At 47.2% G+C, this 144,179-nt stretch overlaps 3 protein-coding genes across 3 annotated transcripts; 1 reads left to right on the forward strand and 2 right to left on the reverse strand.

The window, feature by feature from the left end:
* Nucleotides 1–19,583: 19,583 nt before the first annotated feature.
* On the forward strand, nt 19,584–91,574 carry LOC144153281 (uncharacterized). The gene is made up of 29 exons (XM_077684933.1): nt 19,584–19,590; nt 24,500–24,637; nt 28,963–29,103; nt 31,541–31,782; nt 32,935–33,056; nt 34,643–34,757; nt 37,929–38,099; nt 39,632–39,748; nt 40,883–41,012; nt 45,026–45,067; nt 45,177–45,224; nt 53,552–53,689; nt 54,729–54,970; nt 56,410–56,528; nt 57,900–58,017; nt 60,776–60,934; nt 64,653–64,772; nt 66,909–67,038; nt 69,413–69,466; nt 72,526–72,549; nt 72,658–72,684; nt 73,550–73,597; nt 76,685–76,819; nt 79,969–80,204; nt 81,241–81,362; nt 82,410–82,524; nt 86,483–86,644; nt 88,668–88,784; nt 91,372–91,574. Exons 1-29 carry the CDS (start codon nt 19,584–19,586, stop codon nt 91,519–91,521), a joined length of 3,489 nt encoding a protein of 1,162 aa, XP_077541059.1. The 3' UTR covers nt 91,522–91,574.
* An 11,902-nt stretch (nt 91,575–103,476) lies between these two features.
* On the reverse strand, nt 103,477–114,266 carry LOC144153595 (uncharacterized). The gene is made up of 5 exons (XM_077685236.1): nt 114,196–114,266; nt 112,678–112,761; nt 111,758–111,920; nt 106,405–106,539; nt 103,477–103,729 (listed from the first exon to the last, which is right to left on the reverse strand). The coding sequence occupies exons 1-5, from the start codon at nt 114,237–114,239 to the stop codon at nt 103,622–103,624; spliced, it is 534 nt and encodes a 177-aa protein (XP_077541362.1). The 5' UTR covers nt 114,240–114,266; the 3' UTR covers nt 103,477–103,621.
* Nucleotides 114,267–116,751: 2,485 nt separating this feature from the next.
* Nucleotides 116,752–128,837, reverse strand: LOC144153282 (uncharacterized). The gene is made up of 6 exons (XM_077684934.1): nt 128,693–128,837; nt 125,759–125,894; nt 122,470–122,666; nt 120,155–120,194; nt 118,986–119,108; nt 116,752–116,875 (listed from the first exon to the last, which is right to left on the reverse strand). Exons 1-6 carry the CDS (start codon nt 128,835–128,837, stop codon nt 116,752–116,754), a joined length of 765 nt encoding a protein of 254 aa, XP_077541060.1.
* Nucleotides 128,838–144,179: the final 15,342 nt, after the last annotated feature.

Here is a 144,179-nt window from a genome sequence, read left to right on the forward strand (position 1 = left end):
CACGCTACTGCTCGAGAACTCACTATCCGAGCGGGCTCCAGCCTTGTCCCCTCCCACGGTGCCAGATCGGCTCGAGATAGCCTCCTCAGCTATCACGACTTGGTCTTACACTACCGTCTCTCCCGCCGCGCGTTTCCGCCCGCTCATGTCAGTCTTAATAACTCCCAGGAACGCACGTGGCGGCTCTTGCAGACCGACACTCTTCCATGTCGTGCAGTGCTGCACCATATTCACCCCTCACTATTTCCCTCCCCCAACTGCCCTTCGTGCGGTGCTCTGGCCACCGTGTCGCACTCCATGTGGGCATGTCCTAATGATCCCTTCCCCTCCATAGCGTGTGACGAGCAGTGGGAGGGGGCGCTGGGTAGCTCGGATCCGGGGATCCAAATCTCCCTGGTGAACCGAGCCACCGCTGTCGCCGCCAGGCTCATGCCACCGGCCACCCCGCCCTCTTAACTGCCTTGTACAATAAAGTTTTTCTCTCTCTCTCTCCCCCATACCCAGAAACATGCACCCGGTACACCACCAAGACCGCCGTCATGCCCGAGCGTCTGCCCTGCACCAACGTTTCAGAGATGACCCGGTTGTATGCTATGTTGATGCCGCTGATAACCACCCTACGCACGCCATGGCCATCGTGGCAATAGATGCTAAAGGCAACTATCTTGAATCCGCCCCTGTTTACACCAATTACGCTGAGGAAGGAGAAGAGGTCACTATTGCGCTTGCCGTCGCCTCCACAACGGCTAAAACCATAGTGAGCGACTCTAAAACAACAGCTCTCCGGAAATTGGCAGGATCTCTAATACCGCCCTACGCATCTTACGCTCCATCCAAGCCACTCGTATGCGCAACGTGCAAATAATCTGGACACCACCCCATGCGTCTCTCCCAGGCAATGAGCTAGCACACGAGGCGGCCCGAGGTTTCAGCTCCCGGGATTGCCCTGATGAGGCTGCTGGCTCGGATCAGGGGGCTAGGGACAGGCCAGTGAGCTACCGGGACAGCGCTCAGCACATGCATGGAGCGCCAGAAATATCCCGAAGAGCATCCCACGCTCAACAGACGTCAATCTGTAGCCTTGCGTCAGCTGCAGGCTAATGCCTTCCCCAATCCTGCAGTATTGAGCCACATTTATCCCGACCTTTATGACCAATGCAAGTGGTGCACCCGGCGAGCCACACTCACTCACATGATTTGGGCTTGTGATGCTCAGCCCCGAACTATACGAGCATGCTTACGAATCACCAGTGAGGAGCAGTGGGAGACCTGTTTGCTTAGCTCCGACACCGAAATATAGGTCAAGGTCGTCCAACTGGCCGAAGATGACGCTCGCGCCCAAGGGGTGCAAGCCGCCATCTGAGGGGGAGGAATTCCGGAAGGCTCCCACTTCCCCTTCCTTCTTTCACCCAGTTTTGGGAGAAATAAAGTTATCATCAATATGACCAACCGAGCACCCGATGATTCCGACCTGGAAGAACACACGCCAGTCCCCTCGGAATACTCGGCCACATTGGCATACTACAGGGGTATCAGGAAAAAATACCCTCCACCACACGAATCCCTGACGAGGACAGAAGCCACCGATTGAAGACAGCTGCAGACAGACGCGTTCCCAAACCTAAACGCGCTGAGTAAAATTTATCCAATTCGATATGCAGACGCATGCTCATTGTGCCATGAAGAAACACCCACCCTCTACCACACCACATGGAAATGCCAATTCACAACGGCTGTCCACAATATGAGAAACCCTAATGCGGAGCAATTGGAGACACTGCTGGCCAGCGCCTGCTGTGAAGACCAAGTCAGTCTGATTCAGCGAGAACGCCAAGCAGCAGAGGCCGTTGGAGCCCTGGACCAAGAGTACCACCCCTGCTGAAACCGTCGGGAACTGTCGCACGTGGCATCAGCCACCGCTGGAGTGCCGCCCAACCACTAAAAAACATAAATGAACGTTTTTCCTCCCCCTCCTTTTCATCCGCCTCCTCCTCCTCTTCTGGTTAACGGAAATTGGACAGCAGCAGAGGTTAGTAAAAAAAGGTAAGAATGTTGGTAGGAGAAGAGCAGAGAACAATCTTGGAAGACATGCGAATATAGAAGTCAGACTAGCACGAAAAGTCTTAAAGGGTTTTTTTTTGTTTTTTTTTTGGAGAGGTGACTGCACAGTGGTGTTACGACTGAGGTTGCTGTGCAACGCCACCCCGTTACAAAGGGGGAGCCGCTAAGCATCAACATCATCAAGTGGCGTGCCCACAAGGCGATATATGTCTCGCCACGTTGGGGCGCTGAACGGCAAAGCATTTAGAAACGCGTGTCCGGAAACAATCGAACATTTTGTCTCCGTTGACCCCGCTTCTCGACAGCTAGACAGATGCCTTTAAAGGAGTCCGTTGCCGGTTTGTTTCGTTCAAAAAATTTGGGCTGCGCAAAAATGGGTATGCGTAATTGTATTCAAGCTTGTCTTTCTCCTACAGGCCGCTTGAATCGCAAGGGAATGAAGAATTATTATGTTATTCGGTTTATGTCCCATTTGGCCCATTTTCTTTGTGGGCACGAGCCAAAAGCGTCGAGCGCTTCATCATCATCACCGTCGTCGTTGCCTTCGTCGTTGGACGACAACAAGATGTTGCATTAAAGGAGCTTGCCGAAGTAACTGGCACCAAAACACGAAGAAACAAAGCGAAGAAAAACACGCGTATACAATTGTACCAGTAAACGAGCCATTGGTGAATGTCGCCAGGCTTTCCATTTCAAAACGCGTAAGCAAACGTAAATGCCCATGAGACGTTTTCTGTCTCTATTTAACCAACTGACGGAGGATGTCTTGGCCAATCCGCCTGTGCTACTACACGCCCATCTTCTGAGCGCCACTTATCGGGGGAGGCGTCCTGCTAGCCAGCTAAGCGTTCACATTTATTTAATTTTCTTGCCGACTCTACTTTTACATTATATGTATGTATAAAACAAAGAATTCTTTTCTGTATTTTGTTTTCTAAATTTTGAGATCTAAAATAATATAGGTCACATCCCGATTAGGTACAAAGCTTCTTGGCCAATCCCCCGCTTGGGTGTGTGTCTTGGTCAACCAACCAACCCGCCGATGGCGGCAACAGCTTCCTCATCTTCCTCCTTTGTCTGTGTCATCGCCAGGGGACCGTCGTTCTGAACCGTAGCCATGGCGAAACAGGCGACGTACCAGGGTAAGGCCAAGTGTCGGCCTCGCTTCTCCCACCACGCTGTTCGCGTAGCGCCGAATACGCGATCCGCGCTAGACGCCCTTAGCGCCGTCGAGTGGCGCTCGTGTCACGAGCCCTGAGGGAACAGGCGCAGCGCTCGGAACGCGAGCGGGCTGTCCACAGGCCTCGGAAATGTACAGCTCGTTCGGTGGACCTCAGCAGGGAAGCTCAGCGTTCATTTGGGACGAACAGCAGACGATCTTTGAATCGAGTCAGTAGTAACCGAGTGGGAGTGCGCTCGGTTGTAGCTGCGCCCGCCGCGGTGCTGTTGCCGCTACCTTATGCGTGTTTTTGTTCCGCTTGTTCGCGTGTGCACCCTTGATAACTGTTCTCACTGGGACCATCATTTAAACTGTAACCTTATTTTGCAGCTGATCGCCAGAGAGCGTAAGTAGATGCGCAATGTCTCATGACTTTCAATCAATACGGGAACGTCTAGAGCAACCGCTTCCAAGCGTTCGGTCATACCTCGTTAAAGCCATTATTTGATTTTAGCTGAGTGTTGGCTGTCTAAAGTGTGACTGTGCTAGTCGGTTGCACGGACTAGTCCACGAAGTTTTGGGTTAGAGATAGGAATCGCTACTCCAATTCTTTCGCTCCCTCAATCGTTATATGGTTACCCAATGGCGAATTACGCTTTGTATTTGGGATGCGTGTCTAATCTCACGGCAGCCGCAAGAATTACCTCTGGGAAATTCTCATAATAGTTTCCATAAAAGCTGGCTGACCTAAAATTTGCTGAATAATATTACGTCCCAACGTAACCTAACATAACATAACCTCGCCGAACCTAGCGTAACCTAACCGAAGGCATCATAACGTACCCAAATCCAGCCCAACTGCAAAAAACCTAATTTAACCCAGCCCTACGACACAGAACACAACCTATATTAAACGGAATTCGGCCCATTCTAGAAGTCCTGTGCGTCGACCTCTCGATACAGTGAAAACCAGAGTAAAAAAACTGTTCACAAAGTCACGATGACCGAAAAAAATCTGGCAGCAAAAGAAAAAAAAAACATCGCAATGTCGGACTGGAACCTGAGCCTTCTCGTTTAAAACCAAGTACTATACAACAGCGCTGCAGGGGCAGCTGCGAACATGGTTTTTTTAGGGAATATTTATCCCATATAATCTCTGCGTGGCATGCTTTCTCAATAAGAGGCTACTGCCGTGAGAAATTTCTGACGGCAATCCTCATGGTTGCCGAAATGCGTATTTCCAAACGCTTCGCTGCACACACAGCACCCGCGTGACATGTCTGTTCGCCCGATGCAGAACGGTAACTAAAATGCCGTTCATGGCGGTGCCCCAAACCTAAAGCGACCTAAAACATACCAAATCCCTATTATTAACAAAACCAGCACGTAGATTTGTATTTAGAAAAAAATAAGTTTAGAAATGGACCTCCTGGGGCTCGAACCCAAGCCGTCAGAGCCGGTATTCAGTATTCTGCATCAAGGCCACAGAGCCCGAACGGTGGGCTCCTTTTAGCAGGCGCTCAAAAGAATAGCGCGCGCAGTGACGTCATACATGTCGCGTGGGAGCTCTGTGCAGCGAAGCGTTTGGAAACATGCTGCCGGGATAACAGACACTACCTTGCCTGGTGCAGCCTGCGGCGGAAGTTCGTCAGCTGGGAGAGCTTGGTGGTGGTGCTGAGCGCCGCCTGCCTTTCGGTCCTATGTGGCTTCTTCATTCACCAGGGCTTCCACTTAAAATCGCACGGTAAGCTCGCCAACGCTACTGCCCCCACATTCGTACAGTTACAACGTGAAGCAGGGGTAGTCCCGTTTTAACACGAGAGTGTTTTATTCCCGGATACACGTAGATTTCGCTGACGTAATATCCGTCACGGAAGTGACGCCAGTAAAACGAAGCAAGCGGCCTGTAAAGGGTGCACCCCTACACACAGGATCTTCTTGCAGGGAAGCAACCTTTAGTACTAAAGACTACGTTGTACTTGGATCTGTTCGTTTTCGGGTTTTATATTGTAACACGAAAGTGTTTTATGGCGACATACCAGAAGATTTCACTGACGTCATATCCGCCACAGAAATGACGGCAGTACACCTTTCCCAAGCGACCCGCCAGCAGGGCGTCACTCGCCAAGCACACCCACAAGACAGCCGCCGACCCGCAAATCATGCTCAGCCACAGATTTCGCTGCACATATCACTTTCGTGTTTTACTGATTCCTATCACAGAGGAATCAATCAGTTTCTTTTTCATGTGGATTAACCGATGTACGCGGCGCGGTGCATTCTTGGAGGTTACTGTGGAACAAAAAATATCATCGGCTTTTTATCTAGCTTACCATGCCTGGATAAGGTCAAATTTATTGATTTTGAGTGTCTTGGTTGGGCAGAGTGTTGTACCTAAATAACAAGTGTCCTTGCGGTGGTTCGTGCCCCCGGTTTCGGCGACCTGTGCAGTTCTCAAAGCAATTTTTTGTGGAGAAACAAAAAAAAAATCAGTAACTGACGGTAACAATAATCATCTTTGTTATACTAAAACATAATGCAGTTCGTTGCCACAAACCCGTGTATTTCAACAAAGAAAAAAAGCAAGGAATGTCGCTACACAAACAGTACAAATATTTCCACGTGAAGACATTATCTACTCTCGGCTTACACACATGACAGCTTCCGCGCAAGTGTAAATGTTTGTAGCCGAAGGATATATAGTTAAAACGGCTCAGTAAGTAATAATACAAAAATCGCGTCATGGTTCACATAAACAAATAATAAGCATGAAATGAAAAATCAATTCTTCTATGCAATGCGGTAACGGTTCGTCTTCTCAACGCTGCCAAGTGGTTACAAAAAGCAAAAGCGACAGTACAGCATCAAAAGAAGCAGTATCTTACCGCCTTATCGGTTTCGGAACTCCGTCGTCTATGACCGATGTGTGAATTTGCTAGAATGCAAACTTGGGCTGGTTGGTACCTTTCGGCATGGAAAAGTGTAAGGAAAACTTGCTAATCTGGGTGCTACGTTTCCGCACAAATTTCCCTCGTTGAACTGCCGCCATTAATTAGCAAACGCCGCCACTTTACTGCCCACCAGTCTTGCATTTTAACGAAAGTATCGTGCATTCGCGCGTATAACCCCCACCAAAATTGCGAAAATTTTTAGTTGAAAGTAGGGGTGCCGATCATACTCGGGGATGTTGCTGTTTTGCAGCTTCACGGCAATTATCGTTGTGCCGTGAAGCTGCAGTGCGCGTTGTGCCGTGAAGGTGACCTTGTGTACAACAGTGAGGGCTGCGGCTCAAGTGATAGCTCTAGCGAGAACAGCGACACTGAGTGAAATGTGACTTCACCTAGCAGTCAAAGTATTCTACTTGCTGAATATACGCTTTTCTGTCTACATAGTAGGTGATTTGTTGCTTGAGCAGTAGCTTTGGTGCAGCCTTTCCTGAATCTAATGTGCGGGGAATACGCGAGGATTTTTTTCCCCTGTTCCTGCGGGCTGAAAAGGGGAGCGCGGATTTAATGCGAGGACGAAATATACTTGCGAAAATACGGTACTCACAAAGTTGTCTCGGGTATAGGGCCTAGTCTCGCTAAACCCGCTTTTTGGCGTGGGCCCACAGCCATTGCGTACCAAGCCTGGCATTAATGAGCCCATCACGTGTAGTCCCGTTCTAAGATAAATTAAGTTAACTTCCATTTTATTTTATTTTAAATTACCCGATAGCGAGGTTATCGATAGTGGGCACTTTAGTATAAACCACAGTCTTCCATGAATAATAGCCTTTTAACTTGAGGCTGAAAAATTCATTCGCTCACACGCTCACATGTACGCTCACATGGCCCTTAGGAAGCTCACGTATAAGACACACCTTTGCCGGAATCTCGAATACTCCGCATTGGTCATCCCGCACAAGTTATGTCAGGCACTCACACTCGCGCGTTAGAGCAACTGTCCTAAGAGCACTAGCTCCGTTGCATTCCCTTAGTTTATTAATTACGAGAAGAAACCAACAGATAAGTATTAAACAGTGGCTCTGTAAAGGCGACATTACCAGACGTTGCGTAACTAGTGCGCTTTTTAATAGCTCAAATTTTCTACGAATTGTGGATTGTGGGTGCGCGGGCTTCCTGATTCCTCTTAATTGCCTTAAACTCGAATTCCAGGACAGAGGTAAAGAATAAACAATTTAGGGACTACCCAGTACAGTGAAGATGGAAGACCTGCGAAGCTGTTTCGATATTTAACTACATCGAGTTATGTATGCTGACTTACTATATTAATTGAATAAAGACACGTAAACCTACTTCCCTCATATCTAATTCTGAAGTGATTCCCGTACAGTTTGCTTCAGCGTAATTTTGGTAAACCAGAGTTACAGCCGTTTTTTTTTGTTTGTTTTTGTAACCTACTCCCTCCGTAGACAGCCATGTCTTGATAACAGCAGGTGATTTTGCAACGTTTACAACGCCACGGTGAACTATTTATGACAAGTGCATACAATTCTGCGTAGTTAGAGTCGTCTTAGCGGTTAATTTCAGTGCAATATTTTTGAAGGAACTCATAGTAAATTGAGAGTTACAGAGCACTTTACCTTAGGAGTGAGTGCGCGGGATTTTTTGTCGACGCGATTTATTATACACACGCAGCTTCAGTCAGAACCTATCGCACGACAGCTTTGCTGGAAAAACGGCCACAATACTTTTCAGGCTTAAAAACCTCGACGCCAGAAGTTTTCAAAGCGAAGCTGTAACCGCTGCGCCGGTCGGAATCATTTGCGCACGTCGTTGGCGTAAACGACCAGGGTTGGCGAAGAGCAAGATTTCATAATGTGGAGCTGACATTACTCACCAACGGGCATGTCAAAAATCTCGAACGCCGCACAAGGAAAATTGCCTCACAAGCTTCGTTTGTCAATCGCGCCTCATGTCGTGAAAGCGTGCCGTTTTTTTAAAAGGACCCTGCAACACTTCCGGTAAAGGCTTTCGCTCTTTCTTTCGCGTCTGGAAGCACTGCAAAAGCTACAGTTATCGCCAGCACAGAGCGGCACTGCGCGATTTGTTCATCGAAGCAGACACGCCTTCCGTTTCTGCTGTGCTTTTGTGGCTTTCTGTTCATGGTGGCTATCGAGTGCGTTCACTGCAAGAACCGAAGGAAAGCCAGCCAATAGCCGCAGTACCCCTGTAATGACGTAATTCCAGTGGTCGGGGAACGCCAGGACAAGAAAGAAATAAATGCCTTTTGAGCACGTATTTAGGTTATTTGATGGGCGTGTAACAGTAATTGTTGGCTGACGTAATTCGCGACCCCCTAATCTAAATATCGGATGTGTTGGTTGACTACGTTCTGCAAGCACTTGGGATTTCGAAAAAAGTAGAAAATAGTGTTGCAGGGTCCCTTTAAAGGGAAGGCCAAGGAAAAACTCCAGGAGTCATGAGTGCAAAGAAAACTGCTCCGGCGTACCCAGAAACGCATTCCTGAAAAAAAAAAAAAAAAAAGTGGTTGCAGAGGATTACGAAGTCAGGGGAGAGAGATTGGCAGGGTTTATCTCCAGCAGCAGAGCGCGAGCGCTTAGCGAGCTACTGTGGGAATCACAGTTCAAGCGGCGGGCAGGGGGGAGAAGGAGGGGGAGCAGTGTCAACGCGAGAATGGCAAACACTGGCCACACGTTAGTTTGAAAATGGTAGGACGCTCGTCATACATAAAACAACGACCGCAACTCACTGTTTCGCTGGTTAAGTTCGAAGTGCATAGGTGCATTTTTAAAGAATCCTTGCACGCAAAATACAAGATTGTTTTATTCGAAAGATTTCGTGTTTTATAGTGCCCCCACGCGCATCCGGCAGCAAACGATGCCGTATTCACTGAGGAATTAACCTAGGATAAAATTTTGATTCTCCACCCAAATCCTGTTTCCGTGACGTCTGTCATGAAGCCAAAGGGGCGGGTATTCAAACGAACTTCCACTGCGTCAATCGGCTCTCCAGCCTTGCGTGCCATCAGTCCTGCCAGATGGCACTACCCCATAGTCAGCCGCAGACCGTTTTCCGCCGTTGCTTTGTTTGTGACCGTATTTGTTCCTGGCTTCTTTTTGTTACGGTAGAAAGTAAGTTTCGTAAAACGTGGGGTATTCTCGACAAACAGGGTGACGTAAGACAACGTCGCTAGCGCCAATCTGCCAGTGTCGTGTAAGACAACTCCAAAGCGGCTGACTGCTGCGCACCTAAAACAAGCAACGTGCGGCCAGTCCCAACGGCAGTGCGCGCATCGGTACTTCTAGGTTTACGTGTATTTTCGTAACTTTCATTGCTTACCCCACCATTCTTACGGCTGTAAAATGAATACGCATTACATCTAAGCGCAAATAGGGCGTTCGGCAAGATTATAAGCCCTGCTTAATTTGCGGTTTCTTTTGCTGGCCTTAGACAATCGCACAGCACAGCTTATGACATCATAGGTTCTGTGGCGGGAAATGAGCTAGTGGGTCGCATGGCCATTTCCATTTTTCCTATTGTATAGCTTATTTGAGCGAAGTGTGCGTTAAAATTGGTGTCAGTAGGATTATAACGAGGCAATCTTTCGAATGAACTAAACTTGTGTTTTGTCTTCATGGCCCCTTTAAGGGGCCATGAACACAAATGACGTACTGCGTCTTTCCTCAAGCGAAGCTTTCTATTCCTCACCGATGGCGTGGATCGTCTGCGTATAAGCGCAATGCAGGAAAGCCAACTTTACAGAGTGTGTTTCGCAAAACGATGGTGACGATAAGTGATGACATACCAATCGCCTCAAGAAAAAAAAAATGCTTCCCCTGATCGGAATCGAGCCTGGATCGCTGGCGTTAGGTAGCCGGCGTCTACCCATGCGCCATTCGAAGTAGTTTGGATTGTGGTCTGACTTTCAAACAGGGTGCACGGAAGCAAGCTTCGCGTCTTAACCGTCTTCCTCTTAAGAAAAAGCTGTGATTTATTCAGTTTCAAAAAAAAAAGAAACAAGCCTTCAGTTAGTCACTCAGCTCCGTTCCAGCCGGGAAGGAAGTTTCAGGGGCGAAGCCCCCAGGGGCAGAGGCTGTTGAGGTCCCCTGTCGTCGTCGTAATCGTCGTCTCATGTAGTTACAGTACTAAAACACCCAGAAACTCGTTTACGCCTCGCGCTAGTACGTAACGCGCACTAAAAACACCGGGACACTCGTTTACGCCTCGCGCTGGAGCGCAATTCGTAACTCGTACTAAAAAAAAAAATAGCAATGGCTTAGCTCGGCTATGCCAGGATATACGTAGCGTGAGCTAAGGTTCAGCTGGTTATACTCTGGTTTCTTGGTTGTCTAGGATTGGCTGATTATCATCAGCTAATTATCATCAGACTGCTGCTAAAACGATTCCCTATCCAATACAATTCAATCCAATACAATCCAATACAATCTAGTCGCGGCGGTGGCGGCTCCGGCGTGCCAGCTGTGCGCCGTGAGACGTCACTGCTCCTCGCGCATGCGCAGCACGTCTCTCCAGGAGCCTCGCGAAACTGCTCAACCTTGGCCAGTGTAGCTCACGCTACAAAAGACCGGGACACTTCTTTACGCCTCGCGGTAGCGAGCTCGTGCTTCAAAGACCAGAGACTTTTACAGCAAAGTTGTATACCTCACACACCAACGGTTTCATCTCCGTTGGAAACATTGCCAAGGCGCTAAGAATACACTGATACACTCAGGTTTCGCGTTAGTGGAGATGACCATGGATTCTTTTTAACTGCCTGTTATCCTTGGAGGGATACAATCAAACGGAACCGGAATCGCCCAGTTATGTTTCTGTGAGGTGACTTGGATCGGGGTTCGCCAATTGCACAAACAAGATTTGGTGACGTCCGGGAAAAATCTCGCGGAAGTAGCTGCAGGGTCGCCGCAGCTACGTGTGCTTGCTTCATTGTCTCGATCATTTCTTCGACGTTTGAGATAAAATTTGTGGCACAGTTACCGGAAAAAGTCAGTCTCTCTAGTGTATTGCGTAGTGTATTGTGTATAGTGTATTGTGCACATTGTATTGTGCCCAGTTTTTCCTTTTTCATTTTTACTTATTTCTTTCCTTTTTTCTTCTGTATTTCTTTTGTTCTCATTCTTTTCCTTTTAATTTTCTTCAAATCCTAGTAATTTTATGAGTTCCTTGGTGTGCATTGCTCTGTTGTTACTTTATCTCTCAAAGTGTAACTGAGATTTGTGACTATGTGATTTGTGTTTGAAAGCTGGTACCCTCGTCTTGATTTATCGACTGATGTAACCTTCCTCTTTTGCGAGAGTCAATAAACGTTTTCTTCTTATTATTCTAAACCAAACTTATATTTCGTCTTCATGGCCCGTTTAAACGCTGCCAGGAATTAGCCGACGAGCTAAGTGCGCATCTTGTCTTTGCTCCTCGCAGGTGGCCTCTTAAGCGCTCGCCACAAAGTAGCATCTCACGACGATTCACACAACAACGTTCAGGCCGGCAACTGTGAGTAACATTGCATGCCTTCAGAACGCGTGACTTCGCTGACCTTAAGTTAATCACTGCTACACTAAACACAATTAGTACCTGGCTTAGCTTCCCCGCAATGCACCATTGTAACCAGTCTCATCCGCCGAAAAATCTAATATCTCTGTCACACGGGCGCTTTCAATGCGTATTGAAGCGAAGCGCGATTGACTTTTCGAGCGCGCTCGACGCACCGCCGCTGCTACACAGCACGATTCAATCCCGATCGAGATGCTGCACCGGTTGCACTCACCTACGCCAGATGGCGCTCAAAATGTACTTCGCCGCCTGTGTCTGGCAACTTTGCGTGGGCGTAGGTATAGTAACTATATAAATTTTACCGTACGCTTATCCAGGTCAAGTTATTTATTACAATTTCCAGCGTTATGATTGAAGTTGTCAACTTCTGTGCCATTAGTCAGCGGGGACGATAGTATCACCGCTATCGTCTGATCGCACTTGGAAACCTCGATCGCGCTTGAGAAACGAACCAGGATTGAGTCAAGCGGGATCGAGCTCGATCGCGATTGAAACTGCCGTGTATCAGCGCCCGATCCGGGTCGACTCAATCGCGATTGAAAGTGCCTGTGTGACAGGTGTATTAGTCGCCAAATGACTCAAAAATGCTGATCGGGCTGCATAATCTAGGACACCATGCTTTCATTGCGTGACGCCACAGTGCAGACAGGACTTTAGAGCCAAACTGTATGCTCTTTGTCGTCGTTCGCCGAAACGTAATGAATTCGTCAATGACGTGCATTGTGGTGAAGATGAACCACGGGATTGTCTTAGGGGGCAGCTACTGGCGATTTGATTCTAAAGCACAGGATGCATTAATGGCGGAAGCGTTGTTCCTACGCTCGACGAACATTTTTTTCTTTCTTCTGAGCCTTTTTGGTGACTAGCCGGTCGTTTTGATTTGTGGGGTTTCACTCACCGAAACTACGCAGGTTACGAGGTGCACCCTATCGGGTGCGCCTCGTAACTTCCACATAAATTTTCACCACCTGGGGATCTTTAACGTGCGTCGAAATGTCAACCACACGGGTGTTTTCGCTTCCTTCCTCCATCATAAAAGCAGCCACCTGGGCCGGGATTGAGCCCGCGTCCATAGGCTCAGCAGCACAACGCCTTATCTATGGTGGCACCGCGGTGGGTTAGCCGGTCGCTTTACCGGTCGCCTAGCTACGTGGCATGTTCCGGTATCCGCACCTCTATACCAGGGAAAGAGAGTCCCACAACAAAAACCGTTCATTGCGGCCAGGGGAACAACTTTGATGAATTAGAGTGGCCGATAGCGAACTAAAATCTTTTCTGACAGAAGGCAAAGCATTACGCCGCCATTGTGCAACGTCACTGCGGAGGTGACTACTTTGCGTCGAGTCGTATGTAATTCAACACGATTGCGATTCGTGCCGGTTGGCGCGTAATTGTGCTTTGAAATGAACTGAGCAAAACGATAAAACAAATGGAAAAAGGGCGTTTCGTTGTTGGCGTCGTAGCTGGCCTATTGTCTTTATATTACAGTAACTTCACTGTTCTGCGTTGCGTTTAATCCGACCCGCGAAAGTTTTCAGAGTGCACGAAACTGAGAACACTCGCTACACAAACTCATTCCCCCACCGCAGCCATGCATGGGCACGTCGACACGGCCCGAAACGCTATGCCTTCGAACTGATTAGTGAGAAATTCTGAGACGGGTTTCCATCTTAAAAATTCTTCAATTTAGGGCTGATTTCTAATTCTAGCCGTTGTTGCTACCAAAGACAAATAAACATACAGCTAACAATTAGGAATTACGGTGACATGTACACAGGGTAATGAAAATTAAATATTACCGTGGGGGGCTTAGAAATAGAATGTGACGATGAACGCCTACTTGGACCTTCTGTTGATCTGCTGTTGAGAGAGAGAGAGAGAGAGAGAGAGAGAGAGAGGCCTTATTCAAATCGGGCGCTGCTAGGCGGGGCTGGTGGCCAGCAGCCGCAGCTGCTCAGCGACTTTAGATTCTCTATCCGTCAGGGCTTGCTGCGCCGTCAGGTCGGAGCAGCCTAGCGCCGCCTCCCATGGCTCCGGGGTGGTTATTGGGGGTAAGGGATCGTCGAGGCAGGCCTACATGTGGTGCCGTACAGTGGCCTTCGTGCCGCATGATGTGCGGTTGGGAGGGGGGAATAGGGAGTTGAGAATGCGGCGAAAGAGGGCTCTGATAGGTAGGGATTCTGTTTGTAGGTGTCTCCAGAGGCGTTCCTCGGTGTAGCTGAGGGAAGGGGAAGCGGGGGGGGGGGGGGGGGGGGGTATCGAAGGCGACAGAGGCGGTAGTACGTAGTGATCTCGTGGTTGCCATGGAGGAAAGAAAAGTTTAGGAGGGAGCGTCACGCCACAATCGTGACGCCCTAGTCATAAAAATAAAAAGGAAAAACTCATGGGAGCTTCCCCCCTCACATGACAGGCAAGCGGTGGTTCTTTGCGGCTCATGTGGCTGCCCGCCCGCGCTGCGTGCATCTGTTCGTTTGGTTTCCGGGCCGTCCGGGTATTCGGGTTTCGGCGACTAGTCGTCGACCGGGCGTGGCGCACAGCGCTGCCTGCAACCCGAAACGCGCGGCGGGCTGATCGTGCGAGCGAAGTGGTCGGACGGGAGAGATAGGAAACATCTTTATTTATTGAACTTTGGGATCCGTCGTAGTTCACGCTGCAGTCGAAGTGTTGTGTGCCGCCGCTTTGCAAAAGTGGAGATGACCTAGTACGACATCCGTGCCTTACATTTTATTTCACAAAGCACTCCGAACTTTCGTGCTTCTGGTCATTGTACCTTTTCAACTTTGCTGCCCAGCCCCATTCTGGGTAATCAGCCATTTATTTTCAAGGCTGCGGTCAGTCCATAACTCACCACGGTCCCTCCCAGGCATAATCTAGCATTCGTTTTTCCCATATACCTATCGCATGAATTGAGCAGTCCTCGGACAATCCGCCCGCTTGCTGCCTGCGACGTGAGGTGGAAAATGATGCGAATACTCCGCGTCCGCCGCGTCCGCCCCCAACAGCGGTTCTGCACCTTTTGTTTTCCAGTGCACTGAAGGAGACACCAACGCACCGCAACAGTAATCACGACAATTGTGGCACATACAACGAGCCACCATGCCAGAGCACCGATAAGGCGAGCGTATGCAAATGCGCACACGAGCGAAACCAAAGCTTTCCGCACCCCCTCTCAGCTGATAGGGCACTCGTTATAGCGCTAGGATGTAAAGGGTAGGGGATGCGATAACTCCCAGCAGAATAGCAAACGTAATCGTCACAGCACACCTGGAAAACGGCACGCAGCCGAAGGCCGCTCCCTGCTTGTGAATGTTTACAGCGGCGCGTTCGAGTAAAACCGGTCGGGGTTCGAGCGGTAAACGTCGGAAGTCAAATTCGGCTTGCAGCTTGTGAGGGTGCGTCCTAAACATGCAATCTTCGTCTCTCGTCGCTTTAAACAGCCACAGCGGCAGTACTTCCACAATTAGAGGCTGGGAGAGCAACGCTGGGGGAAAAAATTCACGCATCTCCACGAAGTGAATCATAACGCGTGGGCAAAGCACTGGGGATGGCTCTTACCGTAAATCACCCGGGGCATTGCCCACTCGCGCATATAAATGAGTGACAACGCGTGTGTACAGTATATACAATTCTACTCCAATCCAATCCGATACAGTTCAATTTAATCTAATCCAATCCAATCCATTTCAATCCAATCCAAAGCTCCTAGCGCATGCGCAACACTGTGTACACGGACGCCAAAGGACAAGCCACGGACAAAGCGAGGTCCTAAGGTGCTTCGCCCATAAAATCTCATACGGTGCCTTCGGTGACGCCTCTCGGCTCCACCTCCACCGGCAGCCAGCCGGAACCACTAAATACTACCGCGGGGGTGAAAGTGGTGGACCTTCCGTGACGCAGTGTGCGGGAGGAGTCTGTGGAGAGGAGAATGCGGCATCGGAGGAGGTTGGCTTGCCAAAGCTGGGCCGCCTGACCCCATGACCCCTCCCCAAATTTTTCTACCTTCGTGGTGGTAGCTAAAGAGGCTATGGCAAGCAATGGGGCCGACCAGCAGGCAGACAGACGGATGTACGAACTACTTGAGGGAGAGCGCGAGATAGATAGCTTTTAAGTGCTCTAATCTTTAATACACGATATCAAACTCTAGAAAAGCAGATAATTCAATCAAACAGGAAGATTCCTTCAATACGACAACCCCAGTATAGTCGGAGAAGGCGAAACGTTCTGCGCAGAAACGAGACAGAAAGGTATTTTACTGCGTGTGCTGCGAATATATTGGTTACTCTCGGTGTCGTCGCCATGCCGCCAATTCAGTGCACATTTCCCATTTTGGTTTAGTGCGCACTCTTGGTACGAAGCATTCGCAACGTTCCCGACCTCCGCTATGGGTTGGGTATACTTCGCGTGTATTGTTTTATTCACGACAAAAAAAGAACAAAAAAAAAAGCCAACGGGGGCCTAAAAGACGTTGTTTGAAACATTTTCATCATTTCCTCCAGGGCCAAAAGATGACTTGCCGCCCCTCCGACTGCAACCCGCCCCTCGGGTTTCTGACATGGGTAAGTTATAATGGCCACCGCCTCTTTGGAGAAACAAAATTCCCGTGTGCAATGCTGACAAAGAGTGATTACAAAGTAGCCCTCTAACGATATTGTTCTCTTTTTGCGGTAAATGCGCTACAGCTTCTGAGAAAGAATTCTATTAAACACGACATCCGTGGACGAACATAACAATTAGTACACACAGTGTACGGCGCTAAAAATGAGGCACAACGTATTCAAAGAGGTTATGAAGACAGCATGGAACTTTGTTCTGTTTGAAACAACTAACCTTTGGTAACTCACTCAGCATGATTCCAGCAACGAAAGATGCTTTTAATCGAAAGAAATGCAAGAAATATTGAAAACGTTTCAAATTTTGCCCTACAGTAACGAATTATGGGCCATCCCCCAAAACACAGTTTTATCTCGGTCCGCCCCCTATGAAAGAATGCGGAGCCCTTTACCATATATGGCCGAGTTACACCAGTAGCTACAGTGTACCAACGAAGGCATACGAAATTGCCTTGGGAAACCCTGCCCTTGAAGTGATTGATAAAATACAAATTAGTGCGGCGAAACGTCTCTAACCAGCCAAACCCAAGCCAACTGGCCGAGAACAAAATAAAATAGATCGCTCAATATAAACGTGTTCATTCGTTTTCGGCCGTTGTGTTGACTGGACAGCAACTTTTCACGAGAGAAAGCTCATCGCATATTTTTTTCAAGAACATTTTCTTACGTGACTCAACTCCCGAGTCGGAACTAGAACGTCTAAAATTTCTTTGTAATGTACAGTAGAATCTCGTTAAGGCGAACTCGGTTAAGGCGAATTTCGTGATTAAGACGAACAACACTCTTGCTTTCTTGGAACGTACTATCGTGATAAATTGAAACACGAACAACGGAGCGCGTGGCTTTCAGTACATGCCACGCATCGTGGCGACGGACCGCCTATGCGCACTGCGAACACGTTACGAGAGTTCGTGTCCAACGTTGATACGGAAACACCGTCGCTCGGCGTGTGAGCGTTTTGGTTTGTCTTCCCACCGCGGTCGGCGCCCGCTCACGCAAGTGTTATCGTTATCTATCTTTCTGGCTCCGATGGGTGAAAACGGCGCACACAGCTACATTCCTTTATTTTTGATTTCGTGCTGTGCGCCGAACGTGCGAAGGAAATACGAAGGTCTTTCCATACCAAGGTTGGTCACCAACTCTCGTAACTTGTTCGCAATGCGCATGCGCGCCCCTTCGCCGGGATGCGCGGCACGTACTGAAAGCCACGCGCTCCGTTGTTCGTATTTCAATTTATCACGACAGTACACAATACAAAAGAAGGTCCGCTTAAGACGAATTTCAGGTGATACAAACAAGCGTTCAGTGTCCCTTAGAGTTCGTCTGAACGGGAGTTAACTGTATTCCGTTTAGATGTTTTCTTGCTACACTGTCCGGGATTTTCAAAGAGCGTTGCAAACCACACCGAACACAGCGCGCAAATACGTCGCTGAGCGTTATCTTCGTATACCAGCGTAAGCGAGAAGGTTTCGGCGGCCTCTTGCTGCTAGCAAGAAGATTCATAATGCCCTCACTATTACGCTCGTTTTCTTACAACCTATAGTCGCTTTGTGTGGCCGGTTTCTCGTCCTTTCGTTAACTCGTTTTATGCCCAATTCTTTTCGCAGAAAAAAAAAGGAAGCCACCTCATCGTAAGTGATACATAACTTGTGTACTCAAATCAGTCCTGAAACAGTGTTTCAATACACTCTCAACTGCTAACGATGTCATACGACTGACTGATCCCCCCCCCCCCCCCTTGCGCCCTGTAATCCTCTGTCAACAGTTCTGTGGAGTTCGCGAAAGAAGGGAATGTTTTGGGAGACATTTATTGTTATGAAGCACTTTCTCAAATTTCTCGAAGCTGTACACCAAAGCTACAATTGAGATATCAGAAAATTGTAACTGTTAAAGGCACACATTCCAAATGAAAAACTTATTGCCGTTGATTTTTCAGCCCCAGTGAAGCGCGGCAATAGTAAGCCCTCTTTGGTATTTTTTGCTGAGTTTCGTCGCGCACAACTATAGACTCGGAGTCGCTTACGCAGTTTTAAGAAACAACAACACTTTTGTTCGCGGGATGCTGATTTACATGAAATACTTATTGACGTTTTCAATAAGATAACTTGTTGAACTCGGGGACACCAATAATTCGAACGAATATTTCATCTATCTGACAAGATTCCTAATGCGTGCAGCAAGCTTCATGCTCGTTTTCACGTGTTCTTTCTGCAAAAAAAAGAAAGAAAACATGCTACTCATCCCACCCTCTTTATTTTTTTTTAAAGCACTCACCTTAGCACTTACTCATCTATAATATCATGCACCCCTCCGTCTAACGATGACGATGGTGTAACGCGAAGCTCTCTCTTGATGAATTCTTGGTTCCCATACTGAGATTATGTGCTACTCTGGAGGTTCGCACCACTTTTCTAGAATGCCCCCAGGAACTCTCTGGTGTGCAGTCCGTAGGCCTAACATTTGACTTAGGGGTGTACGGCACGGCGTTCGCTTCGCCCATGTCGAAATAGAGCATTCGGATAGACGCTTTCCTTATAACGCGAGGGGCCCAGTTTCGATTCCGGCAACGGAAAGCGTTATTTTTTAAGAACGATAGTCTCTCTTGGGCTACTTAACCCAGAAATTTTGGTCTGTCTGTAGATCTGTTTGTCTTTGTGACTAAATTCAGCCACCAGGCCAAAGTGAAACGAAGTCTGCGCAATAGTCTTATATACTCACAGCGAAACTAAACATATAAGTCCGGTTTATATGTCCATAATTGTCAACATCGTTGAAGGAAAACAAGACTTTAAGCAAATATAGGGCAGAAAATTAATACACAAGTGATATATAGAGTGTTCCTTTATAAAGAAATCTATAGAATATTGATTTTTTGCAAAATAGAATACTACATCTGCTGCAGAAAAAAATTCACACCATCGCCTGCTGTTGTACGCGCCACTATAGCTTCTGGCGGCATTTTAAAAATTCAAGCGGCAACAGTTACGAAAGGTTCCACTAGATAGGTTCCACGTTCTGCTTGGAATGCATGTGGACTAGGGAAACGCGGCTCTATAAACGTTGAAGTAGGGCGCCTCGATTCACGTGCGTCTCCGCCGTACGGCAGCACTGGCATCGAGGCACCCGGCATGGAGCAGTGGAACGCGGTAAATTTAAATTGACTTGAGCAAACCTTCAGCGTGTTTAACCTTGGAAGGAGCGTGACGGAAGAGGGGCAACATGAGAGGTGAGCGGGAAAGCGAAGGGAGGCATTTACTTGGCAAATGCCGACAAAGACTACGGTCATTTGTCGACATTTGCAACGAAAGGAGCAGATACGCGGCCAATTTTTTTCTTTCACTTTACCCACGATCACTCATCATCATCGTCAGAGATAGTCGCGTTTCCTGCAGGGCGTGCTGGCGTAGAACGGCATCGGTTGTAAGGAGTGCGCACAGGCTTGACCATTAACTCGCCCGTCCATTTTCACTTGTTCAATCACAAATTCATCAAAGTGGTTTTGAAAATGGTGGTCTGTTTAAGAACGTGCTGTTACTTGCTCTGTGGCACAAGGCACTCTTGTCTTCAACTGGACACTGGTGGACGATAATGACACGGATGGCGTTCAATATTCTTCACTCCTATTTATTCTACGGACACATTGTCACGTGCAAAGTGTGAAGTGCGCCTATGTGCAATGTTTTTGATCTGGTTATTATTACCCTGGAGAGTTCTCAATGCGTAGCTTTATTAAATTCTTGTTTTCACATTTTTATGCCTACGAAGAGTGAGATATGTGCCACAGCACAAAATAACAGTGCCGCAAAAATATTCCTCTTTGTAACCACTTGTTCCTTCACTTCACCTTTTAATATTTATTCGTTGAGCGAAGAATTTGCAAAACACAATACTCTTTTACACCATTATTCAGTTCCTCACATCGTCACTCACTTTCAAAGACGCGTTTTCTGACTTGTTTTCAGTCATCACCTACTCACTGACTCTTTCGTTCACTCACCCACTCATTTGTTCACTCACTCACTCACTCACCCACTCATTTGTTCACTCACTCACTCACTCACTCACTCACTCACTCACTCACTCACTCACTCACTCACTCACTTACTCACTCACTCATTCGTTCACTCACTCTATCACACCCTAGCCCACTCACTCACTCCCACTCTAATTCACTCCCTCACACATTCACTCACTCGCTTGCTGACTCACTCATTCCCTCTCGCTCACTCACTCACTCACTCACTCATTCCCCCTCGCTCACTCACTCACTCACTCACTCAACATAAGCTTAAGCATTTCACGGCGCTTTCTCTAATTTGGGTTAATTATTGCCTCAGGCCGCGTTATGTTGAATTAAGAAAGCTACATATGAGGCATAACGTTTACTGTGCGTGCAAACAATGGTCAGGTTCTTGGTGATGAACTGTTCCGTATATTTTCCGCAGCCGGTCAGAAGCGCAAGCGGGGTAAGAACTGCTGAGCCTTGTTTACTTCGTATTGCGTTTAGAGCATACGCCATGTTTTATTTAGAGGAACGCATGCTGTTGTCACCTCTTTCTACAGAAAAGCGCTAAGGGATAACTGAAATATTTTATAGTAATCTTTCCCATTTTTTCTGCGGATATATCATTACATCTATTGTTACTATTCAAATGGTAACGTTCAGGGCTTTATGGTATGTTGAAAGGAGATGTAGCCTAATTCGAACTTCTTGTGAAGTATGGGAGTGGTGCGTGTTAAGTTGCGAGCTTAATTCATTTTGCATGAAAAATTGGTTGTCAATTTATCACATGAAGAGATGTTTGGTACGTAAAAAGAAAAAGAAAGGGATCAAGTTAATTCTCTCGCAAAGTTGACCTTGTGGGCTCTGTGTCAATAATTATGCTAGAACCCGGACTCATGCGTAAAGTCTTTGTACAAGGGCACGTGGATAACGTTACTAAATATTGCAGTGCAAAATAAAACGTAGCACCCAGAAAAGTGAAACGATCAATACAGGAAGGCTGCTTGGCCACGCGTACTCTTTGTCGCAAAAACAAAACTCGTTCATACTTCACAAATAAATTGACATAACTTATACGCTATAAGTACCAGAGCTAGCCCGTGAAAACATGACGTGAAGCTCGCCATAATTGCGGTGTAAAACGAGGAGATTGATGTTCAGGTTAATTTGGCTGCATACCCGCCGCGGTGGCTCAGTGGCTAAGGCGTTGCACTGCTGAGCACGAGGTCGCGGGTTCAAATCCCGGCCGCGGCGGCCGCTTTTCTGATGGAGGCGAAAAGCAAGAACGTCCGTGTGTACGAGATTTCGGCGCACGATAAAGATCCCCAGGTGGTCAAAATTAATCCGGAGCCCTCCACTACGGCGCGCCTCATCGCCTGCGTTGCGTCGGCGCGTTAAACCCTACAATCATCAATTTGGCTGCATGCTTCTCGGCGTGACCATTGATAAACAAAACTGGAGAACGAAATATTATAATCCCGGATTAAGTAAACTACCTTGCAATCTCGAAAACATAGAACTGTTATAATGTATGCTTAAGCAGGAAAAAAAAAAGCAAAGGAACTGCAATTAATAACACTAGGGTCTTCTATAAGAAAGAACATTGTATCGGAGAGTATGTGAAACCCTACGTCTGAAAATAGTGAGGTGCATGACAATACATTTAAAGTAGTATATTAGTCTCAGCGCATGTAATTGAAATAATACATAACCGTGACTAAGCAAAAAAAAATTGGGGTTAATTTCTTGCATCAGAATCTAGGGTCACGCCTACATGTTTGTAAGCGTTAGTTCGTTGTAGATAAACATAATGGCAATAAATTGTATTAGGCTGCAGCATATCAACTGACATGTTTCGACTCTAGTCTTGCTCAGTTTTTGCTCTATTTTTAAGTTAACCGGATAATCTAGTAGGATCGGCATTCACTTTCCTGTCCGGTTTTGGCAACACAGCAAAAAAGAAAAAAAAAAGTCAGGCGTTTACGGAACCCTTAAGGTGAATCAGCGCGACTGGAAAAGGGTGTCATCTGAGTCGCTACGGTGCATTTCGAAGCAAAGGGGTTGAATGTGCGTAAAGGTACAAGCACGTGACGTGAAATCCGCACAAGCGTTTCATATTAAACCGAGTGACACACCTTACGCAAATTATATGGCATTTGTTAACACTTAGCATATGTTAAGTATACAGAATTTTGAGAACCTGCTAAACAATTTTATTCGTGCGTCCCTTCCGCCCAAGTAAACACACGTGGTACGCAAAACGGTGGCAAATAAATCGAGAACAAGGGATAGACATGAGGAATTGCCCTTTAAAAAGAAGACTTCTTGCAGCCCTGAGATTGGTACGGACGCGAGCATATACAGTAAGGATGGTTAATCACTTCATGCCGTAACCAATTTTTATTTGACGAGATTGTGTGATGTGAGAATAATTACTTTCAACGTCAGCGAAGAAGGTCGATATCTTTTGGCTGCGATTTTGGTACACCGCAAAGCCACTTTAGACTCTCTATAATTCTTTATTGTTCATTTTCCCGTTTCGCTTGCTATACCCGAGCACCCTCTATATCCTAAAATTTTCCTTCCGGGAGAAGTGCCGTGTTTCGCCCCCCCGCCTCCCTCCCCTTATTGTTTCATTTTACAGGAGGCACCGCGAGTAGGCGCAGCGGACGCTTACCAGAAAACTAATTAAATACAAGTCTTTAGGCCCATGCAAGAAAGATAAAATTTAAGTTCAGACTGACCAAACTTATTACTTTTTTGCAGGTCCACTGCGGAATTCGACACATCCCAAACAACGCAGAGGTTCGTCACTTTATACTCCTCTCATTTGGCCTTCTCGGAAGTCCGTTACAGAAAAAGCTTAATATATTCGGGGAGTACTATTCCAGCATAACCGTACGCCGCCGCCACAAAACGACGCATAAAATAGGTTTGTCGCCGCACAAACAAAAAAGAAAAACGGCGATTACATTTAGAAGTAACCAGGAGGTCAAGCCTGCAGTGGGAACTGGGTCAAAACCTCCCAAAATAACGAGACAGCTCTAAAAGATACAACTGCGCCTGAAGCCTACAACGGGGTTCAGCTAGCGCTGTAGGGCGGCCGTAGCAGGCTGCTTCTACACTACGTTCAACACTAAACTCTAAAACTGGCCAGGATTTTGCGTTTGAGCCGAGTATGTACTATGCACTCTACACTCACATGGTTCCCTTATTTTCTCTTTCGGAAAGGTGGCCAGGATGTCCATTCCAAGGTCAACCAACCTCACAGACAAAAAGAACGTGCGTATTGTCTGAATTTACCGCTGCAACAATCCACGTTAATCCACCTTGTTTCATTTTATTTCATCTTAATACACCTTATTCTAATCCATCCTAATCGTCTTATTCCAACTTAGACCAACCAAATCTACCTTACTAATCATTACTGCCAATGCCTAATTACTTATTTACCTCTGGTAATCTAGTGAGTAAGTGAGTAATCTAGTGACCGAGCGCTTCACTTGTTTGTGCAATTTGAACGCACTACGATCCTCGTTATATCCACTGACACGCTCATCCGCGAGATTGTGGAAGCGTTTGCAATTCAGAAAGAAAATTCGACTGTGCCAATTCGCCATTTAACAACGGAAATGTCATTACTCGACAGTGAGTAGGTCACGCATGCGCAATGACGAACGTTGTATTTATTTTAATCGAGAATGATTACCCTCCCTAAAAGCGTCAGGGTTCCGGCTAGTTGGTAATCCATGAGCTACACAGCGCGGAAAAAGACCAAATTCTAGAATAAGACTACGAACAAGCCCTACAAACAGCGCTTGCTTGTAGTCTTCGTCTAGTCCTTGGTCTTTTTCGCGCTGTGTAGCTCATTACGCCTGTGTCACGTCATCTGAATGTTTGCTTATATTCTGTGTTGGTTAATCTACAAACATCTCTTATGCACTGTTGACATGCTTTGATTCGATCCTCATCTTCATTGGGTTTTTATATCGCTCGTGTCGACACTCGCGTCATTCAAGGTTACCTGTCAATGAAACACATAGGGCTTTCAACTTATAACAGCCCAATAACCAGGTCGAGCAACCCGCAAACACTCAACAGGTCCACAGCTGGTTTACCCTCCTCATTCCAGCGAAACCCTTGCCGTTCAAGAAAAAGAAGATAGTCTCTTCAGAGGGCACGAACAAACCTCGATCGAAGAAGCGCTCAACAACACCACCAAGCACGACCGAGGCGTCAGGGAACGTGCCAAAGGCCCTGAAACCTGGAGGTGAGTGGTTCACATTTTTCTGAGTACTCTGACCGGGCTGAACCAGCTTCCAAATCGACACGTACATTTCCAGGGTCTTGTAACGAACGCCGAATGAGATCTTGTCGCGTGTTTAGGGCAGTCTTCAACAGATCAGAACTGGGCAGAAACTGTGTGCGCGTGTGTGTGTGCGTGCGTGCGCGTGCGTGTGCGTGTGTGCGTGCGTGTGTGCGACTGTGCGTGTGTGCATGCACATGTGCATATGTGTATGTGTGTGTGCTTGTAAAAAACGCCATGAGTAACGAAAACGTCTCTTTGAACAGAAGCATCGTATGTATGCTATCCTTCAATGGCTAATTATCCTACATGAAATATGCGGGTGCGTCGGCATCCTGGATATTAAATCGTGCTTAAAAAACTTAATAACCTTCACAAGCCCTCCTAAAAATACAACAGGCCCGCAACGTCGGGCGACTCATTGAGCGAAGTCACGTAAAACAAGGGTTTTACATAAAAGGGTAAACGAATCTAACCTGACCAAATATGTTCGTCGCAGCCGCTGCATGTCCTGTTATATACGGATATACCCTGTCTGTCACGCTTCCGTTTAGCGATTAATTTAGACCAACGGTCGGCAGCCTTTCGAGGTGGAGGGCTGAGTTGCGTGAAGCCGACACTGCGGAAGGCCGGGCGGCAAATGGGGGGGAGGGGGGGATGGAGGAGGGAGGCAAGGAGAAAAAAATTCAGGGAATTGACAATATTATTTGACAATATTTGTCACTAATCCAGTTTAGCGTCATGATTTGGGACAATGTAAACTGAAGACGATCAATTCTCTGTTCTTGTCTACAGTCGAACACCTTTAAAGGGACCCCGCAACCTTTTCGACAAACTCTTTCATTCTTTCCTTCGCGTCCCGAAGCACTGCGACAGCTACAGTTATCGCCAGCACGGAGCGTCACTGCGTGATTTGCTCGTCGCACCAGATACGCCTTCCGTTTCTGCTTTGTTATTGTGGCTTTATTTTTAAAGTTGCTATCGAAAAGCGTTCATTGCTGCAACTGAAGGAAATCCGGCCAACAGCCGCTACATGGCCCCAGTGACGTGATTCAGGCCGTCCAAAAACGTCGAGATCGGGAAAGAGAGAAACATCTTTATTTCCGAGTTATCTGATGAGCACAAAGCAGTCATTTTTGACTTAGGTACTATTATGAGCAATATGAAAGGGAACACAGGAACGCGTGGAAAACACCCTCAGACCCAGATATGAGTGATACGCAGCGGCCGCCGTCGGAAACAAAGTGGAAAGGGGGACGCTGTTCTAACAATTGTTCCCATTCCCGCCGTGCGTCTTATCGGCTGTCCGACGATACCATATTATCGGTGAAATGACGTAAGCTGCGGCTTCGTAGAAAGGCCAGCGTGGTAGGGGTGCCAACAGTTAGTGGAAGAGCGCCCTCCTTTCCCCCTTCGTTTTCTACAGCGCCATCCGCGTATCGCTCCGAGTGGGTTTCGAGGCTGTTTGCCACGCGTTCCTGTGTTCCCTTTCATATTGCTCATAATAGTACATTGCGACCCCCTAATCTAAGTACTGGGTGGGTTGGGTGACTACGTCTTGCAAGCATTTATGGTTTTAAAAAAGTTGAAAGAAGTGTTGCAGGGTCCCTTTAAGGTCACAAGTGAAATTTTCTGCCGCCCACACGAAGGCGAGTGACGACCCGAAATGACGCCAAAATTTGCATTGAGTTACGTATAGTGACTTACCGCATTGATCGAATAAAGAAACATACACAAATTTTCTTACAAATCATCTGGAATTGAAAGTTACATCATTTGTTTCGGGGCAGTTTCAATAAAACAAGAGTTATAGCCGTATTTTTTCTGACTACTTTTTCCGTTGTCGACCACCTATTGAGAGGAGCAGAGAATTCTGTGGCGTTTACAAATTCACTACCAATTTATTATGAAAAATAAATGAAACTCGGCGTAATAATATGGTCTTAGCTGCTGATTTCAGTATATTTTTTTTTCAAGATACTCAAACTAGACTGAGAGCACACTAGTTCTGGTGCGAGCATGTGCGATTTTTTTGTCGACGCGACACGATAGACTCGCCCAATTTTCTTCAGAACCCAGTGGAAGACAGCTTCGCTGCAAAGATAACTGCGTAAACGTAAGAAGCTTTTAATGTGCAGTACTTAAGCGCCTACTTCGGTGGTTTCACGGCGCCGTCGTCCGTCATTGTAGCCTAGAGCAAGGGAAACCGAAGACGAGATAGGAGCAGGAAAGTGGAGGAGGAAAATATGGCAAAAGTGAAAGGGGGAGAGGAGAATTCCCAGGTCACGTCAGGTATTTTCTCCGGCGATGACGTGCAACAAAATAATCCAGAGAACAAAAAGGCCACCGAAGATAGAACGAGGAGGACAGCGGATGATGAAAGAACGGCGAAAGTGTGAAGGGTAGGGCTGTATGCCGTGACGGCGCGAGATATCCTCTGCGGCGGTGACGTGCTACGAGATAACGCAGAGAGCGAAGAGGCAACCGAAGAAAGAACGAGCAGGAAAGCGGATGGTTAAAGTATGGCCTGAGTCCTTCAATGCTTCTCTGGTTATGAAACTCCCGGCCAAGTTTCGTTCGGGGACAAAGGCTACCGCGAAGGGCGCCACGGCAGATCGGAGGGCATCGGGCGGCCGCCGCTGCTCCGTAGCCAGACCGGCAGGCAGGAGCGCAATAGCAGCATGCCCGTTCGCAGCAAATTTTTTCGCCACTCACAAAATGAAAAGTCCACTTGAGTGGCCCACGACACGTAAAGCGAAAGCGCACTGCTGATGAGGCGGCGTGGGTCTGATTTATCTTACGCCGTGGTCCGTTCCCTCCCAAACGCGCTCTGACCACGCCCCCGGCTGCCCTGCGATCAACACCAGCGCCGCGGCGCGGCAGCGAACGAAGCCCTCCCATAGCGTGACGGCGAAGTTTCATGACCAGAAAGGCATTGAAGGTCTCTGGTATGGCGAAAGGTAGGAGACATGGTCCCCCGCGGCGACGCGCTACGAGGCAATAAGGGCGTTTACATGAATGCGACAGTAGCGCATCGCATTGGTTCGTCTAATCGGGCAAATGCGACGCGTTTGCGTGCACATGCATGCGCATGGGAAACTAGTGCCGTCCTCGGTCGTATCTCAGAGCTGTGGGGACGCATTTCCGCGGTAACCAGCTTCCGGTAGCCAATAACTGTCAAGTTGCGTGTGTTCGTTTTGGCGTCTATCGCGGCTGAAGCGAAACCTGCGGCTCGTTCCCCGAACCGCCCGATCAACTACGAAAACCGCTGAAGTAAATTTGTGCATTCCTCGCGTCGTTCGCAAATAATGGCGACAGAAGGAAATCATGAAGCGTTTACTGTCCTCCGAAACGGCCCGCGCACACGCCGGCCGCGCCTGCCCGCACGGCCCACAATACGGCTCGAATCGGCGCAGTCTACGGTAGCGACAGCTTGTCGCCGCACTTCGAAATCACTCTGATCGCGAAAAAGAAGTTCCGCATGCGAGAAAGTAGATGATAGTGTAGTGAAAAATTGTGCTAGGGATTGTTATCAGGGCCGATTTTAAAAGCAAAGCGACGATCAGATATCTTCCGCGATGCTTAGCCTATGTTGACCGGCCGCAAAGGGTTCGACGATCCGACCCGGCACCGCGGTGCGTGGTGCGGCGAGCGGTCGAAGGATGACGCTAGCTGCGGGGAAGAATCAAAACAGGTCACCGCAGATGTCTTGGTCATCAATCGCTCAAACGTCAATTGTCGTGAAAATAAAGTTCCACGTACGAGAAGCGGGGCACAGTGTGGAGAAAAGTTGTGTTAAGGGTTGTCATCTGCAGACGTACAGACAGCGGCGATCAAATATCCGCAACGATGCTAAGCCTTAAGTTAAGCAACACCCGAGCCGACCCGAGAAATGCGATGCGACTGCCGCTACATGCGTTCAAGAAGCAGCATTTGCGTTCTCGATCTCTCCTGGTTTTGCTCATCGGATGCGACACATCCCCCAAGCGAATTGTCCTGCTTACATGCGATGCGTTGCGGTGTGGTAATGCGACAAATCCAATGCGACACGTTACTTTCCAATCCATGCAAACGCGCTTAATGCCGAGTAAAACGCACGCGTTCGTGGGATCGCTGATGCTATGATTACTTTATGAGACGCAGCAGGTCTATGCGGGGTCACCCGTAATACTGCTGTTCGCCCTGCGTACAAACTTCGCGTTAGGGAGCATAGTAATCATCAGCCGAATTTTTTTATGTTAAAATACCGCCGATATAACCCTAGCTGTCCTCCCATGCGTTACGCACAGGCATCTCGAACCACCTGGTGTGCTTCTTGTCCGAGAACGCCACGGACAAAAACCAGATGCCGGCGGAGTACTGTACTCACCTGGTCTACGAGGACATGGTCCTCAGCCGCACCACGAAGAACTTTGTCGCCTCCAAGAGTGGTGAGTGAATACTCGAGGCTAAGCTGTCAGAATCGCCTGCTCAATATGTTTGTGCATAAACAGGGCATGCGCGTTTCCGGGATAAACAGTCTAGTGATGGACATTGGTTAGAGTAAGAAAGGACAGTTCACAAATTCCAACAGATACCGATTGTAGTTCTGTAATCGATGAAGTATCGCTGGTGCAAAATTCGAAGTCAATTTATTTCAATTTGTCGGTTTGTTAAAGCAACATCGCTGACCATTATCCGCGTTCATTATTATCGTGCCATTACAGCGGCACGAGAATTGACAATGTGTATGTGGTGCCTTCCCTGTCCAGTGGCTGTGGTCACACGAAGAAATATGTGAAACGTAGTTGAAGTTCTTTTTTATTTGATGTATACGTGATATAGACATTTTTCTATATTTGGCTGGTCTTATTGCGCTTTGTGAGCTTTTGATGTGGAGTAGCAGGCGTCTTTTGCCTTTCGTCCAGAAAAGGACAAAGAAATGACGAATGAACTACCAGCATCTTGTCTACTTATTATTGCAAGATATAAAAATAAAAAAAGGTGAAAAAGATACCCCCACTATTTCTGGGTATACAAACTATGCAACAGATCACTCGCGCGGACGCTATTCGTTTTTGCGTAATCTTCATGTTGCCTTGTCCTGGTCATAGTCGTTTTGCATTGTTTGACTAGCGGTGCTTAATACACTCTGCCAGTCGAACCGTACAGACGCACAAGGTCTCCTTGCATCCTGGCGATGTTTGGACATGTATCGGACTTCTAGCGTTCCCAACAAAGGAATGCTGTTTCGAAGCTGTTACTAAAAGAATTCCTAGCGAGTAAAGTTTTGTAACACTTGGAGTGTTTATGGAATATTTCTGCCGGACAGCCGTTACGTACTGTGGCTTAGGGCAGCTGCCCTAGAAGAAGAGTTAGGGCTTTTCCGCGAATAAGCACACTCCTGGTTCTATATTCGAGGTTCAAATGCTACCAACAGCTGCCATGCCAATCCTCAAGAATTCCTTGGAGTACTTAGGCTGTTTATTTGATGAGAATGCATAAAACATAATGGCCTCTTCCGGAGATAGGAATTCTAACAAAAAAGTGTTTTATTCCCGGATGCACCAAGATTTCATTCACGTCATATCCGTCAATTGAGTGACGCCAGTACAACGAAGCAAGCGGCCTGTCGAGGGGGCAGCCCTGCACACAGGGTCTTCTTGCGGGGAAGCAACCTTTAGTACTAAAAAGTACGTTGTGCTTACGGTTGTTGGTTTTCGGGTTTTATATTTTAACACGAAAGTGTTTTATGCCGAGATACACCAAGATTTCACTGACGTCACATCCGTCACAGAAATAGCGCCAGTACACCTTTAACGAACCGACCCGCCAGCAGGAAGTCGCTCGCCAAGTACACCCCCCAAGACAGCCGCCGCCTACCCGCAAATCATGCTCAACTGCAGATTTCGCTGCATATTTCACTCGTGTTTTACAGATTCCTACGACAAAGGAATCAACCAAAGTTTTTTTATTTATGTCATGGTGCGTTCGCCGTGGGTATTTATAACCATTTGATCTGAACATGGCTGGGTTTATTGCCTCATGAGGCATGTAAAGCTTTGTCTTAATGTACGGTCACCTGAAACTATATCCCATCTGGTTAGCAATTACACCAAGGCGGAGAGCCCAATAAAATGTGCCTCTGGCTTCGAGTTATAGTATTTTGAATTTAAATCGGAGGGCATATTTTTGCGACAAAACAATAAATCGTGTGTTTTTTTGAGGCCATCTTTGCAGTGTAGAAAGTTAACGTCCATTAATAATCATAACGGCGCTTGTGTGTAGGACACTCTCGCAGGGTTGTTATACTCACATTTTCCGCCCCTGTAGTGGATGTAGTGTTTTAATATTACGGTTCCTTATTAACTGAACGGAATGGGCTGAAAGGCTATTCAGGAATGGTGTTGCACCCGCGTATTTGAAATCAGACCATATGGGGATTGTGTATGGAAAGCCGTGAGCTTAACGTATCAAACTCTGCAGAACGCTCCTTGCGTGCAAATCGGTTTTTTCCTTATGCACTCCTTAAGGGCCGATGATATCACAAATTTTTGTGAACACGTTTGTTGCACAAAATTTTAAGGAAGTACTCGAGACACACCGAAGAGATAAATAATTAAATGCGGCTCCAAGCAGCTCATTCCTGCTAGATTACGGGGAACCTGTTCTCTACTTGTTAGCTGGATACATGCAGTCTTATCTTTACATAAGTAAAGTTATAGGACATAGGTTATACTCATTCGCTATAAAGGGGGCATTATGAGCGGAGCAGACACAACAATTATTCCTCGATGGTTCAAAGTTTCAAAGCATATTTCCAAAAGTACAATGTATTGTCCGATCGATGCAAGTACGCAAGAAGAAGCCTTACGTTCTCCTTCGCAGCGGCGGGTTTCCAGGAATTTCTATCCCTGCGGGAACGCTTCGTGACGACCAAGTTTGCGGTGTCGCTGAACCCGCAGCTTGTGCGCGAACTGGCCGACAGCGCGGAACGCGACCAGCGCGGCCTGAGCTCGGTCGCCAACCAGCTGGCCAAGTGGATCTCGCACAACGAGCTCAACGGTGTCGCGCTGGCGCGCCAAGTCCTCACCACCACGCGCCACAAGGCCATCATGAAAGTCCTAGAGGTATTTAACACCCCCGTGTTGCAACTCCTTCATTCGTTCGCGAGATAAGAAGCTCGGTTCTGTTAGCTTGTCTAATATTTCTCACGCGGAGGCTTTTGTATTTTAAAGCAAAGATGTTGAGCAAAGACATCACTTTTGGATATTTTTCTAAACCTTATGACTACGTGAACCTACAAACAAAACACGAGCTCCGTAGCGCACGCATTTTTAGATTTACGATCATGAGAATATAATTCGGGCCGCCATTTTTCTCGGCCTCAATGTCGTAGTTTCGTCTTCACCGGAGCTTCTTTTTTTTTGTAGCGTCCAGCTCCACTAAAATGAAGCAACTTTGATATCTATCACAACAGGCATGATTGAAGAACAATTACCCAGAAAACTAGCAGTTTTGGTTTCGTTCTCTATGCGCTAGAGGAACTTTTAGGTGATGGCGTCAATTGACACCACCAGGCCCGTAAGGGTTAACATTGGCGTAAGGTTACAACGCACTAACTAGTCTCTTTAAATCAGGGATCTCGAACTCGCATCAGTGATTGGGCCCCAGTCACGAAATTTTATTCCACATGGGCTGGGACACGGAAGAACGGTGAAACGAAGAAAAGGGGGGAGGGGGGGGGAAGGGGGGAGGGCTTAACAAAATGTCAGCTAACGCTGTCTGTCATTTGAACGACACAAGTCCTTTCCTGCATCTTGTAGGTATATTGGGTCATTTCTGAATAGAACTTGGCGACAGGATTCGAGAAACATATCGATATCGATCTCCAGGATGACTAAAATCAGGCCGCCGGTTTTAAAATGTGAAATATTTGTTCGACGGTGATGCTTCAACACATGCTGGCCGTATTGGGTGCCTCACGAACAAATCGCTTCAGGCTGGTCACGTCTGTTTACGCTACCATAACAAAGGGTTATTAATCGCGATAGATGAGAACATAATGCCAGCACTAATTAGGAAAGTCAAAAACTGTATTTCTTGATGAGCACAATATAGCTGCTATTGAACGAAAAAAACATCCTGACCGAAGACACTCATGAGCGGACTAGGTCGCAATCGAAAGTTCCGCGGGCCGCATGCGGCCCTCGGGCCGCGTGTTCGAGACCCCTACTTTAGAAAGGCTAACGCGTATTTGCACTGCTTTATCTTTCGAACAGAGCCTACAGGAGGCCTTGGGACACTTGGGGGAACCGAAGCCGGCGCTGATATTTTCCGGGTACGCGTTGCCTGACAAGTACTCGGAGAAGACTATATTGGGACGAGTGAAGGACTACAACAGGTAGGTTTTGTTTGCACGGTTTTTCTTTTCGAGCAGCAGAGCTGTATAGACGGACACAAATCCGTCCGTCGCACCAAATCACTACGAAGCCCGAGGAAAAAAATGTGGTTAGGAAGGACCCGAAATCGATCCCAAGGCCTTTCCGCCGTCAAACTGGAAACCTAACCCCTTTGTACGATTAGTACAATCTGGCCAATTTTTACAGCTTCCCTTTGGGACAACTAATTGACGCTTAATTCGAAATCCATTGCGGTGGATGCTTACAACTTTCTAAGACTGTGAAAGTGAAAGCCTAGTTCAAGTTTCTGTTGTTGAACTCGTTCCAACTGTCGTAGCGATACATGTATTCACTGTTACAGGTGGCCAGTAAAAAAGAGAGAGAAAGAAAGAAATCCTGCGTACCACCCCCCCCCCCCCCCCCGAAAAAAAATTATTCTGCCATAGTGAACAGAACGCGCTTACAATGGAAACAGAACCTATGCTACCTACCGGTATGTTCGACTCAGAATTTTCCAGTATCAAGCAATTTATTTTTAATGGAAAACATAGTATCTGAGCTCTTTCGGTGCCTTTTTTAGAACGTTTTATGTTTTTGTAAAATTTCCTGTAGGTTCGGCGTCGCTGTGGGCGCTCTGGCATTCTCAATTACTGGGGATTCTCGTCGACTGGTTTTATTTGTGGTGAAATATAATCACAGATTGTCGAGATGTCTTGGAAGAAGAAATCTAGTTAAGCATGTTTCCTTTTGTAAATTTCATCCGGGTGGTGGAGGTGAGACAAGAAGGCTTGGGAACGAATATAATTACTATATATACGAGATGGCAGCTAGTGCTGTGGAAGCGGACATCAAATTCAGTGGTACCAACAACGGTGACGCACAGCCTAGTGTCACTAGATAAGGTCACAGAGTATCGGCACTCTTTTCTTCGGCCGCCGCGATCACTGGTCTGTTCGCATCACGTGACGTTTGTTTACGCCGCGACGGTTCATGGGCACCGCCATTTTGTTGTTTATGCATCTTCTGTTCGTCAACTGTGGTAGCCTCAGCTTCTCCTCCCTGCTCTGCGGCTGCGCGCGACTGGCGTCGTTCCGAACGAGAATCAACAATAACGCGCTTCGCAGCATTTCAGCTGCAGAAGTGTATCCAAAGATGCCGTGTTTCTGCGTCTTCGGCAGTGTTGTTTACAAAGAACCTCGTCAAAGTTAGCGGAGAGGCTGCTGAAGCGGCAATCTGGCAACACGGATAAACACCAAAATGGCCGCCGTTGCTCACTGGCGTGCCTCAGTGACGGTACTCTGTAGCTTATCTAGTGACACCAGCACAGCCAACAACCCCTTCCTTATCCTTCCTGACCATCCGGAAATTAGTCTTTCCGCATTATTAGCGGCCAGCGGCATTACCACGGCAACACTGGATGATTGTTCCTTTGACAACATGAGCAAATGTCTGGGCTTCTCTGACAATAAAGGGCCCTAAAGAGGTTCTCCAAAGTTTTCATTGGGCCCGGCTACTGTGAAAACTTTCCCCTTGCACGCGAGCTGTCCGTAACTTCACCATCTATGTGCTTTTTGGGCCCTGTTCGTAGGATCGTCGACATCTTCGTGATGGAGACGCACTACCACGAAGAAGAGCAGTTCTGCCGGCTCGTCTACCCCTCCGTATTTGTTCGGGTGGAAGACGTGCCCACCAGCATTCCTGTGGTGAGCACACCATGGTCACCTTGTTCAACCTTAAGGTCATGAGAAAACAATTCCGCGCTTCCAGCTTTAGCAGAATTTAGCGCCCAAGTTTCGGCTGCGGACACGTAGCGGGAACAAGACGTTCAACGTTAAAATCGCCATATTATCAAATACCGCGATTTCACTTATACATAGTTGTTTACATCCAGTACAATAAAAAATAATTTCCGGCTTACTGCATCACTCCTGACAAAGAGGGAACGACTTTTTTCACGCTGTTCCTTGATCATAAAAGTAAATGGGACAAACTGCTCGCCGCGGTGGCTCAGTGGCTAAGGCGTTGCGCTGCTGAGCACAAGGGCGTCGGTTCGGTTCCCGCCCGCGCCGGCCGCTTTTCTGACGGAGGTGAAAAGCAAGAACGCCCGTGTGTTCCAGATTTCGGCGCACGGTAAACATCCTCAAGTGGTCAAAATTAACCCGAAGCTCTCCACTAGGGCGTGCCTCATCACCCGTGCAGCATCGGCGCATTAAAGTTCATGAACAATCAACTAACAAGACAGGAGGGGAGATGAAGCTTCCTTTGGCGACCATATAACGTCACAATTAAGCGCTTGGCCAAGGTCAAGGTAGCGGCATCTGTCACGCGATAAGAAACTGCGTTGCGCAGCCGCGATCGGCATTTCCCTGCACAGCCCCGGAATGAGCTGTGGCCGCTATCATTTCCTCGATCAGATACAGCTACTCGCTCCTTCGCCGTCGACCGACGAAGAATTAAAGCGGAGAGTTGGCCGAGTTGGTTACTGACTAATGAACTCATACTTCTAGCGAACTTTAGCACAGGACGAAGAAAGAAAAGACGAAAAGACGACGTTTTTCGTCTTTTCTTTCTTCGTCATGTGCTAAAGTTCGCTAGAAGTATGAGTTCATTAGACCGACGAAGCTTCATAGTCCGCGTGGGTTTTCCTTGTGACGTCATCTGGTCACCCGCCCGCGCCAGCCTCAATGGGCTATTCCCCGCCCTGTATATCCTTGAGCCGTGGTTGCGGGTAATAAATTATAGAAATCATAAAGCGTCATGAAAATATTGCACCCCCCTTCTGATTACGAGGTCTAACGCGCCGTCGCCACACATGCGATGAGACGTGCCGTAGTGGAGGGCTCCGGATTAATTTTGACCACCTCGGGATCTTCAACGTGCGCCGAAATTTCGAAGGCAAAGGAGTTTTCGCTTTTCGCCTCCATCAGAAAAGCGCCGCCGCGGCCAGGCATCGAACCCGCGTTTTTGGGCTCAGCACCTCTCCTTATAACGACAGCGATAGGGGAACGCAGAACTTCCTAATGAGGGTTCCGTGCTTGTCGTCTGAGTTTGGACTTCGACTCGCAGTCGGTTTGGGCTTTGACTCATTGAGCTTTGACTTTTCAGGCAGCTTGGACTTTTGATCGCAGCGTGTTAAACTTTGACCCTTAGCCATTTGATTTCGCACGATGAAGCTTCGCGTTCAACAATCGTCGTCGTTAGACGGAGGTGTGCATGACTTTTCTGTGTAATTCCGCACGTCCATGCATCCCTCTCCAAATTCAAACTGCTTTGGCCGTATCGAAATGGCGCAGCCGGATAGGCGTCGGCTTTATAGCGTGAGGCCCGCTACTTGGATTCCGGCCACGACCATAATCTTCCACAACCATAATCTTCTTCAGATAAACTCGGATGGATTGCTGCAGTGTGCGCTCTTGGAGCTCAGAGACGAATCAGTGAGATAGGCTAAGCTTCGCCTTAAAAACAATAATGAAAAACAAGTGAAGCATAAGTCGCGGTTAGCGTAAAATGGGTCACGCTGGGTAGAAACGGCGGTCGGACCAATCAGATGGCTCTCCTTTCGTGACCTCCTATCATTTTAACGTAGTGTGCCAACTTGCCCAAAACTTGGCGTCCTTCCTGCTCAAATCATGCAACCTCTTCTAAAAAATATCCTACCGCTCAGCTTGACAACAGCACATTCGGCCGACCAATCCATGCAGCCAGGAAAGAAATTTGGGCGAATTTTCACGTCAAGCATACGATACCACTCAAAAGTTCTGTTTGCGTTGTGGCGTCGCGCAACGCAAGCATGACTTGCTGCACTACGCAGTGCCACAGCGAAGATCACGTTTTTGAGTCAAATGTTAGGTACGTTTTATTCGCCAAATCGCATGTTTGGCATGTTTTGGATTATGCATGTTGGATATTGGATTGGATATTGGATTACGCATGCTCTATTCGCGGCATAAACTGGTTATTTAAGTGCATCGTAGTGAAGCTGAACGACGGGATTGCCTTAGAGTGTAGCGTCTAGTGCACGGCGTGACAGCAAGCCATAAAGATGCAGAATGGCCGCGTCTGTGCAGCTCACTGCGCAAGGCTGCTCATCAGAATTTATTCATTGATTTGTTGTAGTGTTTAACGCGCCGACGCTACACAGGCGATGAGGCGCGCAGTAGTGGAGGGCTCAGAATTAATTTTGAACACCTGGCGATCTTTAGCGTGTGCCAAAGACTCCAACACACGGGCGTTTCTGCTTTTCACCTCCATCAGAAAAGCGGCCGCCGCGGCCGGGAATCGAACCCGCGTCCTTGTGCTCAGCAGCAGAGCGCCATAGCCACTGCACCACCGCGGTGGATCAGCTCATCAGGGATAACATGTTAGTTTCGATGTAAAGTGTAGACGACCACCCACTGTTTGATGATTTTCTCTTAGATTTCTTTATTGTAATGCTCGTGAGACAAGAGCTGCAGTCCAGTCCAGTCCAGTCCAGTCCTGTCCAGGCACTGCTCCTCGCACATGCTCAGCACGGCTCTTCGCGAGTCACGCGAAACGGCTATCAAGCGGCTCTGGTGCAGCATCAGACTTGGCTACTGCGCAATTGAGGCGCACACCTGGGCACGCGCCGGCGCCAGTGCGTCTGCCGCGGCTATGACGCAACACAGTTAAACACAATCAACTTTAATCCAATCCAATCCAAATTCAATCTAATCCGAGCCAAGCCAAGCCAAGCCAAGCCAATCCAATCCAATGTCCCTCGCGCTTGCGCAGAACGACCCTTCACGGCACACGCGAAACTGCTCAACCTCGGCCAGTGTAGCTTACGCTCCAAAAAAAAATCTTAAAACTGCGTTCCGCTCATTGACGTATACGAATCGCATTTGTCGTTGCAGAAATCGGCGCTCTTCTGGATGGAGATGGTGAAAGAGGACACGAGCCTGAACAGCACGCACAACATGTGCTTCTCTCTCGACCTGGCCACCTTGAGCTTCGACGTGGGAGCCAACAGCCGGCCAAGCGTGGGTGGGTGGTGCACGGGACGCAAGTGGATCAACTACGGATCCGTGAGTGGAGCCACGGCGTTATCGTCTGTGGTTTTTAACTACGTATTTTATGTTATTAAGAGAGAAAACAACACACAACGTCACGTGCGCACCCGCAATTCCAATAGCTCTTCTATCTAAAACCTCCCATCGTCAATCGGCAAGTTAGGTTTTAATGTAGGTGATACTTGCCTTGGTTTCCCGATGAGCTCAATTGTGAGTCAGCGCCCTCCCTATACGCAACCCTCTCTCCGTTATTTCCTCTCGCAATGCTCGCAATCTACGCGCTGCGTCAACTGCTGCTTCATATGTAATTTATTGCAGTGAACCGAGTAAAACCTTTGAGGGATTGCAGGAGGTCTGCACTGCTAGACGAGAATCAGTGGTTCGTAGTCGTAAGGATGTCACCGGCTATTTTACGTTGCCGCGATGGAAGCTACTAGAAAGGGCTTAACTGGCTACCAGTACTAATGAAGTCGCGAATGTTGTGGAGCCGCGCGAATGTTGTAGAGCGCTACAGGTGACTGTAGATGCCATCGGATGCAGCACACATATAGGGAACGACTCTGTTCAGCACCTCACTACAGGACCAGGTAGACCTGCTAGACAGAGCCCAGGAAGGAGCGATCCCCACTGGCCTTCTGCCCTGGACGTGCGGTTGCACTCGTTACACACCTTTCTTTCATCCGGGACCTACCCCTGCCCCCAATTTTCGGGCGCAGCCCTTTGGCGGCCGTCTCTGGGCTGAGCCGGTTATCGGCGTAACCGAGGGAACGATGGCCTGGACCGCCGAGTGAAAATAAAAGCGAACGATGAAAGAAAGCAGAGGAGGAGAGTGTCGCGAAAATGGGAGGGGCGGGCTGTTCATGGCGGCACGAGCTAGCGGTCTCCGAAGTGTATTGTGAGGTTGGGAAGGGGGCAGTATGCTGTGCCCGCGCGAGGCGCTCGAGGGCGTGACACTTAACGAAAAATGGAGGGAGGCGTGCGCGTGACTATGATGTGCGTTCGCTTAAGACGCACGTCGCCGTCCCTTCCTGAGACGCACTTTGCGCCGCCGACGCAGAGGTTCATCATCGCTGCCGTCGAGAAAACCCACGAGTGAGTGCTGCCTCAGTGCACGGCTGCTGCGCCCAAATATCGCATAGGGAGTATCGTAATTGCCATCCAATTTGTTCATGAAGCGTTTCATTAATTAATTAATTATTCAGTCATTCCTGGTAAAATACTTTCGCTATCTGCGTCGCTGTCTCTTGTTACAGTTGTTTTTTTTTCTTTTTACACAATAACTAAAATTTGTTTGCTGAAACGTATAACGAATGTCGGCGGCTGTGGAAATAATCATTCATATGTTGTGGAATGTGTTCGTCAATCACAAGCAGCTTTACGAACTATAGTCGCATTTGGAATATTTCATATGCGGTAGAATGGCCCGTAGTGCCTATACCTTAAGGTATACTGTATCCTTTCTTGGAAGCTTCGCGCGCTTTCTCTCTCTCTCTCTCTCTCTCTCTCTCTCTCTCTCTCTCTCTCTCTTTCTCCTTCTCTGCGTGCAGATGTGTGGCACCTCCCCCTATGTTATGCCCGAAGAGGACCAAGTGGCTCTATCCACCTCCAGGAGGAGGGCGCAGGCGTGGCTGTCCTACGACAGCGAAGTTGCCATCAAGGAGAAAGTGCGTCCTGCTGTTGCGTTCGTTCGAAATACATGCTTACAAATAACGCCTTCTTTGCGCATAGCTACAAGCGGGGACATTTATTTCTCGAAATTGTCAGCGCAATTCTCTCCGCAACCTATGCCATTTCTGATGTGGAACATCTTCGAGAAGAGGGCTAAACCCCCCAGTCATCCAGTTCCTCCAACTCCCGTTTGTACTCTTCGTGTTTGGCCTTCTGCCTATAACATAATGAGCCTCGCGATTGTTGGCGCGCTTGGCTTCGCATTCACGCGGGTTAATCACGGTTAACGTAGTGCCGGTATGAGCATGACTCTGAAGGCGTGGCCGACGTCGCCGAGCGCAGGCTTTATGAAGCCGAGGGAGGTTGGCCTCCTTTACACTTTCCCAACTGTTTTTTTTTTTTACTCACCCTCACCTTCTCAAGAGCTCTCGACCAATCATGAGCATTGCTGTCACAGTGTCTACAGTGTTGTACTTGTCAGATGACCTTGAACTCCTCAAACGTTTTTGGCCAGGACCACAATTGTCTCCGTCGCCACCACAATACCTAGTACGTTAAGAACGCGTCCCGTAAAAACAAAAAGCCCGCGTTGTTCTAGGGCCAGTTTGTTTTGAACGTTATTACCAACTTGCTCGGATGGAGAGGGCTATGGATTTGTTTTAGTTGTTCCTATCCCCAAGGTGCTAGAGTAACTCATGATTCTGGGGTAGGGGTTAGATTTGTTTATGTCGTAAAGTGACCAATACACCCCTATAGCAATGTCGTGGCGCTAATAACGCGGTGGGCGTAAAGTTTACGGCGTATTTATCGAGAAAGTGCATCACGCACGTTTTGACGGTACGTTCGGCACTAGGGAAACTCTCAGCAAACTATCCACGCAAATCACACACTGACTCTCACCGTCTTATTCGGTATACTGACCTTTTTCCGGCAGCCGTAAATTCGTCTCTTTTTTTTTTTTCTTACAAAGTGTTTTAGAAAACAGGCGTCGCCCAAGTCATCTCGGCGTACTGACCCAGTGCCAAGTTTTAGCACATAAGCATGTTGTTCAGGATGTCGAACTTTACCTGTTTTGGACAACCTCTAACCTGACCTTAACTATCGGTCATGTTCTGTTTCTTGCTTACCAGGTTAGCCGAGCCATGGATGTGTTTCACGGGGTGTGTGTCGCAGTGTTCCACGTGGACCACGATGACAACGACGCCATTTGCGACGGCATCAACCGCTTCCCGAGGCTGCAGGCCATCCGAGAAGTGCAGAGTACGAGCCCACGCCTTTTTTATGCCCATTTTTCTCTCAAATGTCACCATCATGCCGTTCTGAAAAAAAAAAGCATTTGCAACAAATGAAACGCAAACACGAAGCAGAGAAGAGACAGCAAACAGCGTCTTGTCTTGTGTTTCCTTCGTGCTTGCGCCGCATATTTTCTATGGTTTTTTTTTTCCGAGCTCCAGTATGAACCCAGTGGCCCAGAAAGCAGCACTTCCTGCGGTCATTGCCTTGAGTCCTTTGTATACCCGTCCGGTGTATCTCTCCACACATAATTGTGTAAAATACCGACATCTCATTCATGCAGGCCGGCGAGCGGATATTTATGTCGATTGTCTTACTGCTGTAGCTAAGAGGAAAACGTTTCAATTAGAACAGACTTCTCGTTTTGTGCTGGCTTTACATTTATGTCTCGCGAAAAGAAGTCCAGCCAAATCAAATTTAGCGCAAAATATGGTACATCTCGAAGCACTAAGATGCTGCAAAATAAAAAGAAGAGCAAGAGAACCAATCGCAATATCCGCATCAACCTTTCATTTCTGAATTACACGCTTTAGAAGGCGGAGGGACTCTGCTCCCTCGGTGCCCATAGAAGCTACTTCAGGTATGCAGTCAAAATAATATCAGGAGGCGTCCTGCGGGATGTCGCCAGGGCGAAGGTAATAAATTTGTCTGACTCAACACAACACGATACAAACACTTCAGTGAAATTTACAGACGGCACATTCTACTGCACCCATCCTACCTTTTAGGGGGAAATCATATGTTTGCTGTCAAACGTGTCCATAACTTTTATGAGGAGTTAAATCTACACCTCATATCGTATCACTCATGACCACAACCTGGCCTTTCACACCAGCCATCTTCATTGTCTTTGAGTCAACCTTTGTTCTGGCTCACGTATCTTAGCATTGTTCTTTAAATGTTTGTAAGCTAAGCATACTTTTTGGCGCTCTCTGCCCCAGTTTTGCCTCGCGCCATTGAAATCCAACCACCATTATCAATAAAATTGTCCGGAAGAATGAAGGGCTTGGCCGTAAAATCTGTGGCTATATTCTCTCGCATTACGTTTGAATTTTTTCTAATATAGCGTAACAGATTGCTTGACGATAAGAAAAGTCGGAGATGTCTCCCGCAAGGTTGGTTCGTGAGATTACAATGCGATGTGTACGTACATTTATTGCTGTGTGTTCATAATGTGCGCGCTAATAAGAACACCGACACTTTAGATCGTCTCATTCTAGCGACACAGAATCGGTAAATTCTTCTAAAACACGCGCCGGTGAACATATTGGGAATGGCTTTTTACGTGCGACAAAGTTGTGCCAGCCGAGTACGCTACCCTTCGCGGCGAGTAAAAGGTTTCTTGAGCTTGTAAAACATCACATAAAATTAAATGTAAAGTAAAGTAAGTACAGAAAAGTACTTACGTAAAGTAAGTAAAGTAACTAAGTACATAAGTAAAAAGTAAGTAAGTACAGAAAAAGTAAAGTAGGTACAGAAAAAGCCCGTTAATTCGAGCTTCAATCATTCTAATTTATGGACAATTCTAGCTGTACGATTTGGTCAGGCCAAGTCTCTATACAGGACTGCGTATAAGCTAATTCAAATCCAACTAGGTTCCACCACGGATAATTTGAACTACGCGCCACTGCATCGGGGCCTTGGCGGCATTGACAAGGCCAGACAAGCGCACCTGTGCCTACACACAACGTTGTGTAGAAGGGAGAGATCCAAATATGATAATATTGACCTACATCTCACGTGGCGGATGCTTTGGAAGAGTCATTTTTTTTTTGTGAACTACGCCGACGAGGACACCGTGGGGTGCGTGCTGTGGTGTGGACGGATAAGGGCATCAAATCTCTAGTCAGAAGCGCAGAACCTGTCGCTGCCAATGGCGACAAGGAGGACGAGCATGAAGCATAGTGACATAGGCCGCGCCTTGACGCAGCGCCTCATTGGGCCGCGCTTTCGCCACCATTGCTTTGATGTGGTTGACTGCCAGAAAAAATCCCTGGCCATCTCCGCTAACGCGAGACCTGGGGAGGGGCGAAGCATGCAGTGTATACGTGTTTTCTTCACGCCTCGGCGTTTTTTTCCCACGGAGATGAAACCGTTGGGGGTAGAGGTACACAGATTTGCTGTAAAAGTCCCGTGTCTTTGCAGCATGAAGCGTTCTAGCGTGGAGCATAAACGAGTGTCCCGGTGTTTTAGTACCGTAACTACATGAGACGACGTTCACGACGATGACATGAGACGCCGACAGCCCCAGTCCCTAAGGGGTTTGCCCCTAAAACCCGCGTGACTTCCGCCACACTTCTCCCAATAATGCCAGATGTCTTAATGGGCCTCTCCTAAGCTTAATTTCTTATATGCCACATTCATACGAACTATATATAAATAACCCGGAAAGAAGGATTCGGCTAATTCTGTTAGTAGTAGGCTAAGCAATTCGCTTTGACGATTTTGACAGGAGGCGCGCTCTCGCAGCTAAAAATAGAGGCACAGTAGAAACTACTTCTCTTGACCCTCTTTTTCATCCCGAAAGCCGCAGGATTCGTCAGCAGTCAAGTGATTTGTCAACTATTTATGACAAGTAAATGAACCTCGGCGTAATGGTAAAGTCATCTTAATACGTTTGATAACACAAGAGTTAGAGCAGTTTTCTGCAATCATACCCCCTCCGTAGATGGCCGAGTTTCACTGTGCAAAACAATGTGGTAAAGCCAGCTTACAAACACCAAGCTTACATCAAAGACCTTATAGTATGCCTCACCTTTTAACTCGTATGCACTGCGGGGAAGACATTTTGTTATGGGCAATATAAGCCCCCTTTATCGAAATATGAAGGCCCTAGGATCTTCTTAAACCGAAGCTTTCTAGCTCTACCAGCCAACGTTTCTTTCGTGGCGTGCGGGACAACAAACTCCTAACGCGTCGGAGGCGACGGCGGGGGAGGGAGGGGGTGAGGCGGAGGGTTTCACTCGCGGAGCACACTGTAGATGGCGCCGCGAATTTAACCAGCGTTCCCCGCACGGGATTGCCTGCTCGCCGGCGGCGGCGGCGGCGGTACGACTTTGTAGTCTGCTTCAGCGGTGGTTGTTAGGGTCCTGTTTTGGTGCAGCTTCGCGTCCATTGCGGGGTGCCCTCGCACGGCTTAACTTGTTCGACAGCACCTCCAGGGTAACCCACACCTGAAGGAATTAAGTGGTCGTACGGCAAACATACGTTAAGGATTGGTTTGCAGGGCGGGAAAACAAAATGTACAAACCCCATAGACACATCTGGGCGCTAGAGAACGCTATCTTTTGCGCACTGCTTGCCACGAATGGGACTCCGTTTTCTAAATTGGTGAATACCAATTCGGTTATGTTTTAAGAGGTATTACAAAAGGCGAAAATAACAACAGGTTCTGACAAATAGAACTTTTAAAATTCCCTCAACTTTCTCGCAATTCTCAAACTCACTAAACTAACTAGTTTAAATAGGTGTAAATGGGAATCACTAAGCTCACATGCCACATCGTTTCGGTGTTTGCGCTTGTGTCGCGGGGTGGTGTAGCCCCAAGGTAGCACATCATCAGGGTGGCTAGGTTCTGCTTTTTCACCCTTCGAAAGACGCTCTTCTCCGCTTTCTCTCTCCCGACTCACGGCCGGGCTTCCGCGGCGACGTGAGCTGAAGCCTGGCAGAATCTCTGGTTTCATTCTTTGTAGAGCCGCGTGTGTGAATTCAAGTGACGTCGCATGGGCAATTGTGTTGGGTGTCATTTAAAGCTTCGCTTTCCAACCACCTTCACAGCGTGTATTGGGGCCAATTTTTTTTCTACACTTAGAAACGGTTTTTGCGCGGAGGAGAAACCTGCTCCAGAGAAAGCGTGCCGCGAAACCAGCCGAGACTGTCGTCAGGACTAGTCCCTGAGGAGCTCCGCTGTTATAATTGTCAAATTGATCAACACATTCTGTGCTTCCCGGTCATCAAATTCTCTTACTTTTTTTCCCCAGAGAGCCACGTTGAAAAGGAGTTCTACGAAGCAGACAATACACGTAAGCAGTTTTTATCAATGGAATAGAATTATTGGTAATTACATGCTTATCCCAACCTTGTTCGTGACAGTGACATTTCTCGTCTAATATCACCGCTTTTTTTTTGTAGCTCCGCCAAGACCCGAAGACCGAGGACGATCCGGGGGCACTCCTCCACGTAGGCATACTTTGTCTCCGCTTGGGTTACTATATGGGGTATTTGTGTGTTAAGGGTTTTCCGCTGGACTCGATACATTTCGACAGTATCTGTACGGTCACCCGCCGCGGTGGCTCAGTGGCTAAGGCGTTGCGCTGCTGAGCACGAGGTCGCGGGTTCGATTCCCGGCCGCGGCGGCCGGTTTTCTGATGGAGGCGAAAAGCAAAAGCGCCCGTGTGTACGAGATTTCGGCGCACGCTAAAGATCCCCAGGTGGTCAAAATTAATCCACAGTCCTCCACTACAGCGCGCCTCATCGCCTGCGTTGCGTCGGCTCGTTAAAACCCTACAGTCAATCATCAATCAGTATTTGTGCGGTCACCCCAACCACCCCCTGCTCGCCTAGATTTATATGTCGCGCTGCGTTAATAGGCCGTGTTTGAAATCTACCACCATAGATTTATTTTTCTCGGGCTGTGTCATCCCGCCCTGTTCAAAGATCTACCCGCAGTATGAGTCAGTGCAGTCAAAAGAGCAACGCCAGCGCTAAGGGACTGCGCGATCATGGGCAGATCGAACATATAGAAGGGGGTTTCCAGTACACTGTTTACAAATACACTGGAGACACGCTGCCACGCACACACATTCCGCGCATGCGATCGCGTGAGCTTTCCCCCAGAGCCATCGCTGCACCAGATAAAAACTAAAATAATTCTAATTCATGCGTGAGATGTTTTTCATGCAGCAAACCTAAAGGATTTGCGTATAAAATAATACATCGATTGAGGCCAGAGTGTAGAGAATCTGCACGCAATCATTTGGTCAAGTAGAGTGTTTGATATAAGGCCCGTCGAGCTGTCTACAGTAACGCGGGAGTTGTGGTGGCGCGAAAAGAGTGTGACTAGAACTGCGAAACGCGCTGCGACACGAAAAACTGCAACTGCTTCTGTGCGCTCTTTCTTGCACGTTGTTAGGTTGCGAAAATGACGTTGCAGTGGGAGATTACCTTGATTGTCGACATTAACAAATACGCACATACGTACCCCTTCCCACACAGCCATAGTGATCGGTTGACCCTGCACGGATTATTACGTGTCACTCCCGCACTCTAAGATCTCAGGGTCTAGTAATGTCTACAACTGCGTTCTGACCTTCGAGTAATAATTTTCCCCCTTCATTTATAAGCCGGTTAAACTTATTTTCAGCTTGGACAACTAAAACATCGTTATTATCTACATCTTGTCACAGTTTTTTTTTTGTACAAATTTAACAATTTTCGCAGTAGGTTGAAAGAAACGGTGAACATGCACTTTGTATTTAACTGAACGATAAGTGCAGACAAAGAAAGGTATCGATTCTTTTGGGCGTTAGCCATCCATGAAGCAGGGGCCGAATTATCCAAAGAAGAGGCGTCTTTTCGAAGCGACGCGGTAGTGCCATGCAAATGCATGTGTTCTTGGCTTGGTCGTCGCTTTGGAGTTGGTTAAACTATAAAAATCGCAAGGGACGAGAACCTTGTAACAGCGGTGTAAAGGGACCCGCAAGAAGACGGAGAGCAGTACGCGTCGATTTGCACTACTTACCCACCCAAGGACACATGCATTTTCATGGCACTACCGCGTCGTTTCGAAAAGACGCCCCGAGCCCGAGGTCGCGGGTTCGATTCCCGGCCGCGGTGGCCGCTTTTCTGATGGAGGCGAAAAGCAAAAATGCCCGTGTGTCCGAGATTTCGGCGCACGTTAAAGAACCCCAGGTGGTCTAAATTAATCCGGAGCCCTCCACTACGGCGCGCCTCATCGCCTGAGTTGCGTCGGCGCGTTAAACACTACAATCAATCAATCAATCAATCAATCAATCAATCAATCAATCAATCAATCAATCAATCAATCAATCAATCAATCAATCAATCAATCAATCAATCAATCAATCAATCAAAGACGCCCCTTTTCTGGAGACTTCAGCCCGAAGACAAAGTCGTGGTGGAGGACTTTCGTGACTTATAGTCTGCCAAAAGTTTTCAGGCCATTGCTACGAGCAAATAAGCCACACAGAACTTAAGATAAAAGCGTACCTGTCGAGGGATGCCAAATCGTATGATGCCAAAACGCTTTCAGAATGCCCTTTCTGTTTCTGCCAAACTTTAGCGTTACGCTTTTGCATTGAATTTTTTAATGGCGCAAACGCACCTATGACATGAGCTAGCAAATTGGGCACAATTGATGCACGTACGCCCAGACGCGAAGGCACATTTTTCGTTGTAGACAGTCAGATGTTGCACTGCGTGGTTAAATGTCTGCGCCGACAAGCTGTTGGGCTGTGTATAACGGCATGCCTGAAACAAGACATTAAGATGTGTTAGAAGGAGCGAAAACGTGATGTCTGTATTACCTTGAGTTAAGTGCGACGACGTTATCGGGAGAAATGGTAAAACCATTGAAGCCGGTGACTTAAGGCGCTTCACGTTATATTATTCATGGACAAGGCAGTCAGAAAGCATGTTTCACGCTATACGAAAACGGACCGAAACCGACCGCGTAACTTCGTTGGAAAAATTCCGAGGTGTTCAATGCTTACCGACGTTAGCAACAATAAATTGTGCGAGCTCAATAGCGGTCAACGACTTACGTCCCAGTCCGTCGTATACACCAAGAGGTTCTGTGGACACTGCGGTTGCACGCTAAGAACAAGGTTGCCACTCTCGTTCACGTAAGCGGCTGTTGCTGTATTTTAGTACTCCAACGGTTTTTGGCGTTTTCCGCATGTGTGCTTTGGCAGTTTTTGCGCGATGATAAAACCTAAAGCACATTCGGCAGTACATGTGATCTACTGAAGCCATACCGATCCCGAACTCTCGGTTCTACCCGCTTGGTGACAACTCCTTTCTAATAAAAAAAAGTGTAATTTTGGCGGAGACGGTTGCCAGAACATTTTTGTAGTTATTCTAGCGTCACTAACCGGAAACGGTTCCACGTCAGAACGATGCAAAAAAAGAGAAAATCTGGTCGGTACCGAGAAATGACGGGGACTGATGGAACATGATGGAAGGTTCCCCTAGAAATCATTTCTTTCTTATTTTCTTGCTAATTGGCTTCCTTATTCCCTGTTGTCTGTGTTAGGTAGCTCATTTTCAATTAGATCCACTCGACAATATACTGGTGATAATTTAAACTAACATTTCTATTTTTTTGTTTTGTGGCGAAATGCGAAACCACGCGGCATAATTTTTTTTAAACGCAATGTATTTTAGAATTTACCGCATTTTCCCGAAGCATAGGCGCCGATGTAACTACATTTTTCTCGCTTCAGAAATCACCCCGCGTCTGTAAATATTCTACAGCGTAGCCTGATGTCTCGCAGCGAGCATTTCTCCTAGGGGGCCAGCGGGAGCGGACTTCTGTCACGTCGGCTCCGTAAAATGTCCTTTTCTCTAGAGGAACAACCCAAATTTTGGCTTGAAATGAAAGTGACGTGCTGTGTTTGCGGAACTCCTAGGGACTCCGTGGATAACAAATTCAAGCCGTGAGTGGACTTTCTGAGACTTTTTCACACCCTTTTTTTGGTCGACCACGCCGCAGCATCGCTAACCCTAAGCCAAGCCAGGCTAGGCTTAGCAGCCCGGCGACCCCGGGCGTCCGCCGTCAGACTCTTGGCGGCAGCCCGACGCGGCCGACAAAATGGTGATGGAAATGGCGGTAGAAGGTACGGACATTGACCCGACGGAACTTAAGGAGTTAAACTGGATCACAAAGGTGACGAAAAAAGTAAAGGAACTACAAGATCAAGGTCGACGAGAAAAACAGAGCGCGGACGCTTCGTGCAACACGCTTTCAACAGCCGCCGCCGGAACAGCGACAAACCTTAAGAGGTCACCCATCGGAGAATATAAAGCGCGCCTGGCTGGCAAGCAGCTGGCGGAAAAATCGATTGCATCGCATCTGCCGAGACTGCCACACACGGACCACAAGGTGATTCTGCGACCCAAGGGCGGACTTGCACTCACCAAGCTCTCGGTCCCCTACGTAGGGTGAATGCTAAGACTTGCCGCCGACGTACAGTGGGAAAAAGGCAAAGAAGAAGACCAAGTTGTGTTAAACGACAAGCAAGGCACCATAACATACAGCACGCCGAGGCAAGAAGACGCTCTGAAAGTACTGTCTCTGAGAAAACTACCGATTGGAGACAAGGCCTACGAAGTAACGTCCTACATGGCAGCACCGGAGAACTGCGGTAGAGGAGTAGTACATGGCATCGATCTCCGTTTCTCCGAAGAGGAACTCGAGGTCGGTTTCTCCCACCGCACTAACCCCCCTATCATCGGGGTGCGTAGGATGGGAAGATCCGAATCAGTGATCATCACTTTTGCCGATCCCCAAGTCCCACGATGGGTCAGGTGCTTCGGATCGCCCATCAAGTGCTTCCTATACCGAAAGAAGTATGAAGTCTGCTTTAAGTGCGGCGACATCGGCCGTCGGTCGGACGTCTGCAGCAACAATCCCACCGACAAATGTAGGAAATGCGGTGATCCGTCACCCGCGAGTGAACACCGTTGTGTACCGAAATGTCAGCTGTGTGGAAAAGAACACGAGACGGGTGACAAGAGGTGCAAGGTTCTCTACCGCACCCCGTACGTCCTGAAAAAGAGACAATGGGAGCGAAAACTCGCAGAACAGGCAAAGAAAGAAGAAGAAGCGGACGAAAAGCGGAGGCACAGAGAGGCGCAGTCAACCATCAAAGCATCGCAACGGGCAAGCCGGAGGGACCAGAGCCGGGATCGCGCGCGGAGCATGTCTCGAAGCCGAAGCAAGTCGAGGAACCAATCCGTCTCCTTCCCTCGCCTGCCACCTCTGAGGACTGAAACTATATCGACTGCTAATAGCTCGAGTGAAAACAGCGGCAGTGTCCGTGCATCGCTGGAAAACTCGGAAGACAAACGCACCAAAGGTAGGTTGGGTGAGTGGGACCGCCCAGGATGCAAATGCGGAGGTTATAAGGAAGTTGACAGAGCAAAATAAGTTTCTGATGGAGCAAAATAAGCTTATAATGGAACAAAACGCAGAACTCAAAAGGCAGCTTGACGAAATCAAGACGGTAATCACCGCAAAGGCATCGGAACAGGTAGTCGAGTCGATGCAGGTAGTCCACTCTCCCCCTCTCGAACAACTTGAATCCAAACTAAACGATGTTGACGACAAACTCGCCAGTAGGGTGTCGAAATTAGAAAAGGTTTTCGTAGCAATGGCAGAGTTGAAGAGCCTGAAAAAGGTAGAGGATGGACTACTAGAAATGGAGAAACGCATGGACCGGTTAGATAAGTCTAACATGAGACGGCAAAAGAGCTCGAAAAATCAAGAATTCAATAGACCCGATGGATCACAGGCAACGGTATCTTACAGCCTGGCAGTGGAATAGTAGGGGCTACGGCAGAAAGCGTTCGGTTTTGCAGGCTTTTTTCGACAGCGGCGAAGGTCGTCCGGTAATAATTGCGATTCAAGAATGTGGGAAAAATTCCAAATTATCGGGGCATAAAGCCTACCCGGGACTCGGAGACGACACCCGGGTAGTCACGTTCGTCAAGCGAAACGTAACGGCAGTGCAGCACGAGACTGGGAATACCGAGATCGACCACTCGATGGTGGAACTCATCCCGCGTAAGCGCACGGGTAAGAGTATCTACGTCTTGAATGTGTACAGCCCACCCAGACAGAGGAAATGCGATTTTGGAGACTTGTTTTTCAGAGCAAAAAATCTAACCAAAGGTGCTCCCTTGTTGGTCATGGGGGATTTCAACGCCCCACATCCAGCTTAAGGGTATAAACACACTCTAGTCAAAGGTAGGGCCTTGTGCCAGGGAATTCAACACCACGATCTACTGCTAATCACCGACCCCATGAATCCGATGAGGCAAGGTAATAGTGTGTCGTCAGACACAACGCCCGACCTCACCCTCACACACGGCGGAGTCAAGGCCACATGGCGAAATACCGGGGAAGACCTAGGCAGCGATCATAAACTCATAGAAATCGTAGTCAGCAATGTTACCCCAGTTCCGAAAATGCGCAAGCACAAAATCACTAGCTGGGAAACTTTCAGAAGCATAGACGCGACGGCAAGCGAACCGATACGCGACATTGGGGAGTGGAGTAAGAAAATTCAACCAGTAAGAAATCCAACAAGCACGGGGGAATGAAAGAGACTAATCTACTGAGGCTCTTTCAAGCCTTTGGCGTTAGCAGGGTTCTCTTCGTAGCCCCCTTCATGAAGCTAACCAAGGCAGAAAAAAGTAAGCTCGACATCATAATTAGAAAGGGCATCAAATGTGCGCTAGGTCTTCCCCCAAACACCTCCGCGGCCAAAATACTTAGTATGGGTGTATCTAATACTATCGATGAACTGATTGAGGCGGTAAATGCGTCACAACAACAACGGTTGCTGAGCAGCAAGACGGGTCGGAGGATATAGAGCGTCTGGGATACCAGACAGGAGAAAGAGGTAAAGACAGTATAGAGCTACCCAGGCAGCTCAGGGGAAAACTTACTGTGTCACCACTGCCAAGAAACATGAGCCCAACGCATCATGAGGCTAGACGTAAAAGTAGAGCCAGAGCCCTGCAAATTAGATATGGTGGCAGGACTGACGTCCTGTACACAGACGCAGCGCAATATCAGACGAAAAAAGCTTTCGCAGCAGTGGCGGTTACGGAAAACGGTGTACCCGTTTCGTGCTGCACGGTACTGAGCAAAGACATAACAGAGGCAGAAGAGTCAGCCATGACTCAATCAGGAATAAAAACGATCGTGAGCGACTCGAAGTCCGCCATCAGAAACTTCGATCGAGGAAGGATCTCCAATGCCGCATGGAAGATCCTCGCGAAAGCAAAGGCTCCCATCGAACAGGCAACATTAGTGTGGGCACCAGCTCATACGGGTCTCATCGGGAATGAAAAGGCACATGCGACCGCCCCAGGTCTGACAGTCCGGACGATCGCCGCCGCCACCGAGCCAGACGCGGTTCCTCCGTACGCGGAGCCCCTCCCGAGTGCAGACGACGGGCTAGGAAACTTCCACGAAATAGTACAATACTATAGACTAGCGAGGAAAGTACTACCGCCGGCTCACCCGCACCTTACTAGGAAAGAGGAAATATACTGGAGAAGGTTACAGGCGGGGGTCTTCCCAAACCCCGAATTGTACAGTAAATGGCACCCCAAAGTATCTGATTCGAAATGCAAAAAATGTCAGGGAATAGAGGATCTCGTTCACATGGTCTGGACGTGTCCCTCTTACAAAAAACCTCACAGAAATGCTGCATCCTGGGAGGCCCTGCTACTCAGCCAGGCCTCCAGCAGTCAGAGAAAAATCATCGGTCTCGCCCTGGAAGCCGCCGAATCGCAAGGGATTCTGGCTGACTGATGGGGGGGCACACCCTTTTGTGCTTTTGACTGGTGTAAATAAAGTTTCCCCTCCTCCTCCTCCTTGTGGCTTCGCAAATTAATGTTAGCGAAGGCGCAAACACAGCACTGCCACAAGAGCAGGAAAAGCTAGAGTTTTTGTAAGGAAATTATAAAATAGTGGGATAGGCGAAAATAGCGGTCTGCGAGGAAACCAGGGCAGTGCGTACGCTCCAGAACGATGAAGGAAATTATGACAACGACGTCGTTATAAATCTCGATGTTGTATTTCTTCAGTCCCTGATCTCAACTACAGTCGCACTAGCGACACTAAATCAGCTATGCTTAAGAGTACCGCAACTTCGTGCACCCGGAAGCGTCTGAGGGTCATTTTGTTTCTGGCTTGCAGTGTTGCCATCTCTCCCAACGAAACCGCCGCCGGCTATGACGGGCAAAGTGTGACCGGCCGCTCTAGCGTCCGCGCAGCAGAGAGAGAGAGAGAGAGAGAGAGAGAGAGAGAGAGAGAGAGAGAGAGAGAGAGAGAGAGAGAGAGAGAGAGAGAGAGAGAGAGAGAGAGAGAGAGAGAGAGGCGCCAAGAAGCAATATGGGTAAACAAATGTCACGTGGTGCCGACCGACCACTCAAAATCCTGGCGGCACATAACAATGAGAGAAAAGAGTGCCGATGCTCTAAAAGGCTTTATTTAGTTGCGCTAGGTCGCACTACTGCTGAAGTGCCGCTACGCATAGCTTTCTTAATGATTTTTTTTTTGAAAACCTCGGCAACTTCATATTCTGGGTCACGTCACCCAACGAAATCAGCAACGTTTCGCCCAGTACAGCGCAGCCCACTGTAGAAGTAAAGTCCACTTCTCACATAAAATGTTCAACAACAAAGTTCCCTTTTCAACTACCCTTTCATTGTAGTGCTGCTTCTATCACGCGCCGTACCATTTATCACAGACGGACCGGCGCTGTTCTGCGTTCTGGGTGACCTGAACTCGGAGCTGGACCACTACCCGACCGAGTACTGTACGCATCTCATCTACCGCGACATGGTCTTCTTCTACGAGCACAAGTGGTTCATGCCCAGGGAGAGCGGTGAGTGCCCCTAAATATTTGCTAAGGATCTAATGTAAATGTCGTCGATTAGTTTCGATAGGAGACTCAATTAAGAGCATTGGCTTCAATGCGTTTTTCTTTACAGGCTACAAACCTGCTGTGTTTAAATTATGCTATTTTTACGGGTTTTTGCGTAAGAGAAACACAAAAAACCTTGCCATGGTTTCCTTTCTGTTGCCGTTGTCGCTCCTTTAAAGTGTGCGACTGCCTACTGCGAACAAAATAATCCGACAGCGTTTTATGCTAGTTTTTTCTGCTAAAAACACTTCATAGCAACGCCATCTCTACAGCCAAACGTTGAAAGACACATTTGAGGAGAGCTCAAAAAGAGAGGCCCCTTTTCCCGTTCTGTCTACAAACACAAGTATACATCGAACTTGTACTTCCGGCGATGCCCTTTGCGGGTGTCGACGAAAAAAACCGATTGAGGAACGAAATTCGAAAATTCACGGGCACGAAATGAACCCGGAAAACTCGTGATAGAAGTGGTTGCACATATACATAACCTGTGGTACACGGCCGTTTCGAAGGCCTTCCCGAGGCCTTCCAACCAATTTTCTATCGATTGGCGCATTGGCTATCTCTCAGGCGCACTTTTGAGTGAGCGTTTAACTGTCAGTTGAAAGGTGACGTGTAGCATAGGCATAAGAGAGGTCTTCCTTGCTGCGCAGTGAACCCAAATAGCTGATGATGATGGTGGTGATGGTGGTGGTATGTTGTTGTTGTTGATGATGATGATGATGATGGTGGTGGTGGTGGTGGTGGTGGTGGTGGTGGTGGTGGTGGTGGTGGTGGTGGTGATGAAAAGAAGATTCGCATGCAGTGTTCGTGCACAGAGTCTGGAGGGGGTCAACAGGGCCCTGGAGGTTGCACACGGGCCACCATGCGGTCTATTTAGAGCTCAATAACTGCCCCTGCTTCACAAACGCTGACGTGCACATTAAAAGTAACAATTCCGTCAATATCCGCCCTCTTAACCTGCAACGCTGCCTCCTGCGGCGGCGTGCGACGAGCGCAGAGCAAAGCTTCAACGCCTTCAAGCAGCTGCGCGCCACCACGGATTTGCCCCTCCTGGTGGGCATCTCCACGGAGCAGCTGGCCGACTTCTACGTGCCGCTGTGGCGCAACCCGGCCAAGATGGGCGCGTTCGCGAGAAGTGCCATCGAGTGGCTGCACGCGCACGGCTTCGACGGCATCGCGCTGCTCGACCAGCAAGTGAAGACGACCGAAGTCGTCAAGCGCTACTCCCACATCGTGAAGGTCAGTGCACACGACGCATAGAATAGGCGACCAATCAAAAGCGCAAAGGTTCACGGGTACGTCGCCTGCTCCCGCAACTTCCGGTTCGAGATTTCTCCTGCCTTCCCGCACGCCGGCGCTTTCAGGTGCGCGCATGTGTGTTGTTTATTTGTCACAGGGCGCTTACCTGTCAGATAAACCAGTAGTACGGTCAATCGTTGTTAGCTATGAAATTCCCGATGCATTAGCGTTTTTTTTCGCTGAAAAAAAAACGATAAACAACAAGCACACACGCGCGTGAAAGCCGACGGCGTATGGGAGGCCAGGAGAGCTCCCGAACCGGAAGTGAGTGGCGGCACTCCGCGGGTGAAAACAATGTACCCATGAGAATTTGCGCTTTGTAACGGTCACCTATATGTGTCGGCTTGACAGGCCTCTATGGTGTTCTTGCCAGGCCGTGCCACACTGGCCGCTGTAACGCAAACATCTTTTCTTTCTACTCACATCACGGAAGTGAACGGCGTGGTGCAGTTTCAAGAACGCGCCTATTTTGCCATGTCCCGGCCCTTGGCGGTGACGATCAAGAGGTCCGGCGGGGCTGCCAACTCTGGGAGCATTGCGCTGATGGCGATGTATGAGCGTGGTGTCTTGTTAGCAAGGCTTGTGCCGATGCTGGCAACGTGAAGCTGGCTCTTTCGCTAAGTCTTCAGAACTGGATTACAATGGAGAAAACAAAGCCTACTTAGTGTCGTTACTTCCGCCAAAAATTTCTGCCTAATAGCACGTTTAGGGTCATTACATTATTTGCACGACGAAGTGCTCGAAAGTTATTGCGTGCCCCGCGAAGATCTCTCGCACAGTTAGCATTGATGCTTAAATTTCAGTTTGTATTCTGCCTTCTGTTTTCGATATGGTTCTACAAGTTCCCTTAGAGAAAAAAAGCCACCAAGTGTAACTTCATGGGCATCATCTTTTTATTGTTTTTATACGAGAATCTCGCAGATCATTGCAGAGTTATCTAGAAAAGTTAGCATTTAAGCTAATAGCACGCTGAGGGCATACATTGGTCCTTCTTCAACGGACATACTAGTTATCGGAGGGAAAAAAACTGATTAAAAACGATATCTTCACGCATTCAAGATAGTCATAATAGTAAAGATAGTGTAAGCACCACCTATCTCTTCATAATCATTCTCCTGCTGTCCCTCAGATAACCACGCCAAGCTCCAGAAAGCTAAATTTATGCTTACTAGGCCCCAAGAGAGCTGGTAACTATGGGAAGACTGAGCGTACTCATTGTCTCAGATTTGCATTTGCATGACTGGCACAACTTGAAAACAGAAAAAAAAGAAAACGATTGCGGAACTGGCCCAGACGCGAGATGCACAACATATATCGTTTCCATGTATGCTGCGCCTCATCTCTGCATTGCTAATTAACTTCCGCTGCCTTGGATGCAGAGACTGCGGGACGAGTTCCACGCGGCCAAGAGCAAGCTCCTTGTCGTGGTGGGCCTAAGCATCCTGGACTCCGATAAGACGCCGGAGGACGTGGCTGAACACCTCGAGGAAATCGCTAGGTATGTCAGCATGCCTATTAACATCGGAGATGCTGTTACTCGCCGCAAGTTCGGGGTTCGTGGGCGCGGAAAACTCTTCGCGAGGAGCGTTATCGCCTAGGCGTCGCACAGCTGTCACATTACCCACCCTACATCGCAAACACACACGTGATAGCGGCCGCCGCAACACTCGAGAGGAGCATGAGCATGCGCTCAGTATCGTAGGAGAGCCCTTCGCACGATAGCTCGCGTCGTCATGCGCATGCGCTCAGTATCGTACAAGAGACCTCGCGCGCAACGCCTTCGCACTTCTCGGCATGGCCCGGCCGCGTGTAGTTCGCATGGCCGAGGAAGAGGCCGCGAACCGAAAGGCAGGGCGTGCTACTGAAACTAACTCTGTGTCCATCAATGCTCATCTACTACAGCTTCGCGATTCAAGTATTGCGCATGAGTGCAAGCTTCCATAGATTTTTTGAGTGCGTGAGCAATAAATGGGGCATGTCGGCAAAAGTTCCGCGTAGATCCGCGTCACTGTGTCAAGGACAAAGTGACAGAGCTGCACAGGACGATGACGAGGAGAGAGCGCGCAGAGAGGGCTGCCATAGAAAGTGGAGAAAGTTGCCTTTGCAACGCAATCACCTTTGCCAGGGAGATAAGCCGAAGCGCAGCTCGCGGCCTGCCTCTGCCTCGGCAGGTTCCGTTACTCCCTCCTTCCCCAATTGCACGCGCTGTATAGTCGAGTCTGTAGCCAGTGCAGGGCGGACAGGGCTGAGAAATGGAACATCAGAAAGGAAAATTTCTACGATAATTCCCAGGGCAGTGCTTTGCTTTTCGAGGCTACAGCAAGTTTCCTGCGAACTAAGAGCTTCGTGGGGAAGTATTCACAAAATGATGGGGTATGCGTGGTCTGCGGAAAAGAAACAAACTATGCGGCACATAGTGTTAGAATGCGAGGGTATCCATCCAAATCTACATGAAGGAAATATTGGGCTTACAGATGCCTTAGGATTTAAGGATATGACAGAGGAAGTTAACTTCAAGGCTGTCGAGGGGACGAAAAGAATATTAGAATGCTGGTGGACGAAATGCAGAGAGGGGAATATTCCCTAGGACAGTTACCACCTCTAAAAGGAAAAAAAAATATTTTGTGCCTTTTTGTGCCTGCCCTAAGTAGCGCTAGTATTAAACCAAGAGTGTAAAACATGGGTATATTAGTCTTTTTTGGTAAGATGACATGTCATCACCCCGCTACAATGGGGAAACCAATAGCAATCATCATCATTGCCGTTCTTAAGTTGTAACCGGGTATAGTAGGTAATTCCATGAATTTCTGTATTTTTTGTTCTCCGTGTTTTGGCTGTCATGTCAGAGATTATTGTTTTCTACTTCTAGGACCGTCGACTACCTGATTCTCGAGACGCACCGCTCGAAGCACAACCAGGGCCCCTGCAGACTGTCGCTTCCATCGTCTTTCCTCGAGGACACCAGCTTCACAGACTCCGTTCCTGTCGTGAGACTCAGCCCTTGCTCATTTTAACACGAAAGTGTTTTATTTCGGAGTAAACAAACATTTAGGGGACGTCATATCTGTGACGCAAGTGACGCCCGTACAACGAGGCAAGCGGCCTGTAAAGGGTGCACCCCTGCACATAGGGTATTCTTGCGGGGAAGCAACCTTTAAAACCAAAGAGTACGTTTTACTTTGGGTTTGTTCGTTGTCGGTTTTTATATTTTAACACGACAGTGTTTTATCCCAGGATACGCCAAGATTTCACTGACGTCATACCCGTCACGGAAATGATGCCAGTACACCTTTGCCGAAGCGACCCGCCAGCAGGACGCCGCTCACCAAGCACACCCATAAGACAGCCACCGACCCGCAAATCATGCTCAGTTGCAAATTTCGCTGCACATTTCCCTTTCGTGTTTGCCGATTCTTATGACAGAGGAATCGGCGACATTTTTTTGTAGCTTTTCCTCCGTGAGTGAAGAAACGACGAAACCAGGCCTACTAAATTACCCGGCTCGGTGGAGGGACGAAAGAAGAAAATTCGAACGCAGAGAATGCACTCGGAGAGCGCAGGACAGGAGTGGTTGGAGATCAACTCATATATAACATTGAAATTTAGAATTATCATTGCATATTGATATTAAAATTATTATTTTATTTCTTTCAAAAAGTGATTGACTGATTGTAGGGTTTAACGTGCCTACGCAACGCAGGCGATGACGCGCGCCGTAGTGGAGGGCTCCGGATTAATTTTTACCACCTGGGGATGTTGAACGTGACCGAAATCTCGTACACACGGGCGTTTTTCCTTTTCGCCTTCATCAGAAAAGTGGCCGCCGTGGCCGGGAGTCGAACCCGCGTCCTTGTGCTCAGCAGCGCAACTCCTTAGCCACTGAGTCACCACGGCGGGTCACGTTAAAAAGTAACAAAATCAACAATATGCAGGCGAGGATCTCCAAGCCAGACTTTAGTGGGACCCTCGAGGCCTTCGTGGGAGAGGCCTTCGTCCTGCACTGGACTGCAATAAGCTCTTGCGGTAGTCGTTGTTGTTGATGACGGTGATGATGAGGATGGAGATTGTGATGGTGACGGCAACGACCACGATGGTGATGAAGATGCGCGGATAGCTGCAGCAGACGTGATAACTGAGAGCTTGAGTATAACGTACATAAACTTTTTGCGTGCGCAGTTACTGGCTTGCATCGTGTCCTTCGTATGAAATGGAAGTTGTGCGCGAGCGCTGCGATACCTATTTAAAAACTCTCCCTTAACCTGTCAAGGACAAGTTCACTTGCTTCGATTCCGTAGCTTTTCCAAGTCGGTCGGATGCGTTTCGCGCATCCTAATTAAAGCTAAAAACATTGAAGTAGAAAAAGTACACATTACGAACTTGGATTGCTTCGAATACACAGATCTCATCAAAACGAGATCACACTGGGTTGACTTCGGTCAGGTTACTTAGGTTAAATAAACCGTTTTATCCCAAGTACTTCGCACGGCATACCTTTTAGGGCGGCTGTTGTTTTGGCGCGTGAAATAGCAGGTTTTGCACTACCATTAAAGCGAATTAGCAGCCTTAGGTGGAACACTGCTTGCATTATTTAATGGTTGTTTTTTAGCGTTCCTCACTGTTGGGCATCAAAGAGTATTTAGCCGATTTTTGGTGTCCCGCACGACTCGTCTCTTTTAGAGCCCGCGTCAGAACCGTGCGCAATAGTTTTGAGGAGAGTCACAAGCCGACGCCGTGTAAGCAATGCATGTCAACAACAGTCATCTACGAACAGTCGTAATGAAAGGTTGTGTTTCGGGTGCAACGGGCGCGTGTTAACTGAAACTGTTATTGGGACCATTATTGCGGAGATGCGACTTTGGTATTGGAACTGAAGGCAACTGCGCGTGCGCAGTCAAGCCGAGGAACGATTGCGGTAATGGTTAGAATAATGGTTACAGTCAGGTGATCACTTCAGGCTGTCACTGCCACCGTACTTCCTCGAAGACGCAAGCCTCACTGGTTCTGCTCCACTCGCGATATTGTCTCCTCGCACGTTTCGTCACTTTTATCCTGCGATCGGAATGGCCTGGACATCGGCCCACTGCAGCACGATTCTGTGTCGCCGAGATCATAGTTTCATACTAATATATACTAGAGTGAAATCTGTCGCTGCAGTCGTGGGCCGTCGTGGCCGGCGCCATTGCCGCTAGCGACGTTCCTCGGCTACTTGGTTTAGCTAGCCATACGGCTTCTTTTTTGTCTCGAAGCAAAAATCAACAAAAAAAGGGTAACATTTCATTGTGCATGAAGCTTCTAGATAATTACTGGCACATTAATCTTTTTGGAGGCTCAGTAATATCTCAGTAATACCTTCCACAGTAATATTGTTGCGTTTTTGCAGCCAGAGCCAACTTTTCAGCCTGTGCATGAGCCATGCCAAAGGCAAGTGGAACGTGGCTTCCCGGTACATGACGGAACGCTCGACGAAGCGCGGCTCCCCTAGACAGTGTCGCCATATTTCCCTCCTGTATATATTAGTATGAAACTCTGTGGCCGAGTTTCGTTGTACCCAAGCCATGTACCCCAGCCGTTGTACCCCAGATATGTACCCCAGCCATTACAAAGCCTGACACAGCCATGGGTTAGGTTTCGACTATGGTAGCACGGCCTAATAAAATTATATCGGGGCTGATATACGAAATATCAGCCTCTCTATCTGTAGCCCTAACCTTGTACTCAAGTCGCCTTTTTGACGTTTTTTTTCAGCGCACGGCTCTGGCTTGGATGCGGATTCTGCATGTACCGAATGAGACGATGGCTCACATGTGCGTCTCCTTCAATATGGCCGTGCTAAACTTCAAGACGAAGAAAGTAGGCGAGGACGACTTGACTTGCAAGACGGAGCGGTGGTCCAACTACCGTGACGTAAGTCTTCGTTTGCTGGAAAGTATATTTGAGACTTGTAGGTTTATCCGAAGATAATTGGGTTGCAATGAAACCTATAAGTAGGATGTACTACAGCGACGGGGGAGCAGTTCACAGCTCGTTCGATCGTATGAGCTACGTCAGCAGCGAGCTTACGCCACCCAGCATACGAGAAAGGGAAGCGATCCGGTCCACTAAATAACATAGCTTCAGGCATAGACTTACTAATAAACAGAAAAAACGCCTTGCAAGCACCAAGATAGCCTAATACGGTTAAGAAAGTGCTTTCAATTGGCCATTATATCGGTTTTAATTTTTAGTAGCTTGCACGTATTGCTTGTGTAACAGAAACGTCACTCTTCCAGCTTGAGTCACTAGGACTTTTTGATTGAAATTTCGTTCGCCCTTTCAGAAGGGAAACTGAGTACCTGTACAAATTTTTCGATGATGATATAAGGGTTGGAAAAAATTATGGCAATAATGCTGCGAACCATGCACTGTGTTTGTTTGTTTGTTTGTTTGTTTGTTTGTTTGTTTGTCTGTTTGTTTGTTTGTCTGTCTGTCTGTCTGTCTGTCTGTCTGTTTGTTTGTTTGTTTGTTTGTTTGTCTGTCTGTCTGTCTGTCTGTTTGTTTGTTTGTTTGTTTGTTTGTCTGTCTGTCTGTCTGTCTGTCTGTCTGTCTGTCTGTCTGTTTGTTTGTTTGTTTGTTTGTTTGTTTGTTTTTTTTTGTTTTTGTTTGTTTGTTTGTTTGTTTGTTTGTTTGTTTGTTTGTTTGTTTGTTTGTTTGTTTGTTTGTTTGTTTGTTTGTTTGTTTGTTTGTTTGTTTGTTTGTTTGTTTGTTTGTTTGTTTGTTTGTTTGTTTGTTTGTTTGTTTGTTTGTTTGTTTGTTTGTTTGTTTGTTTGTTTGTTTGTTTGTTTGTTTGTTTGTTTGTTTGTTTGTTTGTTTGTTTGTTTGTTTGTTTGTTTGTTTGTTTGTTTGTTTGTTTGTTTGTTTGTTTGTTTGTTTGTTTGTTTGTTTGTTTGTTTGTTTGTTTGTTTGTTTGTTTGTTTGTTTGTTTGTTTGTTTGTTTGTTTGTTTGTTTGTTTGTTTGTTTGTTTGTTTGTTTGTTTGTTTGTTTGTTTGTTTGTTTGTTTGTTTGTTTGTTTGTTTGTTTGTTTGTTTGTTTGTTTGTTTGTTTGTTTGTTTGTTTGTTTGTTTGTTTGTTTGTTTGTTTGTTTGTTTGTTTGTTTGTTTGTTTGTTTGTTTGTTTGTTTGTTTGTTTGTTTGTTTGTTTGTTTGTTTGTTTGTTTGTTTGTTTGTTTGTTTGTTTGTTTGTTTGTTTGTTTGTTTGTTTGTTTGTTTGTTTGTTTGTTTGTTTGTTTGTTTGTTTGTTTGTTTGTTTGTTTGTTTGTTTGTTGTTTGTTTGTTTGTTTGTTTGTTTGTTTGTTTGTTTGTTTGTTTGTTTGTTTGTTTGTTTGTTTGTTTGTTTGTTTGTTTGTTTGTTTGTTTGTTTGTTTGTTTGTTTGTTTGTTTGTTTGTTTGTTTGTTTGTTTGTTTGTTTGTTTGTTTGTTTGTTTGTTTGTTTGTTTGTTTGTTTGTTTGTTTGTTTGTTTGTTTGTTTGTTTGTTTGTTTGTTTGTTTGTTTGTTTGTTTGTTTGTTTGTTTGTTTGTTTGTTTGTTTGTTTGTTTGTTTGTTTGTTTGTTTGTTTGTTTGTTTGTTTGTTTGTTTGTTTGTTTGTTTGTTTGTTTGTTTGTTTGTTTGTTTGTTTGTTTGTTTGTTTGTTTGTTTGTTTGTTTGTTTGTTTGTTTGTTTGTTTGTTTGTTTGTTTGTTTGTTTGTTTGTTTGTTTGTTTGTTTGTTTGTTTGTTTGTTTGTTTGTTTGTTTGTTTGTTTGTTTGTTTGTTTGTTTGTTTGTTTGTTTGTTTGTTTGTTTGTTTGTTTGTTTGTTTGTTTGTTTGTTTGTTTGTTTGTTTGTTTGTTTGTTTGTTTGTTTGTTTGTTTGTTTGTTTGTTTGTTTGTTTGTTTGTTTGTTTGTTTGTTTGTTTGTTTGTTTGTTTGTTTGTTTGTTTGTTTGTTTGTTTGTTTGTTTGTTTGTTTGTTTGTTTGTTTGTTTGTTTGTTTGTTTGTTTGTTTGTTTGTTTGTTTGTTTGTTTGTTTGTTTGTTTGTTTGTTTGTTTGTTTGTTTGTTTGTTTGTTTGTTTGTTTGTTTGTTTGTTTGTTTGTTTGTTTGTTTGTTTGTTTGTTTGTTGTTTGTTTGTTTGTTTGTTTGTTTGTTTGTTTGTTTGTTTGTTTGTTTGTTTGTTTGTTTGTTTGTTTGTTTGTTTGTTTGTTTGTTTGTTTGTTTGTTTGTTTGTTTGTTTGTTTGTTTGTTTGTTTGTTTGTTTGTTTGTTTGTTTGTTTGTTTGTTTGTTTGTTTGTTTGTTTGTTTGTTTGTTTGTTTGTTTGTTTGTTTGTTTGTTTGTTTGTTTGTTTGTTTGTTTGTTTGTTTGTTTGTTTGTTTGTTTGTTTGTTTGTTTGTTTGTTTGTTTGTTTGTTTGTTTGTTTGTTTGTTTGTTTGTTTGTTTGTTTGTTTGTTTGTTTGTTTGTTTGTTTGTTTGTTTGTTTGTTTGTTTGTTTGTTTGTTTGTTTGTTTGTTTGTTTGTTTGTTTGTTTGTTTGTTTGTTTGTTTGTTTGTTTGTTTGTTTGTTTGTTTGTTTGTTTGTTTGTTTGTTTGTTTGTTTGTTTGTTTGTTTGTTTGTTTGTTTGTTTGTTTGTTTGTTTGTTTGTTTGTTTGTTTGTTTGTTTGTTTGTTTGTTTGTTTGTTTGTTTGTTTGTTTGTTTGTTTGTTTGTTTGTTTGTTTGTTTGTTTGTTTGTTTGTTTGTTTGTTTGTTTGTTTGTTTGTTTGTTTGTTTGTTTGTTTGTTTGTTTGTTTGTTTGTTTGTTTGTTTGTTTGTTTGTTTGTTTGTTTGTTTGTTTGTTTGTTTGTTTGTTTGTTTGTTTGTTTGTTTGTTTGTTTGTTTGTTTGTTTGTTTGTTTGTTTGTTTGTTTGTTTGTTTGTTTGTTTGTTTGTTTGTTTGTTTGTTTGTTTGTTTGTTTGTTTGTTTGTTTGTTTGTTTGTTTGTTTGTTTGTTTGTTTGTTTGTTTGTTTGTTTGTTTGTTTGTTTGTTTGTTTGTTTGTTTGTTTGTTTGTTTGTTTGTTTGTTTGTTTGTTTGTTTGTTTGTTTGTTTGTTTGTTTGTTTGTTTGTTTGTTTGTTTGTTTGTTTGTTTGTTTGTTTGTTTGTTTGTTTGTTTGTTTGTTTGTTTGTTTGTTTGTTTTTACTGCCCCGCCGCGTCCGGCTGCGTTATCTGTGTCCCAAGCGAAGTGCGTGTTCCATTCTTTATTTTTATTCCGCACGGGCTATCTCATTCTCATTAGGAGAGCGTTTCGCCCTTACGTCACTAGCCTAGAATAATCTTCTTTGGTCTACAACGTTCTGGGTGTAAATCGACGGTTCGAGAAGCACTCGTGCCGAAAGATAAAAGCCTGCAGTGCAGATCGACGCCGCGGTATTTGATTCGCCGACACAGTCGCGCACAACACTTTGTTGACTGCTGTTTCGCCGCCTGTGTATTCTTTGAGTTATAAGGGGGCACAACCTTGTTCCAATAAACTTGTTTTTCGTTCAATACAGCTGCGTCGTCCTTGGCTACGTGACAATATTTTCACACGATAACGATATGAGGCGAAGTCCATGGCTGCAACCAAGCATGTTCCGCAGGTGTGTTCCGACAAGGAGGGCTTTAGTTCCACTGTGCGTGTGGAAGGGGCCCTGGGGATCTTCCGGTCGAACAAGAACGCCTACCAAATGTACGACGAAGAAGGAACCATACGCGAAAAGGTGCGTCAAAATCTTGTCTTACGACTTCTCTTTTTACAGTGAAGCTGTTACGCGCTAACTGTCCCCTTTTTTGCGTGTGCAGACCTACACCCTTTAAAAATCTCCGCAGGTGGGCTTCTCCACAACACTCCAGAAGGACCAGTTATAATGAAGGGGTTAAGAACGCACTAAGACGGCGAAACAAGGAAGAGCAGACAGGACAAGCGGTGGACAGGACACGACAACGTTTGTCCTGTCTTCTCTTTCCCTTGTTTGTCGTCGTCTTAGTGCGCTGTTAACCCCTTCATGATGCCCAACCAACTAGTCCACCAAGCCATCCTCGCGGACGAATGATCGTTACGAAATGTGCAAAATTGGCGAATAACGCGGCCCATAATGCGATAAGAGCAATGTATAGTATATGCGCCGTGACAACAGTGCAAGGCGTACATCAGCGCAGATACTATATTTTGCTGTAATCGTATGCTGGCCGATTAGAGCAAAATAAATCAAAATAGGGTGATTAATCGCACTCTGGGTGGCAAGTCCGTCTCATTTATTGGCGTAAAATCCAGTTCAACGCAACAGAGGGCGCCACCGCCTCAGCAAGCGCGCGATTGCTCCTCCCACCGGCACTTCTCCGGCGCCCAATCAGCGTGCACCGTGGGGCAAGAGAGAGACATTGTCTAATGCCGCACAGGAATAAAGTTGAGAATACGTATAGGTGATATTGAGTTCTTGAGGCCCATTTACGAGCGTTTTTAACGAGAAAAATTCCCTCGCACTTCCCCGAGGGGGAGAGTGTGTAAGTGCGAATGCACGATTGTTGATTGCGCGATTACGGTGGATATCGTGATCTTGGAGTGGAGAGGAGGCGCCCAACACCCGCAGTCACTGAGCGGAGAGAGGAGGAGAGTAGCGCCCGCCGTTACGGCGAGGGCTACACGAGCGCCCTCACGCGTCGGAATGCGGAGCGCCCGCTACGCGAGCGAGAGCTCTCCCGCCCGAAGTGGAGAGGAGGCGCCCATCTCCCCCCGTTGCTAGGGAAGACGAGGAGGAAGACGAGGAGCGCGCGCACCCGCAGCTGTTGCTATGCGGACGACGGCGGCGGACGATTCAGGCTCGCTTAAGAAGTGCATTCCACTTAAAACGTGTTGGAAAGTACCTCTTCCCTCACGCCTTCCTCCCCGCGGAAATGCTCACGTGGGCATGGACGATGCTCTGGTCAGTCAGCGGGGCGAGAATTGGTGGATTGCTAGCGGGGATACCAAGAGATTGGTCCAGAAGGAGGGGAAGGGCAATAGCAAATAACACGGGTCCACATTTTACTTCGGGGTAAAATGTGGACCCGAGCAGGGTACGACAGGAGGAGCGGAGGTCAATTGGGGGGGCCTTCGTCCTTCAATGGATCTGATCATGCTGCTGATGATGATGATAATAATAATTATAATGATGATGATAGCATGAAAGGCCTGTGCAATGTTTGCATGAATAAATAATAAGTCACTACTAACCATAAAATGGGCATAAATTAAAACACATCGCAAACCCCTGTGAACTCACCGGGGCAATTTGGTTGTGCGGCCGCAAATGTCGCACGATATTTTCCTTTCGGGAGTTCTTTATAGGGGAACTGATGCATGATGCTTCCACTAAGCAATCACAACATAAATAAAAGGGGGTTTAACTACTCAATGCAGCCATAATATTTTTACCAACTCATTTTGGCTCCTGCTAGACCCATCACAATTACGCTTTGCTTTTAAAGTGGGCTTCACAGCAACTAGACACTTATTGAGGTGAAGGCTGAAAAAGGGGAGTCCGCAGTAAGGGAGATTACAAACGGGAAAAACCTTGTATGTTCAGTTGTTCAATCCACTTTCAACTTTCTTGAGTGATTTATCCGATAAAAAGGGTACTCCTTCGGCCGAAGAAAAGTGTTCCATAGCGTGAAGTAAAATTCGCCCGCAACGAGAGGTGGCCGCCCGCGGCAGGGCACTGGATATGAAGGGATCGGAAATACAGCTGAATGAATGAACGTTCCAGCCGCAAAGCTAATTACCCTGACTTTTTATAGTGGAGAAAAGTGTGGATGACAAATCGAAATGTTGGTTTCCTGATTGCATGTCTCATGGCGTGAGCGCTGTGTTGTCGCAGGTGGAACGAGCTGTCACCCTGTTTCCTCGGGCCTGCGTAGCTGCCTACTACGTTGAGTACGACGACTCCATGGGTCTTTGTCACCCCAAATTTTCGAGGCTCGCCGAAATGTCTCAGGCGCTCATAAAAGGCGAGAACCTCTTAAAAGCATTTCTCTTGCTCTATATTATTGCGGGCCCTTCGAGGCTTTCTAATACTTCGGTTGGGAAAGGCTTTCTCGGCTGCCAGTTTTCCTTTAATCCTGAAAAAAAAAATATCTGCGAACTTTCTTTCTTTTTAATGCTGTGCAAAAATCAAAGACAAAATACCGGTCGTCGCTGTATTAACGACCGCCCCCTCTTCCCCGCTTGACTTACGGGAAACCTAAACACTGCCGTATCTTTACTTATAATCTCCAAATCAACTTCACTGAGTTAAGTTATTGCACAATAACCGCAAAGTCTAACAAAGACTGCTAATAAAGCGATCCCGGGCACTCTTTAAAATTGAAAACGAAACACAAAGTTAACTGCGCGGACATTTTCAGGAATTCGCCCTCTTACGAAGATGCGAGCGGATTCCACCGTTTCGTCTCTTGAATAGGGCACTCGGCTGGCGCGCATTTCGGTTGATACACAATGTCACTGTACCTGACCCAAGTAATCGAATCGTTGCTGCCTCCTTTACGCTTCTAACTTACGTGAGTGCAGCATGCAATTAAAATCAATAGTTGGAGCAGTGCGGGCTCTGCGACAAAGTGCTGCTTTCTCTAAACGCAATAATTACGTCACAGGTTTTATGTAGACGATAGCTTGAGACTTTCAGAACAGTCAGTGGAACGCTCAATGGTTGAAGCTATCCTGCAAATTGTTTCGCTAAAAAAACAAAGATATCGTGTATTTGGAAATCTTTTTTTCATCACTTGAAAGGTTATTTTGTACTACAGCGCTCTCGAAAGCGAGCTAGACCAAATTTGAACAGAACTACGGCCCGTTTTGCCTGGCTCCATTTTAGGCATCAGGTTTATACCGGAGGTATAAAGAAATTATCGCCTATATCAGCATGCCTTGCTTGTATCATGCTTCGGAGGGCATTGCCGCTACCTGCCACTCTAAAGGGTTGACGGTTCATTTGTAACACTTGCGTCCACAGAAATGTTTTTTTTACAGCGATGCTTTGTAAGCTCGTGGTTGGGCCGGCGAACGTGCGCTGGAAAACCTCTCCGAGCAATGACGCCGGCGCGTGCGCCGGCACCGCGTCTTTACCGTATCATTGCCTCGTCGCGCTCGGGCGCGACTCGTACCGCCACCTGCAGGAGGCGGGATACAAGTTGTACAAGCACGGCTTTCTGTATTTGTCTCGGGTGGCCGCTCCATCACTTGTTGCGACGAGTGCTGCAGTTTTGACGGAGCAAACAGAAAAAATAATGTCAATGTAAAAAAAAAAAGCCAGAACGTAAAGATGCGATAGCGTTAATCAACTTTTTATTGGCGTACCACACGCCAGACCACACAAGCCGAATGGTGGCCAACGAACGTGTTCAAAAATGGCTGCGGCTTAGCTCGGCTAACCTTGGATATGCAAAGCAAACGCTTGGCTTAGTCTGGTTGAGTCTCGGTTTCGCTTGGCGACCACGTCTCAAAGCCGTTCGGTTCCATGCAACGCTCAAAGAAGGAGGCGGGCGAACGCGGCGTTTATTCATGGTTGTTGGACCTCTGGGTCCACCAGCTGCGGCGCGATGCTCAGAAAGCGGAGCGACAAGTCTGAAGAGGATAAGGCTTCAATGGAATCCACTAGAAGAGCGTGTGCGAGCCGGCGCAGCCACGAGAGCATGCGGCAGCTCGTGAACAGCAGAAAGAAATGATGATGACTAGCGTCGTCTGCTACGATGCTGATGAAGAGAAAGTCACAACAATGGCAAACGCACCCTTCCTCTTCGCCGGTCGCAAGACAAATCACGTTGCCCGAAACGACCCAGCGCCGCATGCATGGGAGGCTGCGGGGGTGGTTGGCTGCCTCGGCCGCAGCGGCGGTGGCGACCGCTGTTGGCTTGCGCAGGCGCCAACAGCGGTCCCGGTGAATCACGCGATGCGCTTCGAGGGGTGTGTCGCCGGGCGTGTGTCTCCGGTCAAAAGGCAATTTGCGCATCCTCCACGAAATCACACGACGAAACTAGTGAAGCTTTGCTTTAAAATTTTGAGCGAACGCTCGTCCTGCTTCACCCTCTGCTACTCTTAGAGCTTCACAGCAAAGCCGTAGGGCGCGCGTACATTGTACATACTTCAATGACCGAGTGTCCATTGCTCTTTGCCGCCTAACGATGACACCACGCAGAAAACTTGGCCGAGTCTCCAAGAATAAACAACCGCGTATAAACTTAGCCGAACCAAGAATGAGCTAGGCGGGACCGCCAGCTTCGCGGTTTGCCCAGTCTGTGTGCCCCTCAGCGAATCTGCCCCCATTTCTTTTCCATCTTGAAAGTACTGTGTATTCTCTCTCACTCTCTCTCCTCTCTCTCTCGCCAGGTCCAGTAAACAACTTGGTTGAGCTACGACCACCACCACCCCCAGCCAATAAAGGTCAGCATTTCGGTTTTTAAAGCGAAGCTTTCTATTGCTTTGCGAAAAAACATCGCAGTCCCGTGTGCGCAAAAAACACTTGTTGCGCAGCCTCATACGCATGCGCACAAAAATCAGACTCGAGAGGCGTTAGAAGTAAGATAAGAGGGATTGCCTGCGTTTATAGATGTCGTAACTACACTCTCGCATTTAACGACCCTGGCAGGTGGTAACGGCGCATCGCAGGGAGCCAAAAAGCCCCCCTCCCGGCGGACCGCGGGAGCAGCCAGATACTGCGCGAAGCGCAGCTCAAGAGACAACGGCGGACAGGAGCGGCGGCGGTGCGGGAGGAGCCGCACATTACAGCTTCGCTGATTAACCATCTGTACGGAGTGCAGGGCCGCATTTTTAAGTGCAGAGAACTTTAGGGCTTGTCGTCGTAGCTCGCTCGCTCGACCCAAGTATAGCCACATGGCGTTACGTCGTAGCGGCTGTCGTCGCGGCGTTACCCAGAGGCTTCGGAAGCCGATCGGTTTATTTAGCATAAGCGTTTGAAAGTCGTGAACCGCTGGCGCTTGTCCTACATCTCCCCGTTGTTTAGCGCAAAGAAAACTGTAGGTACATTTGAGGCAAAACATACGTAATTAACCGACAGCGCCCACGTTAATGGAGTTAAGAGCGCTCGTTTGGTTTTTTTTTTTTTTATGATAGTAAGCGAAAAAAAGTGGCAGTGCAGCGCCGGCACGTGCGGGAGGAAAAGTGAGCACAAAAAGAACAAAACTCCACCTGGCGCAATTTAAGCAATGGGCCGCGCGAGCACTGCGAAGGCGGGAAATTTGCAATGCAGTGGGTGGTAGCAGTGAGCGGATAACGGCGCTACAGCCAATTATGGCGAATCACTGCTCTGCACTTGCGAAAGCTTTCACGTTGAGTGTAACGGTTTTAATTCTTTTCTTTCTTCTGCCTTGTTTGTCTGCAAACGTTTATCATTCTCTACAGCAAGCTCACTGGGTAGTTTGCATCTAAACCCGCAACTGTAAGATCATAACGTATCCACCCTTTTGATGAATGTGGTGTAAAATTGCGTGCTAATGGATTTTGGGGTGGCAGGAAATATTTGGCGCGAACATGCATGCCTTTTGATTTTGCTTACTTCTGTGTTTTTTGCCAGTGTCTGACTGCACCCGGCGTCTTATATGTCTTCGAAGGAAGCACGTGTTTCCGTCTCTTTCTTTTGTATGACGCGTAGATTACCTTATTTGATAGAGGCAGTGCTGTGCCTGTCTTCACATGACTAGAATGCTTTATTTGTTCTCGGTATAATTAGACTGTTCCAGAAAGTAGAGCGCGCGAAGGTAAATGCTCCCAGAGCAAACGCCGCGGCATTGGATTCACTCACAATTGTCTGTGCGCGTCATTTCGTTGACGTCTCATTCGCCTCTTGGGCATTTTTTGAGTACTTAGTGGAACACCAGCTCGCTACAGCAAAATTTTGTTCCTTGAAAAAACCTGCGTCGTCCTTTGCTACGGGGCGATATGAATGTACAGGTATCTTTAAGGTATGCAGGTTAACGGGGTGATGGAGGTGGGGCCAATAAAACTGTTTTAGAAAAACAAAAACTTGGGCGCTATAGCAATTTCACTAGCTGTGGGAGCAAAAAAAAATAACAAACAACTACTATCAGCGACATTCTGTAAACCGGGCATTTTTTATCTTTGGTTGCGCTGCACCCAACTGCGAGTTTAGTGAGATAATCGATACTCAATCGATAAGTCGGTTGAGTGCCCATTCCTTATACTGGATGCGTGTATAGAGGAAATAGAGAAAAGTCCTTAGAAAAGAGGATCGTATTCGGAAGTTCTGTACAGAAAAATGGCCTACATCCACTTCCTCCACTCATCACGGACGATACGGCTAATCATTTTGTTTTATTTATTTAAATTGCGCGATGCGCGGTACAATAAATCGCTTTTATATAAATGCATTATTCTACTACAAATTCGACGTTGCTGCAGTTGATTTCGGATTTCAGCATTCAGTTTCGAACTCAGCTACAAAGCATGCCAGTTGTCGTCCCCACGACATTGCTGGAAGATCAGCAACAATAGATCTTCTTTAGCTGTGCGGGTACGGCAGGTGTAACGGTAGCTCATCCGAATCAGAGTGCGAAAACTGGGAAAGTTGCAACAACAAAGGAAGCAACAGCTGTTCAGGCCGCTAAGCACGGGACCAGGACCATGTAAGGAACAATAGCATGGAAATGCCTCATTGTAAAAGCGAGAAATTCGGATTAAATTGAACTAAAAATTACAAAATGTTTTGCTTTCGAAGATAAAATCGGTAGATTCTCGATAAATAAATTAAGATAAGGCACTTAAGTATAGCAGAATATTCTTAAAATCACTGAAATATCTCCTCAATGAGCATAAAGAATGGAATCTGCGTACCTTTGGTTCAGAGAGCTCTTCCATTTTACAGTTTTCCCTTTATTCGTTCCGTTTATTTTTACTTTATAAGGAAGCAAGGAAAGGAGCAAATCTTATCTTTTTAATCGACCTTGGTCCCGTGCGCTTTCTTGGGAATCTGTGGCCAAGGCAAGGTGTTTAATTTGCTGGTAGTAGTCTTCCTTTATTCGTTTATACTTGTTATGTTGAGCCTTTCTTGCTTTCTTGCGAGTGCCTTGAACTTAACACTTGACACGGCACAATGTTTCTGAGTGCTGTGCTGTTATCTTTTAGCGCGAACCGACCTAATCTCGGCCGTTTTGGGTTGCAAATGGCCGCACTAAACATCTATGACACGGAATTCACGTGGTGATTTCATACGGCCAAAAGAAGTAGAATTGCGGCCACAAATGTTTGCCCTGCTTTTACTTAAACCAGACTTTACGATTTAATCCTGGGAAAGACAAATGTATTCAAGCTTTCAGAGATCAGCGCGTGTTTGACAATACTCTAGGTAGCATTGAGTAATCCGGTGCCCGCCTTCTAGGTCAAATGTTGGCGTTGTAGTCTACGAGTTATGATACGTGGGACCTACTTGGAAGGGTTAACCTAACTAAGTTTTTATTTGCTTTCAGAGTCAAGAGAAGGGTCCGGTGGAGGTAATTGGCTTGGCTTATTTCGTTCGGATTTTTTGAGTGCGTAACGTCGTTCAAAGGTTACAACCCGTTGAACGTTCCGTTGATAATGAAATTTCCCTTTGCTTTCAGAATCACGTGCCCGGTCAGGAGGAGAAGGTAATTGGCTCGCGTCATTTTACACAACTTGATAGAGTGATAAAGCATGCTTTGTGTCGCGTAGTTTGAGCAGGGATCGTCTCATAAGCTTAATGTCCACATGCGCATTGGGCTTTCGGCTAGTTTTCGGCAGGGAAAAACGGTGTGGTTTTCGTCGTAAGCGGAGATGACTCCTGACTGGTTTTATTTATGTAGTTTTGCACGAGCTTTCACAGCCATCGCAAATCCCGTTTCAGTAGTTTCTACCTTATGACTCGTATATTTACGATGCACCAACAATAAAACCACAGCGAATTCTGACATGTTTGCCTACGGGTTGTTCTTAGCGATTTCACTCCCTTTTTGCCATACGCGATCGGCTGCACTAGATTACTCTTCGCGTATTTGCACTTGAGTGGCTTGAAATTGCACTGCTTGAGTTCCCTATAAAGTACACCATCCGCGATGATATCTGTTTATTTTTTTCTATTCACATTGTAATATGAGCGATGTAACATCTGGTCTTCACGCTATTAAACGCCATCTATTGTTGTGAGGATTCTGAAGTTAGACTTCCAGAGGATCATGGCGTCTAATTTAAACTACCCTTTGTACTGGATCTCTGGAAAAGGTGTTGAGCCCGACTTTGCGGATTCGACCCTACGCCTCGGCCGTCGATTTTTCTAATGCAGTTGAAAAGCAAAGAACACTTGTGTGTCCGCATTTCGGCACAAGGGAAAGTCCCAAAGGGGTCTAAAATGATTACGGCGCGCTTGATGACCGAGATGTAGATTCGGCACGTAAAAACTCAATCTTAACTAGAATTTTCCTAAGCCTTGTCCCTGTTTGCGCGGAACTTATCGGTTAATGTTTGCCCCAATTTCAGTTCCACCTCCTCCCGGTCAGCCTGCCCAGGAAGAGAGACCCGCCCTAGGTAAGGACACGACAGTGCCTTCAGCTTGTGTTTCGAAACGCTTTTGGGTCCATAAAAATGATTCCGCCACTTTACCGCCCCCGTCGTGGCAAAATGGAGGGCTACGCGGAACATGGGCGTAAGTTAGTGGAACATCCGCGGATCCCGCCACTTTACCGCTCCCGTCGTGGCAAAATGGAGGGCTGCGCGGAACATGGGAACAAGTTAGTGGAACATCCGCGGATCTACCGCTCCCGTCGTGGCAAAATGGAGGGCTACGCAGAACATGGGCGTAAGTTAGTGGAACATCCGCGGATCCCGCCACTTTACTGCTCCCGTCGTGGCAAAATAGAGGGCTGCGCGGAACATGGGAACAAGTTAGTGGAACATCCGCGGATCTACCGCTCCCGTCGTGGCCAAATGGAGGGCTACGCGGAACATGGACGTAAGTTAGTGGAAAATCCGCGAAATTTCGCGGAACTAACGTAGGAACTTAACGCTCTCGATGGCGGCAACTTGACCAGGATTGATTCGAATTTATACCACCATATTTGGGCTCCTGTCGTGACGGAAACCGACTGCCCGCCCGCCACGCCCGCAGAATGTTTCGCCGCCATGCTGGAGGAAAAGGTTGCCCCTCGTCTCTCCTATCATTTTTCTCTAAACATTCGAGGACCAGTGGCGTGCACTGACATCCCGATGAGACAGGAACTGGAAAAATTTCCCCTCAAGACCGCTGTAGTTTAGCCATGGCACTGACTGTTGCTTATCAGCAGCTTTTAAAGCGAAGCTTTATACACCACACTAATAGCGTTGAAGCTCGGGTAAACACTGCAGGAAAGCCAGCTTTACACAGTGGGTTTCCCAAAGGGTTCATATTAACTACACACCACATAAGATAACATGGGATATCTTTGCACAGCTAACGGACCTCTTGTAATACGCAACATATAGTTTCTCAGTACACACGATGATGATGATAATGAAATACATAAAGCAGGGTTGGACTTCGGCTTTGGGATTTGGTGGTGTGACGTTAAATGTTGGTTTTGGGCTTTTGAAGTTTGGACTTTGGACTTCGGGGGAGGGTATTCTGGACCTTGGCTTTGACTCAGGTTGAATGGGAGAAAGACTCGCTCTAACAATCTTTCTCTTAAGAAAACTGCCTTGATTTTATCGTGCGTCATGTGGTGTCATCCGTTTCTTATAAAGCCACATCATCGTAACCGAAGGGATAGAGCGTGTGAGGTATAGGGGAACAAATAAAAGTTCGAAGGGATAACGCGGGGGTTGGCTGTACCCCGGGTCTTACCGGCATCACTCCAGTTTCCCTTTCTAAGGATGGGAGGGTCGAATACTTGGCGTAAAAGTATTATGGATTGAATGCCTCTCCAGCCGCTGTTTAATTATAACTGAGAGGCGGAGAAAGAGGCTTACTGTTTTCAGTTTTTCTCCACATACCATATTCGCCTCCTCATTCCCGGGGGTGCTTCAGTGAAATCCAATGGGGAATAGAATGAGCTTTAGTGTTACGGATGACAACCTGTCGTGTGATGAAAACGAAATTAGGAATGTTGGCCCTACAAATTTAACGCAACATGCGTTGTTAACGTGTGGTTCCCGCATCAACGCTGTTGGTCTTGATTTTTAACGCTTAAAAAACAATAAAGGGAGACAAATCGTGCGGTTTGTGCTAAGCCAAGATCAAAGTATAACGTTTCCATCCTGTTGATGATATCTTTTTGATGTGCTCGTTTGGAACCTGGTGCACATGGCTCATTCCGAGGAACTCTAAGGTGTTTCATCCGGTTCAAGCTTTTTCGGTTGCCGAAGAGTAATCAGATTAAAATGAACCAAAGACACTTCTTCTCAAATTGACATTTCCGGTTGACAAATAACGCACAAAAGATACATGGCAGGTTGAGGCGACAATTCTTTTTGCATTGCGGTCCGTTCGAACGGATGATAATCGACAAAAATTTTGTCTTACTTACTCATTTTTACAAAATTCCTAAGCAATATTTGAGAGGATCTGTTTGTATGGTGTACAATCATCAAAAGTGTTAAAAACCACAAGTGGTGCGGCATCTTAGACGAAAGCGCGTTTTATTCGGCGTCGTCGTCTTTTCCAAGCTTTTTTCTAAGATGCCTAACTAAATCTTCAAACTTTCACTTGTGCTCAAAGAATGAGGCGCCACCTTATGGAAACAGCGGATGTTTACAATTACGGCCAGCCTAGTGAGCAGGGTTGTGCGCACGCGCTGTTGAAGCAAAATGCAAAAATTCTCGTGTGTGTCGATTATCGGCCCTCTGTAATGCGCTGGTGGCTATCGCGAGCGGCCGCTCTGTGCACAGGCCGACCCCCAATCTTAGCTGTGGTTAACACTTTCCACGACAGTACATAACAATCGTATCAGCCCCAATATTTCTTTGGAGCGCTCGTCATACCATAGCTCTCAAAAAGTATATCTTGAAGGGTAATAAAATGCAATTCAGCTAAGGAAATGAAGCTGTAAGGACAGAAATGCTTGTGTCCGCGGCTTTCAGCGCAAAAAAGCATAATAATAAATAGCACTCACTGAATGGTATTGAGCAAAGAAAGCTGGGAATACTATCTACAAAAGGACGCATAAACCACCTATTTATGCCACATTTGCGGCCACGAAATCATACAGGAGAAGGATCGAAGGACTTCTACCCAAATAGTGATTGCAGCTATTGTCTTAAATAGGACGGGGCAGAACCACAGATGGATAAACCATGTTTCTTTACAATGTATAAGATGATGTGACTCATAGTCACTGTAGAATGTTCGGTAACCAGGCCTGTATAAAAAGCAAAATATTGCCTTTTATTCGTCGTAATAAACACAACTTTCAGTGTTAATCTGTACAATGGAAGCTCACGCGCAGAATTCACAAGGCCAAAATTTCGTAGAGTTTACTAGAAAGATTTGCTTCCGCAATATTTCAATGAGCAAAATTTCACTTGAACGACGCTTTTGTTCGAAGGTTAGTACAATTAATGTTGGAGTGAACGTGTGCTGAATTGCTATTATTTTGAGGAAGGTCCTGCAATGTGTCATGCCGTTGACTGCGTGACTTGCAGCGCACAACCTTATCTGTGTGATGTCGGAGAAGACGAGTGTCAAGGAACAGTTCCCCGAAAGCACGTGCGACTTCATCGTCTACACGGACCTCACGTACAACGGCCAGGAAGACCTGCTTGTGCCCAAGACCAACGGTTAGTGACAACCTCTTCCTTACTGTGTGTCAGTCCGTTCTGGGAGGATTGTAAGTGATGATTTCGAGAAGGGTATCCGTTCGAGTCACGAAGTAACACGAAACTTCCGTTGCGGTTGCCGCAACGGGACGCAATAAATTATAACACCGGAGTTACTAGATATAAACCTGTTGCGAAGCTCCGCATAGGCCCCATTCATCAGACACCGGTCCGCCGTCGGCCCGCGGCGCTGGGGCCAACTAGGGGAAAGCTTGGGACAGGTAGAGTTCCTCTATATCGCTATATATATATATATATATATATATATATATATATATATATATATATATATATATATATATATATATATATATATATATACTAGGGTCATGTGGGGTACCTGGATACACGCACTCTCTGCCGCGCGTGAATTCGGGCACCTTGGGGGAAGTTCACGAGTCTGCCATCTGCCGAGAAAAGGCTGAAGTAGGATGCTGTTGTAAGTCATTAAAGAAAAATCGTGGTAACATAAGTAAACATTACCATTTTATGTTTTGCAAGTTGAAAAGCAAGTTATAATTCATTAATTTTTGTTAATAAGTAAATATATATTGCAAAGTACAGGTTTTGTCCCCCAGGTGCCGCGACAATACACTTTCCCCTCAGTTTCAACGAAGCAGGGGGGTTCTGAAGCGAAGTTTCTCAACTGTGTATTTAACACGGACATATCCAACACGCATTAATCTAACTCCAAGGGGATGGCGAAATAGTTCGACATATCGACAATTTGATATATAAAATATGCCTGTCCGAAGATTATCTGGTAACTCTGCACATCAGAGGGCTTTCCGAGACTGTGACAAGTAGTCGCTTACGGAATTGTTCTTCACAGCACAGAAAATTCCAACCACAGCGCGACGCTCACCGCACTTTAACATAAAAAAAGTCTTAGATTCGCTTGCTTCTTTTCCGCAATAGAGTCAGCGCCCGCTTCCTGCTTCCGCTTTCGTCGCTACATCCAGATTTTTCCGTTTTTTTCGTGGTCATGGCTCCAGCGGACAAAACAAACATGCACCACCCTGCATCGGTCCCCCTGCTCGAGCCCGCCACATGTAACCCCTCAAGCAGGCAGAAAAAAATGCCCGAAACCGAGCACTTCCGGTCGGTTCCCCTCCTCCTAAATTGGCTTTCGCCTGCTTTCGCCCCCAATCGCTCTCCGCGCTCTTGGTGCCATGCGGCTGCCCCACCATGCTAGCCGTGCCTAGAGTTACTAGATAAAGGAGTTTCGGAACTCCCCATGGGCCCCATGCATCAAAAAGTGGCCTCACGATTGGTCCAGTGTTTTGGATTTTCCGTACAGTGGCTCCGTCTGTTGGTGACAAAATAAACCATATAACGGGGTTCGTCGACCACGACTGAATAAAAATATAATATTTCGGTGCTTACATAAATTTGTTGTACTGAAGAAGCCCAAGAAGTTGCACCACGCAAGTGTTTTATATGCATTCGAACCAAGAGTAGTAAAAAAATGCGACCGTGTGGTCAGCAAGATGCGTTGTCGCCTGCACAGTGTCTGCTGCACATCACCTGCGGTCTTCCGGCGGCAAAGAAGAGCTAAAAGTTCGCTTCGACGGCTTTACGCACGCTTGAAAGGATTACTTAGGGCCACTTGATCAGGTACTGGAGTAGTTTTGGCATACAGTGCGGTGTTGGCCGAGCGACAACTGCAAATTTAGTACTGCAGGTAGGACCTATGTTGTGCCGGAGTGTTCGCACAAGCGGCAATCGGCAGAGGCAGTTGCGCAGACACAGAAACAATCTCAACAAGAAACCGCAGTTGAGAAAGCAATAAATAACTTTAAAAAGCACAGAAATGAAAAATTATGCTCCTTTAAAATAACGTTTACCATTAAATTGTCAGTTTGAATAATTACTGTGTTTTTAAAGCAAAGCTTTCTAGCTCTACCAGCCATCGGTTCTTTCGTGGCGTGCGGGTCAAGAAACTCCCAACGCGGCTGGAGAGGCGGTTGGGGGAGGGAGATGGGGACGGAGGGTCTCGCTCACGGAGCACGCTGTAGATGGCGCGGCGAATTTACCCTGCGTTCCCCACGCGGACTTGCCTTCTCGCCGGCGTCGGCGGTACAGCTTTGTCGTCTGCTTTAGAGACGGTTGTTTTGGGCCTCTTTTGGCGCAGCTTCGCGTACATTGCGCGCTGTCTTCCCACGGCTTGATTCACTTGTTCGACAGCACCTCCAGGGTAACCAGCACCCGACGGAATTAAGTGGTCGTACGGCAAACATACGTTAAGGATTGGTTGGTAGGGCGGGAAAACAAAATGTACGAACCACATACAGACATCTGGCCGCTAGAGAAAGGCTACCTTTTGCGCACCGCTTGCCACGAATGGGACTCAGTTTTCTAAATTGGTGAATACCAATTCGGTTGTGTTTTAACAAATATTACAAAAGGCGAAAGTAGCAACTGCTTCTGGACCCACCGCGGTGGCTCAGTGACTAAGGCGTTGCGCTGCTGAGCACGAGGTCGCGGGTTCGATTACCGGCCGCGGCGGCCGCTTTTCTGATGGAGGCGAAAAGCAAGAACGCCCGTGTGTACGAGATGTTAAAGATCCCCAGGTGACCAAAATAATCCGGAGCCCTCCACTACGGCGCGCCTCATCGCCTGCGTTGCGTCGGCAGTGCAACGCCGGCACGTGCGGGAGGAAAAGCAAGCACAAAAAGAACAGAATTCCCGCTGGCTCAGTTCCAGGCAGGGGGTGCGCGAGCACTGCGGAGGCGGGAAATTTGAGTTGCATTGGGTGGCACCAGTGAGCGCATAACGGTGCTACAGCCCATTGTGGCGAATCACTGCTCTGCACTTCCGACAGCTTTCACATTGAGTGGAACGGCTTTCATTTTATTAAATGTCGTTCCGGCTCCGGGGCCTATCCAACTACAGTTTCACAGAATATTTAGGGCTCCTAAAATGTCTCCACAGCATGCATGTGTGCTTGCTTAGTAGTGAAGCCGAATTTAAAGGTGCCCCGTGTATAGTAGAGCGGATATGAGCATTTATTTGCGCGAGAATTCTCATTTGGGAGCTTCTGCAGTCTTTTGTTTGTGCACCGCGGACCGCGCAATAAAGAGTTGGCGGCGCGGTGGGCGGGTACGCAGGATCGGGCTTCGAGCTGTTCACGCAGATGGCCGAGCAGGGCTCCGGGAACCACCTGGTGGCCGTGAGCCAGGACGACATCCGTGAGTGCATAGGGAAGTGGAAGGACCCGCTGCAGCTGTCGCACTTCGTCATCACCACCACGGCGTGGCTCACCAAGCACAAGGTGGACGGGCTGGCCTTCCTCGACCTGCAGGTGGTCAGCGACACCATGCCCACCCTGCTCAAGATGCTCGAGGTGGGTGGTCTCTCGGGGGCGTTATGAAGGGGGGGTGGGTGGTGGTGATGTATTAACAGAAGAGGGAAGATAAAAGGCCTGTGGATGTCGTTGAACTCAACGGGGAGTTCACCCTCATACAACCCAGTCTAGGGAAGGGGATTGGGGCTTCAAAGGATAGGATGAGAGAAGGGGGAAGAGAAGAGCGGCAGGAGAGTGGGGGATAGTCTATATTACGTTCGATGGCTCGGTGACTCGATGGCTGCAAACGCAGTGCTAGTCCTGTTGTAACAAGGAAGTTGAGTAAGTTATGAATGGGTGTCTACACACCTCTTGCCTCCTTCTCTCCTCTTCATGAACCATTCTGTCCCGGAGCACTTACTTTTATGTCGCTCCTGCATTGGACATACGGATATGGTTTTATGTTCATGTCGCTGTCCTGGACGGCCTGTGAGCATTACAAGGCTTTCGAGAGGGACACTGCGTGTTGCACTATTATGAGCGATATGAAATGGAACACAGGAACGCGTGGCAAACAGCCTCGAAACAGGCTCGGAGCCATACGCGGATGGCGCTGTGAAAAACAGAGAGGGAAAGGAGAACGCTCTTCCACTAACTGTTGGCATTCCCACTACGCCGGCACTTCTACAAAGCAGTAGCTTACGTCATTCCGCCGATAATATGGTATGGTGCGACAGCCGATAAGACGCACGGCGGGAATTGGAACAGTTGTTAGAACAGCGTCCCCCTTTCCACTTTGTTTGCGACGGTGGCCGCTGCGAATCACGCATAGGTGGGTCTGATGGTGTTTTCTACGCGTTCCTGTGTTGCCTTTCATATTGCTCATAATAGTATATTCTGCTGCTTGCAATGAATGCAACAAAAGCATTCTTGAACTTTATACAATCCATCAGTCAACCAATGAACGAATTTTCAACGAGCTAATCAATCTTTCAGTCAGAGATTCAGTCAATAAGTCCCTCGATCGCTCAATTCATCAAAGTGTGGAGGACCCCTTACCATTTGACACTTCACACCGAAGTTCTAATTCGCGCAGAAATTTCACGAGTCGTTCAAGGAGAATCGGCCGAGATCGCTGATTCTCATGTATGGCGTCCAAGTGAGGGACTTCAGGACAAATTCGGCGGAGTTGCTACAGGACGTGCTGAAGATTGCAAAGTGAGTTACCTTTCTTGTCGGCAGTGTGCCTGACAATATTTTTTGCTTGTAAATAACGGCAAGAATGCGGCCAAAAATAAAACCTCTGCTGAGTACTTTTTTCGATAAATACTGGTTAAGTGCAGCAGCAGTACTGGTTTTTTTAAAGATTAAGGGACTGGCACAAAGAAATATTCACAATTCATTATCAAAAAAAATTTCTCGACGTATATATGTCGCTGCTGCTGGCAAGGAGAAAAATCACACTCGAATAACTTCATTACCGTTTTTGTCACGAACCTATGTGCACAATTCTGCATTTTATTCCGCGTGCTTCGGCACTTTTCAAAATTTCGAGGTCGGTAACTTTCCCTGCCTGCCCGAAGCCCTCCAAATGTACTGCTGCTCATACTACGGCTCTATTGCGCGTAACGAAAAAAAGAGGCATGTCTAAATTTCGATACCTACATAACTCCTCCACGGAGGTTCGTTTCTTATACTATGTTCACATAAAATAACACCGAAGAGTTTTATTTATTTACAATATAAGCGCGAGGTGTCACAAAAGAACCGAAAATGGATCAAGAAGTTTGCGGAGATCAAGAAGTTTACGGGGATAAATTGGTCGCAGTTAGCGCAGGACCGGGGTAATTTGGGATTAATTGGAGAGGCCTTTTACCCGGCAGTGGGCGTAGATACCCTGGTGATGATGATTATGATGATGAATATGCAATTTTATTACCCATGGTTTCAGCGCAAAACTGGCTTCACCAAAAAAACGAAGCTGGACCGTTAGAACTAATAAATCACACGGTTTAGTTAGTTATAGTAATTCATGTGTTTGTAGCAATTCGTGCTGCAGAAAAAAAGAAAGCAAACGGTCACCGGTATAAGGCACCGCTTTGTTCTCAGCGTTCCGTAGGTCTTTAGTATCACGTTAACATCTGCTTTTAGTAGCAGTCAAAATATAAATGAAGATCAGATAAGAGAAGTGGATGCATGTTCCTGTGAGGTTAGAACAAGGCGGATGCTATGCCGGGTGTTCGTGTGACACCGTGATACCTGCAGGATCGTCGACTACACCATCCTGGAGACGCACCACATGGGGCACACATCCACCTGTAGCGCCCTTGTGCCCACTTCCTTCAGGGAGTACAGCGACAAAGCGGACACCCTGCCAGTGGTGAGCACCGCGCCCTTCAAATGTCTGCAACCACCAAGGGAGCCGCCGCGTTGTCTGGACCATGCAGGGAAACACGGTTCTGGGGCGGTATTCTCGTGTTTTGTCCCTTTTGCGTCAGTTTCAAAAGTGTCCTTTTGGAGCAAACCCTCATTGGCTAAAAGCGAACAGCCGGATGTGACGCCATGCAAGCACGGCCGAGCTATGAGCCGCGGCTTCTCGGAGCACACGATTTGGAGCAGACGATTTTTCGTCGCCTTGTCATCGGTTCACTGGTGGAACAATAAACACGTAAAAGATAGTTTAAAATAGGTTTAGTCGTTTGATATGCGTTTACAAGAACAGTTGCGCAAAAGTTAACCTAAAGCCCGCCTACAACTGGGTGTACGTCACAATTCAAGGGACGCAAAACGGACGTTCTTAAAATCGACAAACACGACAATACCGTCCCTGGAGGCAATTCAAAAAGACTGCTCTCATCATCAGCTTTGTCGAGAAGCCGACTGCACCGAAATTTTCGTCAGGGGCGGTATTCTCGTGTTTGTCCGTTTTGCGTCCGTTTTATTGTGACGTACTTCCAGTGATAGGCGGGGTTTGGGGGGACTTGTTCCTGTAAACACATTATAAACGACGAAACCTATTTTAAACTATCTTTTATTTGTTTATTGTTCCACCAGCGAACCAACAACAAGGCGACCAAAAATCGTCTGCTCCGACAAACCACGGCTCATAGCTCCGCCGTGCTTGCATGACGTCACATCCGGATGTTCACATTTAGCCAATCAGGGCTTGCTCAAAAGGGACACTTTTGGAACGGGCACAAAACGTGCAAAACGCGAGAATACCACCCTCGAAGCGTTTAATACAGATGTATCGTAGATGACGCTGCATGCGTCTGCAGTGCGATCGCGGAAAGAGCCATGAAGCGGAAGTGACATTCCCGCCGGCCGGGCGCTTGGCAACCGGCTAGCCAGGAAGCTGGACAGCAGATTGCGCTCCACTGGGCGCGTCGCTTTCAGGGCTGCCACGCGTGCGCGAAGTGGTAGTGCGTACTCTTGCTCCCGAGCTGGTGTCCGGTGGCTACGCCACTTCATCCCGGCCTGTATGGCCTCGCTCTTCTCAATTGTGTTCTCAAAATCGCCGACTTTTGTTGATCGCTTCCGCATATTTGTTCCGTAATAGGCAATCTTTTTAGTCAAACGATAGGAAAATAGGGTTTTTAAGAGGTCGAAATTTTAAGTGCAGTTGGCTTTAACGATAGAAATCGTTGCCGAGCAGCAATGTTTAAATGCCTCACGATTGTGAAGATACTGTTTTGTGTTTTATGGAGGCAGTCTACATGAAGTTTTAGGTTGCAAAGAGGTTAACGCATGAACGGTGTCCGTGAAATAAACGGCTAAATAACCCTAGTAGTCTGCGTGAGAGACACTGAATCCGAATTGTATTAAACTTTCGGAAGAAAGCTTGGGAGAAAAGACACGTCACCGTGAAAACGTAAGCCACCAATTAACGGGAAAAAACACAAATGAAAAAATAAAATGCGCAGGCCCTTGCACCATTGAGAGAACAAAACAGAGGGGAAATGATTTTAGGAGGGGGACAGTAACATCCCGTTCCGTTTAACATATTAGTGGAAAGCAGAATAAACTTAGAAATTTATTTATTTATTCTGTTCATTTCCGATGTCTCTTGAAGCGACTTTGCAGGTCGGTACAAAAAGGGAAGAAAAGCGTAGAAACACACGGTAAGAAGATGGCGACAGAACATCGCTAGCACTTTGATACAAGTTAAAAATAAAGTTAGAGTTAAAAATAGGTTTAAAATAAATACCCAAAATAAATATTTCCCTTTGGCAGCAAATAATGCTAAAGGTTGCTTAGTGACTCTATTGTTAGTTTGGCAATTCTAAGCCGTCAAAGCACTTCCAAGAAAAATGCATACGAAGCATTTGTTTCAGGTACGGGTAGGAGTTATGTTGGCTCACGGCTTTGGCAAGTGCGGCAAGAGACGAAGTAACTCTTCGGTCGAAATCTATGTTGTAGCGTTCATTAACATTTTGATATAGAAATTTTAAACGCAGCATGGTTTTCCTGTGACAGAGAAGGCAAGTTGGCCCCAACTAACAGTTCCGTCACTACTGTTCTTCTCTAGCTGTCGTATATGAAGCGAAAAGTGTTTTTGTACTCTATTCAGGATAGCTTGTGGGAAAAGATTTGAATCACTGATTTTCTCCTAATGAAATATTGACAGCTCTATAGAGAGATAATAAAACTTTATTAAGTTCCAAGTGTAGTTCCTACGCGTCCGCCAGAGGCCCCTGGGCTCTGGCAGCATTTTCGGCCAGTTGGATGGCCCAGAGTTGATCCTACGGGTATTACATTCCAAGTGTAGTTCCTACGCGTCCGCCAGAGGCCCCTGGGCTCTGGCAGCATTTCCGGCCAGTTGGACGGCCCAGAGTTGATCCTGCGGGCTGGAGCTGTGCAGTACGGTTTCCCGCTGCTCGCTGGCGTTAACATTGCGACCTATAGTGTGGCTGCCTGCGAACATTATCATAGCATGTGTGCTAGGTCCGCTGGTCGCTGGCATCTGGGGCACTCTGGGGGGAGGGGGGGGGGGGAGGGGGAACAGCAGCTGTAGACAATCGGGCTTGGATGTGTGTCTGTCTGGAGGAGTCGCCAGACCACGGTTCGGCGTTTAGCTAGGGAGGAAGGCGCGGCTGGGAGGCGGGCCTGGGTCAGCCAATGGTGGTTGGTAATATCCCTGTAGGACACGAGTCTGTCCCTGCCTGAAAGCGAGACGAAATCCTAGTCCAGATGGACGTCCGCTTGGTCGGTGAATCCTTGAGCTGCGCCGTGCGCGGATTCGTTCCCGGCCAGGCCGGCGTGGGCATGAGCCCAGATTAGCTGTGTAGGGGATGGAACGAAGCACTCGCCTTTCCATTTCTTACCGAAAATTTCGGCAACCCGTTTGCGGTGGAGATCAAAATTTACGGGGTAATATCCCTGTAGGACACGAGTCTGTCCCTGCCTGAAAGCGAGACGAAATCCTAGTCCAGATGGACGTCCGCTTGGTCGGTGAATCCTTGAGCTGCGCCGTGCGCGGATTCGTTCCCGGCCAGGCCGGCGTGGGCATGAGCCCAGATTAGCTGTGTATTGCTCGTTCATTTGGCGCTTCGCGGAAATATAGTTTCTATAACCCTCAAGAGTTACGATGCTAATATACTTTGTTCAATTAAGGTCGTTAGTTTCCGACAGCCATAGGCATCGATAGAAAGCTACTTCAGTGAGGTTGAGTGAGTGTGTCGGTGGGTGTGTGGGTGGTTGAGTAAGTGAGGGAGTGATCGGGGGAACAGGTAAGTTAGCGAGTGCGTGAGTGAATGCGCGGGTGAGCGGGGGAGTGAGTTGATGGGTCAGCGAGTGGGAGATGGAGTGAGTGAGTGAGTGAGTGAGTGAGTGAGTGAGTGAGTGAGTGAGTGAGTGAGTGAGTGAGTGAGTGAGTGAGTGAGTGAGTGAGTGAGTGAGTGAGTGAGTGAGTGAGTGAGTGAGTGAGTGAGTGAGTGAGTGAGTGAGTGAGTGAGTGAGTGAGTGAGTGAGTGAGTGAGTGAGTGAGTGAGTGAGTGAGTGAGTGAGTGAGTTGGGCGGGTGAGTGGGTGAGCGAGTGAGAGAGCGAATAAGCGAGCTAGCGGCTGAGAGCGAGGGAGCGAGCTAGCGGGTGAGTGTGTGTGAAGGTGGCTGTTCGTGCGTGTGTGCGTGCATGTAATTTATTATTTAAGCACACACAGAACTACGAATTCTCATCTGCGGGCCATTTCGGTCTTATTGGTCTGCCCATGCTTTATTGGCCTGCCATTATTTGGTGTCATTCATTTACCGCTGATGTGGTCGACAAAAGTGGGTCATCCAATGCGCCCCCCTCAACACCAATCTCAAGCCCCATCCTTCCCCCGCGCGGCGTTTCTTAGGTGACGGCCGTCGAGTGGATCAAGCAGCTGCAAAGTGACGGCGTGCCTCCCCCCAACGTCTGCTTCTCGATCAGCATGGCGGCCCTGCACTACTCGCTCACCTCCGAGAGCACCAACGTGGGCGCGCCGTGCGACAACGAAACGCTCCTGTCATACAGCAAGGCACGTATACGACTGCGACCCCATCTCTGTTGCCTTCCGCATCCAACTGTATGGTGCAGGGTTCGCTTGCAGGAAATTCAACTGGCAAATGATAAAGGTTTTATTAAAGCGAAAAGTATACACGCTATTGTTCTGAGGTTTCGCTACGTGGACATGGAACTCCGCCGCTTTCCATAAGTAGCCCGAGGCAGCATTATCAGACTTCAGCACTGTACTCGAGGTACGCCGAGCAGTCCGCGCCGTCCACCTTGCACTCCCGAGTCTGTGTCACTGATCCCCCAACACGATGCAGTAAGCACGCGCGCCGTTTTGAATCCACGATTGCTAGATGTCACCCGTAACTAGGCCTGCGCGTGAGCTCTTTCACTCTCGGTAATTCTACGTGGCGGCCCAGGTTGAATGAGTGAAAAAAAAATGCTGTGGTATAGCTATGGGAAACCCTAGCTGATAGCAAAAACTTCACGGCCCTGGCTAGGCCTATTGTCGAGGTGTGGTCGAAATGTGGTTTCGCAATGATATACAGACATGCTTGCAATGAATACGCTGTTTGCGATTAATACTCGGCGTCGTTTAAGCCTCGCCGCTGTAGAAGTGACCACAACTGGATGTTCGTCTTCCTCCATCGCACACGGCTCTGGGCCGCGCGTGGCCTCCTGGCCTTCCTTCGTGGCGCGCGCTTTTCGCTGCGGCTGGGGCCTCCTGGCCTTCCTCCGCCAGGTGGCGACACGGGTCCCGCGCACATCTCCTTTCCTTCCTCGCCTATCTCTCCCCGCCATCGGGCCACTGCTCCGTGCCGGGCGCTTGCGGAAGGGGGTGTACTTTTACCTATAGATCTCAGATCAAAACTGGTCACCGCGCGAAGACTGCCCGCGGTAGCGTAGTGTAGCTTTCGCTACAAAAAATCGCTTATGCGGCAGGAAAAGTTCGATGGGTGGGCCATCTCGCTAAAATTTTCACGGCATTCGGTTCATTTCGCGTGGTTATGTAACCAGAGCCTTCCTATAATCGCTGTCGCATGGGTAAGCCGTACAACTGCTATGGCTGCTCTCACATTTATTGTTTGCCTCCTGCACCAGGTGTCATGGACCTTAATAACAAATTACAGCACATTTTACCCACCTACAGAACGGATATCACAGCTAATCTTCTACATGTTGCGCCAGAACAATAATAACCCAAGCAGCAGCTCAGCGTACGCAACTACTTCCCAAATAAAGTTTATTCATATTACCGATAAATGGTATCTGGTCAGGGATATTTTTCTGCTAACAAAATTTTCATGTTTGCAGAGAATCTCCAGATTATGCAACTTACCAGCGGCAGCTAAACATGCATTGCTCCTGAAAGGAAATATCTCGGCTAATCCCTAACTACCGATTGTCACTGTTGGCAGACAAAAAAATCAGTCAGTGGATGTTGGAGGCAGTTAGATATAAATGTTTGTTAATGATTATAACTGTAAAACAACTAAGAATTATGGTAGACTAAATTTACAGCCGATTTATTGGACCAGCTGATGAATATTGCTTGTTTAAATTCGGTGAATCGGTGCGTAAATTTCCCAAGATTATTATCATTCTTGCAGGGAGGGGGGGGGGGTGCAGCAATGTGCCTACTGCGCTTATCACTCAGAATCAGTGTTCATACTGGCTTGTACAAGGATCCCATTAGTACAAAAAAATTTTTCGCTCCAAATTCACTACACAGCAGAGCGAATCGACAGCGAATTTCCAGTGCCTACAGGTAACCAAATGCAAGCTTTAAACTTATCGCTCGGAGTTTCACACCTTTTGCGACTTCCTACGCGTATTCAAAAGAGGATAACAATAAAATCTGTTGCCGATATCGACATTCGTTCTGCATTTACGTAGAAAAAAAATCGTGCAATTCTTTTAATAATAGGGGCTGTAGAATCTGGCCATACCATGCATGCGCTCGCAGTGAAAAAGCGCAACGATGGTGAATGTTTGTCTATGAGAGTGACAGACGTTTCCTGAAGACATCGGATGTTGCACATGCGCAGACGTGTACGAGAGAAGACTGGGTGGGACCCATCGTAGACGACCGGGCCATCGCAGCGTATCACTTCCGTTCCAGGCAGTGGCAGTCTTACCTCACGCCGGACAGCATTACCAAGATGGTACGTTTCCGTTTGCCACCTTCGCTTTAGCCGCAATACCTGCCTCAAGGCGCGGTACTTTTGGCCAGTTTGTTCCTGGGTCATTACTAGTACGGCCAACGCAGGAAAACGGGGCACAAGAGGCGATAGACTGCTAGCGCAACCCTAAACATAACTTTTATAACGATAATCTTTTTTGTGCTACCCAAACGCGCAAATTTTGCCGTCCGTCCTTCTGTCTGTCTGTCTGTCTGTCTGTCTGTCTGTCTGTCTGTCCATCCGCCTGTGTCCGTGTGTCTGTCCATTCATCTGTCTGTCTGTCTGTCTGTCTGTCTGTCTGTCTGTCTGTCTGTCTGTCTGTCTGTCTGTCTGTCTGTCCATCCATCCATCCATCCATCCGTCTGTCTGCGCCTGTCTGCCCACCCGTCTGTGTGCGTCTGTCTGTCCATTTATCTGTCTGTCTGTCTGTCGTTCTGTCTGTGTCTGTCTGTCCATCCGTCCATCTATGTTCGTCTGTCTGGCCATCCGTCCGTACGTCTCTCTCTGGCTGGCTGCCCGTCCGTCCATTCGTCCGTCACACGATGCAAGCGACCGGCCAAAAGACAGTAGAAAAAATGCTTGCGCGTATATAGGCGAACTGGCATGGCTAATGCTTGCCCACATTGTTCAGAGCAAAGAAAACCTCAGCAATGTTTGACGTAAAATATCGCTACATACCCGGTAGTACCAGCGTTCTCTTAATTCTACCACTCGTTATGGTAGGGAATGAAAAACAATGCATTAAAAACGGTGTCGAATGGCAGCAAGATAAAAGTCATACCCCAAAACAAGAGATGAGAGTTGGAACTGTTCCAAGCACAACAGAAACAAAGAGGTAGATGCGACGCGAGCTGCGCGAGCTGGAGAAAAGGGAGGCGAACAGAACAAACTCTATTGGGTTCATTACAAGAAACGCAGCTGTCAAGGGGAGCAGACAGCAGAAGGCGGTACGTGGCAGAGTCTTTCGGCGTCATTTGCAGCGAAGCAAGCAGATACGCGACCGTTTTATATTCATTCTGGTAACCAATTTGGTGTGCAAGAATTATTCACAGCAATTAATTCAGTTGCCGTGTTCGTCGCGCCGGCCAAAACGCGGTGAAAACCATGCTCTGACATTTGGGTCCATTTTTCTATTGAAATAATCTGCAGTGAAAAAAGCACCATTTTTTTCCCTGCCCTTAAGTCTGCTTACGTGCTGTGAATGCAAACGCCTGGCGATACCTATTAAATACTCATTTACTGCTACGTAATGCTTCCTTGTTTTCGCTTTTGTTGTTAGTATCGCAAATTATTTCTGCAGGCATTCTGGCGGCCTTCACGACACCGCTTTCCAAGTATGGGGGTTCTTCGTGGCTGAGGACACATTGCTAGTCTGGACGCACCTCACTTGCGTCGTACTTGTAGTATCGCGTCATAACTGTAGCATCGCCTAAAAAAGAATTAAACGTTTTTGAAGGTTAAACCCACCTAAAAGAAATGAAACCATCCTTACTGTTTAAATTATTGCGGAGAATCGACCCAAAAGTAAGTCTTGTCTTAAAATATCCGCGGTCATTAAACGAAATTCAACATGTGCTCCGGCTGAACCTCAGACCAATCGTGTTAGAACCCGCTATTATACCCCTACGCCTCCTAAGCCGACCAGCGTAGTCGTATTAGCAGTTCAAGACAATGGCAGTGTTTCACGCAAATCAGCGCTGGGGGCTGTGCGTCTGCCAGAGCTTACGCAGAATCACAGTTCTCCGTGGCAGGAGGGCTCAGTTGTACTCACGTGCCGTCACATGCACCTGTCACGTGATGTAAGATCCGCATTACTCGTAATAGGTTAACTCTTATTCCATCGCTGGCGACGCGCCGATTGACGACGGCGGTGTTGAAAATTAATAGTGAATGACAAATAAAAAAAAGAGAAGACACCAGGGAGAGCTCCGCGGTGTGTCTTCTGTTTTTTGTCCGTGTGCGCATGCGCTAAACATTTTTCAACAATTCAACCCTAACTAGCCCAACAATCTGTATTCATGCAGTCGGCTCCTACTCCGAAGCAGGGGCGCGGCCAGGGGGGGGGGCACATCAGGCACGTGCTTCCCCCCCCCCCCCCCCCCGAAATGTTTCGTGGCAGACTGGGGTGCGGTTCAAGTTGCCTGAAGAACCGCCGGAAGTCGCCTGCAGGGGCAGGTTTAAGGAGATTCCTGCTCATATAAAGCTGAAAACAAGGGCTACTCCAACGTCTGATCCCTGTGCCCGCTCCAGAAGCTGTACATGTCATGTCAACATATACAGCCCGGCTGCCTGAAATTTCTTTAATATCTTGCATATTTTTGTGAAGTTTGTGATACAACTGGTACCATTCTTATCAGGACAAAGCAACCTGTAATGTACCAAACTTATATTTTGTCTTTATGGCCCCTTTCACAAACAAAACTGATGATACAGCTCTTGGATGTCATTGTTCCTACGCCTTTCTGAGAACTGTCCTGTCTCTTTGCTCTGTTTAATTACTTAAAGTGTCCTGTACAATGGGGAGAACGCAATAAGGCTGAGCATGGTCTGACGCGTTGCGTTCCCCCAGATGCGGCTGGCGCTCAAGGTGAACCCGAGCGTGTGCGTCGCCGCGTACTACGTGGACTACGAGGACTACGAGGGCATCTGCCAGAAGAACCACACCTTCCCGAGGCTCAACTCGATACGACACGTGCTCGACCAGGTCAGGCTGCGCTGAAAAGCGGCAGCCATCACAAAGACTGTGCTGCTTCCCATGTAATAAAAACACTTCGTCCTTGTCCACCGCCCGAGCCTCTTGCGTTTCTTTCACCACTCTGCGGGTGGCAAGCTGTAAGAATTGATAGAATACGCCGGAAAAGTGCGCGACTTGTCAAATGCTTACTGTTTGCTTCCCGTGCAATCAGGAGACTTCGTATCATATCAGCGAGAATACCATCCCTCTTTAAATATTAACGTGGTGTCACAAGAAGGAGAGGAAGTGGACAGTAGCACACACCACTGTGCACTCTGTTGTGCCCGAGCGGCGGGCCCAAACCGCGCGCGGCAGACGTGCCCCAACTTAAGCCTTTCGGCCTTTGTGGTGTCAATTGACGCCATAACAGAAGTTCCTCCAGCATAGAGCACGAAACCAAAATTGCTCATAATTGATGCCTATTGCATAAGATATCACGGCTGTTTCAATTTGGTGGAGCTCCACGAGACGGAGGAGGAGCTCAGGTGAAGACGACATTACGACATTTAGGCGAAAAAAAATGGCTTTTCGAGGTTTTTTCCCCAAGCTTGTAAATCTATAAATACATGCATTACGAAGCTTATTTTTTGTTTGTAGGTTCATATTGCCATAAAGTTAAGGAAAACACGCAAAAGTGTTCTCTGCTCCACAAAAAAGTTTTAATTGCCAGAGGTCCTAATTAATTATTGTATATCTAATTACTTGCACTTCAAGCTCTTTTTTTTTTGGTTTGGGGGCTTATGGGACCCTGAAATTTAAGAAAACACACAGAAAAGATTGTTTTTTTCTAAAATACAAAATCTGGGCCGAAAGGGTTAAAGGCGCCGCAGAGTCGCCTCTCCTTTCCCTTTCTCAACGGCTGGGCTGAATCATGCCCCGGTCGAATGGCTCGCGACACACACGCGTCTACATGCCTCGAGACGGCGCCGCTGTGTCGCCTTCCCTTTCGCCGTCGCCGCGGCTCGGCTGACGCCACCGCTTCGCCTCCATTCGTGGGATTCAAACTTCGGCCAGCGAGAGTCCTGATTGGAGCGATTCAAACCGCTCGCGGCTGCAACGGACCCCCAGGGGTATAAAACCGGCCCGGAAGCACAGCGAGCGCGCCACTTTTCGGAGGCACTGAATGACTGAATAAACTTTATTGAAGGAAAGATGGAGGAAAGGGGAAGGGGAGAAAAAGAGGAAAGAATCATAGGTGGAACCCTTTGTCCAGGGCTCCAGTGGCTTCTGCTCCCGTCTTCGCCCGGCTGATTAGGTCCTTTTGGACCTGTAAGTCGGGGCTGGCGAGAGCGGCCTCCCATGATTCACGGGAAGTCAGTGGCGGGTTCTTTTGGTGTTCGGCCCCTGCCCAGAGGTGTGGGCAGGCCCACGTGGCATGGAAGAGGGTAGCAGTCTCTCCGCATAGCCTGCAGTCTTCCGTGTAGTCAGGGTGCCGTTGTTGGAAAATCTTCGCCCAGCGAGATTTATGTATGAAGGTGTTTGTTTGAATCTTACGTAGCATCTGGGCTTCACTTGCTGTTAGTTCGCGATGCGGGATTGGATATGTAGCCCGCTCTTTTCTGGTATTTTGTAGGTATTCCCCGTACGTAGTGGTGCTTGGGTATCGTAAGGCGTCAGTCACAGGGGGGTGGTGAGAGAAGTCGCACGCTCGCCTGTTCGCCGCCTCGTTACCCGGCAGTCCCTCGTGTCCGGGGGTCCACGTAATGTTGTGAACTTTCTCGAGGGATTCTGGAAGTACCTTTCTAAGTGCAAGTGGTATTCTTCCTGCCGCTAGCATTCGCACAGCCGCTTGCGAATCGGAGGCACCGAGTTGAGACGTGCTGTCACCTCTGTGCGAGCCATGGAACGCTTTTGTTACCCTTGCACATACTGTATATAAATGTTGCTTCAACTCTTCGTCGGCTCGAGAACTTCATCGCTCTGCTCTGCTCTGCGCCGATAGCGGAAGGAGCAAGGCAACGTCGCTACACCGGTGACTGCGCTCGGATGGCCCGTCGCAACAGTGGTGACTGAGGGGAGATGGCCCAGTCCCAACAACGCGCATTATAGAAGGCGAATCCGTGTGCGACCGGCAGCTTGCACGCGTTCACTCTTAGGGTTGACATAATACATATAGTACACCACTTCACCATGGTGTCCTTTTTCCCGATGACACGTCAACAGCCTCGACTGAAACGAGGGCTTGCACTGCGATAACAACCCCAAGGGCGTGGGACCGAGCCATGAGGTCTAAAAATCAGGGTATTGGTTAAAGTGTTCGCACTCGTTGCAGAAAGTGCATAAGGCTGACGGCGCCAATACGGACCTGTAAAGCCAAACCGCTCATTAAACAACAGCCTAACCATGAGCCGAACCGCTCATTTAAACAGTCGCGATTAATTAATGCGATCGGCGTGAAATCGACTGCATGGTTTGTGAAACCGAAATTCTTCGCACCATTCTGCTGTGTGCATTCAAGCGATAATTTTCCTGATGTACGTGCTCCAATCTGGTTTGATAAGGCTCCCGTTCTGAGACATTTTGATTTGGTGCGTTAGGACTATGGTCTCGTGCAGTGCCATTTACAAGTGAACACACAGTACGGCGGTGGAATTTTCCCCTGCAACGGAAATTAAGCATCCGAGTGCACCTACAGCCATTTGTAGGTTGTGAATCGGACAACATAATGCAAGCTGAATGTGTGCGACGCCTTGTTTCGCTTCGCATTGTCGAAGAGCTCTGGCATCTGGCCGCTGGAGGGGCGTTTCGCCTTCAAATGGCTTTTATCTGTCTTCCACGTGATGCGCTTCTTGTTTATGCCACCGTGTAATGAGTATAAGCTCATGACGATGGTGAATTTCGGAGGTTGTTTTTCCCCTACCTTTATCTGCTCAAACCAGCCATGAAGAGAAAATACAACTTCGTTTAATTTGAAAGAACAAGGATTCAGTATCACACTTAGCTCCATTTTAGCCACAAAAGATGTTTTTAACGAAAAAAAAGCAAGAAGTACTTAAAAACTTTCAAATTTTGCGCCACAGTGGCGTGTTATGAGCAAGAATGACGTCATACGGGCCAACAATAAAACATAACTTTCAGTGCGTTACTGCACGTTAGCATTCAAGTGATGCGGTCAAATGGAACTAGAGGCCCCATTAAAGACGTCCAGTCATGTGTCGTCGCGACAGGTCAGTTTGGCAGCCGCCAATCGCACTAACAAGGTTCCGTGACGTCATAGAAAAGTTGCGGGAAATTGGCTAGGGGGTCGCGACTGCTTCACACGTTTTCTTTAATATCTAAATTATTTTTTCGACGATAGTGATGATATTGGTATCATTGTTATCGGGACTAAGCCGTCTTTTTAATAAACCCAACTTGTATTTTGTCTTCATGGCTCCTTTAAACGAACACAGCTGTCGAAGTTTACTGCCATAATGCGAGTGAGGAAGCGGACGTTGTGCTTTTCTTTTTGCTACGTCAAATTAAAAAGGAAGGACGCTGTTGCAAGCATGTATCATTTTATGAAGCCATTAGCCATTACTTGCCCAAGCGGTTGCTTGAGAAGCGACTATATAATATGCCAAGGCATCATTTGAGACGAGAACGGTGTCTCACGTTACTCATCAATGGGGCGAAATCTGGCGGTGAGACTCGTTAACGCCATCAAAAGACACACAAACATCCAGTAAATGTCTCTGTGAGCAAAAGTTTGTTTAAAATGGCTGATTCAGCCAAGATAAATCAGAAAAGATGAAGCGAAAAGCACGGTTCTGTAATGACTCGAAATTATTTGTGATATAATCTTGATGAGGATCGCAGATTTATAAGGCGTATTCTATTTTTGGACGAATAAGGATGACGTATGCAAGTCTTTTTACATGAGATAGAACTTGTTTTAGATTACGCCTGAGTATTCCTAAAGAGTGGTTGCTGAGGCAAGGATGAGATTACAGCGGTGGTGACATGTTAAATCATTTCTGAAATGAAGACCAAGATATTTGTACGTGGTCGTCAACTCGATTACATTAGGATACATAAAACATGAGCGACCAGGTGAATCCCTTAGTAATATTGAATGGGGCAGGGCTAGTTGGTTCGTGCAATTACTTTCTTTGTGCCTCTTCCAGTGGGTACATTTAAAATGTAGACGGTACCCTATTTAAATGCACTTTTTAGACGAAATTCTGCCAACAGAAGCACTGACTGGACGGTTGTGTTTTTTATTGGGTTAACAATTATCACTGCAAGATATCGTCATAGTGGCACATAAAGTTGGCGCATATTATCAATGTCTGGTATCATTCTGTCAATCGCTTCTGAAACTGCCGCTTAAGTAAAAATTATACGCGCTTGCAGCCGTAATGTTTTGTTTACTATTTGATGTAGCAAAAATACACATTACCCGCTTCCTCACTGCCATCCTGCAAATCAACTTCAGAATTTACATTCCTTTATTAATCTAAAAGGAGAGTTGCAGTATGACTCACCCGATTATTGTGGCCGTTGTTGTAAACCTATTCGATATCAAGGTAGACAGCACTTGTTGTCTTTTTCTATGCTCCAGTTGCAGGGTCCAGCATTTAGTGTGAGAGCATATTATTCGTACAGTGGCCATCGCTGGGTTTCTAAAGGTACACCGCAGCTGTGCTTGCAGGGAGCGGTAATCCGGTTTAGTCACAGTGGACTCACACAGGTGAATGATTCAGATGAAAAGCCTTCATGCTCATTAAGATGGGAATAAAGACGGGCCAGTGTTGGTGGGCAGTAAGCAGCACCGTCACTGGCTAGCATTTAGTTTTCCTTTCACTGCAATTCCCCGAGAAAAATGCATTACTTTATACAGAGAGGAGTCTAAAAATTCCCCGCATTTCCCCGAGGGGAAGAATGTGAAAGTGCGAATGCACGAGTTGAATTTGCGCGGTTCGGTAATGTTCGCGAAAGAGAGATCACACACACACACACAACTACAAAGAAAGAAAGATGCATTTATTCACAGACACCTATTTGTGTTGTCGTTGTACTTGATTGCTAGAGCGGATCTCAGCTTTGAAATTTCGTGTCAGTACTCCTTTAAGCGGGTGCATTAGCCCTTCTCACGCCCGATTCCTGGCCAATCCCCCACGTGGGTATGTGCCATGTCAGCGGCCAGGCAGCGCGCGCCCATCTCCCCCCGTTGCCAAGGAAGACGAGGAGATTCCTGGCCAATCCCCCACGTGGGTATGTGCCATGTCAGCGGCCAGGCAGCGCGCGCCCATCTCCCCCCGTTGCCAAGGAAGACGAGGAGCGCGCGCACCCGCAGCTGTTGCTATGCGGACGGTGGCGGACGCTTCAGGCTCGCTTAAGAAGTGCATTCGCACTTAAAAAGCCCCGTGAGTATGGGAGGGAAAGGGATGGGGAAAGCGGGATAAACCAGTCGCAGTAAATGTAGCAATATTTATGTTCAAGTGCCCTCACCAAAACATTGGTACCATACACACTTCGGCGGAGGCTTTTGAGTGACTCGGAGTGTCCGGCATAGTTCTTTGAGCCACATTATGGTTGATGTAGCAAGATCGAAGGGCACCGGTATTCATGAATGGTACTGGATGTCATTGTTCTTTTCGCACAGTTTAAAGCGAAAATAACAATTACATTACACTCCTGCATGTTGCATCGCTACAGGGCGTATAAACTGACTGGCGCGGCATTTTAAGACTCTCCCAGGCCGTGCCATCTTGAGAGAGCGCATTTCTCTTCGGGGACGCTTTACGTAAACTACAATGTGGGCCATGTCAGCTTTGGTGTATTGCGGAAGTGACATTGTGTTTTAAGAAACGGATAAGCCCGGCCCTTTAGGTGTGATGCAAAACGCTAAACAAACTCGCCCCACCTCTATTAAACCAGCCTAAAAGATACCATACTCCTTTTAGTTACGAACAAAACGCGCGGGATTGAGGTACACAGTTTGCGAAATAATTGCGGCTCCTGGTCAAAAAAGTTTGGCAGAGATTGGGGTAGTACTTGTTGTGTTCGTTTCAAACCGCACGGTTGTACCTCTAGGATCCGGAAGTGTAACAGCGGAGCCCTCTTAGCAGTTGCATAAAAGAATGGCCGTGTCTAGACTGCCGTCCGGCGGTGTTATAAGCACTCCACTGTATCGACATCCACCGGCGTTCTGTTAAAGCTAGGCAACCTAACCTAAACATAACATAATAAAACCTAACGCACACAAACAAATAATTTAAAACACCAAAACTAACCTAAGGCATAAAAATTATAGCTCAGTTTAGAGATGAAAAAATAACAACCGAGGCAAGAGCCGGTCTCGAACCACCGACCTTGGGATCAAGAAGCTAAGACGAACCCTCTGCACAACAACGACTTTTTTTTTCTTTATTGTACACAACAACGACAGACGCTTTGGCTGCTGCTAGCGTAGTGTTAAATATTTGAATGTCGTCGGACGGCACTCTAGCCATGCCTGCAGCGATCAGCTAGAGTGCCGTCGGACGGCACTCTAGACACTGCGTAAAAGAATAGGATCATTCCAAGCGAAACACTTGATGGCAGTGGTGGGGGATGCGTGCCGGTGAGTATGGTTGCTCGGAGATTTGGGCTCGCGTAAAGAGAGCCAGAATATTGCAGCGGGTTATACAGAAAGTTCCAATGCCGAGTGCCAGCCGCGATGTTCCCTAGAGTGTTCAGAATGTAAACGAAATCCTGCAAAACGTTTGAAACTGTTCTTGTAATTCGCAAGCATACTTCCTCTGCTTCTCCGTTTCACCTACCTTCTGTTTCCTTGGTGCGATACTCCGCTCCAAGATGGCTACAAGACAGGCACTTCAGGTCAGTTCCTAATATAATAAAACGTTGATATGCCATGCTCTGGTTCTAAACCATTGTAAAAGATTCGAAACCACCAATTTTTACAAGAATGCGTAGAATTGAGTGAAAATATTTTTGACGGAAAAAGTAATCATGGGTATCGGGGCTTGTGAGAAGGCCGTGGCGTGGACCTAGGTCGCTGACACAAAAATCCAGAATTGTACCCCTATAGGCTACCGACGCCGAAAGGCGGTTGGTTTTAGCGGTTGTTAAGGGTGTTCGAAACGACCGAGAAGGTGGCGCTCGCTGCGTACAGGAAGTGGCGGGTTTGAACTAGGCGTCGTCTGTTCTCTCTTGATTTTGAAGTTAATCATGTGAGGACGCCGGATAAGAGAGACTTGCGACTTCATGAGTTCGTTTTCATACCTTGAAAATTTTTTTTGACAGACGATGGTTGCCAGATTTGTCTACCAATAGCCAAACTTAGCGAATTTTGTGTTGGGTTGACCGTATATTTGTTTTTTATTCTATTTTACTTTTGATATTGTCACATGACCAGGACGAAGACACCGGTGCAGCACGACGCCGTTGGCTTAACCTCCGACGAAGACGAAGACGTAGCCAGGTAGGGCGGGCAGCTGGCGCGTGCTATTGCACGGCTTTCATTGTGTATATATGGCACACTGCCACCACCTTATATTCGTGTCATGTGTGGCGCCGCCACGGAACTATTCTTTACATTTACACTATTGCAACGATTGAGTTTCTCAAATTGCAATTATGAATCTTGAACGCTTACGCAATAAAACCAAAAGCCCGTTCGGAAGTGAACCTGTACTGTGTGTGAGCATGCCTTTTCCCGTTTCTGGGGTGTATGTTTTGTCCACTTATTGACAGTTACAGTGAAAAATTTCCCCGCATTTCCCCGAGGGGAAGAATGTGAAAGTGCGAATGCACGAGTTGAATTTGCGCGGTTCGGTAATGTTCGCGAAAGAGAGATCACACACACACACACACACAACTACAAAGAAATAAAGATGCATTTATTCACAGACACCTATTTGTGTTGTCGTTGTACTTGATTGCTAGAGCGGATCTCAGCTTTGAAATTTCGTGTCAGTACTCCTTTAAGCGGGTGCATTAGCCCTTCTCACGCCCGATTCCTGGCCAATCCCCCACATGGGTATGTGCCATGTCAGCGGCCAGGTAGTGCGCGCCCATCTCCCCCCGTTGCCAAGGAAGACGAGGAGATTCCTGGCCAATCCCCCACGTGGGTATGTGCCATGTCAGCGGCCAGGCAGCGCGCGCCCATCTCCCCCCGTTGCCAAGGAAGACGAGGAGCGCGCGCACTCGCAGCTGTTGCTATGCGGACGGCGGCGGACGCTTCAGGCTCGCTTAAGAAGTGCATTCGCACTTAAAAGAGAAAACGTTCCCTCCAAATAAACACTGATTAATTCCGTGATTTTTGTACAGTTATTGAAGAACAGCCTTTTCTGGGCAACCTTAACACACTTATTTGTCTGTCGTGATGGTCACTCGATTCAACTCTCCGGCCAAAAAAAAAGCGCATGAAAATTCATAGATGGGAACTGCTACTCCAACGGCCGCATGGCTCATAGAAGTGGGCATTATTCACCGAAAAAGAAACCACATGCTTATCAGTGGTGAAACATCCTTACGTAACTGATACTACCAGAGTTCTTCGAATGAGGAGCGTACAGTCAAGGGCAAAGGGAATGCGAGCGTACAAATATGAACCATAACCCGCAAAATTGAAAAATGCTGTTCATAGAATAAAAATAAAGGCACCATTTTGGTATATTGCAAAGCCCACATCTCCTTTATTCGTCAATGTAATTAAGCCGCGCGTCGATATGACCTGCAAAGAAAGAAATCGCGCTATGGGTGTGTTTTGGTTCGTATTCTCGTGTTCGCGTTTTATCTGTTCTTGACTGTACGTTGGATTGCTTTTACCCTAGATAGAAAACAAACTCGTGAAGAGGAAAGAAACTTATTTGTGAACGCAGTTAGTTGACGATGGTGGCCGGCGTTTTGGTGGTCGCCGAGTGGGTCAAGGGACTGGCAGGCAGTACAGCGATTCAGTTAGGTGAAGGTTATACGGCTGGGAAATTTTGTAATTCGGAGGGATTGGGAAATGTTTTCGCTTATTAAAAAAAACGGTCGCCCATAGCAAACACATTCGGCATGACCAAGTGGAAACACTGCCACGCCGGGCTACTCAAAAATTGTGCAGTCGCCTCGTTGACCGGAAGGTGCGCCCGGCTGTAGGGGGCGGGCAGCGAGAGAGATCTGTACGGATGCCCACCAGGTCGCTTGTCCCGGATGATCACAAAGCCTCATGCCGCGTCATTGAGGCGCGTCCGAAAGAGCGTTATGAGCAGCCGCTGTTTCCAGGGGCATTGTGCACGTTTTTCTGAAACAGTGCTTCCAAAAATCCCCGTTTAATTATACATCTCTGGCTGTTTAATTATACATCATTTTCGCGTAAAAATCAGGAAACGCAAGGCCGCAAGAATAATGTAAGTGCCCTTCCAAACCAACTTTTTTAGTCTATGGGCATTTACGTCCCCTGTACGCAAGCCCCTGACGCCCCTCTCCTGGACTCACGGGTGGCCACACACGCAAACGCGCATGCGCGCACACACCCACGCACCATTTTTGATTACCCCAAGTAAATAACGCAGTTCGTTCCAAGCAATTATAGTTCGAAAACATTTCCAGCAGTTCGTGTAAATTCGAAGCATTTACGTACAATTTCATTTCAAGACATTTAAGTAGGTTGTAAAAATTCAGAGCAAATCCGTACAATTTCATTTGCAGACATTTAGTAGCATGTAGAAATTCAAAGCAACTTTATTCGAGCACATATCGAGTAGTTTGTTGAAATTCGAAGCAATTTCGTACAATTTCACTTGAAGACACTTTCTAGAAACTGCGCGAGTAAATTTTGCACGGCAAAGAATGTCTCCCCTTTAAACAATCGTCGGTAATGATTACTGCACGAGTATTTTGAGCAATTTAGCTTGCGAAATGACTTTTGTGACAACCTTTCCGAGCACCTAAACGATTGAATGTCGGAAAAATATACAGATGGCTATCAATACATGCTAACGGGCGCTTCTAGAAACCTCGACACTTCCGTTGCTAACCCTTTTGGGGAGGTGTTTCCGGTTCATTCATTTCGAAGTGCCCATTTAGAACGGGCCTCGATCGGCTGACAGCAGACAACTCGAATGTGACATCACACAAGCAGGGTGGGGTGTTGGTTTCCGTCATGTTTTTTGTCAGAGGCCTGGCAAGCGCAATCACACCACGCCTCAAATGGGTAGTTTTGAACGGAAAAAACTCAGCCCCACTCATGAATACCGAGCAATCCCGCACAATTTCATGTGGCTTCAAGTAATTTCTAGAAATTGCACGAGTAAATTTTGCACGGCAAAGAATGTCTCCCCTCGTTGGTGCATTATGGGCACTGGTAGTTTTGCATCCAGCAACCCGCACTTCCGGGATACATTGCCGATGACCTGACACACATTGTGGATTACGCATTCTGTCCCAGAAGGGAATACGCCTTTTAGAAATTGTACCGGCATGGGAGACACACACTGACAACGCCACTTCAGAGACAGGAAGAAACATTCAGGAGTGGAAAGAAATTGCTCTTTTTTCTCAGGAACTTTCACTGTAAGAAGAACCGAAGGGTGCTTTGCACCAATGACGATGCAGCTTTACGCGTACGCTTTCTGCATATGAACACTCCCACATCTTCGTTCTCCCCTAAGTGTGCATGAAGTTTTACCATCACAACCCTTCAGTTGCATTGGTCCTCTCAGGACACCGGATAACTGTCACTGGTGCACGCGACGGCTTTGCACATTTAAGACGCACACTTACAGCCAGTAGTAATTCTACGCACCCGAATGAACATTTCTATACATTTAATATCTCCTTGGTCTCCTCTTTACCATTTCACAAGCGCGAGTAAGACGCACACTTACAGCCAGTAGTAATTCTACGCACCCGAATGAACATTTTTATACCTTTAATATCTCCTTGGTCTCCTCTTTACCATTTCACAAGCGCGAGTAAAACCGTCACGCCGAACCTCTTCTTTACGCGTAGGTATTACACAAACAATAGAAGGGTGATGGTACCGCCACACCCCGAGCTAAATTGGGAGCAAGCATCAATATTCAGACAACTGCAGACCAATTCGTTACTGACCCCGGCCATAATGCGGTACATCTCACGAGAACGGTACCCAGACGACACGCGTATGTTGTGCAACAACGCCAGAGCGACTGCTGCCCATTGATTGCGGGACTGTGAGGCGAGACCAGTAGAGGCTTCAACCAGGACCGACCTCCGGCCGTGGTATCAAGACGTCACGCGAAGTTACAGCAAGGAGGACCAACTTTCAGCTGTCCAGCAGATCCTGCCGGCTCTCTAACGGCAGCATCAGAGTGAAAGCATTAACACGTCATCCTCCCTCGGGGAACAGGGCGACCACCACCGCAGTGAGTAGCGACGGTGACCATCAAGTAGAGTGGCCAAAGGACCCACGAGTGGCTTCGTCGGAGCGTAGTGGCAACACTACGCCTGTTGCAGGCATTTAATAAAGTCATTTTCTCTCACTCACTCACTTACTACACGTAGGTAGCCATGCAAGGACATTGCCTATTGCACATGAGAGGCACGGAGCTGCGGTCTCAAATACCTAAGGAAACTAGAAACCTTTGGAGCACGCTACCCTTTGCTGGCTTTCACCTGTGCAATTACCCAGCAAAACGGTGCCAACAATAGAGCGCATGTCGGCTGACGACATGCCCGTACGATCAGGTATCGTTTTTTGGTAATGTTTGGCACCGGGCGTACACGTTAACATTCTTGCCATCGCCATGCTGGAGGTGTTGTGGTCAAGTGAACGGTTCGATGATTGAAGTGTGCGACACCGCACAGGAAGCCCGATGGGAGGCCGTGCCACAAACAGGGCGCCACGTCGAGAACGCGTTAATCCTCAATCTCGCTCATTTCGCGCACATGGCGCCATCGTAGTCAATTTATTACAACTTACAGGAACTCCACTAAGTCCATCAGGTAAAGCATTAAAGATGCCCTCAGTAGGCAATATCCTGATTTAGAAAGTAAACATACGCAGTCTCTTTTACCATTCACACGCAATTATTCCGTTCGTGGATACAAATTAGATATAAAATACAAATGCCATAATGAACAAAACGAAAAATATATCAACACGTAGTTCTCCTCGCAGGGTGCCAGTTCATTCTGGAAGCGTAGGCGGGGCGAGGAAGCCAGCCTTATCCGCGATGTGGACGGTCGCGATGGCCAAGCTCACGAGAATCATCTTAAGGATCAGGCCCAGCAGAAGCTGCAAAGGTGATAGAGCAATGTACTTTGATTAGAATATCAAAAAAATGAAATCAAAATTTTCTTTAGCATAAAAGGAGGGGGCAGTCACAAAAAACCCGCCCGCATCTTCCCACGGAGGGAACTCGAGTAAATGCGTCGCAGAGTGGTGGGGGTATCGCGTGAATGTTGCGTAATTGGGTATGGTTTGGGAATGCTTAATCGTTATTTCGTCTTTATTATTCTTATTTATTGAATGAAGGAGAAGCGAAGGCAAGGAGTGTAAAGTTAAAGTCTGTCTTTGTTGCTTGGTGCCGTCGTTGTATTGGACGGAGAGGATGACTGCTTTGTGGTCGCTAAAGTGCACTGTCAAGGGGTCTTTGAGGAGCGGTCGTGCGATTGCGTAACTGGTGAAGACGTTGCTTCCATCGCATCTACTCGAGTCAAGCAAAGCGTCAAGTCAAGCGAAGGCCAAGCAAATACGCCCTTGACTGAATTCCTAATGCGCGCTCCGCCGCTTATATACACACCGCCCGCGTTCGAGGGAGAGGAGTACGGGGGAGAGACGCGCATGCGCACTCTTCCGTACACAAGCGCGCGAACTTTCCACGCACCCACCACGCCGTTATCACGTGTACACGCCCTGCCGCCGTTACTGTTGAGCGCGACGCAGCGCACGGGTAGCTACGACGCATGCGCGCACAGACGCGCTCCCCCCACACCGCCGCAGCTGTTGTTGAGAGCGACGGAGCGCACGGGGTACACGCGCTCCTCCCGCACCGCCGCACCTGTTGTTGAGAGCGAGCAGGGTACGGGGGAGAGACGCGCACCTGCGCCTCGACGCGACGCGCATGCGCAGTGAGCGTGTGGACGGCGCCGACGCCGAAGCGCGACATCGTGCGACTAAGAAATGCTCCGCATTTAAAAAGCTGCACTAGACGACATCTTGACGAATCAAGTGTCCCTACATTCGACAGCAACTTGCACACACGACTATGACACGAGACTCAAACGCGACTAAACATATTCATGGCCAGACGGAACAACAACATTTGCATGCCTGCGGAGCAGAACTCTTCGCCAGTTTACTTTCCAAAGCAACAATTCAGTTCTGTTTCTCATTGTACTAAGCTTACGATTGACTGATTTTAACTCGCCGAAGCAACGCAGGCGATGAGGCGCGCCGTAGTGGATGTCTCCGGATTAATTTTGACCACCTGGGGATCTTTAACGTGCGCCGAAATCTCGTGCACAAGGGCGTTTTTGCTTTTCGCCTCCATCACTAAAGCGGCCGCCGAGGCCGGGAATCGAACCCGCGTCATCGTGCTCAGCAGCGCAATGCCTTAGCCACTGAGGCACCGCGGCGGGTTACTAAGCTTATGGAACGGGCAGAAAAGAGGATGCGTTATACTGCACCTGTACTTTCGACTAGTGAAGGAACGTAACTTATGTCCCGAATACGAATAAGGAAGGTTGTAATATGGACTTCAGTTTCCTACGTGAAGTAAAGTAAAAAGAACAAGTTACGTTATTAGCGGACATCGTCCCCGTGAGCCATTACTTCCATAAGGTTTATTGTTTCCGCTAAAACATCATTTAACACAAGCTCGGGACACACCACTGTGGCGAAATACGGCAGTTAGAATTTTTAACGCACTAAAAAGGCACGCGATCATCCAGTAGATATTTGTACTCGACAGAATGACATTCCAAATGACTAGTTATTCTCAAGGTACCACTTGCAAAAACATGCATGCACCCACTAGGACATCAACGAAAAGATGTCATCACACAAGCCGAACAGCCCGTCCACCAACCAATGATACAGGAGATGAACCTGATCGTTAGACTTTTATCGTGTGGAACAAGGGTTAGCTGCCATCAGAGGAACTCCCCTGAGAAAAAACTGCATAAATTAAGAAAATTATCGACGGATGCAAAGCATTCTTATCCCGCTTGTCTAAAGTGTGAGCGCCCTACAGCCAATTTGGGCTATAAGTAAGGGAAGGCGTTGCATTATTTTATTGTTCTTGTTTTGTTTTACTTCGCTATTGTTTTTCGAATATGCAAGGCGCAGTGGAGAGTTGGTTTTCTGAACGTTTTTTTAACGTTCACTTGCTGAACTTTTTTCATTATTCTTCTCTTTTTTTTGGCGGGGGGGGGGGACGTATAAGATGCATAATTGTGATTTCGCCACGAAATTTTTCACTCTTTTTCTTATTCAAGATTTTGTTTGACCAATTATGTTTGCTTACCCTATTATAACGCTTAGAAGTGTTACTTCCGCGAAATCCGCATTTTTGTGGAAATACAGGGTGTCACATGGTTCACCATTGTCGCCATATTTTATTCGTATTTGGAACGTCATTTGGCGGACTTAGGTTTGTTGGGGATATGCGTAAAACGCCAATTTTTGATTATGTGCGGTGGAAAATTTTAGTTTGCAATTTTTATTATCTCTTGACTTTTCAAAATCCTGTCCGACGAATTACCTCCATTTACACGATTATAACGCTTAAGGCTTTACTTCCGCCAAATTTGCATTTTATTGGAATGCAGCGTGCTACACGGACCTTGCTGGGCCGGTGCTTGGCAAAAATGCTACGCATTAAAATACGCCTCTGTAAAATAGAACTTTTGCGGAATGTATTGCTTCAAAAAGCGTATCACCACGCCCCACACGTAGCAAATACATACCAGGATCCAGAAGGGCACGCGGGCCAGCTCGTGGAGGAGAGCCAGATGCACAGAGGCCGGCATGACGACATTGCTCGAGGCCCCCATGATCACCGGGACCGCGAAGTACGCGGGGTACACTCCCTTCACCTCGGCCTGCAGAGGGGGCGAGTTCGGAAGAGTGCAGTAAGTACTAGATAGCTGAAGACGCCATTTCGTATCATCGATGTGCCCATGCAGTTTCTTCATGGATGTGCCGTTGTCTTTCCGCGGTGGGTAATAGCGCGCACGAATTAAAAAAGGTGCGTCATCCTGTTTAACCCTATCAGCCCTGCATTTTCTTCCCCTCCAAAAAGCTGCTTTTGTGTGCTTTCCTTAACATTTAGACCCCATAAGCTTAGTAACAAACATGGGCTTCTCACACGGGACAATGTCTGTCTCTCTGTCTGCCTGTCTGTCTGTCTGTCTGTCCATCCATCTATCCGTTCGTCCATCTGTCGCTCCATTCAGTTTTAAAAAATTCTAAAGGGGGACCTTTAATTATGGAAAGCATTTTCAGTATGATAAATCTAGAAATGTACTCCATATTCGTCAACATGCTTCAGCAATAATATAATAGAAGTCTTATTTGCGGATGAACGGCAATACATAACTGGTGTTTGCTGTGTTCCTTTCATTAAAAGTAGGTGCGGGCTCAACTTTTGCCAGAGCAAACTACAAAAACACGTTGAAAACAACCTTTTGACCGCTTTTCATATTCATAAACGGAACCATAATGTTTTTCAAAATTCAGATATAGAAGCATTGTATACATAGGGACATTCTCGAACATCCTCAACACCTGGTGACCGTAGCCCACTTTGGCGTTGCTAGTGGCCTGGCGAGCGTGATTTTATGGTCCCTAGAAATATGACCTCCCTATTCCCCCTCTTCGCCCTCCAGCGACCTTCGGTCCTCCCCTTCCTATACTCGGTGACAACTTAAGAACGGCACCGGAAGTTGCCGCTGTGCCTTATCACCGTAGCCGGATGTTTCTCCGCGCGGAGAAAGTAGGGCGTTGCTGGGAATATTTTGCACATGGCGTGAGCCGTTCCCGTGATTTTTTGGACTTAATATGCTTATAAATGACTCCAGTGACGACAAACAAATTGCGTGAGACAAGGCAGACGATATCACGCATTCATAGCAAACTCCTTTCAAAACGCGCTCGCACGGACGCAACGGGCCCGGCGCTTTGGCGGAGTGATATACTACATGAGGTGGTGCCGTTTTTTAGTTGTAACCGAGTATAATAAAATAATTTATCATCATCATCAACCACAAACTACGAACAAAGCTCGCGCCCATGGCTCGTGCTCTTAACCCGAGCGCTAAGTCTAAGTATTATCAAAGATGATGCGCTAGCAGTGCGAATGCACAAAACTGAATTAAAAAAACCATCAATTGGTGGATCGAGACAGGAGGGTACAGCGGGAGAGTTTGGCGGATGATACTCGAGAGGCAGTCATGTGACAGTGACGGCAGAAGACTGTGGCTTTACGACGACATTTGCAGTGACGCGAACAGATGCGCAGCCGATGCTTTGGAGATAGACTGACGCATAAGTTGAGAAACGATCAGTTTTGCCTGCAGTATGAAACGATTTCCTCTCTGGAGCACTCGTACAACCATTTCTGTAGGCTGATTTTCTTTTTAGGCATGTTTGTTTCGTCACAGTATACCCACACTGGGGAGCGCACACACATGCACACGAAAAACACACGCACAAGCTCTCACGCAAGACACGCACGTGCACAAAAACCCACACACGGTCAAAAAACAGGTTAGGAGTATGAATTCATTCAGAAGCAATTCTTGGAAGTATTCTCTGCACCAAATATGAAGCTGCGCTGTTCTCCTTATAAAAAAATGCAAAGTAATCAGGCTGACTGAATTCACGACAGGCAATACAAACACACATAATACATTAGCGTCACGGTAACAGCCATTGGACGCCGAACTTGTTCATTTACTCTTGAAATGTGCTAATTTCATTACTAGTTGGGAGAGACTGCTAACAATTCTTTTGCCACCGGCGGCAGAAGATCACCTGTGGCGAGTGAGAACGTATCCCTCCCTTCTTGAGGCGATCGTCGAATACGCATTTGCGAACGGCTTGTGCAAGCTAGTGTAACGGTCTGAACCGACTATCCTCATGACTGCTTCTCTAAATAACCCATGTGAACCTGACAGTGAACACTCCACCAATGCCAGCTCCTGTGAAAAAGGGCACGGGAACATGTCATTGGTAAGTGAACTATAGATGTTGAACACTGACCTTTTACGGGTTCTCATGACTTGCTGAAGTATTCTTTCTTCCGCTATTCCCTCCATTCCCTCCTCCAGGCCTTCCTGCCTTCTTTCCATAAATAAAGTTATTATTACAATCACTTTTCTCCCTCTGCCTCTTTTGTGCGATAACAATTAAGGGCACAAGACTCGTTTCATGTACTGGGACAAGCTGGCATCTGTGCGCGTAGTAGTGCTGAAAGGCCAGACATTTTAGCATCCTAAACGCCAGGAAGTTATCGATATAGCCTGCTCGATTCTGTGCGCACATTCGGAACTCACAACGTGCCGCAAAATGGGTGCCATGACCTCGGTGAGCGCCCGCTTGTCCATAATCTCGGCCATGACGGTCGTGAAAAGCGCCAGTAAGGCCTGAACCCCCGGTGAGCTTTGACGCTCCCAGAACGAGTCCGGCATTAGCTTGAAGAGCTTGTTCACCAGTTTGTACTCCTGCATATCAAAATGAAAACGTTGCTGTGCACTTTCACCCATCTGCGAACCAGTAACAGCTGTTGTCTGTCTGTTTACGTGAAATACAGGACGAAAGCGTCTCACAATGACAGAAGTGTTCCTATTCGTTGTCAGCGGAACCAGGGCCATAGCCAAATACTTTTAGGAGAGGGGGGGGGGGCTACGGGTTACCGGAAGGAAGGAATTTTACCGAAAGGAACACTGCCACTTTTGGGTATCCTAGTAAAATATATTGTAGGGCGTTCGACTGCTGCTCTCCTCCATCTGGTTAAGTCTCTTATCTGAAGTACACATTCTCGGCCATTAAAGTGAAGCCCCATTTGCTTCCCCGCAGGGCTTTTCTTGTGATAATAGTGCTGCTGCTGTTCCCTGGCCGAATGCGCTGCCGGCTCTTTGGCGGCTCCACCCCATCCGTTTTCCGAGAAGAAGCATCTGGGTTTCCCTCCGACCGGGTTTCTGACGAATCCATTAGATGGCCCTCTTCCCGCGAATATCAGCTGTCGTCACCGAGGATTATTTTTCAGCTGCTGCTTTGCTGTGGTGGTTGGAGCTGACATCTGAATATTGCGCTGGCTACGTATGCAGAAGGCTCGACTGCGTTCCCCCAGAGTCCAGGGCATCCAGTCCCGAAAGAGGCGTCATTATGAGCAGGAACGCTTTCGCTACGCAGTGACACGTGGTGCTGACAGTGATATTACGTTGGGTATCTCAGCTCGAAGACGTGATCCAAGGCGACTGATGGCGACAATGAAAGACGATAAGCGTCATCAGCGCAAAGACAAGCAGCGACTAGAGAAACAAGAATTAGCCCAGCTAGCACTTGTGGTGCAAGGTTGGAGGGACAGCGTTGCTGGCGGCCCCTCTCCCTTCGTCGCACACCCGACTTTTGCACGTTGCATGAATTTCAGAACGTGCCACTAAAAGTTCTCTATGACTGGCAGGCCAGGATAGTTTTCCCACAGCCTTTCAGATCTCTCGCAGGATAGACCGCGCTACGGCAACCGACTTCGCAAACTCGGCGTCTGTGCGGGCCAGTTCAGGCTTTAAAGGGACAGACAACCGATTTTTGTCGCGTATATGTTCTCTAGCTCGTATGAAAGCCAGCGTTTTAAATAGCCCGGTAACCACAAGCAATTTCCAAAAAAATTGGGGGAAATAATTTTAATTTGGCAGCAAACTTCCTGAAATCGGAAGGGTGGCGGTTCGTAGTGCCGAAGCTTGACACTACAATATGTGTCCCTGTCACGTGACCTGCAAACCTAGCAGCTACTGTAACTGCTGAAACGTTTATTTACGTATTGAAAACCTTTTAACACAAGTATCTGTACAAGGTTAAATTGTATATGTATTTCTAAACATTTTGAAATTTTTAAAAACACGCCGCCCACCATCGCTGGGGTGCTCTCAGTGTGGCTAGCTGAGCCCCCATGCCCAGAATCAACGGCAGCGTTCACTAAACAAACCCAGTGAAGCAGCTTTGATGATTTTGCCTGAGTCAGAGGCGTTTGTTCTGCCAAAATATTTGATTTCAGTTTCCAAATACGCCAACGGCGGCTTCAAAAAAAAAAAAAAAAAACGTCGCGCCCGGGGAGAATCGAACTTCCCACCTCCACAACGTGAAGCCAGATTCTACCTATCGTCTATCCCAACAGATGGCGCATTCATGCAAAATAGACCATTGCATTAAAAACACACATAAAGGAACAGGAAAGCCTTCCATTCAATTTTTTTTAGCTGGGGACAAGTTTTTAAATATCGTTTTTTTATTTCGCATACAGACAAAAGTTTGTTGCCGAGCTACTCTGTCATGGTTGCCAGCATTATTTTTGGGAGGGACACATACGGCTCGTAGATCTAAAAATTTCGATTTAAAAAGTTCTAAAGCGTTATCAGCAAAACCGTTTCTCGTCAAGGTGTTTTAAGTGATGCCCTTTCATTTGGGATAGAGAATATATACTCGACAAAAATCGGTTGTCCGTCCATTTAACGCACGTGAACTGGCAGAAAAAAGCGCACGAGATGTCAGGCCGGGAATTTTGGGCAGACTATCCTCGAAGGTCGAGCTTGACTACGCTAGGTACTCTTGACAAGGCGCACGCTCACGTGCGCTCGCTTTTTCTTTTCTTGGCATTTTTTACCAGTTCCCCACATGGTGCAAGACGCGCGCAAGCCTTAACGATGCCGTGAGCTCCGCACTGGGCGCACGTTCACGTGCGCTTGGCTGGGCTGAGTTTTCTGGTAACACATGACGGTGGAACTAAAACATTAAACAGCTTTTATATTAAAATATTGCCCGCACATTCGTCTCGACCCAGTTTCGCCACAATACTTCTGCAATGAATTCCAGTGTTTGCATTTGAAATCCATGTAACAGTTCAGAGCCCTGTCATTATTGATGATGCAAACACCATCACAAGTTTCCTTTAACGTCGATACCCACATATCCGTGTGATGTGGCTTTCTTTTCGACGCTGACGGCTGACTGGAAGCCGCCAAACGTCGTTCATCGTTCTTAGTAGGTTTCTCGCTGCTTCGAGGTTGGTCTGAACAGCGGGTTACAGTTAAAACAGCTCACCTGCAACAGGCAGGAGGCGACCTGTGTGGCTCCGAGGAAGAGCACGACACCCCACGGTAGCTGTTGCCAGATGCTGCGGACGAAGTCGAAAGTCACGCGCAGTAATGGCGTCAATATACTCGTCACCAGCACGAGCCACACCAACGCGCCGAGGAGCGCTATCCTGCATTTGCAGAACGCATATCAACAGAGAGGTTTAATTCGGACACATCGATATCTACTCAGTAAACAGGTTGCCTGGGTACACGGTCATTGGTTAGCAAGGTTATCTAAGGCTATCTAAGACATTCATGCAGCATGTAATTTGTTCCAAGCTCAGATAAATAGATTTACTAACACATATTCCTGATGTCCAGTCTGTCATGAGACCTTAAGCGATGCTAATTCCGCATAACTTGAACGAAAGTTTACTTCTTCGGTATTTTAAAAATAACCCATATTCTTAAGCGCCCTCCAACTTTTAGACCGATAGTTCTATCTCTGCGGTGTGAAAACCCATAAAATGCTTCGATCCGTAATTCTGATCCAATAGCTTAGCCAAGGTCCAACATGGCCCTGTTTTTAGAACAATAGTGCCATCCTTGCCTAATCCAAAACATGAAATGAAGTTCAATCAACTCGTGGTGGTCCTGCTTCATCCATTACAACATCACGCTGATTACTTTCCATTACTTTCACGCTGATGTCGAATTTAGGGGTTGAACCAAAGACGCCAATTCCGGCATACGCGTCCCACAGAGAGCGAGACTTTAACGAGGCGTTAATTTAACATACGCGCGAACACTGAGCCAGCCGTTTGCGGATACGTCGCCTCTTTCTTGCTGGCTCGGGGCTGTTTAGTCATTTTCTCGCTCGTATTTCTTCGCACGCTGGACGAGATTTCCGCAAATGGCAGAGCTAGGGATAAAAGCGTTTCTCACCGTGGTTCGACTCCCAGTAACAGTGAAGGCGCATAAGCAATGGCGAAGATGACAGCGTACGCGGTACAGGCATAGTAAGCCCCTCTGAAAAGAAACAAAATTTCCTGACGATAACGACACTCCCTAATGCAAAATTTCAGCGCGGTGAGAACTGCAGTCTTCTGCGACGGCGCACAGTTGCTGCGTCTCATGAAAAAATTGCGCCCACCTCCCCTCGCGGGAACCCTGGTGTGATGCGACGCTGAAGGGGGTTCCATTGTGCGCTTCCGTTGGGTCGATTACTCGAATTGCGTGAGCAATCGTCGGATAATGCGAGAGAGAGAGCAAGCGTCGCGCGGACGACCGTCGACTGAGAGACCGGCCGGAGCACGGCACTCCGCTTATATGTGCAGCGCGCCCGAAGGAGAGGAGACCGCAGAGAGAGAGGGCGCTGCACATGCGCACAGCGCGCTTGCGCCGACCGCAGCGCCGCCCACCGGCGGAGTGAGAGAGCGCGCCGCACTGCGCGCGCCACAGATGTTGGGGGAGAGGGCGCGCTATCACGGCGAGAGGTGGAGTGGCACAGCGGTGCGGACAACAACGACGGACGCACGCAGGAAGGACATGGCCGCCGACAAAAGATGCTCTCAGCGTCGCATCTAATAATCGCGTGATCAGCGAATGCACGACGGTGCGCGCTATTCTGCCGTTATCCCGCAGCGCATCGCCCGGCCCGAGCATGTTGTAAATCGTCTTTGAACCTGCCGCGCAAATAGCACGTCGTTCGGATGAGCCACGCAAAGAAGAGGACGACGAAGGACCCATGCACGTGCAGCACGCAGCGCGTACGGGGCTTCCGCGCTTTTTTAAGCTTGAAGGAACAAGACGCTTTTCATAGATGCCTGGTTTTGCGCCTCCTTTCTCGAGCACCGCTAGACGCCCAGTCGTGGCTTTGCCACAGGTCTTGCGCGGCATCGGCATGCTGCTTATCCCCTCTTACTTTCTATTCTTGCCTCCTCGGCTTCCTGCTCGCTCTATCTCATCTTCCTTTACTGTCCTCTTCGTTCGCTCGGTTACATTGGGCGACGATGGTGCCACGAAACCACAGGGGCGGGCGCTTAAGAGCTGACGCTCTAAAAGGCCGCGCAGGATCCTTGACGGCATTGTTAGATGAGGTCGCGAAAGCGTTTCTATAGACCATGTTCCGCGACCAATCTTCTGCAGTTCTCGACTACAGCCGACAACATCGACGTCAGAATCACTGCAGCTACTTTCGCTGAAAAACTAATGCCGCTGCCACGCCGCCTCAACGAAAGTGGAAGGCCAGCATGGTCTGCGGGAGAGATTACTAATGCACGCGTTTTTCTTTGTTTCATTTCTTCTAATGCAGCGCACGTTGTGGAATATGTCGTACACCATTTTCTATCTTTTTAACATTTGACAGATCAGCGACTCAGACAACTGAGCAACGATAGCGGATGAGTCAACATTAGCTAAAGGGCAGCACGCGGTGTCATAAAAGCTGCTACCACTACTGACCTTGGGGTAGTTTGTTGAGCCCTCCTTGCTTCGGCAGCGCTCATGACGCGCTCATTCAACGACGAGAGGGGCTGCGGTTCGCTGCACAACAAATCATACAGGGAACTCAGTCTGGGTTTGGGAAGCTTTGGCTGTTGGTTACAATGTACAATGTGTGCTCAGATAAAAAAAAACACAATTACAACTGCGCCAATCCCGAAACATTCGCACGCAACATACTTTCTTCCTTATCAAGAGTTGTCCAATGCACCGCATCGGGTGCGTTCTATGCCGTGGATATGTAACACTTAGCTGGAATGTAGGGTACGCACACCGGGTTCATCGTAGTCGCGAAGATTTTTGTGCTTGCCCCTCCTATTGATTCACCCTCAGCAATGGATTTAAATTACTTAACCTATAACAGCTTTATGGAGAGTGTCTAATACCCACAAATGTTAGTTTCGGCAAGCTTCATTCAAGTTAACGAGGAGGTCTAACACTTGCGTGGTTTAAGATGTGGACATGGAAGCATCGTCATAATCCTCCTCACTGTGTGTTTTTTTTTTTTTTTTTCATTTCCTCCATTACTATGACTAAGCGCTCTGCTTGATGGACCCTGTTAGGTCTATGTTCAAGCTTAAACTTAGACAGCCCGAACGCTTAGCTGAGCGGCGGCAAAGCAACCTCATACTCGGTGTATGTCAAGTATTTAGTAGCGTTTTACGACGTTGGCGCTAGGTGCAGAACGTTGGACCAAACGCCAGGTCGGCGCATACATGTTTCCCTGCGCCTCCTGCGAAAGTAACTCCTTTACTAAGGCTTCATCTCACATACGCGTAGTCCAAGAAGGTAGGCAGCAGGTGCTTCCACAGAAAAGTCGGGTGCGTTTTTAACTTGCACCGATAAAAACACTGTCAAGAAAGCGCGCATGACCCACAACCAAGCAATATCTCGACATGGAAGGTTTATTAGGAAGTCACAGTTGTCTTTAATTCCTCCGACTGGCAAACGTGAGTGCGCTGAAGTACGATGCACAGCCTGGTATTTCTAGTGACGAGTACTTCAACACCTACATGATGCTTCTGACCAACAGAGCGACCCCAGCCGCTGTAACTCCCCTTTCTGGAGCCATTCAGCCCCTCTCCCTGGCCACCTTACACATTCATATTTCGGCTTACTTCGAAATGTAAGACGACGATGATAAAACGAACTTGTTTTAACTTTGTCTCTTGTTCACGCTTTTAAAGCAAAGCTTCATTCGCGTCTTCCGTCGACTCCGAACGTGTCTGTTTGGAACGATGTGACGCGCCGAGGAATGGTACTGGAAATGAAAGTAGCATCTCTACATGAGAAGACTGGGACGACGAAACGCGATGTCTTATCAATTAGTGTGCATGACTTCCCGCGCAGCCCGCATATTGAAATGCAGTCAGGAGATGTTGAACGTTAGAGGGTCGTTCCACGAAGACCTTGCATTTTTCGCTAGAATAGTTTAATTTTCACAGCCATTGTTTCCACAATTATTAAAGATATGTATTATTTCTTGTAATACTGAATACGATCATTTTGTCCGTCCGTCCGTCTGTCTGGCCGTCCGTCTGTCTGTATGTCTGTCTGTCTGTCTGTCTGTCTGTCTGTCTGTCTGTCTGTCTGTCTGTCTGTCTGTCTGTCCGTCCGTCCGTCCGTCTGTCTGTCTGGCTGTCTGTCTGTCTGTCTGTTATTCTATTCAAATACTTTCCGCCGGGCAGGGTCAAGGAAGGGTGCATCGAGTGAACGTTTGCAATATGGTCTCACTTCTTTTTTACAAATTCCTGCTAACGCCATAACCTCATCAAACTTAGTCGCATTTTAATCCTAGAGCAATTTCCCCCTTTCGACTACACTGGCGAAACTTTAATTTAAACCTCGTAATTTTTGTTAGCGTAAAACTCACGAAAACACCCCTGGGGGTTCTAAACTAACTGGTTGACATCCTTTTATGGGCAATGCCCCTTAGGGGCTCTGGCTGTCAGCGTCTCATGTCATCGTCCTCTCCATCGTAGTTGTATCATGTAGTCACCGTACTACAACAGTGGCACACTTGCTTTCCGGCGCCTCGGACTAGAACGTAACGCGAACTAAAGGAACGCTCCGGTACACTAGTTTTCCAACGTCTCGCACTAGACCGCTTCCTGCTTCAAAGACAGGAGACTTACAGCAAAGCTGTATACCTCTGCCACCAACAGTTTCATTTCCGTGGGCGAAAACTCCAAGGAGCCAAGAATACTCTAATGCACTGCATGCTACGCCTTTCCGCAGGTCTCACGTTACGGTTTCATCTCCATGGGGAAAAACGCCATGGCGCCACGACTACACTTACACACTGCATGCTTCGACTCTCCCCAGATTTTATGTTAAGGGAGATGCACGGGATTTTTTTTCTTACGAGGCGATAACTTCGGATTTGCACTGAAGACGTGACGTTTTATTTCACAGGTGGAACTTTTCGTCATGAATGCAATGACAATTCATATGCATTCCTGAGGCTCACAGTGGTGTCATAACTAGACGGGTATAGAGAGATAGGGAGGACCGAGCTTACTGGGGCTTCACGTAGAGCAGCCAGACGACGCCGCTGCACGTTGCTGCCACCGTAAAGACTGCCGGCAGCGTCACAATAACCCAAGTGATACCAGTCACCAGTAAGTTCGTCCGGTCCTTCCTGCAACGAATAAGGTATACAGTGACACCACCTATTACTAAAGTTCCTGCCTTGGCACTGCCTATAATCAACAAATTCTCGTCATCGGTCGTGGTTTTTTTCTACGAGAGATAGAAACGCCTCGAAAGAGAAGAGGCCCCAGCGCGCTACCTTCTCTCCAAAGGACAAACGTCATGGTTGTCGGTAGTTCCCACGCTGCCTGCGACAGATAATGTCACCTTGGGCGACATACAACAAACAGAAGCGTCAAGTATAAACTTCTGGGCACCGTTGCTTAGATAAGGGTGAGTTTGACAGACCTGTCTAAACGGGCCTTAATTATTGTTTCCTAGTCTTGAAATCCACAGCGCAAGCAAGAAACAATTACGATAGGGGCAGCCGAACACACAGGCGCTTACTAACAATTGAAGTTTACTCCTGTGACGACTGGTATATAAGTACAGCACAAATGAAGGAAACAACTAGATCGAAGCATAACAGGTGACAACAAAATAACAAATTCGCCATGACATAACGGGCGCTATGTGCATAAACACTGCCTAGAGAGGTGATTCCTTTTGCTGATAGCGGGACAGAAGGGACGCTTACACACTTTTCTCCCCTCTTTGCTTTCTTATGAGCCTCAATAATTTCTCTTATCACTTTATGCGTATTTTGATGCAATATTGCGGTACCATTTAAGATACGCTCGCACTCCGCACAGTCTCTAAAATGTATTCCTAGAGGACCGTTTTGCACTTTTACAATGTTGTAATGGTTTTCCTTTATCCTGTTGTTAACAAATCTCCCCGCTTCCCCAATATATTCTCTTGCACACAATACAGGGTTGCTGTAAACTACGTTTGTGGCACATGAAATGAATTGTCATTGGTGGTTTTTCCTACAAACCGGAGGGAAGTCACTATTTACGTGTCTATCTCGAAAGTTTATCAGGAGCAGAAAAAACAACACATCGGCAGGTTAAGCAATTCCTTTTAGATTATCCCATACCTTATGTATGCATGGCAATACTGCAGTCTTCCTTTTTCCTTTGTTATTACCATCATTTTTATTGCCTAGCCTTCATTTTCTTCAACAAACCTTCGGTACCTGTAGTTAATGGATGTCTAGGGCAACCTGTATTAATCAGGCGATTAACCTGGTCCATGAAGCTTGAGCGCATCAAATAAACATGACTTAACAAGACAATTTTAAAGCAAAGATTCTCAATTCCTTTTTTGACCAGTTTCGAATGTGCAGAGTCATACGTACGTTTTCTGTTTGGCAAAGAAGCCAACTGTAGTAGAAGACGAGCAATCGAGAAAATGCAGTTGTTATACCTTGAGTCCCCCATTCCGAATAAAGAATTATAATATTCTAGGAAGATTGAGAGAGAAAGGGGCGAAAGCGCATGCTGCGTAACAGATATAGGGACGGGGGTGAATTGACGTCACTTCTGCACTTAAATAAACCGCCCTCATTGCAGCCATCGCCTTCGTGGCCACGCCATTGCTCGAAGCTAAACCATTCTCGTTTTAACAATGTCCTGGGAAGAGCCAGCTTCTAGCTCGAAGAGAGAGGACATTAGGGACAGATGGACACACTGCATCCATTCGCAACTCCAAGTTTACGCTCGCCCCATTCGTCCACCAGGAGCAGAGACCCAATCAGGCTGGGTTGTTGCCCTTTTCTTGACTATAGGATTGCAGTATATGAAAATAGGTCTATGGGGTAAAGACAGAAAAATCTGCAGGCGAAAAAGCAATAAGCGTGCATCCGCATGTTAAGCTTTTTTAAGCTAGAAAAAAATGTTCCGGAAATGCTTCAGACTTTTGGAGGGGTAATAGAACCCAGACAAACCAAACCTAATTCTTAGGACACAATGGGTATTATATTGCCCCGCTCGAGACCATCACAAAAATTCGTGCCTCCGCCCAGATGATACGGCCCATCAGTTACCTTTGGTTACCCTAGGGTTCCATAGCTTCTGTAACCTCAAGTTTGAATTGCGCTGTTTTGCAGTCAATGACCGAACATTGCCTTTGGTGAACTTTGTACATTTAAATCCCTGCCTACATAAAGGATGATGATTTTTTGTCTTGGGCAAAAACAATACCGAATGCATACTCACGTGGTTGAGACGTGCTTGAGCGCCCGCTCGCGTGCGCCTACGTGAAAGAAGTTGCACATTCCGCCCAGAGTGGCCACGAGCGACGGGCCAAGTAGAAATGCGGTGTGCACGTCCTTGCGCACACTGCGATGATCAATGGTCTGTTTAGCCTTCTGATTTCCATACGGAACAAATGCAAGACTTTTTTTTCGAGGTAAAGATTTAGGGTTACGAATATTTTATTTGCATAACTCTACCAGAAGCAAGTTGAATGCACTTTACACACGGGCACGACATTCGTTATTCCCCCGCACGGGGCACCTTGAGTAATCTTGGTGACGGTATTGGGGACACCGCGGACCCCGAGCCCCCCTACTCACGCTGTGATCTACCCTGGCTCTAGTTGTAAGGTGAAGGGCAGAAACCACAAACGGTGGCCTTTGGAGCCCAGGTAAAGCTCCGGCTGATGGGCTCCCTGTCTGTTTACCAGGCAGGGAGCTCCGGAACTTCTCTCGGTATCAGGGCAACCCGAGCGAAGAAAGTACCCCCGTCTCCTGCTTCTATACATGCTGTATGATCTTTTTTTCTAAATTCCGTAAACCCAATGATCGGCCCCCTAAAAGGGGCCGCACCGAAGTATCCTTTCCACCCCTTCCGACAATGACAATCCCAAAACCTGATAACTACCCCCACGGAAGTCGCCTTAGCTAGGCTACAGATAGGGCACACCCATGCGACGCACTCGTATCTGCTCACGGGATCTTTAAGACCCCAGTGCAGCAGGTGCGGAAAGACCCTATCCGTAGTTCACATACTCATTCAATGCAAGGCGCTCGGCACGACACGACGCAAACCTTTTCCTGAACTGTACAGACAACACATCCCGCTACACCCATCGCACTTCTTGGCCATCACACTTCCCTGACAACCCAATGTTTTCTAACAAGCGTGTTTTTCAGTTTTTACACGTCACGTTTTTACAGCTCCTTTCATATCATGCATAATCATCCTGGCCCTATACACCAGCCATCATCATCGATTCGCTACCCTTTCGTTTTTACTTAGACAATTTAGTGTTTAACTGTACGTCTGTGTCATGAAATAACTGTCTCTGGCGCTCTTTGCCCTTTTTGGCTTTGCGCCATTAAATTCAAACCATCATCATCATCACCTTATTCATTACTTCTTACCGTTTCGTGCTCATGCTAGGACCATACGTCGTCTGGGAACCTGAAAAAAAAAAGGCAGGGTTTTTCTTGAAAGGACCGAAGACGGGAGGAGCAAATCCTAATGGTTGAAAAATACGATAATAATTGGTGTTTTTTTTGCCACGAGTGTCGACAGTTAATGTGGTTGACTTGGCATGTTTATCCCTTATCGTCCTTACCATGAAAACGTTTTCATATTCTGCGCAGATTCTTCAGATTGCAAGCCCGTGCCAGGAAGTTCGACATAACAAAGGCTTGACTCGCCGTGTAATTGAACCGCGAAATTTTTGGACCACGTCCTCTGCAAACATATCAGCTCTTTTGACATGAGGGTAGCCCTTTTATCATTTATCAGTTCCAGCGCTGATGTCGATGCAGCAGTCGATAATCGCAGTCGAGAGCGCATGCGCACTCAAGTCGGAACCATGGCAAGATTTAAAGGCGAAAAAGCGAGAAGTGTATACTTCGCATAGCGCCACTTGCGTGCAGATATGTCAGATAGAAGCTTCGACCTCACTGCCTACCGCTTTGAAGCCAATCCTCTCACAATCTCACAGTCATAAGTATCGCGGTCACCTAACGATGCACAACAGAGGGGAAATAATTTGTCCGGTCCAGTAAAAATTAAATCATGACAAAGCGAAAGTACAATTCTACTGAGAGGTATGCCTTCATGAACGGCGACGATAACTTTGACCAGGTCAGTTCCATCGAAGAGACAACAAGCGAAGAGTCTTTGAGTAATTTCTACCTGGACGGCTTTGGGGATGGCTGGTAAATGGCGACATTTAGCGCTTGCGGATACCATACCTGTGCCATAGGTACCGAAGACGACAATACAAGGCTCGGAGGCTAGAGCTGTGTTGGCCTTATCCTCACGAGACTGTTTTGACATTATCCTCACATTTGACCCTGTGCCCTTATCCAAGGGCACAAGGTCAAATGTCGCTAAGGGATTATTCTCAGCTGCGGTCAAGGAAGGTACTAAGCTTAAAAAAGCAAGGGCTGCTGTTCAGAGCTGGTTCGTGCGGAATGCCTGCCCATCGCGTCGTAGATAATGTCGAACAATGTTGCGTGCAGCGAATATTGAAGCGAACGTGCGCCAAGTACTGATTTCAATCTTTGAGAGGTATGCAGATGGTGTACCGAATAGCATTTTCCCTAAGCTTAAGTGTGTACTTCCGGTCGTATAGGTGTAATGATTTACTACGACGGTTAATGAGAAGTATTCTCTAGGAATAGGCCGATGTGCATTTCGTTGTAGAATTTATTTGAAATCATTCAGATTCGTGCTGCCCGGTTTCTGTCTTCAGTTACTTTCGTGCATCTATAATACGTACAATCAAAATGCATGTGCATCTTCCTTACTTTTGAAAAGTATGAACAACAAACTCTTGTTTGTGTTTTTAATACAACTTATTTTACTATTCCTGACCTCTGGGGTGGCCTTCTTATGTTGTTTCATATGTTTCCTCCCGCAATAATCACTAAGTCAAAAGTGAAGTGCCGTCCTGCCGCCAAAAGTTTGTATTTCAATTCTCTTGTACAAAAATTTGTAGGAATGTAACCAGCTCCCTGCATCGTCGGCAGCATTAACGTTCCCCTATTCTTTTCAAGACAGCCATATCAAACACTGCTTACCTACCCACACCCCTCCGCAACGCCTAGAGGCATTGAGACTATCGTAATAAATAAATAAATAAATAAAACACCAGAAGCAACAGTTTTTATGTGACCACCCTGAGCGCTGTATTAAGCCAAAAGTATTTATGAATCCCTTCTTACGACTACTATGGTTGAAGTTTTGTCGTGAGGGATTCCTTGGTTGTCGTCCGAGTTTTGACTTTGACTCGCAGGCTATTTGGAGTATGACTCGCTGAGCTTTGCCTTTAAGTCGCACGCCATTTGGATTTTTGATTTCAGCAGCTTTGACTTTGACACTTTGCCATTTGATTTCGCGCAAAGAAAGCTCCGTCTTCAACCAACGCCATCGTTACACGGAGGATTGCATTATTTTGTGCGTCCAAGCAGCCCTCTCCAAATTTAAACTGCTTCGACCGCAGTATTGGAAGCACTCATTCCGATAGAAGGTGGTTTCATAACAAGAAAGCCTCACATTCGACTCGTACAGCGTTAAGCAGTTGCCTTTTCCCATTCACTTCACCCATGATCGTCATCACCGTGAGAGAAAGTTAGCTTTTCTGTATTACGTTCGTGGTGCGGACGGACACCACAAGTGAGATATGGATCCGCTCCGCTTTAAAAAGTTCCAGGCCGTGGTAGCACTGCGAGCTCACCTGTAGTATACGGTCGGAAAGTGCTTCGCGAGAAACTTTCCTCGAAGGCTGAGGATCCGCGCCGACGCATAATGTGCGACAGCGAAGAGCGCCTGGGCTTCTCTGTGTTGACGTCCCAAGTTGACGACAGCGTCGATGCTGAGGTGCGTTCCCTTGCCAATGGATGTGACCAACCTCGCGACAACTTGTGCTCTGGGCTGCGAACAGCGTTTGCCGTACCCTAATAATAACAGCTTGCCCCATACTAAAGGTTCTCATTTATGAGGCGTTATTCACAAACTTCAGGAAATAAAAGTTTCAACTTGCCTGGCGCTAACGTAAGATGTATTGGACCCAGATTTTAGAAATTTAAGATGGCTACTAATCGGAAATTCTGGGTAATAAAATGCCCAACACAGGCTAACTACCACTTATAACAATCATAGTTTTACATGTAACTGTTAGAGTTGTGCATTTGAGATTGTCTTGTACGAGTCCCTCTTCGTGCAAGGGTCCACGATTAGAAGCGCTTGTTACTTTTGGAAAATTTCGCGTAGCTGGCTTGCTTCAACTTCAATATTGGCATGGACACTGGAAACCGAGGCTGCCAAAGAGACATTCCCGCAAAAAGCGCGATAGCAACACGGAATAATCATGTAGATATCCACAAGAAAATAAGCAGCTGTGCTGTAATTTGGTGGCGCAGCTTATCGAATATACCAAATACACTTTTGATTTTTCATTAGGTTTTTCATGCAACAACACTCTTCTATGAAGACTTTCTGGCCCAACATTTGCCCTTTTCCTCTTTGTAATGTCTTTGTAAATTATATAAGCTCGGTACGTTCGCGCCCTTTAAAATGTACAACGCGAGGCCAGCGATAACATAATCTGCACCTTCGAAAGCAAATGTGAAACCTGAAAAGCAATGCCGATGTGCACTTCAGAGAGATGGAAATGCAGCCGGATTTTCGACAGTTAAGCTTTTCTTGGAGAACGAGAAAAAAATTGGGTTGATCTCTTTTTCAGAGAAACCAGTAAAATACGAAATTAAAACGAACCTTCACAGTGGCAGTTGAATGTTTAAAGTCTATCGATATGCACTTGCACATCCCTGTTTATATTTTTGATCGGGATTCGGTATGGCACCCCTAGACTCATCAACATTAAGCACTGGATTACACGCGCCGGAGCTTTGCGTAAACCCGACTGAAACCACAGGCGCTCGCAAACCGTGTGAACGAAACCGAACTGGTTGTCAGCGAATCGTTTGGTGAATTCCCGCTGCGCTGCAGCGAAAGGAGCATTATTTGCGGGTCTGCAGCTATCTTCTTGGAGTGCTTCGAGAGCTAAATCCTGATCGCGGGTCACTTCGGCAAAGGTGCCATCACTTCGGTCCTGCTCCGTGGCGTGTACGGCATACGGTTGCGTTGCGACGAACTCAGCTTGTGGAATGCGATAGACAGAGATCGCAGCTTGAGCCGTGAATGCGTTAACGCGTTCCGCTTCCCGCTGGTGTCTCTCGTCGCACCAAAGCAATAATGAGCGACACATTCGGCAGTCGGCGCCGTTGACTGTTTTTCCTACGCGGGGCCATCACACCCGTAGCAGTAACGCACACTATAGGCGCGCATTATTGTCGCGACACACTACTTCGGTTCGCCTCGCATAGGCGGTAGCCCCATCTGAATGAAGATTGATATAGGGAAGGACATAAGCCGCACTCATAGAGCTGAATTCGCGTGAGTTAAATGCCTGGTTGGCAGAGTGTCTCGCACCTCCCGTTGCGGGCAGAGTGATCGTGGGCTCGATATCTAGCAGAGCCGCTTCAGTGCAACTTTTACAGGTGATGCGATTTCTGTGATTGATATGACGTGGCTGAGGTATTGCTATACCCAACCATAAAACACTTTGAGGTAAAAAATGTCCCTAAAAGCATGTATTTTCCTGCAGCGTCACAGGAAAACGCCACATCTTTACATGGGTCACAGTTTCGCAAACAGCGTTTACTCGGGAGTACCGCAGGGATCTATTTTAGGCTCAACAATTTTTCTTACTCATTGAAATAATGTACACACCGCATCGAGCCTGCAGTGTAATTAAGATTATTCACATAATTACGCGATCTCTACAACCCTAAGTGCTAGCCACGACCAATCAGAGGTGGATTCTTTATAAGCTAAAGCGAAAAAATGGACATAAAAAACACCTTTGTCTTGTTCAGCAAGTAGGTAAAAGAACTGCAAAGGATGGTTGAGGTATACATACCTCCGAAGGAAAAAGTTTCTGCATAACCACAAAAAAAAACAAGAATCCGTGTGTTTTATCTACATTTCAGTATGATGTGAAGTAACGAGGACAGAGAATTAAAAAAGGCAAAATAATGTTGGCCGTAATGTTAAAAAGATATGTGGCTATAGAAAACACATGGTAAGACATCTCTGCAAATACGTTTTTTGCAATGAACTATAGGGTAGACCTGCTGCAGTGAAACATCCTGCCGAACTCTTAGCCAGCCCATATGACAGTGCCATTACATGTCCTATACCCTGATGCCGGCGTAGTTGCGCTTTCGGCGTAATCAGTATTAAATTTCTCTGTATAGCCTGCTCTGGGAACTGTTTAAATCGTTATAAAAATAGGTAGAAATAAAAAACAAATAAATAAATACTAACAGCCCAAACATTCCTTACCTTTATTTTTTTTCTGCAGCTACTGAATGGCTCATCTGCATTATAGGGCGTGCCAGAATGCTACTTTCAAATTACGCAGACGCTAAGAGGGTTCAACTTAAATTCAGAACGACTCAGCGGGCAATAGAGCGGCAAATGATAGGTGTAGCATTAAAGGACAAGAAGAGAGCAGAGCGGGTCAAGAAACAAACGCGTGTTAAGGACATATTAGTAGAAATTAAGAAGAAGAAATGAACATGGGCAAGGCATGTAATGCGAACGCAAGATAACCGCTGGTCATTAAGGGTAACAGAGTGGATCCCTAGAAAAGGCAAGCGTTGCAGGGGGCGGCAGAAAGTTAGATGGGCAGATGAGATCCAGAAGTTTGCGGGAATAAATTGGTCGCAGTTAGCACAAGACCGGGGTAATATGAGAATAATGTGTAGAGGCCTTTGCCCTGCAGTAGGCGTACATAGGCTGTGATGATAATGATGATGATGACGATGATGATCTCAAGCAAAAACCGGACACAGTTCACTTCGGAATCCGGGCAGAGCGACCTATATGTAGCAAGGACGGTTTGGAAGCTGTGGCTTAACTGACACGAATCCTATAAACCACGGATTTTAACACTATACCTGATAACGGTGAACCTTGTAGTCCCGAAGTCTACCGCTGAGTGATGTCGAACCGATCGAGTCGCGGCCAACATCGCACCCGAGGTCTTAAGTATAGTCGGCCGCCTCCGCAGCCGTGCACTCGTACACGCCTTATCTGAAGGTGTTAAGGCCACGGTCTGCAAAAAGTTCGATTGGTGCCTTTAAAGGCGACGTAGGCACCATCATGAAGGTAAATAATTTTGGCTACACTCACCGCTTTTTCCACAGTAACCTTGCTGTCATCCTTATTGGGTTTGCTAATGCCTATTTCGAAAGATACCCCGGTCCCGCTTCCCGTTAAGCCACGGTTCATAATGCCTGAGGTATGCGAAAATGAAGCACTGGCACTTTGTACAGTCCCAGGAGCAATGTAGGCGGGAGGTCCCTTGGTTGTTGGTAAGTGGAGTATATTAGGTGCCTCCGCTTTTTCAAGCACGTCAGCTGCTTTAGGTCGCATCTGCTCTAGTGCATCCTCAACAGGCAGGACCTGAAGCCCTATCGCGCCTTCGAACACGCCTTTGTGTTTCCGTTGTTTATCAATTTCGGACTTTGCTGGTTCCTTAACTTCAAGTGGTTGCATTGCTTGAGCGTCGTCAATGCTTGGGGGTCGACGCAGCAAGGCCATCTTGCTATCGTCTTCTGCCCGTAGTTTTTTGTTATCAGGGGTTATCTCCCCTACCTTCGCTTTTTTAGGGTCATTCGGGCGACAGGCCTGGGGCATTCCGCCCACTTCACTCCCACCCTTCTCAATCTGGACTTCAGTGGGCGGTGTGGTCTTTGTGGCTTTCCTCGAGCCCTTGCTCGCTTTGCAGCTGTTACGCCCTCCGCTTTTGGTAGACGAGCTGGAAGACTTGCTGGATTTCTTAGCCGTTTTCTTCTTTACGCTTTTGGCATCTTCTGTGTCACATTCACACTTCGTTGCAGATAGCGCCTGGGGTGCCTCTGGCTTTGTGCTCTCCACAAGGTGCGGCGGAAGCTGAACCGCGTTCTTATTGCGCAATCTATGGTGAAGCTCCCGCGATTCTTTAACAGAGTCCAGCGACTCGGCCATTGAACTGGGTGATGACTTTGCGGTGAAAGTCGGTTCTCTTTCTACGTCGAGAGCGACGTCCTGAAAGCCAGAAGCCTCTTGATGGGCGCCAGTATCAGGAGGCAGAGGAGCTATGGAGGCTTCACAATGATAAATCGCGAAAGGAGAAGTTTCGAATGGAATTTTTTCCTGCTGCATGGTTTCTTTGGTATCAGTAGATTGATTGCCGGAAATCCGTGAAGTTGCGTCAGCGATGATCCTTTTCCTTTTTCTCGAGCCCTTGCTCGCTTTGCAGCTGTTACGCCGTGCGCTTTTGGTAGACGAGCTGGAAGACTTGCTGGATTTCAGATGCGTTTTCTTCTTTGCACTTTCGGTGCCTTCTCTTTCACGCTCACACTTCATTGGAGGCGCCGCCGTGGGTGCCTCTGTCTTTGGGCTGTCCAGCAGCTGTGACGGAAGCGGAATCTGAATCGCGTTCTCATTGCACAACCCGTGGCGAAGCTCGCACAATTCCTTAACAGAGTCCAGTGACTCAGCCCTTAAACTGGGTGGTGACTTTCCGAGAACACTCGGTTCTTTTTTCACATCTAGAGCGACGTCCTGAAAGCCACGAGCCTCTTGATGTGCGCCAGTATCACGAGGAAAAGAAGCTACGGAGGCGTCACAATAATCATTGGCCAAAGGAGAAGCTTCGAATGGCCTTCGTTCCAGCTCCATTGTTTCTTTTGTATGCGTAGGTTCATTGCCGGCAATGAGTGAAGGTGCGTCAGCGGTCATCTTTTTCGTACGACTTCCTTTCTTGCTGCTGGGGTCTCGGCCTTTCTTGGTGCGTGTCTTTCCCGATAATTTTTTGTCATCGCTTCCCGTGTCTCTCTCTGTTTTCATCTTGGTAGGAGAATATTTCCGACGGATGAGGCAGGCGTTCTTACCGATCTCTCTGCCTTCGCTGCCAGCATTGCTGTCAACGTGCTCGTGAATATTTTTGCGCTCTGTCTGGACAACCTCCACATTGCTGTCGCTAAGCTTGCATTGAACTTGGCACTGACCATACTTTCCGTCAGTCGTTACTCGCTTCAAGTGCTCTTCGTTATTCACTTTCACCCGACCTTTCTTTTCTACTTTCACGTCATAGTCTTTGCTCGGAAACCTGACAGCATTTCCATCATATCCTTTGCTTATTTCTTCCTGGAATTCTACAGAGTCTGTTGTAAAGTAGGGAAACCGCTTGTTTACAGACGCTTTTCTCTTGGTGACACCTGTCGGATGGTATCTGGGCTTGTCTTTCAGGAGTTCCAGATCGGATGCAGAAAGGTCGAGCATTGGGCTCAGTGTGCTACTGTTGGATGTAGCTCCTGGCGCTGCCGTTTTTGATGTGGGATCAAGACCATTTGAATTGGGTGCACCGGACTTCCGCGTCCAGATGTCTGAGTCCGTTCCTGGCATCGGCGTGCCTTCGGATGTAGAGCGGGATTTCAACGACCGATCATCACGGGAGCTCGCGCTGGATGATGCGGTGTCAAGGGATGACGCTTCCAGCACAAAACCTGCTCCTGGTTTTCTGGTGAGTTGGGAATCGAACCTTTGCATATGTAGTTCATCTTTATTCCGAGGATGCTCCGACGAGCTTCCAGTCACTTCGCTTGATTTCACTGATGCTGGCAAGTATTCTGGATGGACCCCATCATCCCGATCGGCGGTACCTACTGTATATACTCTACCATCCGGAATAGCCCTATCAGCAGTCTCTGTAGAGTTTACCAATTTCACATCCTGTGCCGAGGCTTCTTGTGCCATCTTTCCTGCCGATTCCGCCGGTTCTGTGCGCCTAGACGACTTTCCAATATTTAAAGCATGATCTCTCTCGGTAACCGTTGTTGACTCACAGGAGCTGCTGCGAGCGCCAGAAGTGCCTCCAACTTCCAGGTCCTCTGACGCCTTCAGCTGTTCCTCTTGCCTGTTGAACGAAGACGTGGAGCTATGCCTGCGATCCAGGGCGTCCGCGATACTGAACTTGCGCGAGAAGTGCATCCCGCGTTCGGGTAGCGGGAACGAACGTCCGTTATCCGTGGGTTTCTGAAGCGGCTCTGGTTCGGATATATGTGTACGTGGCGTAAGCCCACTGTCAATCCTGCCTCCAGACATCGTTGTCGGAGAGCCGTGAGGGTTACTTTGTGAGGGCTGTTGCGTATTTGGTACCATGCCTGTGGTTTCCATGTGTGTTGCTTGTTTCTCCAGAGGGGAGAATGGGTTAATTGCGTTGAATGCGTCTGAAACAAAACAAGCAAAATTGTCCCTAGTTATTACAGGGTGTTGAGAACGACATTGCTATGTTCGAGTTAGTGCACGAGTTTCTTAATATATATATATATATATATATATATATATATATATATATATATATATATATATATATATAGATATTAGTATATTAGTTAGAATTGTGAATGAGGAGCTCGTATATTAAACACAGAAATGAAAGCCAGCAGTCAAGGACGCCAACGAAGGCGAACGGGAAGGAATTCATCAGTTTTTCGTGTTTACGTACGTTATATATCGAAATGAAAACGCAATTGGAGAAATACCTAACCCCTGTGTGGGACCGGAACCCACTACTTTCAGAATACCGGTCGCTGCATTCGTGGCTGCATTGGCTGATCAAATTGCACGTTTGAATTAACTTTTGTTGTAGTGCGTGAATGACTGTCTAGGAGATTTTCAAATCAAGCTTGTTTTACAGTATGTATGACATTATTGTACGCATTTGAACATCCCCACATTTTTTGTAAAAAAGCAGGAAACGTTCAGGCGTGAAACGGTTAGAACTAGGGAAGCGTACCTTCGTTTTTGCCCAGCGCGAAACGGAAGGACCGTTCGTCACGAAAAGCTGGTGGGGCTTGGTTCATGTAGCTTTGTTTGGCGGTTGCACCGATCAACGACCCAGCTTGTGCATGCGTGGCTCTGCTCTCCTCCGTATCTTCCTTAGCGATGTTATGCTCGTGGGAAGATTCATTGGCATTGGCATCGGCGGGAATGGAAGTCACCGTTGCCAAGTCAACCTGCGAGGGCACAATACAATATAGCAGTCCTCACCACAGCTATTCACGGCTCCCACCCTCTTCCACCACGAGCCAAACCACCACAACAATCATCATCCTAATCGTCGTCATAGTAGTGGTAGTCGTCATCATGTTTCGTCCTGTGATGCCAGAGGACACGGCCATCATAGTCAATGATTCTGTTGATGTCTGCTACTGCCTGGGGAGGTTCCCGTTTGAACCCATTCCCATTTCACCCCTCCCGCTTGTTCCCTCCCGTTTCAATCCGGCGCAAAACGACCTTCCTGTTTCGCCCTTTCCCACTTGGCCCGTTCCCTTTTGAACCCATTCCATTTCAACCTTCCCGTTTGTTCCTTCCCATTTCAACCCGGGGAGAAAAAACCTTCCCGTTTCATATTTTCCTATTTAGCCCGTTCCCGGAATAACGCACCCAGTTTATGACACGTTATAAAAAACCTTTTCACATTGTTTTTCATTTATTTCCGTTTGTTCCCAGCCGCTGCCATAGCATGCTCAGTACATCCAGAGTCCTTGACTGCTTTTCAAACCTGGGCTTCACTTTTTGAATCTAGAGCTGACGACATTTGGTTACAATTCGTTATACCAATAAACACATCTTTTAAATTAACAAACCAAAAAACAATAAAATCAAAAAGCCCAGAAAAGCGCCGCGGAAGCACAAATAAAACATCGCAAAAACACCCTCACTTTGAAAAAAGAACGTATTTGGTGGACTAACACATTTAATCTATATAATAGCGCAAGTGTACATCAATGTCGAAAATAAACAGATGAAAACTATAAAAGATAAAAAAGATGTATAAAAATAAAGTAACCCTATGTATCTGGATACATATGCCACATCTGGCTATAAAAAATCGCAGTCATGAGAAGCGGCGAAAATTATAAACTTAGCTTTGCGCTTTATTGATTCTATTTATTCCCGTCACTCTAGCGTACTCAATTTGCATAATAGGGCAAACCTTCAGAAACTTAAGCCGCGCAGGGTTGTCTCTAGCCTAAATTTTCTTTACTACAGAAACTTAAAATTGTCGCGGGAATACTACCTCCAAGGGCCTTTCAGGCGTTCAGCGAGAAGACATCATAGTAAGACCATTAGGCAGCCAATCAGCTGAATTACTATTCGAAAGTTCTTTTTGTTTCCTCGTGCAATTTCTTACTGGAACAAGTTAACTGAACGAACAGTGAACTCGGTATCGTTAGAAGAATTTTCCCCATGTATTGTAAATATGTGCTGTGGTTGAATCGTCGTGTTTTAAAATTGGAATACATTACGAATGCATATCCTTGTTCCGTCCGTCTATTACATATTTATGTCTTTTACTTATTTGTGTGGGGCGTTTTTAAACTACGCCAACCAATACTGATGTGTTTTTATGTTCACTCCTGCATGAGCCCGACTAGGCCGTAAAGTATGGGTAAATAAATACAAAAAATCTGCCGATTACTCACGTAGGAAAGGCATTAGTGGCCAATTCTCAGATTTCTGCACATGTTTTTGCCTTTTGTAAAGTATCTTTTACGGACATCTTTGATCTATAGATCTATCGAACCCGAAGACGAAGCTACGCTCCAAACAATGAGCATAAGAGTGGCTGATAAATAAACTTCAGCCGCACGTACGAACACCAACTGCAGAAAAATTCAATACGTGCATTACTCAAAATATTGGGTATCTTTATAGTACACTTTCGCCGCTACAAATTTTGTGTCAAGAGGGTAGAATCGGCCTAAGGCATTCGGAAACTTTTATCGGCCGGAAATATCGGTCGATTCCGGGAAATTTGGTGCATACAAGTTTTTAGTGCATGACCCGTTGCTTGTAAGCCCATTTTGGGGAACAGTTTCGAAGACGGTAAAGCATATTTTCAGAAATTCAAATGGGTTGCAACGATGCGGGTTCAAATGAGAAGGGCGCTTTGGGAGCGGGTTTTAACGGGAAGGGCGTTTTGGGAACGGGCTGAAACAGGAAGCGCCCAAACGGGAAGGTCGTTTCGGGAACGGGCGCACACGGGACGGGTCAAGCGGGAAGGGCGTTTCGGGAATGGGTTTAAACGGGAAGGGGTCAAACGGGAATGGGTTCTTTCGGGCTACACCCACTGCCTGAAGCTCTCTCAAATTCTTCCATCCACTTTTATGTCGCCACACAATATTTCTTCTTTCCTCTGAACTATATTTCCTTGTTAATCATCGCTACTAAGATTCGTAATATCTCCATCTTGTTCCTTGGTGTGGATGTTTAGTTACCTAGGTAGTCCCTTTTGCTGCCAGTCCCTTCACGTGTAGCAGCCCGGAATGTCGGCTGCTGAAGGAGGCGAGAAAGCAGACCTGGAGCTGCTTTGCAGTTTCAAGACAAGACTGTTTATTTTCAAAAGATGCGTACACTGAGAGCGTCTCCCGACGAGGGAAAGAAGGGGAACTCCTGCGTCCTTCAAAAGAGGGAGGAAAAAGGCCCCCAAGCGAGCAGACGGCAACGGTGCCAGGACTAATCCCAGGAGTCGGCCGGACAAGTTATGCCTCCCCCGACGGCAACCGTTGAAGAGAGTGGGGGAATGACCCCAGTAGTAAGCCATCGGCGACGTCGCCAAATACGCGTCTTCCACAAAGGCGCACTGTCGTCAAACCGGCGGCAGACCGGAGAGAAAGGAAAAAATTCCCCGCATTTCCCCGAGGGGAAGAATGTGAAAGTGCGAATGCATGAGTTGAATTTGCGCGGTTCGGTAATGTTCGCGAAAGAGAGATCACACACACACACCCAACTACAAAGAAAGAAAGATGCATTTATTCACCGACACCTATTTGTGTTGTCGTTGTACTTGATTGCTAGAGCGGATCTCAGCTTTGAAATTTCGTGTCAGTACTCCTTTAAGCGGGTGCATTAGCCCTTCTCACGCCCGATTCCTGGCCAATCCCCCACGTGGGTATGTGCCATGTCAGCGGCCAGGCAGCGCGCGCCCATCTCCCCCCGTTGCCAAGGAAGACGAGGAGCGCGCGCACCCGCAGCTGTTGCTATGCGGACGGCGGCGGACGCTTCAGGCTCGCTTAAGAAGTGCATTCGCACTTAAAAGCCTAGTCTCACGGGAGCCGCTTGCGCTGGGGGGCCGCGGCTTCCAGTACACGCGCATTTTCGTCTAAGCCACGTATCTTGTGTCCATTTTCTTTCTTCTTTCATGTGTTGCGAGTTGTAACTACTACGAGTGTCTAATGTGCCAGTATTTGTGAGTGGGCTTGTCGGCATCCATAATAACCTGCTTAATGTCAACACGCTAAGCCTTTGCAGTTAAACCTCTTCTCGTCCAAAAGGTGTGTGCAGATCTGGAAAGGGCGATAGACGTGGGACAAGATATTTGCCACTGCTCAAGTTCATAGTGTAGAAAATATTAGGGCAGGTTCCGGCAGGAAATTTTGTGACTCGACGTCAGCTATTCTAACCCTCTTAGGACATCCGCATTAAACTTCTTGCTAGTCTGCGACCATACTCTTTGGATTAGATTAAATCCCAGAATATGATATTGATTTATGTGCGAGCAAAAAAGCTTCCCTACTTTTCTTGTCAAAATTTTCTAGGCCAAACCGAAAATGCGCAGGCAGAAAAAAATGCAAGGTACACGGTTACGTAATGAGCACAGCTGAAGTTTTTTGTGCCGGAAATTTTGGGAATACACCTTTCTTTTTTACTGACATAAAATATATTTCCCACATTTAAGGTAAAATATATTTTTGAATCTTTGTGGTCGAGAAGGCTTAGGTTTGGTCTAGAAAATTTTTGTTGATTGATTGTAGGGGTTAACGCGCCGACGCAACGCAGGCGATGAGGCACGCCGTAGTGGAGGGCTGCGGATTAATTTTGACCACCTGGGGGTCTTTAACGTGCGGCGAAATCTCGTACACACGGGCGTTTTTGCTTTTCGCCTCCATCAGAAACGCGGCTGCCATGACCGGGAATCGAACCCGCGACCTCGTGCTCAGCAGCGCAGCGCCTTAGCCACTGAGCCACCGCGGCGGGTTAGAAAATTTTTATAAAGAGTGTACATATTTGATGGTATCCCAGTCACTCTGAATTTCGATGTCATCCCTAATATAGTATAATGCCTGGGGATGACTCTCACTAGGACCGCAGTTACGGGAGGTGTTGACGGGCCAGGAAGATAACTTTTATTCGTAGCATTCTTTGCCGAGTACAGCCACAGTCAGGACCGTGTAACGCTATGCAATTCCATAATAATGCGTACTTCGCAGAAGTTCCAAATGGGATCGTTATAATAGCGTAAATGGACATATTTGGTCTAACGAAATTTTTAAAATTAAAGAATGAATAACCTATGGAAATTTATAGAAAATGGCGAACCGTGTAGCGCCGTGCATTTCTACAATAACGCTTATTTCGCGGAAGTTTCAACTGCAATTCGTTATGTGAGCGTAATTAGGGATAATTGGTAGAACAATTTCGAAAAACCAAAAATTAAGACAGAAAAGTATAAAAAGTACTAAAATACAGATCTTTGTAACGCCCTGCATATCAGCAAAAATGCAGATTTCGTGGAAGTTCCACCATAAATGCGATAGGTTGTGGAACAAAATTTCGAAAATGACAAAACGTATAACGCCTTACATTTCAAAAATAATGCTGATTTTGCAGAAGTTTACCTTTATTCCTTATGTGAGTGTAAATAGAGATAATTGGTTAATCAGAATTTTAAGGAACCAAAAAATAGAGAAATTTAAATCAATAACGAAAATCGCGAACTGTGGGATGCCCTGCATTTCAGCGAAAATGCAGTTATCGCTGAAGTTACACCAGCAATATTTATGATAGCGTATATGAATATAATCGGTCGAACAAACTTGATAATCCAGAAAGGAGAAAAGCAAAAAGTACTGAACTGACACACCATGAAACGCACTTCTTTTCTACTAGAACTGCAGATTTCGCGAAATTTCTACTTTTATACTTTCTAATAGCGTAAATGGAGATAATTGGTCAAACAGAATTCCGAAAAACCAACAAATAAGGCAAATACCAAAAATAGCGAATATGGTGAACCGTTTAACACCCTTCATTTACACAAAAATGCAGCTTTAGCGGAAGCAACCCTTCTAATCGTTTTAATAGCGTAAATGGATATATTTCTGGGACAGAATTAAAAAAAGTAAAAAAAGAATGCCCCTGAAGAATTCCCACTATAGAAGGACGGCATAACAAAGCTAGGCATTAGTAGAAAATTCTCCTAATTTCTCCAGATTTTTCAGTGAAAGCGTGTTACTGAACATTTCGATGTACGGATTCTACAAAAAGCCCATATATTACAACATAGAGTATTATCACATGACTTAGGCCATGTCAAGGAACGTGCCACTGAATTCTTCGGTAATTTCGGTATGCGCCATGCAGGAGTGCCGGCAGGAAAATACTTGCCAAGTATTTGGGGTAAATCAAATACATGACGACAATAAATTTGGATTCACTTCGCTCTTAATTTTTAGGCAGCCACATAGTCTATGCGATTTTGTTAAACATATGCGAGGTTGATGTAACGGTGATCGCATAGAATTCACGAAGATGACATGGCAACTACGTCATCACTCTGATAATGACCGATAAAAGACGAATTAAACTGTCCACTTAATCACACAAGGGTTGACAAAACTATCGCAAACGTGATTTCCTTGCGAAGTGCAAGTTGAGGGGGCAGTCTAACTTGTGTGAGTTGTAATTGCAACATTGCGAGTTCATTGTATCGTTTACTTTCAGCTTTGAACGTTCATGAATGAGAGCGAGCTTGAAAACTTTGTTGCATGATTCGAGGGGGACGAAGCGAGAGCATCAAAGCGTTTAACCGAAATCAAGGGGCGGTTACGATTGACCGTACTCTTCGCACGTACTGCAAGTTGCAAGCAGTGCTCCCGTGCCTTGTGGCACAACCTACCGCTACGTGTGGCAGGGTCGTGGGCGGCTCGCTGGCGTTGCAGCGTAGCCATTGCAGCGTAGCCAACGGTTCAAGTTGAAACTTGCCCCGGCGGGGTGGACGCCACAGCCGATATTTCCTCTCTCTCTCTCTCTCTCTCTCTCTCTCTCCTCTCTCTCTCTCTCTCTCTCTCTCTCTCTCTCTCTCTCTTCTCTCTCTCTCTCTCTCTCTCTCTCTCTCTCTCTCTCTTTCTCTCTCTCTCTCTCTCTCTCTCTCTCTCTCTCTCTCTCTCTCTCTCTCTCTCTCTCTCTCTCTCTCTCTCTCTCTCGCTATCAGGCTCAATGATCGCCGCTGCTCCCGGCCCTTCATAAACTCTGGAAAGCGTGTTGAGTGTCTGCAGTATGTTTGAGCCATATGCATAAAGCATATGAAAACTGTTCGACAATCAGCGCGTCGAGCATAATATACGGGGTACCTCCGAGCGCAAAATTTATTCGTTTTGGAGCAGTGAATCCATGATGGTGCACTGATCGAGTTCTATACTGTAACCTCGCACGGAACGGTATTGTTACTGCATTGCTTCGGCTCATCTCTCGCCATACAGTAAAGAACTTAAGTTTGTCTTCGGCTCCTTTGCTGGCCGCTCGACCAGCACGTTACCACGCATGACGGAGGAGAGGGAACCCGGTTCGGGGACGTCTTCGCGAATGGAACAGGACCAGAAGAAAATACAAGTTCGGTTTTCGAAAATAACTGCTGTGTCCCGATGAGAATAATGCCATAATTTTAACCCTAGCAGGAAACTTCTAATTTATATTGTAAGGAAACCAGACGAAGCCATGGCAGCCACTGCTGCTATGACGTCACAGAACCTTCTTTGCGTAAGTGGCGGCCTCCAGCCCATTCCACCTTCAGGAAACGCGACTTTGCGATAGCAGTGGTGCCGGTAGTTTCGTTCGATTGTTTCGTTTGAATAATAACGGGCATATAACGCACTCGTAACTATGTTTTTAGTTCTCCCTTTATCGTATCACTGCTGATGTCATGTAGCCCGACGTTTAAAGGTTTTTTCTCTATTTCTTGTTTTTGGGGGGTAAATGAAAACGTTATACTAGCGCTTTGGGTGTGCCTGAGTTGCCAAATACTAGTTCCTTGTAAATAAGCTAGCCGGTATGTTGTCGTGGCGCTTTAAAAGCTAGGTGTGGAAGATTTGTTGATACCGCTGAGGAAGTCAATAGCAATTTTCTCCACGTGAAAGTATGAGATCCTTAGATAAAGAAAACGGCGCTTGAACGGGTGAAAATGCGCTGCTGGTAGCGTTGCTTCACTAAAGCAGAAAAGCAACCATTACTGGCACAGTGAGGGAAAAACGAATTGATGCAATATTACCAAACCGGGCCAATGCAAAACAAATCTGAAAACATACAATCAAATGAGAAATTTGCACGGTCTAAAAAAGGTGGCCGTCCTAGAGGCCTGTTAAAAATGTACCGGTAGATCCGCTCGCACGCACCTCTCGGGCGCCTTGAGTTGCGCTGGTGACCGCGGTGGTGTCGGAAGCCCCACAGTCGACAGCGCTCGTCGTTGTCAGGGGACCGCTAAGGTGGAGCTTTTTGCTGTCCGTCATCTTTCGGGAGTCCACAGCATCGGTGATACGGTCTAATAGCGCCTCGTTCTCCAACCGGGCCAAAGAAGGCTGAGATACCGAGTCGAGGTGCAAGGGTGACTGTGAGGCCTGAAGTGACGAGGCGCGCGCGGCACTCGCGAAAGGTCGGTCCATGTCTTCCTTGTAGATGGTGGAACAGACTCGGTCCAGGAAGTAGACAAGCGTCACTGCGACCACGGTGTCCGGGACGATCAGTGCGTACGCGAAGCTCAGCGCGCACACCTTCAGGAAGAGCTGCCCGCGTCGCAGGCCGTAGCGTGCGCAGACGGTGTGCGCCGTGCACGCCACGAGCTTGCTCCAGTTGTCCAGGCCCACTACAAGGAAGAGCGCCAGGGCGGCTGCCAGAACTTCGACCTGAGGAGCGCGGAGTGAAAGGAGTATCAGGTAGGAACTGGGGGCACTGTACACGTGGGCCGGTCAGACATAACGTGGCGGGGTTCAATCCGGGTTCGCTGGGGTCGTGAAATATCGTTTTAGGAATGATCTAACGCAAAGATGACCTTATCAGCTGCAGGTTTGGGCTTCGGACTAAATTTTTGTTTATTACACACTGACCTAGGCACGTCACCTTCGTTTAGGTACATTCTTCTGAAGTGAACCAGCTTGGTTTATTACACACTGACCTAGGCACGTCACCTTCGTTTACGTACATTCTTCTTCACTTGTAGTGAACCAGCTTAGATTGTGTGCCTTGTGCGTTCTGAGCAAAAAAAAAGTCTCAGTGATAGAATCAACATCAACGGAATCTAAAATAATATAAGCCACACATCACAAAACTGTTGGATCCGATTATTCTACTGGTTGACCCACATCTTACAAGCTTTATTATTTTTGTCTTTACCCGTACTGCTGCCCCTTGCCGAGGAGTGAATTGGCTGTATTCACGTAAATACGGAGGGTTCTTTATATTTTAAGCAAATGGGTTCGGCTTAAACGTTGCTAGTAAGGTTCTCTCTCCGTCCAAAACGCGTGCTGTTCGGCCTACTTAAGAGGGACTCACCTGTTACCATTCCTAGGGGACTGACGACTTCATGACCAACAGGTTTGAAAACCATCGGGCACCAATAAAAAGGTTTTACAAATGGACATCAATGTTCAAAACGGCCTAGTTTACTTACATAAAAGTCCTTTCTGTACTGAAATACAGACATAAAACTCCCTCTTGCGAGACAACTAGCGACATCTAGTGAAACGTAGATCAACAAAAATGTGTTTCTTGTTTATTTTTTGTATCAATCAGGATGTGATATATTACCAAACGAAGCAAACTGCGCCATCAGGGAGATTTTGATTAACATGAAAATGTTTTCGTACTGGTATACGATTCTATTGCAGCCAGTGGGTCATAAATTCGTATGACATATATAAATGTGTTCAGGTGAGTCCCTCTTAAGTATGGAGAACCAGAAACCTGTCCCTCTATATGGCATCACAATTACGGGCAATGCAAGGGTGGTTGCTCTCCGCAAGTTGGTGTATCATGATGCTTCTGGAATGCGCGTCGCTGTTAGTAGGTCGCACTTTCGAGAAACATTACGTTCAGCATCCCGACTGCACTCAACCATACCAATGAATCAAGCGCCTAGGCAGGCGCTGCGACATTTCTCCCAAGGGCGTTGTGGGAGGGTGCGTTTTCAGGTTCAGTTTAATCTGCTTGTGGTACAGGTCCCACTCCCTTGTGAGTCCTTTCGAAAGCTACAAAGGTCCATGCCCTGACCGTCCACGTTTTCCTTCTCGTCTCAAAGGCACTGTTGGTAAAGGCCTTCGAAAGGAGTGAGAAGAGCTTGTGCGTAAGTACGTACGGACAGGTACCGCTCGGCGACTTGGCTGGGTGGCAGCAGACCGAATAAGGGCACGGTGACGAGGTGGACGAGCGCAGTGGCCGGCTTGGGCAGCGTGTTGAAAGCGCACAGGAGCAAGGGCAGCTCAAGGCAGTACAGACACTGGCCGTACTGCGAGAGCATTGAGAGACGAGCATCGAGAGAAGGGCGTTGAAGAGTATGTCCTACATGCAGGTGAGAGGTGATTCGGTTTGTAGCTGGATGCTCATTCTCCATGTAACGTGCACCTTTGGTCGTAAAGGAACAACGGCGGTACACAACAGCACCTCTCATGTGGATGCTTTGCATTTTTGTTTTGAACATTATATTGTTGGTTGGTTCAGCATCGTCAAAATTCTGTCATGAACCAAGATACAATTATATACACTTTGATGCCAGACCTAAATCATTGTGCGTGACACGTCAAGAAATATTTGCTTAGCTGATAACCATTGTGCAACGTTACGCAATCGTTCCAGACCCGCAGAAGCTCATTTCGAGTCATCCGTATAATTTTTGTGCCTGCATCGCTACAACCAAAAAATTTTGTTCGTACATCCGTACGCACGTCGGTACGTTCGAAGTAAACACTGCGATCCACTCGCCGCTGTCGTGAGGACATCAACTACGGGATTACAAATCCGACCCCTCTGAGATTTACAAGCGGCCCTTATTCATGCTGTTGTGGAGTGGAGTCAAGGCAAGAGCTCGATCAGACACTTCATAATAAAGTGGCAGGGGAGAAAACATTGCATGTAAACAGGGCGATCTCTTTAGTCTGCCTTAGGGGGGACCGCGATGTCCTATCTAACGGTATTTCCAGAGATGCCAGGATGCCTGCCTACAAGAAGATAATCCGCCTCCCATCGTTTTTTTACTGAAATGCGTGTGGGTGCCCGTTTACATGGGTGTTGACAAACGCAGTATACGGGCACATGATATGAAGAAAATGGGACGGTACCGATATGTCCCCAAACGTTTCTTCCACCCTCCTTTCGTTTTTACATGTCCTCTCAGCTTGCTGTGGTGAGGCCTAGCCGCGGTCTCTGAGCACGTGCACCATGCGCTCGTACCGGGGCTCGGAGGAACAGGTTCGGCAGCAGGTAGATTGGCAAGAGGAGCGCAAGGTTCGCGGGGCTGCAGAACCCCCCGCCGTCATCGAAGGGGTCGGTGTAAGTGAACGCCCGCAGGCTGTACACAGTCTGCGGATCCAAGGCGTGTTGTCGTCCGAGTGCTCCTGCACACGGTAGCGCCGGGAGAAATTAGACTTGGCTGAAGGTGCCGCATGCGAGATTAGTTTCATCCTAGTATGTTATGTGGGTCAGTATTCCAGGAAAATTTTGACCACACATGTTACGACGCATCATCGAGGTAATAGTCAGCTTGACCACAACTCAGTATAACCATGGGTTTGGACAGCCTCCTCCTGGGGGTGAGTGAGTGGCGTTACGAGGAGAAGCTACCGCTTCTCATGACAGACAGGGACGGGCTATCCTCCCCGTTCGGTGACCGAGCATAGTAACCAGGAGGAGTGCTGATATTACGTTCCTGGCATGACGAAGGAGTTGAGCGGACGGCTGTTAAGAACGACGCGGCATCGTCCTTCTCGTGGCACAGAAGAATGACAACTTCCTTCGTTAGTGACAACGATGTTTCACGAAACCACAGACCCCCTGTCATGAGTCCACATATTTGCAAGTTACTTCGATGGAAGGTTTGACCCTGAGCTCATCTACTGCCTCGGTACCAGTCCCCATTTACTATTCTGCCAAAACTAGGCTCGCAGCAACTATTTAGTGCGCTGCCCTATGGCGCCCAGTACAGGGATTTCATGGCGGCGGCGGCGTTGATATCCCCGTAAGCAAGTAGGTGAACGACTCGGCGAAGCCGGAAAGAAAGCGAAGACGAGCCATTGCTGAAAGCGAGAGGGGGAAGGCAACACGTGCTGCTATGGCGTCATCTCTGTTACTGCCTACGCCTCGCATTTTTGCGATGTGTCGCTTCCGCCGATGAGCACCCTCCCTTTCACACTTCCGTTCGCAGCTCATTCGAACCACGTGACATTTCCGCGGGATGTTCAAACCAATTTGCAGCAACATACTCGGCGGCGGCGGCGGCGCGCTGCGAGGTAAGGGCAGAGTATCGCGCTCCGTCGTGCTTTCCCGATCGCTTCCTAAGACGCAGCAGATATATGATCCGTGTCCTAGAAGACTGCACTTCACGCTGAATGCAAATTTCTGATTAGGGAGTAGACCAATTGTCAGTGCTTTTTTATTCGGTCCCACACAATGACTCTCGGTCCCTCTCTAATCCCAAACAACGAAATAGGCCGGTAATGGTAATCCATGTCCACACGCGTAATATAACTCCACACACTAAACTTTTACCGAACGACGGAGCTAGTTTTTTGCCCATTGCAAGACGGCAGCCGTTGGCGTCAGTTTTCTAGAGCCATCTCCACTCCGGAAGTTTTTATATAACCTCCTTGGAGCTAATAATAATAATAATAATGTTTATTTTCTGCCTCAAAACATACAGAGACAGAGGAGCTGCAGAAAAAGCCGTCATGACGGCTTCACTAGCCTTCAGGCCCCGGTCAGACGAGCAGCAGCAGCAGTAATGAACAGCGAAACCGTTAATTACAGCAACAAACAAAATTACGCACGCGTGCTTCCTGCGTTACATGACAAATGGGTGAAGGAATAACACATTCCTCAAACAATAAATAGAAACAAACACACGTGTTTAGATCATAATGAATTAGAGCATAATAATTTAGAGCTGACTGTTTATACTTTAGTTTCTGCATTTCATCCTGCCTTTGTCCAGTGAACATAAATGTTTTGTGTCCGTCCCCAAATCGACGCGATTTCTCTCCACCGGATTTGTCGCATCCTTCTCGGCACAAAAACACCCTGCTCTACAAGGTAATACATTTGCTTAGTGATATAAAGGCGGGGGCAGAGTTGCACTATCACGGTCGAGACAGGACCCGTATTGGCTGACTCGCGACTCCCTATCGCGATGGTATATGGAGAATACCAACATCCTATAGCTAGTACTATGTAAAATTTCGCTTGCCCTGCTAGACCGCAGCCACGGTAGAGAGTTCTACCCTCACACAAAGCATCTCAAAAGGAAGGGCTCGGGTAACTCTGTTACCAAATATTACTCGCCTTCGTCACTGGTGCCGGCCGTCTCCATGTCCATGGCTGGCACTCGTTGGTGATGAGACGGGTTGCAACCGGTTGGGATCGCAATGTGGGGCTGACTGGGGAAAAGAACGCAAGCCGAGGACGAAATGGCGGGTGCCACAAGCCCTTTTTCTAAGCTTCGTCTTCAGATTCAAGTGAAGCACGAGAGCACGATTCTACCTCTGCGCCTATGGTAACGATGATGACTGCATGTCGCACCAAAAATAAAAGAAAAGTGTCCTGAAGTTTGGTGGTAGTAGGTCATTTTAGGAAGTCATCAAAAAGCAAAATTACGGATTACATCCTAAGTGGTACAGGACATCATTTCTTTGTGCCAATTGGTGACCCTTGGAAGAATCCTGCTCTTGGTACCTGTGCACGTTTTTAGTCACACTTTTTAGGGCATGTGTAATCAAAATGGATTATTACTGAATATAGCATCGGGAAGTTTATTCTTGCCATGTTGTGCTCGCTAGCTCACAATCGTCATTTTTTCCCTCCGGACGTAACCCAATTCACATTTAACTAATAATTGCTAACATTGGGATTCTTTTTAATGCCCTACGCGAAGACAGCGTTAATAGGAGGATTCTCTTTTCCGGAAAATAAGATAAATTTATAAGCTCCAACAATTGTTTTAGTGGCCTTGGCTCTATTGATAATAAGAGCGAAGGTCTTAAACAAATCGTAATTTTTGGCTCACGCGGTGAAAAATACCAAGAAATTGCCGAACCCGCGCACGTGAGCGCGGGCCTCGCAGCGACCGCCGGACAGATAACAAAACCAAGGAACTTCCTAGCGCTCATGTGTGCGTGCCTCGCAATGACCTCCAATCGTCTTCTACGCATGTTTGTCAAGCCGAGCATACCCACTTAGAGAGATTGTCCAAAATTTCGGCGATAGCCAGGCAGTTGAAAAACAAGAAAATGTCAAACGCTTGTGTGTGCGTGCCTCGCGGTGTCCGACCAGCATCATTGGCGCACGTTTGCAAGCCAAGCATACTCACTTAGGAAATTGGCAAAGATTGGTCACAAAAAAAAATCTCCAGCGTTCGCTGTAATCATGGCAACACTCGCCTGGAACGAGAAAGACAGGTCATAGCTTACGACCCTCCAAAGTGAGGTCCAATGATTATTACTTCTAAAAAGATGAGGGAGCCCACACTTAAGCAACACTGATGGAGTAAAGGTCGTTGGGGCTGCGCAAACGAACCAAATCGGCTGTAATCGTGGACTTAAACCATCGTGATGGTCGTTAAGGTTGCGTACAGCGTCGCTACCTTCAACTCTTACGCATTAATGTGCGCTTCCCTCATTTTCCCTATTTTTTACGGGGAAACTCACATACCATCATCATTATCATCATCCTTGTCGTCTTCGCAGGCGTCGTAATCGTCATCGTCGTCGTCGTCATCGTCACTGTTGTCATCAACCACGACCATTGTTGTCAATGTAATTAAGATCACCTGCCCCTTTAATTCCCTTCGATGCGACTGGCGACTTGAAGGAGAACTAGAAATTTACGCAAGGCAAGAAAAAAATGCGAACACGATGTCGCGGTAAAGGAGCCTTCAGTGAGCCGTTCCAAGATGAAGAAACAAAAACCAAGAAATACGCAGATACAATAAAGCACTTAAGAAGTCATTGGTAAGTATCGTAAATAAAGAACACATAAAAACGTAAGCACTTTAAAAACTACACTAAAGTA

Source organism: Haemaphysalis longicornis, unplaced genomic scaffold (assembly GCF_048455015.1).
Source record: "Haemaphysalis longicornis isolate Haplotype H1 unplaced genomic scaffold, Haemaphysalis longicornis Haplotype H1 scaffold_9, whole genome shotgun sequence".
In the NCBI taxonomy this organism is placed as follows: domain Eukaryota; kingdom Metazoa; phylum Arthropoda; class Arachnida; order Ixodida; family Ixodidae; genus Haemaphysalis; species Haemaphysalis longicornis.

Excerpts from the sequence above, each read along its gene's own strand:
- LOC144153282 (XM_077684934.1), bottom strand. The coding sequence starts at position 128,837 with ATGCACTTCTCGCGCAAGTTCAGTATCGCGGACGCCCTGGATCGCAGG. Across the intron at positions 120,195-122,469 it reads TTTCCGACCGTATACTACAG|GTTCCCAGACGACGTATGGT; the intron begins GTGAGCTCGCAG and ends TTTTTTTTTCAG. Across the intron at positions 116,876-118,985 it reads CTCAAGCACGTCTCAACCAC|GAAGGACCGGACGAACTTAC; the intron begins GTGAGTATGCAT and ends TATTCGTTGCAG.
- LOC144153281 (XM_077684933.1), top strand. Across the intron at positions 53,690-54,728 it reads GTTCATGCCCAGGGAGAGCG|AGCAAAGCTTCAACGCCTTC; the intron begins GTGAGTGCCCCT and ends CGACGAGCGCAG. Across the intron at positions 82,525-86,482 it reads AAGCGGACACCCTGCCAGTG|GTGACGGCCGTCGAGTGGAT; the intron begins GTGAGCACCGCG and ends GGCGTTTCTTAG.
- LOC144153595 (XM_077685236.1), bottom strand. The coding sequence starts at position 114,239 with ATGAGCGCTGCCGAAGCAAGGAGGGCTCAACAAACTACCCCAAG. Across the intron at positions 112,762-114,195 it reads GCTCAACAAACTACCCCAAG|AGGGGCTTACTATGCCTGTA; the intron begins GTCAGTAGTGGT and ends GTTTCTTTTCAG. Across the intron at positions 111,921-112,677 it reads TTACTGGGAGTCGAACCACG|GATAGCGCTCCTCGGCGCGT; the intron begins GTGAGAAACGCT and ends CTGCAAATGCAG.